The 116,947-nt window shown below is 40.1% G+C and overlaps 1 protein-coding gene across 25 annotated transcripts; it reads left to right on the top strand.

Moving 5' to 3' along the window:
* Window positions 1–23,091: 23,091 nt before the first annotated feature.
* Window positions 23,092–114,188, top strand: LOC140482304 (mucin-13-like). Of its 25 annotated transcripts, none has more exons than XM_072579545.1 (29): window positions 23,093–23,212; window positions 31,194–31,217; window positions 32,713–32,736; window positions 34,229–34,252; window positions 35,747–35,770; window positions 37,248–37,271; window positions 38,746–38,769; window positions 41,718–41,741; window positions 43,220–43,243; window positions 44,718–44,741; window positions 47,690–47,713; window positions 49,192–49,215; window positions 50,690–50,713; window positions 52,180–52,203; window positions 53,673–53,696; window positions 55,173–55,196; window positions 56,675–56,698; window positions 58,175–58,198; window positions 61,496–61,519; window positions 67,479–67,601; window positions 78,156–78,262; window positions 83,581–83,639; window positions 89,281–89,390; window positions 93,380–93,514; window positions 99,780–99,891; window positions 101,087–101,124; window positions 102,558–102,645; window positions 110,181–110,319; window positions 113,456–114,188. In XM_072579545.1, the coding sequence occupies exons 1-29, from the start codon at window positions 23,125–23,127 to the stop codon at window positions 113,531–113,533; spliced, it is 1,509 nt and encodes a 502-aa protein (XP_072435646.1). In that variant the 5' UTR covers window positions 23,093–23,124; the 3' UTR covers window positions 113,534–114,188. The 25 variants fall into 25 exon arrangements, with proteins under 25 accessions (XP_072435654.1, XP_072435662.1, XP_072435646.1 ...); XM_072579546.1 differs by lacking the exon at window positions 47,690–47,713 and adding an exon at window positions 46,208–46,231; XM_072579547.1 differs by lacking the exons at window positions 41,718–41,741; window positions 47,690–47,713 and adding exons at window positions 40,236–40,259; window positions 46,208–46,231.
* The last annotated feature ends 2,759 nt before the right edge of the window (window positions 114,189–116,947 follow it).

Raw genomic sequence — 116,947 nt, 5'->3', positions numbered from 1 at the left:
CAGACTGTCTTGAGCGTTATGTTTAATACAGTCCGGGAGACATAAAGGCATTAATCAGGGTTTCTTGGTACTTATTGCTGAGATTAGATCACTTAAGGGGATGGTCATGGTCAGAAACTAATGAGAAAGGGGGAATGAGGGAGAGAACAAGGGGGTCTGCTGCTGTCGGAGAAGACTGGGGAACTGATTCTTTGGAATTGCTTGCTACAGGTTGAGAGGAAGGATGGATGACAATTGCAAAGTGAGGAGGCAATAGTATTTTAAGGGGGGTGCATGTGGTAAAGCATGGATGGGAAAGGGGTCATGTGAAAGAGGGTTTTGTCCACATCAGGAGCATGCTAACTTCAAGGGGGGAATGCTATATGACCGCACCTGGCATTGTTATCTCCTATGTCAGGAACCGGGTCGAAAGGTGGGCAGGTGCATGCTCATATAGCTGAATTGTGGGGACCTGGAGAGATGGATAGTCTATGGGGTTTACAGGAAAGGCTACCAGGAAGGGATCTGAGTGTTCAGCACCTTATGGACTCAAAGAATTAGGAGCTGGAAGCTACAAGCTAAAGAGTGCTCACTGATGTACTCCTGCAGCTGGAATTCGAAAGTACACAGTGGAGAAGAACATGCCCACACCCTGAGTAGGTGGGTTATATGTCTGGACCTGTGAGGGAGGGGACTACAGAACTCACCAATGTGAGGCTCTTTAAAGAAAGAAAAAAAATTATACACAGACCCACACAATGTACAGAGCGCAGACCCAAGGCGGGAGGGGGGAGGGGGGGGGGCGCAGTGGAGTTCATAATCCCTGGGGAAATTCTAATGCATCAGCTCGATCTGTGCTGCACTCCTCTCTGCCCCTGATATTGCTGACTACTTCATTCACACCAATGCTTTTGGATTGATGCACTGGAAACAATGGAGATGTTTAGGATGGGGGCAATGGTGTCAGCAGACCCCTTTGCTTTATATACACCTTCCACATGCAGCACTGGGTGCTTACACACAGACCTCACTCCATGGTATATCCTGTGTGGAAATGAAATCAGGCAGCACGCTGGTAAAATACCATTTGGGGTTACACAGGGAGAGACAAAAAACAAATGTATACAATGTTAACACAAATATGAGACTTCATATGCAGTGCAATATCAGCTTTGCTACCAAGTGTCCTCAGTCGGTTCTCTTCATTCTCTCCCTCCCACTATGTCTTTGTATTGTCCCAGGTTCTACAGCTGAGGCCCAGCAAGCCTGCTTGTTTGTAGTGCCCATTGGCCCTGGAAGTTTGGTCAGGTGACATAGAAATGAACAGCAGGAGTAAGCCCTTCGAGCTTGCTCCACCATTCAATATGATCATGGCTGATCCTCTGTCTTAGTGCTTTCTCCCCGTGTATCTTGATATCTTTTTCAATTCATTCAGTGCCTTGTGTTCCACAGCCTTCTGTGACAGAGATTCCATAGGTTTACTACCCTTTGAGTGAAAAATTATTTCCTCATCTTAGTCTTAAAATTCCCTTACCTGTATGTATTCTGACTGTGAGCTCTGGTTCAAGACACCACAACCAGGCGAACCATTTTCCCTGCATCTAGTCTGAGTAACTGTGTTGGAATTTTATACCTTTCAATCAGATCCCCATTCATTCCTTTCAATTCTAAAAATACAGGCACAGTTGAACTGATCTTTTCTCCTGGTATCCCTGGTATCATCCTATTGAACCTCCGTTGCACTCCTTCTATAGATGTATACCTTTCATAAGATGCAAACTGCATGCAATTCTCCAGGTGTGGATTCACCACTAGCCTGAAAACCGGAAGTAAGACATTCTCATGTCTGAACTCAAATCTTTGAGCCATTTGTATCTGGATGGTCTGGAGGCAAATGAAGCCTTCTCAGCTTGAATTTCCAAGGGTTGGAGAGGCAGACAGGATGGAGCTAGAGGACATGAGAACCTCTGAGTGTCCTTACAGAAGACTTCTAAGGGCCCTGTGTGTGGTTCCTCCTCTGGCTAGGCACCTCTGAGCAGTACTCTGTCTCCTATGGAGGAAGGGGCGCCTAGTATGTGTGCCAGTTCCTCTCTTCTGCAGTCCTTAGCACCAATGGCTGGGGCAATGGAGGATAGATGTGTGTTCCTCTCCATTAGACCCTAAGGATGCTGGGTTTGGCACTCCATGGCAATTGCCAACCTGTCCCTGGAGGCAGTCAGACAGTTATTTTCATGATTATATTTCTGCAGCCTCTGCATGATAAGGGTCATTGTCTTCCACATACTAGTCTGTTTCTACTGTTCCTCCCTGGGCTTATAGATGAACACTTTGATTGCTGGCACCAAGGGGTCCTCTCCTGTCTGGGGTGAGCAGGTGCCTATCTCCATGAGTCTCCCAAGTGCCTGTGCCCTGGGCATTTTCGCTTTACCCAGCTGCAGAGCTCTCACTTATTGGTGCTCACCAGATTGTTCTCCTCAGCTTTCTAATGCTAACATTCCCCTTGAGTTGTCAGGGTCTGAGCTCATGCAGGAGGAAGCTTTGCCAATAAATTCTCTGATACCTAGGTACTTTCATCTTCACAGCAGGCTTCTGGTGGAACCAGCTGTTTCACCATGGAAATGGTGGACATCCTGCTGGCACCTGACAGGCAAAAGAGAGAGGAAGCATCACAGCAAATGGTTAGAAGTGGTGTGTAATGAATGAGACTAAAGGTAGGATCACTGTGAGAGCTGGAGTGGAATGAAGAATGGTAACTACTCAGTTGGTAGAAATTGAAGTCTTGGTATTACCTCAGGAGTGGTGTCAGTCTTCTCCTGCAAGGGTCAAAATTTTGCTCTTTGTAAAGGTTAGGTGAATTGACCATGCTAAATTGCCCGTAGTGTTAGGTGTAGGGGAATGGGTCTTCGGCGGGTTGGTGTGGACTTGTTGGGCTGAAGGGCCTGTTTCCACACTGTAAGTAATCTAATCTAACTTGTCTGATATTAGACACCCCTCTGCACATGTGAGCCCTTCTGCCCAATTGTGTATTGTTTTCTGCTGCAATAAGAGACAGGGAGGGATTGAGTAAAATACTTACTCCACTGGAGAGGAGAGGATCTTTTTTGATTTTCTTATGGCATTGCTGGTCATTCCTCCACACTATGAAGACTGTAATGATCCAGGTTGTGATTTCAGACCAGAATGCCAGGGGCTGGTTGTGTAGCCTCCTTTGCTGGTTCTCTGGGAAGCCAATGCCTTACCTATGCATTTCCCTCTCCACCATGACCTGCAGGTCCCTATCAGAGAATAGTGGCACCATCATTCTCTTCTCTGTCAGGTTTATAGTCTGTTTGTGACTGAGCAGGGCTGCTTTCAAATGGCAGTACCTGTTCAGGTGCACAGCCATCTTTGAAAGATGGCACAGGCATCAGTAATGGTGAACCTTTGGTGGATATCCAATGAATGTTGAGTTCTTTTAGGAATGGTACAGGGTAGGATGGAGCTAGAATCGAATGTGAGGGATGTAATCGGATGGACTAGGTGTTCTTGTAACCATTCTATGATCCAATGCTGAATAGATCAGCCTGACTCTCATTGAATGGCGGAACAGCCTTGAGGCAGAATGGCATACTCAAGTTCCTGTGTTCCTGCATTTGTTGATGTGTTGTAACCTTGAAAGTTTATGCTGAAAATCTAATGGAGGTTCTTGTAAATGGTTAAGAAGAGGATGAAAGCAGTGTTGTCAGATGTATTCGAGAACAATGCAGTGACAAGATTAGTATTTCCATAATCCAGTGGCCAGGCAACTTACCAGATACTTAAGCTATTTCCCAGTTCTGCTGAGTCAGAAAACAATGAGGTGTTTAAGGGTCTAGATACTTGCCTTTCTCAAGCAATAACATTGTGTTTGGAAGAGAGTTTAAAAGTTGTGTGTAATGTACAATGGATGGCTAATTCAATGTTGCTCATTTTACAACGCTGTCAAAAGTTTATATTAACTTCTTTTATGGATAGGTGATTGAACATTATGGTGATACACATTAAATAAAAGTGCAATGGTGAATCTATAAACTGGCGAATTCATTTTATGGTGAACTGCCAATGGTTATGCTGTAGAACTCGAATGGTTTCACCTAGTTTCCTGCCATCAATGGCAGTAAGAGGCATAGACAAATTTGATTATAAAGTCACTTTCTGTCCTTAGGTGACAGGGAGTGGATAAGGCAGCGTCAGGAATATCTAGCAGGTAAGAACTACCTGCCATCACTTGGGTCAGGCAGGATTTTTGGGACAGAGTGAGGTGAGAAGTGAAATCTTTTACAAGGATAAGACAACGTTCCAGGCTGAAAAGGATAACGGTTTACTGTGTGGGCCAAGAGCAGTCCTGCTACTCCTGCTGCCACAAAGACACAAAAACCTCCATGGAGGGTTCTGGAGAAATGTTACTCGACCCTGAAACATTAACTCTGATTTCTCTCCATGGATGTTGTCTGAACTGCTGAGCTTTTCCAGCAATTTCTATTTTAACTTCTATGGAGGGTCTCCTCAGCTTTCTTCATCTTCACAGTGACCTTCATCTTGGAATGGTGCCCTGGCTTTGACATTCAAGGCAAATTTAAAATTGTTGCTCATTTTGATTACACTACTGGGAGCTTAAAAATGCTGGAAAAGCGCAGCAGGTCAGGCAGCATCAAAGGAGAAGGAGAATCGACGTTTTGGGCATAAGCCCTTCTTCACTACTGGGAGTCTGATTTACAAATTCTGTGCTCAGTCCAGCTCAGTGTTCAATGTTCGACCTGCTTTAAGTTGTAATCGTCAGGATCCACTTAGATTTTCTGCAGTTCTGAATGAATTCTGTGGTCTCCTTCTTATGTTGTGGATTTTAAAATCATTCCCTTCTTTTCAAGATAATAATTTCTGCCTCTGATTTTCTTATTCCCCATAATGCAACTTAACACTTTGCCTTCTTTAACAAAAATAAAAGATCTGTCAAGGGAGATCTGCAGTTCAAGACAATGTCACTTAATGAGACTAAATGAGACACAATGAGACTAAATTTAGAAGTACGCAGCAAAGTCTTTAATTAAAAATCAATTCCTTTTTATTGAAAATAAATTATTGATTCTAAATTTCAGTTGGGGCTGTCCCAATCTCCCACTGTAACTTCCTTGTATTTTGTACTTTAGACCTTTCTACTTATAAAACCTTGTTAACTACCTTTTCACCTTACCCTACTCCCTTCAATGATTTCTACGCAAACACAAGCCCAAACAAGGTCTCTGAACCCCCTTTAGATTATGCACTTTTCTCTTTATCTGTCATTATACTTCCTATCCAAATGTATTGCTTCTTATTTCTCTGCATTAACTTTAATTTGCTACATATCCAACCATACCAATAGACTATGTCAACTTGACGCATATCATTATCGTCCGCACAGCTTACAACATTTTTCAAGTTTCTGTCATCTGCCTATTTTGAAACTGGTCTAAACCTAGTCAGTATATATCAATAAATACATTAGTCTGACTACTAGGAAGATAAATTCCTCTCTGTGTGCCCTGATCAGATCCCTCAGACAGTACCCTGACCACTTGTTAGTTGAGCCGGCACATGACACACTTCATTTTGTCCAATTCCAATTCCAAACAAATGTGTGGCAGAAGTGCATGAGTAGTCTGGCAAAACTTATCTTGATATTGGCAGCGTTTTTTGAATCTTTTTTGCATTTGGTGGGTGGTGAGGCACTGAAGATGTCTTTAATGTAACAGAGAAAGAGTTGTGGGTAGAGTCAGATTTGGACTGAAGCAAAGAACATTCCATGTACTCCACAAAGAGACAGGTGTAACTGGGGCCCATATGGTTATCCATGGTCATACCTTTGAACTGAAAAAATCTTGGCCAGGAGGAAGAGCCAATTGAGGCCTTTTTTCCATGAAGAAGAGGAGAGCTCTGAGACTATCCTGATTGGAGATGGATGTGTAAAGGGATTGCACGTCCATGGTAAAGAGGAGGTGGCTAGAGCTGCAAACTTGACATTCTAATACTGACGTAAAGTGTGAGAAGAATCAGGGACTGGACAAGGGGGAGATAATTGAGTCGTGGTAGGAAGAGATGAGTTGCGTGGGGCAGGAGCAGGAAGAAACAATGGGTCTGCCCAAGTAGTCCTGTTTTTGGATTTTGGGAAGGAGGTAGAAGTGGGCTGAGCGAAGTTGGGAGACCATAAGCTAAGAGGCATTGGCGGGAAATGAGGTTAATCACTGTTAAGAACACAACAGCTGGTGTTCCAATGTGGGGTCTTAGTCTGGGGAGATAGAAGGAGGGAACTGAGAGCTTGCGCTCAGCCTCTGCGAGACAGATATCAATACAAGAACAGCACCATCCTTGTTGACAGGCTTCATTACAAAGTCAGGGTTGGATCTGAGAGCATGGATTGTGGTCAGTTCAGAGGGAAATAAGATGAAATGGGTAAGGGGAGGCTGAAACATTGAGGCAAGCAATGTCATACCGACAGTTCTTGATGAACAGGTCAAGTGTGAGTTAAAAGCCAGAGGGAGGGGTCCAGGTGGAGGTGAGTGAAAGGGACTGTGGAATGAGGAGGGGATTTGAGTCCATGAAAAGGGTAAAGGTGGATAAATCCCCAGGACCTGATCAGGTGTACCCGAAAACTCTGTGGGAAGCTAGAGAAGTGATTACTGGGCCTCTTGCGGAGATATTTGTATCATCAATAGTCACAGGTGAAGTGCCAGAAGACTGGAGGTTGGCAAACGTGGTGCCACTGTTTAAGAAGGGTGGTAAAGACAAGCCAGGGAACTATAGACCGGTGAGCCTGATGTCAGTGGTGGGCAAGTTGTTGGAGGGAATCCTAAGGGACAGGATGTACATGTATATGGAAAGGCAAGGACTGATCCAGGATAGTCAACATGGCTTTGTTTGTGGGAAATCATGTCTCACAAACTTGATTGAGTTTTTTGAAGAAGTAACAAAGAGGATTGATGAGGGCAGAGCAGTAGCTGTGATCTATATGACCTTCAGTAAGGCGTTTGACAAGGTTCCCCATTGGAGACTGATTAGCAAGGTTAGATCTCATGGAATACAGGGAGAATTAGCCATTTGGATACAGAACTGGCGCAAAGGTAGAAGACAGAGGGTGGTGGTGGAGGGTTGTTTTCAGACTGGAGGCCTGAGACCAGTGGAGTGCCACAAGGATCGGTGCTGTGTCCTCTACTTTTTGTCATTTACATAAATGATTTGGATGCGAGCATAAGAGGTACAGTTAGTAAGTTTGCAGATGACATCAAAATTGGAGGTGTAGTGGACAGCAAAGAGGGTTACCTCAGATTACAACAGGATCTTGACCAGATGGGCCAATGGGCTGAGAAGTGGCAGATGGAGTTTAATTCAGATAAATGTGAAGTGTTGCATTTTGGGAAACCAAATCTTAGCAGGACTTATACACTTAATGGTAAGGTCTTAGGGAGTGTTGCTGAACAAAGAGACCTTGGAGTGTAGGTTCATAGCTCCTTGAAAGTGGAGTTGCAGGTAGATAGGATAGTGAAGAAGACGTTTGGTATGCTTTCCTTTATTGGTCAGAGTATTGAGTACTCTGGGAGTGGGAGTGGGAGGTCATGTTGTGGCTGTACACTGTTAGAATATTGCGTGCAATTCTGGTCTCCTTCCTATCGGAAAGATGTTGTGAAACTTGAAAGGGTTCAGAAAAATTTACAAGGATGTTGCCAGGGTTGGAGGATTTGAGCTATAGGGAGAGGCTGAACAGGCTGGGGCTGTTTTCCCTGGAGCGTTGGAGGCTGAGGGGTGATCTTATAGAGGTTTACAAAATTATGAGGGGCATGGATAGGATAAATAGCAAAGTCTTTTCCCTGGGGTCGGGGAGTCAAGAACTAGAGGGCATAGGTTTAGGGTGAGAGGGGAAAGATATAAAAGAGACCTAAGGGGCAACTTTTTCACACAGAGGGTATTACATGTATGGAATGAGCTGCCAGAGGATGTAGTGGAGGCTGGTACAATTGCAACATTTAAGAGGCATTTGGATGGGTATAAGAATAGGAAGGGTTTGGAGGGATATGGGCTGGGTGCTGGCAGGTGGGACTAGATTGGGTTGGAATATCTGGTCGGCATGGATGGGTTGGACTGAAGGGTCTGTTTCCATACTGTACATCTCTATGACTCAAAGAATTAGTCATGGAGGTGAAGGTGATGGAAGAGAGTTCAACATCATGCTGTGTCTGAAATTCATTAAGGTGGGGATGCAAAGGGATAAAACTGAGGCTTTTGTGACTGCAGAATGTTGAGCATCAAAGAGCAGATGGTCAGAAGGGATGAGAGGTGGGATTGGGAGAGGGGATGAAATCAGAGGGAAGAGGAGGGAAGGAAGGTTTTAGAGGGGCGTGGGTACCTGGGACTGTAATGATGTCTCACTTCTGGGAGAAATGCAAACTTCTTGCACCCCAGGAGCTGGTAGTTGGTAAGACCTGACAATGCAACAATTGTGGTTTTCCAGATTTTAGCTGCTAGCAACTACATTCAATGCATTTTGAAGTGATATGAACCTGCCCCATTGACAAATTGCATAGAATTTAAGGCCTGGCATTAAATGTTTAGAAACTTAAACGGAGAGGAGAATTTCTTCTATCATTGGTTTTGATTTCAACAGTTAATGGAAACAAAAGTGGCAGCTTCAAATCAGCTATGTTCCCGCTTCCCTTTAACAGGGTATTTAAATATGCCTTGGTGGAAATGCACATCATAGCTGTGCTAAAATGACCAACACCAGAATAACTTTGGCTGTACAGAAAGGCAGTTTGCTACTATCTTCTCAAGGGTAATGAGAGAAGGACAATAAATGCTGATGCAGTGAGTGTGGATCAATTCCTCTGAATGAAAGAAACAAAATGTAAAACTCATCTGGGTGAAACTAAAGGGCTTGCGTGCTTAAAATGACAATCAGTCAAAACTTTGTGACTCATTGGACTTTGACAATATTATGCAACAATTTATTTCAGGAAGTTGCAAATGTTATATTTTTGGTTTATTTGGTATTGGACAGATGACTTATAAACGGTTGTTTAACATTTCCATTTCAGCTTTACCTGCCCGGTGTCTAGGTAAACATTCGTAAGGTCCAAAGATCAAATTTAATCAGAGGATCATTAACACCAATTTCTGCCACCTCCTGCGGGATGCCACCACCTGACATATTCTCCTCTCCTTCCTTGTCAGACTTCCTCAAGAACTGTTCCCTCTGAGACACCCTGATCCAGTCTCCCTTCACTCCCTACAACCCTCCCATAGTCCTATGGAACCTTCCCTGGCAACTGCAGAGTCAGCATACAGGGTGGAGATGCAGCGGCTAATGAACTGGCACAGTATTAACAACCTGTTTTTGAACATGGACAAGGTGAAAGAGATGGTTGTTGTGTAATGGACTAGGCCAGACCACTCAAATTGTTCTTAGGCAGGCAGCCCAAGACCTAACAATTTGTTTTAGTAAGTGTACAGTCAAAATTACCTGGAGTAAGTTACCTAGGTTGACTACTAGATTTTAAAACAGACAAAATATTTATTCACAAAATTACACAATGAAACACAAAGAACAGAATAAAAAACCCTACAGAACTCAACCTATCCAACAAGACTTAATTATGCTGTTCCGAATGTACACAACAGTCCCAATAAGCAAACTCCCTTGAAAGACCAGTATAAATCGAACACATGCTTATGGGTTGAAGTTGAAGGCAGAAAGAGATAGAGTTTCCACACAGCCCTCTGTTGAACTTGCCAGTTCAAGACTGAACTAAAACTGCTCAGTTCAGCTAGCTAAAGAGCTGACCATTCCCCCCTCTTTATACAGGTCAATTCTAAAGCATGACCACTTTGGCTTGAAATCTCATCTGTTTACATGTAAACAAAAGGCCACTCAAAATCCTTTTCATCTCTGGACCAAACCAAACTGATTGGAGTCTGGCCTGGTTTATTGCCCCTCTGACAAAAATCAAGGACAGAGTATCATTGAGCCAAGGAACAGCTTTTAGCAAAAAGGGGACAAGCTTTGTGATGGTTGACTTCAAGAGGGCACAGGCGATTCACTCTCCACTGGATATCGATGGCTCCCCCATGGAGATCATGAAAAGCACTAAATTTCTTGCTGTCCACCTGACAGAGAATCTCACCTGGTCCCTCAACACCAGCTCCATAGCTAAGAAAGTCCAACAGCATCTCTACTTCCTGCATAGGCTGGGGAAAGCCAACCCCCATCCTCACCACATTCTACAGAGGGTTCATTGAGAGTTCCCTGAGCTGCTGCATCACTGCACAGTTCAGGAAATGCACCGACTCGGATTGCAAGACCCTAAAATGGATGGTGAGGGCCACTGAGAGGATCATCGGGATCGCTCTTCCATCCATTACAGACATTTATACCACACACTGCATCAGAAAGGCTAAGAACATTGTGGAAGACCCCACACACCCCTCACTCAAACTCTTCTCCTTCCTGCCATCTGGCACCAACATACCGGAGCATTCGGTCTCTCACGGCCATCAGGTTCCCTAACACTGTATGATCAGACACTATTCCATCTGAAACTTTTTGCATGACTTTGAATTACTGCTAGAATAATGTTTTATTAATTATCATTCTTTTATTACACTGTAATTTATATGCTACTGTGCCTATTGTCTTGATGTGTCAAGAATTATTGTGCTGTCTTGTGTGTTTTGCACATCTTATCCACTTTATGTCACCCTGCGTATGAGCGTGTAGTTTGTGCTGCCCATGTAGCACCTTGATCCTGGAGGAACGCTGACTTGTTTTTACTGTATCAGTTGTATATAGTAGAAATGACCAATAAACCTCCTATTGACTCTTGACTGCTGACTCTTGAAAGAAGTCCCAGCCTATCCAGCCTTTCCTCATAATTCAAACCCTCTATTCCTGCCAATATCCTGGTATAACGTTTCTGAACACTCTTCAGCTTAACAATATCTTTCTTTTAACAGGGCAACCTGAATTGAGATGCTGTTAATTGAATGCAAATTGAAGGTTTGTCAGACAGGCCTCCTTGACAAGGGTTGTTAATCTGATCCAATCAGGTAGCTCATACTCTAAGAGGTCCAACTGGCTGACCTTGTTACAATCATTACATCTCTCCCCCTCTGAATCTACAGATATTGGGTGATCCATTTCCTTTGAGTACCTGTTTTAGCACCAGGTCAGGTTCCTCCAATTCAGAAAAGACACAGGAGGTCAGGCAGCATCTGAGGAGCAAGAGAGTTGATGATTTTGGCATAATTCTTCATCAGATCCTACCTAAACTTTAAAAGTCACTGGTCTTGATCTCATATCGATCATACCTCATATCCAAGTAGAGCCGTGTCCATGATCGCACCAAAATATGTTCCCTGTATCAAATTCTTTCTCTTGTTTGACCATCTTTGGTTTGGTATTGGAGTTCCTGATGCCCATTTCACTCTCCCCTCCAGGTCTGGGAAGATCAGATAACCTGGTCTCTTCAACACATTAGCAAGTCTACGTTCAGCCATGGGGTGGTGGAACCTGTTGCACCCGATGTGGTCTCCTCTACATCCGGGAAACAGGACGCCTTCTTGCGGATCATTTCAGAGAACATCTCTGGAACACGCACACCCACCAACCCCACCGCCCCGTGGCTGAACACTTCAATGCCACCTCCCACTCTGTCAAGGACATGCAGGTCCTGGGCCTCCTCCACCGCCAAACCATTACCACCAATGCCTGGAGGAAGAATGCCTCATATTCTGCCTTGGGACACTGCAACCACACGGGATAAAAGTGGATTTCAACAGTTTCCTCTTCTCCCCCCACATTATCCCAGTCCCAAGCCTCCAAGTTGGCACCACCTTCCTGACCTGTCCATGACATTTCACATCTATCCCCTCCACCCTGCCCTGACCTATCACCTTCTCCCTCACTATCACTTTCTTAGCTCCCTTCCTCCCAACCCCAAACCCCTCCTATTTATCTCTTAGCCCTCCATCCCACAAGCCTCATTCCTGATGAAGGGCTTATGTCTGAAATATCGATTCTCCTGCTCTTTGGATGCTGCCTGACTTGCTGTGCTTTTCCATTGACCTCCATTTGAACTAGGTGACCATGGTTCTGATTTGGAAATGCTATGTTATTTAACAAACCAGATGCAGCTGGAGATTCCAGAGTATGAACTGTCCTGGCTACCCTCTTGGATACTGGTCTTACTCACTTATGCCTAGTGGGAATCTTTTGCTGTCTTCAGTCCACGTAGTGGCAACAATTACAATGTCTTAGCTGGCAGGATCCCGAAGAACATTGCAACTGTTTGGCCAAGACTTGGCTTTGTTTTGTGGTTTTGCTATGGGCTGACCTAGAGCTAGTCTTATCAGTATATTTCCTAAGTAAGGCCATGCAATTGTCTGCACTCAGTGATGTTCCCCAAGCTCAGGCAGACTGACGAAGGTGTTTACGTTCATCAGAATAATTTGCAACTCATTTGCTGTACTTGTTGCATTTTCCAATGATAAAACCAGTTGTTGAGCTGGTTTGAAGTCCAATTAAGCTTCAGCTAGTAGGCATTTTTACTTAGTTACATCATTAATCCCAATACCAGACAATCTCTAAGCATCTCATTAAGGGTTAAATCAAAATCACAGGCTATGCCAGTTATCTTAACCAAGTTAAAAACTCCAGTATGAATTCATCTGGTTCTTGAATTGCCAAGTAAAGGTGATATTACCTCAGAATTAGAAGAGGCTTGTATTTGTAATATTTTTTTAACCATGTCAGTTAATTTTTGTAACATTTTTGTATCTGCTGCCACAGGGAAAGATAGGCGAATGACAGAAAAAGCTACAATTCCACAGGCTGTCAGGAGAATTACTCGTTTTTTTGTACATCGCAATGTCACCTGCCTGGAAAAAAAATGCATTCTTTCCACATATTAGGCCCAGTCCTCAAAGTAGCTACCTGATGAAAGACCAGCACTCCAAAAGCTTGTACTTTGAAATAAATCTTTTGGACTATAATCTCTTGCTGTGTGATTTTTAACTTTGTCCACCATAGGAAAACATTGGCACTTCCTGGGGAAGAAACAGCGCTCTGAAAGCTCATACTTTGAAATAAACCTGTTGAACTTTAACCTGGTGTTGTGTGATTTTTAACTTTGTCCACCCCAGTCCAACACCAGCACCTCCACATTATTACTGAGGCCAGGCACTACAGTGTCAGTATCCCTGACATTTATCCTTTCATGTCAACCAGGGCTTACTGAATGGATCAAATTAACATCCCTGAACAGGGAATTCATATTCCATAAGGTTCCGTTGGCTGATCTTGTTACAATCATTACACAATCCAGTCAGTCCCTTTCTTCTGTGCTATTCCCCCATCCTTTTCTCTAATGTATGGGGCCCAGTTACAAACTCACGAGAACTGTTTTCACAGACTAGTCAAGTCACAATCAGACACAGCCATGTCCCAGTCTTATACCATGTAGCCAACATCCTGGATCCCTTCATCACTATTCATTGATATGTCCTGTCCCACTGGCAGGAGAGACACATCAGACATGGTGGTTGGACAGAGATATATTGTTGGGAGTTATTGGCCTTGAGAGATCTGCCATCCAAACCCCAAGAAGTCTCATGGAGAAACATGAATCATGAAAGCATTCTTCTGATTACCACCTGGTCTCTTTCAGCTGGTGAATTGATATTTCTCTATGTTGAATATCATTAGTAAGGCCACAGAATGCATGCTGTTTGGATGAACCTTAATGCTCATCATCAAGTGATAAGTTGTCCACTACTGAGTCACCTCAGTCCTGTGGAACTATTGGTCTTCCTGAGCCTACGAGAAGTGGCAAAGAAATCAACAAGATGGAAAAAGCTACTTGTCCCTTTCTCACCAATCTATTTGCAGAAGTATTTTTCCATGACACTATTGGTAGGAATGGCTACTGCACAGTCCTGGTAGAGACAAAGTCCCATCTTCTCACTGAAGATACCCCTGTGACGTTGCATGGTGCTTTCACTGTGCTTATTGGAATAGATTTAGAATAAACCTAGTAGCTCAAAACTTGGCATTAAGAGGAGCTGTTAGCCATCAATAGATTTGTATTTTTTCACATAGTGTAACCTCATGATCTGGTATATCTTTGACTCTGTCATTACAATTAAGCCTAGTTGTCAATATTAGATAATAAAGAGTGTGGAAACAAACACCAGAGAAGCGTGAGACGTATCTAAAAATGAGGTGCCAACTTGGTGAAGTTGCAACATGGGTCCACATGGATGTTAAAAGCAGAATCAGGTTGCAATAGGCAAAGCTAAGCAATTTCACAACAGATCAGATCAAAACTCTACTGTTTTTTGAATTCTTCTAAAAATGATGGTGAACAAATAACAAGGGACGAAGAGGATCCGCAAACACTATTTTTCATTTTGCTGCTGCCTTTGAATGCAGTTGATTGCTAGATCCTGACTCCATCCTGTAATCAATCTTTTCCTTCATATTTTCTTTTTTCTACTTTCTCTTATGATAATTCAGTAATAATTCAATTGGGTTGGCTAAATATCATCTTAATTTAAGTATCCTGCTGGCATTTTTAATGATATCTGTTTCTAGATGTTTTGCAATATGATCTATTAAGAAAGAGCCTATGGTGAATAACGTACAATTGGATAACTGCAAATGTAGATGTCTGATAACTGAACACTACTGAAAGTAATGCACATAATTTGTATTAACATAGATATGATCTGTACTTTGAATTCACAGACGCTCATAAATTCTGAATTACAGAAGGTCTTCAATGTTCTAAGTCCACGTACCACTCGAAACATGATGCACAGTGATAATAAATGATAAAAAAACAATCATTTGTGAAATCATGAGTGTCAGCATATAGAAATATTGTTCGAATCTCCATTAGTTCTATCCCAGAAATAGAGTGGTTTTGTCAATATGGCTGAGTTGACAATTGAGTGTGTGGTGCGGATGCTGGAGATCAGGGTCGAGAGTGTGGTGTTGGAAAAGCACAGCAGGTCAGGCAGCATCCGAGAAGCAGGAGAATTGACATCTCAGGCATAAACCTTTCATCAGGAATGAGAAATCAGGAATCATTTTTGAAGAAGGGCTTATGCCTGAAACGTCAATTCTCCTGTTCTTCGAATGCTGCCTGACCTGCTGTGTTTTTCCAGCACCACACTCTTGACACTGACCTCCAGCATTTGCCATCCTCACTTTCTACTGAGTTGACAATCGTCTTACGTATGAGTTACAGTTTCTGAGTTCAATCCTTGGAACAGAATCTGAGCACAGAAGACATGCATAAGAGTTCAGTGCACTAAAGAGAGAATGGAGACTGTCAGAAGTATCATTTTTTGGATGAGGAATTTTGAGACTACATCTGTCTGCTAGGGTGGATGGTGCCTTTTTGAACAAGCTACATGGGAGTACCACCACCTGCAAGTGTCTCTCCACGTCACACACCATCCTGTCTTGGACCTATATTGCCCTTCCTTTACTGTTGCTCGGTCAACAACCTGAAACACCTTTCCTAACCTACACATCAAGGATTGCAGTAATTTAAGAAGGCAGCTCACCACCCTCTCTCTAAGACAGTTAGGAATGGGCAATAAATGGCCTAGTCAATGATACCCACTTTCCAGCCTTCACCACAGGGCTGACCAATATTTATCACTTAATCACATTTCTAAAATAGATAATCTGGTCATTTTCACCCTGATGTTTGTTGGGGTTTGAGCAGTATAAATTGGCTGCTGTGTTTATAGATTGCAACATGGCTAGACTTCAAAAAGTACGTTGTTGGCTACAACATTTTGAGACATCTCGTGATCACAAAAAACAATGCTACTTAAGTGCCAACTTTTCCATTTTTTTAATATGTACTGGTAAAACACTCACTTTTGCACAAAATCCAAGAACTTCACAGGCATGAGGATCTTTACTTGACTGCGATGTCCAGTAGCCCACTGAAATTGTGCATGGATCTCCAGGTCGTTGTATGTAGCAGCCTAAATGCACTTTCCCTTCTATCCCCATGAACTCTTTGATGTTATTCATACACTACCACAGGTAGCCATGGAAGCTGCACGAATGCAGTTAATAGAGAACTGAAACGTCAGGAAGCATAGGTATCAACATTTAGCAGTGGGTCTGAAATTGAAAGGCAGGAGAGTACCTGTCATGTGGCACCTGTAAGTTTGGTGCTTTACCATTTAGGTGGTTACGAAATCAGGAATAGGAGGGATGTCTTAAATTGAGTATTCTGAAATAGTTAAACTTGGAAGGTTTTGAATCAGAGGCAGGATAAGTTTAAGATTGGGGAATAAGGATTTGGATACAGAGATTATTGGCATGGCTATAAGGTCTTCATATGACTGAACAGGCTGAAGCTGGAGTTACAAATCCATTGGCACAAGATGCCCCATGGGGTAAAAACAATGACTGCAGATGCTGGAAACCAGATTCTGGATTAGTGGTGCTGGAAGAGCACAGCAGTTCAGGCAGCATCCAAGTAGCTTCGAAATCGACGTTTCAGGCAAAAGCCCTTCATCAGGAGTAAGGCCTTTTGCCCCAAACATCGATTTCGAAGCTACTTGGATGCTGCCTGAATTGCTGTGCTCTTCCAGCACCATTAATCCAGAACAAGATGCCCCATGACTTAACGGTCTCTGGAGTGCAAGGTTTGTTTGCTTTCTCTGCTATCCTTCTGTGTCCTCATTCAGATGTTGCAACGCAAACCATGATGCACCTTCATGGACTGTTTATGGTCATTCTGAATAATTAGTAGCTAACTCCCCTCAGTCATTAGCATTAACTCCTTGAATGCTTCAAGGAGTATCTCGAAGGTGTCTTTGAAGTATTCTGTTTGTCTTACCCTGAACCACTGACCATTTGAGAATAATGGAAGAAGGAGTAATGGGAGAAGGATTTGAACATCTGAATGCAGTATTAAATCCATCTAAGTTGACTGAGCAGAAATTTTGCATGAAACATAGAAACAGAGAAAACAGGAGCAGGAGGATGTAATTTAGATCTTTGGGCCTACTCTGTCATTCAAGATGATCATGGCTTATCATTCAATGCCCTGTTCCTACTTCCTTGCCCAATCCTTTGATCCTTTTAGCCCTAAGAATTATACCTAACACACTCTTCAAAAACATTCAATGTTTAGACGTCAACTGATTTCTGTGGCAGATAATGCCAAAGGCTCACCACTCTCCAGGTTAAGAATTTTTTCCTCAAATAAACCCTAAATATCCTACCTTACGTCCTTAAGCTGTGATACCTGATTATGGACTGACCAGTAATCAGGAAATACTTCCTGCATTTTCCCTGACTATTTCAGTTAACATTTACTCAGTTTCAATGAGATCCTCCACCTCATTATTGTCATAGAGTCAGAATCATATATGGAAGCAGACCCTTCAGTCTAGCGCATCCATGCCAGCTAGATATCCCAATATGGAGAAAGTGAGGACTGCAGATGCTGGAGATCAGAGCTGAAAAATGTGTTGCTGGAAAAGCGCAGCACCTGCTTGGCACACCTTCCTCATTCCTGAAGAAGGGCTTTTGCCCAAAATGTCGATTCTCCTGCTCCTTGGATGCTGCCTGACCTGCTGCACTTTTCCAGCAACGCATTTTTCTCAGTGCCGACTTCTTGACCTGCAATCTTCTTCCCGACCTCTCCGCCCCCACCCCCTCTCTGGCCTATCATCCTTACTTAACCTCCTTCCACCTATCACATTCCCAATGCCCCTCCCCCAAGTCCCTCCTCCCTACCTTTTATCTTAGCCTGCTTGGCACATCTTCCTCATTCCTGAAGAAGGGCTTATGCCTGAACGTCGATTCTCCTGTTCCTTGGATGCTGCCTGACCTGCTGCGCTTTTCCAGCAACACATTTTTCACTTCAGATATCCCAATATGACCTTGTCCCATTTGCCAGCACTTGGCCCATATCACTCTAAACCCTTCCTATTCATACACCCATCCAGGTCCCTTTTAAATGTTGTAACCATACCCACCTCTACCACTTCCTCTGGCAGTTTGTTCCATACATGCATCACTGTTTGTGTGAAAAAGTTATCTCGCAGGTCCTTTTTGAATCTTTCCCATCTCACCTTAAACATATGTCCTATAGTGTTCTACTCCACCACCCTAGCAAAAATACCTTGGCTATTCACTCCATGCATGCCCCTCGTGATTTTTTAAACTTCGATAAGCTCACCCCTCAGTCCCTGAAGCTCCAGGGAAAGAAGCCCCAAAATGATCTAATCTCTCTTCATATGTTCAGTGGTTAGCACTGTTGCCTCACAGCACCAAGGATCTAAGTTCGATTCCAGCCTTGGGTGACTGTCTGTGTGGAGTTTGCACATTCTCCCCATGTCTGCATGGGTTTCCTCCAGGTGCTCCGATTTCCTCCCACAGTCCAAAGATGTGCAGGTCAGCTGAATTGGTCATGGTAAATTGCCCATGGTGTTAGGTGCATTAGTCAGAAAGAAACAGGTCTGGGTGGGTTAGTCTTTGGAGGGTCAGTGTGGACTTGTTGGGCCAAAGGGCCTGTTTCCATACTGTAGGGGATCTAATCTAATCTAAATCTAAATGTTAGTCTTGCCATCCAAGAATCAGTCTAGTAGAGCTTTGTTACACTTCCTCCACAGCCAGAATATCCTTCCGCATGTAAGGAGACCAAAACTACACACACGACTCTATGTATGATCTCACCAAGGCCCTGTATAATTACAGTAAGACATCCTTGCTCCTGTACTCAAATCCTTTGCATTGAAGACCAACATACTATTTTCCTTCTTCAAGCCTTCTGCACTTGCATGATTACTTGTTATTGTGGCATCAAAAACCAGTGGACATCATCTTAGAATAAAGGGTATGAAGTAATTTAGGCCTGAGATAAGGATGGTGTTGAATATTTGGAATTCTCCACTCCAGAGGGTTGTGGAGGCTCAGTCATTGAGAAATTTATAGATGTAATGTTATGTACGTTGTTTAAGGAGAAACCTCAAAGGAGATGTACTAAATGATAACAGGAATGAAGGAGTTTTGGTACAAAGAAAGATTAGAGAAATTGGGCTTATTCTTTGGAGTAGAGAAGATTAAGGACTACTTTACTGAAGTATTCAAAATTATGAGAAATTTTGATAGAGTAAAGAAGGAAAGTAAAGAACTGTTTGCACTAGTTGGTATGTATATTGATTGGAACAAGCTTGGCCAGGTGGGTCTCATTTAGCTTGAGTTCCCAGATTGGGGTGTTTACCTGGATCAATCGGTGAGTCCTGGCTGACTGATATAAATAGGAGTGTCAGGGATTTCTTCACTCTAGAGACTGGCTCTGAGCCTATGTATTGAGCATGTGTAAATAAAGGGTGACTTGATGATAAGATACCGGCTTTCAAGGATTTATTTCAGCATGTTAGTATCTAGGGGTCAAAATTTCAAGATTGGTAGCAAGAGAGGATGAAGAAAAACATCATTACTCAGAGAATTGTTAAGATTCGGAATGCACTTTCTGGAGGAGAGTGGTGGAGGCAGATTCCCAGAGGAGATTTCAAAAGAGAACTGGATATATCTTTGAAAGTGATAAAGGTAGAAGGCTAGAGAAATAGGGCTGGAGAGTGGAACTAGCTGGGTAGGTCTGTTGGGAGCTGATACATACATGATAGGTCAAATGGCTTCTTTCTCCACTGTAAAGTTCAATGATAATATGATTCTATGTTATAGGTTAAATATCAATATTAAAACATTAATGTAGAAGAATATCTGAAGAAAAGGCATAACAGATATCTTTTGGATAGAAGTCAGAAAATGAAGTGTAAAATAAATTTTATTAAAGATATGTCACAGAAGATGCTGTGCTTTTTGAAGTGTATATGAACCATAGGGCATCTCTGTGCTTTTATTGTTTGTTTCCTAGGAGGCAGTCAACAACAAAAAAAATCGAATGCAAAAGAGATGTAATACAGACAACCACAGGCATGAATTATTTCTATGGAAGCAACAAATTGAAGAACTAAGAAATTAAAGACAAAGGCCACAGGAGAAAAACTACAAAAAGCTGCAACAAAATGAGGGTATTTGAGGGTACTTATGCCCGAAACACCCAGATGCGGCAGATAATCAAAAAGGCTAATGGAATGTTGGATTTTTATTTCAAGGGGATTGGAGTATAAGCGTAGGGAAGTCTTATTGCAAGTGCTGGTGAGACCACACCTAGAATACTGTGAGCAATACTCTTACTTTGGGAAAGATATTATTTCATTGGAGGCAGTTTAGAAAATGTTCACCAGGATAATCTCGGTAAGGAGGATTGTATTATGAGCAAAACTTCAACATGTTGGGATTCCACTCATTGGAATTTAGAGGAAGATATAGGATTCTGAAGGGTTTAAAAGGGAAATTCTGGGAGGATGTATCCTCACATGGTAGAGTCTAGAACTAGGGATGATTATCTTAGAATAAAGGGGCAGCATTTAAAAGTGAGATGAGGCAGAATTTCTTCTCAAAAGATTGAGAATCTTGAGAGCTCCTTGCCACATCTGCTCCCATCTGTTTCCCTTTGTTTTACTCTTGCTTCTGCTCTTTCCGTTCACATTATTTTTCCTTTTCTTTTGGTCTTTTTTCCTTCTTTTCTGAGGTGGGCTTGTCAGCAGCACTGGCGAAGCAGCAAGAGCGAGCTATATGCAGAGTGTGGCTTCTCCTAGTGGTAGGAAGTGGCAGCAGTGAGGATGTTCTCTTGGTGATCGGGGCCGAGGGCAGCAGCACCGAGGTTGGTCTCCTGGCTTTAGAGCTCGGTGGCAGCAGCAGTGGGATCATTCACCCGGCATTCGGGACTGGCAGCAGCAAAACTCCTCCAGCGATCATGGACGAGTACTGTGTGATGATACTATGGCTTTCAGAGATGTATTCTGTACTGGTTTTTGCTTTGAAGAGAGGTTTTAAGGCAGAGGTACCAAGCTGTCTATTTTTTTTTAAGCTGGAACAAAAGAAACAACCTCAATGGGTAGGGAAAGCTCCTACAGAACCAGGATTTCTAGTTTTTAGTTTTCAGTAGCCAGTTGTTGATGTTTCTTGAAGCTGGAGTACATCTCTCCCTGCTACTCTCTCTCTCTCTCTCTCTCTCTGTCTCTCAGAGTTTTGTCTTGATATTTTTTTCCTCCTGGACTGGAAAATGGCCTGTGAGACAATCTATTTTTCTGAATTGGATTTTTGACAAGGGTGTGTTTGTGGGACATTACTACAGTAGAACAGTCACTGTTAGTAGTAAACTAATCTAATATTCTGTTAAGTTTTCCAATAGAACAATATTATGCCAATTTCATTTCTTTTAGTGTATTTTCACTATACTGTATGAATAAAGTGCATTTTGCTTCAAATCTGGTAGCTGACCAGTCAAATTGCATCTGAAACATGCTTCATATTTATTTTTAAAATAAGAACAGAAGAGGGTTTAAACTACCTTCTGAATATATTTTGAAGGGATCTGGTCTGGTCTATAACAACCATTCAAAGAAAAGAAAAGGGTAGGATCATTTAAGTTCCTTTGATTTGCCAGTTAAAATATTCATTTCTAAATGCCAGTAACCAAGAATTATTTTAAAATTATTTGGTACTCTATAGTTTCCAATACCATCACTGGTAGATGGTGACCATCCACATCTTCACGAGAAAAGAAATAGAACCTTGAAAACAAATTTGTAGATGACAGCATAAAATTACAAACGGACATCGATGGATGAAGTGAATAGGCAAAACTATGGCAGATTGAGTTCAGTGTAAACAAGTGTGAGGTTATCCATTTTGGATCAAAAAAGGATAATTCAACGTTCTTTCTTGATGGTATGAAGCTAAGTAGGGCTGATGTTCAAAGAGACTTGGGAATTCATGCGCATAGATCTTTCATGCCACAAACAGGCGCAGAAAGTAATCAAGAAAGCTAATGGAATGCTGGTGGTTAAATCTAGAGGACTGGAGTATAAGGATGCTGACATTATGCTACAGTTATACAAAACCCTGCTTAGACCCCACTTGGGGTACTGCAAGTAGATCTGGCCATCACACCGTAGGAATGATATGTTCACCTTGGAGGGAATACAACATAGGTTTACAAGAATGATAACTGGACTTTAGAGGTTAGATGGGGTAGATAAACATAAGTTGATTTGACTAGTTGAGGATTCTAGAACTAGGGGCATAGTTTGAGAATTAGGGCAAAACTATTCAGAAGCGATATTACACACAAACGTCTTTAGATGTTTGGAACTCTCTCTCACTAATGGGAGTGTATGCTACATCAGTTCTTAATTTCAAAGTTGGTTCATCCCAACACCTCACCAGAAGGACAGAGAAAGATGGCAAGAAAAATGGGTTTCAGAAAATATGAGGCCAAAGCATGTGAGACAAGATCCTGTGTTGCTAGGTCAACCTGTCTAGTTGGTATAACTGAGTACATTTACAATCTTACGCTTGATACTTAGACTGTATCTACAGGCAGTACAGCATAGAGGGAAAGAGAAAAAGAGAACAAAATAAACATATAGAGCCTGATAGTGGCAGAGGTTATGATCTAAAGTTGTTGAGCTCAAAGTTGAGTCAAGAAGGCTGTGACATGCGAAGTCAAATGATAAGATGCTGTTCCATGTGTTTGTGTTGTGCTTCACTGAAATGCTGTATCAGGCTGTGGATAGACAAGTTAGTAAATAGAGAATGAAAATAAAATACAGGAGCTTAAGATTGTATTTGCATCAATAACTTCTGGATGAATTGGTCTTGGTTTAGCACTCCAGACTCTCTTCATGTACTATATTGAGATGCGTTTTTCACTGTCCCTTTGCAAGTTTTCAATTATCAATATAAAGTAGAACAGTGTGTCAGAAAGGTGTAATTATCAAAATAGTATCACATCTGAACAGAAGCCAATGTCATGCTGATGTAATTAGTGATGTATGAAGGTTTAAAGTTCATTAATGTTGCTGATGTATTTTATTGCACCCATCTAAATTAATGTTCTTACCACACGACAAGAGCAGCTTTGTCACGTTTATCGCCGTGCAGCAAACAAGTCTTCAGCTGAAAATTAAAGTACATTGTGTGGAAAGATGTTTTCACTAACATCAACCTACTCTTTAAGAAATATCCTTCTTTGTGGAATTCTTATCCTTTTATACAATGCTGAATGTGGGACCGGTAAGAAGTGAACGTTTCAAATGAAAATATGTAAGAATGTTTCATGTTCTAGTCCATGAGAATATAATGAGTAATGAAATGATAAAAGTCTTAGAAATTATTCTACCTTATAAATATACAAGAAACTATAACTGGTGCTATATTTAAATCTGTTATGATACAGTAGTTGGATCTTATTTAAATAACTTGGCACAAGTGAAGTTGTCTAATAGCTATCTGGTTATTTGAAGGTTAAAAATTGTGTAATTCATCTTAAAATGGTGTGAAAGTGTTTTAATTTGTGCCGATGAATTTTAAAGGAGGATGGTTTACCTGCCTTTCTGACTGAAAGGTCCTTTGAAATCTTTTTAACTTGGTTCTAGCTCTGATCCATTTTCTTTTCCTCTTCCAACGGATTACCAAACCACTGAACCGTGCTCCGGCGAAGCTGTTCTCATACCTTTTTTAACTAACCCTTTAACAGTGCATACTTACATTCACAGTTTACAACTAGCTTTATGTGGCAAAATTACATTGAGTAAAACACAGAAAAGAACTCCTTTGGGCCACTAAAATACACTGAATGCAATCAATACAACACTGAAATTGAAGGAACGGCATAATAAATTGAGGTTTAAAATAATCTTTTTGGTACTAGGAAATTTTAAAAGAGGTTTCAAGCCAATGATTAGTGAAATACACGTTAATTTCTATGTTATCAAATGCTAAATATGATTGAACAGCATATTGAAACTCAATTTAAAACTAAAAGATGTTTTTCATTAGCGTATTCACTGACAGATATAAATGGGTTTTTCTCATATTGGTTGACTGTTGCAAGTGAAATGCTGTGAGGATCGATGCTCTGTCCCAGCTGTTCACAATCTATATTATCAATGATTTGGATCTGAGGAAAATTGTAATATTTCCGAGTTTGCAAACAATACAAAACATGGCAGGGGTGTGAGTTGGAGAGAATGCGGAAAGGCTTCAAGTGGGTTTAGACAGGCTGAGTGACTGGGCAAGAATATGGCAGATTTAATATATTGTGGATAGTAATGAAATCATTCATTTTTGTGAGAGGAATGAAGATTCAGATCACTTCTTAAATGGTGAGAGATTGTAAAGTGCTGATGTCCATTGGACCCAAGACACCCTGGTTCATAAGTTACTGACAACCAGACCAATTGCAGTTTCGACAGTGAGCAAGGTATTGCTTCTTGCATGAAAAGCATAGGTTCATGGCAGTCATCTACTTGGAGACCGAGATCGAATGTCCAGGCAGGCTATTGACTCAGTCTGACATCTTGCTCTCCCTCTGGATTCAAACAGCCACTTACCGAGAATTCCATAATTGTATATTTAAGTGATTCAACCAGCTCAGATTTCAGTCTGGTGGCAAAGCTAGGCATTTCAGGTGTTGATTAAGACACCTCAGCAGTCTAACTAGAATATTGTTAGGTGTGACGCATCCATTAGCATTTTCAGGGCAAAGTGATTGGATAACTATACAATTTCTTTATTAATTCATGGGACATGGGTGACAAACATGATTAGACTCCCTACAGTGTGGAAACAGGCCATTTGGTCCAACAAATCCATACCAAACCTTCAATGAGTAACCCACCCAGATCTATTTCCCTACACTAGCCCCTGACTAATGCACCTAACACTATGGGCAATTTAGCATGGCAAATTTACCTGACCTGCACGTCTTTGGATTGTGAGAGGAAGCCTACGCAGAAGGAAGAATGTGCAAACTCCACACAGTCGCCCAACGTGGAAATCCGACACGGGTCCCTGGCACTGGGAGGCAGCAGTGCTAACCACTGAGTTATCGTGCTGCCCGTATATCACCCATCCCTAGTTGCTCTTGAAAAGATGGTGGCGAGCTGCCTTCTCCAACTGCTGCAGTCCATTTGAAGTATGTACACACATAATACATATAATATTATACCAGGAGAGGATTCTAAGGTTTTGACAGAGAAGGAATGATGATAATTTTTCCGATTCAGGATGATAAGTGATTTGGGGAGGGGAACTTGCATCTCAGGATGATAAGTGATTTGGATGGGTTCCCACATATCTGCTGCCCTTGTTCTTCTAAATGATCATGATCATTGGTTTGAAGGTGCTGTTTGAGGAGCCTTGGTGAATTTCTGCATTGCAAATGCTACTTAATGTTGCAGCTGAGCATCAGTGGTGGAGGGTTTGAATGTTTGTGGATGTAATGCCCATCAAGCAGATCTTTTGTTCTGGATGGTATCAAGTTCTTAAGTATCTTCGGAGTTAAACTTATCTAGGCCAGTAGGGCAGAGCACCGTATTACTGAATTGTCTCTTGTAGATGGTGGAAAAGCTTTGAAAAATCAAAAAGTGATTGACTCTCTGTAGGATTCCTAGCCTCTGACCTGCTTTTGTAGCCATTGTGTTTGTATAGCTAGTCTAGTTCAGTTTCTGATCAATGGTAACCTCAGCATGTGGGGAAATCATTGATGAAAACATCTTTGAATGTCAAGGGACAATGGTTAGACTCTGTCATTGCTTGGCATTTTGTGTTGCAAAAGGACTTTCTGCTACCGAAAACATAACTAATATGTTCATATTAATACACGTGCTTCCCCTTCTCTGGCCAAATCAGAATATTCTCCAGATCTTGATGCTTTTCAACATAAACTGCTTCAGTAATGAAGGAGTCGTGAATTGTATAATCATTGGCACAAACATTCCCAGTTCTAACCTTGCAGTAGAAGGATAATAATTGATGGACTGACTGAAGCCAGTTGGGCAGAAGTGAGGACTGCAGATGCTGGAGATCAGAGACTAGATTAGAATGGTGCTGGAAAAGCACAGAAGGTCAGGCAGCATCCGAGGAGCAGGAAAATCAATGTTCCGGGCAAAAGCCCTTCATCAGGAATGGGGGCAGGGAGCCTCCAGGGTGGAGGGATAAATGGGGGGTAGGGGCTGGGCTGGGGTGAAGGTAGCAAAGAGTACAATAGGTGAATGGGGGTTACCCCAATTCCTAACATCCAGCTCAGCACTGTCCTCATGACCTGTCCTACCTGCCATTCACCCTCTGACTTATCACCTTCATCCCCACCCTGATCCACCTATTGTACTCTTTGCTACCTTCTCCCCCAGCACCACCATCCCCCCCCCCATCCCCCCACCCACACCCCACGTCGTTTATCTCTCCACCCTGGAGGCTCCCTACCTCCATTCCTAATGAAGGGCTCTTGTCCAAAATGTTGATTTTCCTGCTCTTCAGATGCTGCCTGACCTGTTGTGCTTTTCGAGCACAACTCTAATGAAGACGTTGGGCCTAGAACACCATGCTGAGAAACTCCTAGAGGGATGTCTTTGACTGGACATGATTTATGACCTTAGCAAAAAAGTCACTGGTGACTCATATGATACACATGTGGGCAACAGACTGGCATATTGTGGTTCCTTTTGTCCTTCAACATAAACTCATTAATCACTTGGGCACTACAGAAAGGCACAACAGTAATCATGAGAGGTCGTAATCTAGATATTGACAAGAGAAAGTTGACCAGGTATATAAAAACAGATTATAAAAGTTTCTATAAAAAGTTAAATTTAAAAAAATTCACAAAGTAAGCATTGGTTCTATTGAAAGTGAGCCTGCAAGGAGATAAGGGAACAATATTGGTATTGTGGCTTGACTAGTAATCCAGACACTGAGGTAATGCTTTTGAGACTGATTCGAATCTGACCGCAGCAGACGGTGAAATGTGAATTCAATGAAAATTTGGAATTATATGTGTTACAACATGGGGTAAACCCCTCTGCTAATTTAAATCAGCAGCACAGAAAAGATTCACCCCGTGCTGTAATTTGTCAAAATTAAAGAGGCAAAGAACTACCCCAAAAGTCACTATTTAAAGTAAAAATTGACAACTTTTTTAAAAAATCTAACAGAAAATATTAACTAACAACTCCTTTCTCTTAAACCTATCTTTTACCTTCCCCTCTACAATACTAGTCTGATTAAAAAAATCCCAATTATGATTTACAGAAAAAAAATCACGTTTCAAAACCACTCAGCTTTGCTGAGTTTTCTCTGTAGATTTTTCTCTTCAGGACAGTTTTGATGTTTTCTCTGCACAAGTACCTTCTCCAGACAAATACCTCTCGGAGAGCTCTTACTAGCAGCCTATATCTGTTGGTCTTTTGGCTAACAAGCCACCAGAAAGGAAAAAATAAAGAATTAAACTGGATGGGCCATCTGGCATCAACTCAGGCACTGGAAACAGCAATGCCAAGCACCAATTTGTGGGGCAACATTATATGCAAAGGGAGGCATGACTTTTATTCTGTAAATCATAATCGGGATTTTTTTATCAGACTAGTATTGTAGAGGGGAAGGTAAAAGATAGGTTTAAGAGAAAGGAGTTGTTAATAGTTGTTAGTTAATATTCTCTGTTAGACTTTTAAAAAAAATTGTCTACATCTCGTCTACATCCCGCACCTCCGCCCTCAGACCCCACCCCTCCAACCGTAACAAGGACAGAACGCCCCTGGTGCTCCCTACCAACCTTCGCATAAACCAAATCATCCGCCAACATTTCCGCCACCTCCAAACAGACCCCACTACCAGGGATATATTTCCCTCCCCACCCTTTCCGCCTTCCGCAAAGACCGTTCCCTCCGCGACTACCTGGTTAGGTCCACGCCCCCCAACAACCCACCCTCCAATCCTGGCACTTGCCCCTGCCACCGCAGGAACTGTAAAACCTGCGCCCACACCTCCTCCCTCACCTCTATCCAAGGCCCTAAAGGAGCCTTCCACATTCATCAAAGTTTTACTTGCACATCCACTAATATCATTTATTGTATCCGTTGCTCCCGATGCGGTCTCCTCTACATTGGGGAGACTGGGTGCCTCCTAGCAGAGCGCTTTAGGGAACATCTCCGGGACACCCGCACCAATCAACCACACCGCCCCGTGCCCCAACATTTCAACTCCCCCTCCCACTCTGCCGAGGACATGGAGGTCCTGGGCCTCCTTCACCGCCGCTCCCTCACCACCAGACGCCTGGAGGAAGAACGCCTCATCTTCCGCCTCGGAACAGTTCAACCCCAAGGCATCAATGTGGACTTCAACAGTTTCCTCATTTCCCCTTCCCCCACCTCACCCTAGTTCTAAACTTCCAGCTCAGTAACTGTCTCCATGACTTGTCCAGACTTGTCTACCTGCCTATCTTCTTTTCCACCTATCCACTCCACCCTCTCCTCCTTGACCTATCACCTTCATCCCCTCCCCCACTCACCCATTGTACTCTATGCTACTTTCTCCCCACCCCCACCCTCCTCTAGCTTATCTCTCCACGCTTCAGGCTCACTGCCTTTATTCCTGATGAAGGGCATTTGCCCGAAACGTTGATTTTGAAGCTACTTTGATGCTGCCTGAACTGCTGTGCTCTTCCAGCACCACTAATCCAGAATCTGGTTTCCAGCATCTGCAGTCATTGTTTTTACCGAGATATGGTAAAGCCTGGCTCGGAACATGCTAATTCAGGAGGAGGCCTTTTCTTAGTCAGGAACACGTGGGCTTCAATGGGGCAGGAATGTGATGCAGTGAAGGACCATACCTGGCAAGGTCACTGTAGTGATTGCAACGAGGTCATTCAGGGATCTCATAGAATGTGAGTTCCCTGATTGCGACTGTTAATCTTGTCCAGTCAGGGAACCCTAGCCAATAGATATTTGCATGAGTGTCAGAGGTTCTGTTACTCTGAGAGCTGGCTCTGAAGAAGCTGGATCAGTGTCAATGACTCTCCACGTGTAAATAAAGGGTGACTTGGTGAGGGGATACCGGCCTCTGAGGATTTATTTCAGTGGCGATGACAGAAAAGCACAATCCTGAAGAAATTTGTTCGCATATTCATCTTTAAGTTGGGGAATCATTTCTGGCATCATGCCATTATTTGGGAAGCTTGCCTTATTCAATCTTGCTGTCAAAGACTAGGCCCAGTATGTGGAAAGAATGTGTTATTGTTTTCTGGGAAAACGAGATTGAGGCAGCTGAAAAGCGGTGAGTAATTCTCCAGACAGCTTGAAGACCCATTGCTTTTTCTGTTATTAAGAGCCTAACTTTCCCTGAGGCACCAGACCCTAAAACCTTTCAAGAGCTGATGGACTTAGTTAAGAGCGATCCATTGGACTTAATTTGAGTAAGAGGATTCATAGGTCAGTATTCAGGAGAGTGCACACCCTGGAAAGTCCACCTACATCTCATTTGGATCAAATTGCTTAGAAACATCCGAATCAGAAGTAATCAAAATAATCGTCGGGTTAAATGATCACCTGCTTCTAATGGAAGTTAATACCAGCACGGCTGTTTCAGTGATTGCAGAATTAATCTTAAACAAAGTTTGCTATGGACTCCAACTCTTAAGTTTGCTTAAGACCTTGGCTATACTGAGAAGTAATACTGGTAAACTTTGACCGATCAAGGGTACAAGCTTATAAGAAGCAGTTGGTTCAATTACCACTGATTGTAGTAAAAGACTTGGACCCAAACTTGAGGGGAAATTGGTTGAGAAAGATTCAGAGATTGGCTCAACGTTTTTCAATTAGAAAATGAGTGAAGCCCTAATTAAATATCCAGAAGGTTTTCAGCAAGGTCTAGGGACTATCAAAGGAACCAAAGACACCTTGCATGTTGATCAGGAAGCAATTCCACAATTCTGCCTCACAGGCAAAAGTAGATGCAGAAACCAGAAGGTGGGAAAGTGACAGAAACATCAAACCATCCAGTTTGTGGAATGGGCAGCACCAGTTGTATGGATTTTGAAGTCAAACAGGTTGGCTCGCCTTTGTGGGGATTTTAACCAAACTACTTTTTGCAGCTGGATGAATATCCAATCCCTCGCATAGATGATTTATATGTAAGGCTGGTCGGGGAGCTATCCTTCATGAAGCTGGACATGAGCAATGCATTCTTGCAATTGTGGTTAGATGAGGATTCCCAGAAATAAGGGGAGACATACGAGACTGCCATTTGGGCAATCATTAGCCTGTGCAATGTTTCATCATATGACAGAAACATTTTACAAGGTTTACCCCGAGTCACCATTTATTTAGGAATGGTCTTGCATGGCTAAGATGCAGGGTCAACACGAGATCAGGTCCAGTGACATATAAAGTTCAGGTAGGTGTGACTGTCCTGAACAACTATTTGAAAGTTGGAAATTTGCAAATAGTGTGGGAGCAAAATGACTCCCTTCCGGAACCCATGGTTCCTCCGTTTGCATCAGACATTGAAGAAACCTCAGAATCTGAGATGGACGTAGCAGGTGTTGCTGCATCGATGTTTCTTCTGCCTGAAGAAGAGGAGGAATTTTTTCCAAGCTGCTTGTGTTCAAGAGGTGAGTTACTGGTGGCTCAGTGGTTAGCACTGCTCCCTCACAGTGGGTTTGACTCTAGCCGCAGGTGACTGTATTTGTGGAGTTCGCACATTCTCACCGTGTCTGTGTGGGTTTCCTCCCACAGTCCAAAAGTGTGCAGACTAGGTAGAGAGGTCATGGGAAATCCAGGATTACAGGAAAGGGGTGGGGAGCTCTTCAGAGGGTCGGTATGGACTGTATGGCCTGCTTCCACACTGTAGGGGTTCTATTTAGGGTCGGCACTGTGGCTCAGTGATTATTGCTGCTGCCTCACAGCACCAGGGATCCATGTTTGATTCCAGCCACGGGTGACTGTCTTTGTGGAGTTTGCACATTCTCCCCTTTTCTGCGTGGGTTTCCTTCAGATGCTCCGGTTTGTTCCTACAGTCCAAAGATGTGCAGGTCAAGTGATGATATCATGAAACGCTTATGTCCCACTGTACATAATACAGGAAACTATTATGGATCAATGAAATGGATTATACTGAAAATAAGGAACATCTTCAAAGACTGGAAAGATCATTTCTTTGAGAAATTAAATTCAAACGTAGACTTTTCTCACATTAACACTATAAATCATTTCTCTTTCAGGCACAACACAAACAGGCCCTGCAGGTACAATCTTTAACTTATATATTGATTGGAATGCCAGCCTCAGTACTGATATTTGAAAACCCAAAGAATGGGATTGAATGAAGCTCTCACGTTAGAAAATTCTGTCAATTCCATTCAAAGAACTATTATCAAGATTAGAAATGCAAGGATGTTAAACATGATTGGGAGGAGTTTATTTTTCTGATAAATTATTGATATCATGATGTAAACAGTGCAATCACATCCATTTCAGATTGTGAAAAGTGGGTTCTTTTAGTTTGTACATTTTGTTGTTACTCATTCAAAGAAAATTCCACGGAAAAAGAAATTCTAATCTGGCCATTCAAGAAAAATACTAATTGTATTTAAGTTGAATGATCATAGTTAGAATTTCATGGCTATTCATCTTTTATCCAATATATAGTGGCAAATACATTTCAGTGGTGCAGTGTTCGTGACCCTACTCTGTGTTAAATGTTCATCAGTACATACTTATGTAACTTGATTTCTAAAATCTAACAACGACAGAGTAAAAGAATTAAGCACCAATAGCCAGATGGGAACGTGATTGTGTCTGAAAACCTGAGGAGGCTAAATGGTTGAAGTGGTCAGCAGCATCTGAGGAGCAGGAAAATCAATGTTAAGGGCAGGAGCCCTTCATCAGGAATGATCTTGGGGAAATAGTAGACAAATGCTAAGGAAACACAAAGTCAGATAGGGGTCATCACTGATTAGTGAAGACATTATTGCATTGCAAGAAGTGGGAGCTATTGTCAGGGAAGAAGGTGAGAATCCATTCTGGAGTGGTGGATGGATAAAAATCTGAACATGCACTAGATCCATGACCTGTATCACCTGATATGGTTTTATCACCAACCAGGGGATAGAAAATGTTTTGTTGCAGAGTGTGGGAAGACATGTTAAGTGCAGCATCAAGGTGTTCCTGCAGACAATGCTCAATAAAAAATTAGTTTAGTGCGTTAAAAGGAGGATGTAACATGTAACAGGTCTACCATGAGGGAGCTGAGAGGAAAGGAGAATGAGACTGTCTGTGAGGTGGAACAATGTCAATGGAAGGGTCATTAATAAATTTTAAATGACTTGGAAAAGAACCAGAATGTGCAATATGCAGCAAGGGATTAGGATCCAAATAAACCATCTGAGAGGATAGTGCAGGGATATTCATGAAGGGCTTTCAGAATGGAACGGGAAAGCAGACAAATAGAAGAAAAGCAACGGACTATGTAGAAAGACCGGAGTAATAGCAGAAAATAAATTGCTCTCAAGAAGAGTCAGCACAAAGAGACAGGGCTGAATGTCAATCTTCTGTACTTTTGACATCCTGAAATGCTCAAGTGCCACTGTACATAACACAGGAAATTACTGTGTATGAATAAAATGGATTATACTGGTAAAAATGAACATCATCAATGATGAGAAAAAAACATTTCTTTGAGAAATTAATTTCAAATGTAGAATTTTCTCACATTAACAATATAAATCAATTTTCTTTCAGACAAAACTACAACAACCACGACAGGTACAATCTTTATATTATATGTCGATTGAAATGCCAGCCTCAGAACTGATGCTTGAGAACCCAAAGAGTGGGATTGACTGAAGCTCTCACATTAGAAAATGCTGTTAATTCCATTCAAAGTACTATCGTCAAGATTAGAAATGCATGGATGTTAAACATGATTGGGAGGAGTTTATTTTTCTGATAAATGTTGATAGCATGATGCAAACAGTGCAATCACATCCATTTCAGATTGTGAAAAGTGGGTTCTTTTAGTTTGTACATTTTGTTATTACTCATTCAAAGAAAATTCCCAGGGAAAAAGAAATTCTAATCTGGCCATTCAAGAAAAATACTAATTGTATTTAAGTTGAATGATCATAGTTAGAATTTCATGGCTATTCACCTTTTATCCAATATTTGGTGGCAAATACATTTCAGTGGTGCAGTGTTTGTGACCCTACTCTGTGTTAGATGTTCATCAGTACATTCTTATGTAACATGATTTCTAAAATCTAACAACGACCACAAAAAACAATGAAGCCCCAATAGCCAGATGGGACCGTGAATGTGTCTGAAAACTTGGAAAGATTAAATGGTTGAGGAGGTCAGCACCTGAGGAACAGGAAAATTGATGTTTCGGGCAGGCGGCATTCATCAGGAATGATCTTGGGGAAATAGTAGACAAATGCTAAGAAAACATAAAGTTAGATGGGGGTCATCACTGATTAGTGAAGACATTGTTGCCTTGCAAGAAGTGGGAGCTATTGTCAGGGAAGAAGGTCAGAATCCATTCTGGAGTGGTGGATGGATAAAAATCTGAACATGCACGAGATCCATGACCTGTACCACCTGATATGGTTTTATCACCAACCAGGGGATGGAAAATGTTTTGTTGCAGAGTGTGGGAAGACATGTTAAGTGCAGCATCAAGGTGTTCCTGCAGACAATGCTCAATAAAAAATTAGTTTAGTGCGTTAAAAGGAGGATGTAACATGTAACAGGTCTACCATGAGGGAGCTGAGAGGAAATGAGAATGATACTGTCTGTGAGTTGGAACAATGTCAATGGAAGGGTCATTAATAAATTTTAAATGACTTGGAAAAGAACCAGAATGTGCAATATGCAGCAAGGGATTAGGATCCAAATAAACCATCTGAGAGGATAGTGCAGGGAGATTCACGAAGGGCTTTCAGAATAGAACGGGAAAGCAGACAAACAGAAGAAAATCAACGGGCTATGAAGAAAGACCGGAGTAATAGCAGAAAATAAATTGCTCTCAAAAAGAGTCAGCACAAAGAGACAGGGCTGAGTGTCAATCTTCTGTACTTTTGACATCCTGAAATGCTCAAGTGCTACCGTACATAATACAGGAAATTACTGTGTATGAATAAAATGGATTATACTGGTAAAAATGAACATCATCAATGATGAGAAATAAACATTTCTTTGAGAAATTAATGTCAAATGTAGAATTTTCTCATATTAACAATATAAATCAATTTTCTTTCAGACACAACTACAACAACCACGACAGGTACAATCTTTATATTATATGTCGATTGAAATGCCAGCCTCAGAACTGATGCTTGAGAACCCAAAGAGTGGGATTGACTGAAGCTCTCACATTAGAAAATGCTGTTAATTCCATTCAAAGTAGTATCGTCAAGATTAGAAATGCAAGGATGTTAAACATGATTGGGAGGAGTTTATTTTTCTGATAAATGTTGATAGCATGATGCAAACAGTGCAATCACATCCATTTCAGATTGTGAAAAGTGGGTTCTTTTAGTTTGTACATTTTGTTATTACTCATTCAAAGAAAATTCCCAGGGAAAAAGAAATTCTAATCTGGCTATTCAAGAAAAATACTAATTGTATTTAAGTTGAATGATCATAGTTAGAATTTCATGGCTATTCACCTTTTCTCCAATATATAGTGGCAAATATATTATAGTGGTGCAGTGTTCGTGACCCTACTCTGTGTTAGATGTTCATCAGTACATTCTTATGTAACTTGATTTCTAAAATCTAACAACGACAGGGTAAAAGAATTAAGCACCAATAGCCAGATGGGAACATGATTGTGTCTGGAAACCTGAGATGGTTAAATGGTTGAAGTGGCCAGCAGCATCTGAGAAGCAGGAAAATCAATGTTTAGGGCAGGAGCCCTTCATCAGGAATGATCTTGGGAAATAATAGACAAATGCTAAGGAAACATTAAGTTAGATGGGGGTCATCACTGATTAGTGAAGACATTGCTGCAGTGCAAGAAGTGGGAGCTATTGTCAGGGAAGAAGGTCAGAATCCATTCTGGAGTGGTGGATGGATAAAAATCTGAACATGCACTAGATCCATGACCTGTATCACCTGATATGGTTTTATTACCAACCAGGGGATGGAAAATGTTTTGTTGCAGAGTGTGGGAAGACATGTTAAGTGCAGCATCAAGGTGATCCTGCAGACAATGCTCAGTAAAAAATTAGTTTAGTGCGTTAAAAGGAGGATGTAACATGTAACAGGTCTACCATGAGGGAGCTGAGAGGAAAGGAGAATGAGACTGTCTGTGAGTTGGAACAATGTCAATGGAAGGGTCATTAATAAATTTTAAATGACTTGGAAAAGAACCAGAATGTGCAATATCCAGCAAGGGATTAGGATCCAAATAAACCATCTGAGAGGATAGTGCAGGGAGATTCACGAAGGGCTTTCAGAATGGAACGGGAAAGCAGACAAATAGAAGAAAAGCAACGGGCTATGTAGAAAGACCGGAGTAATAGCAGAAAATAAATTGCTCTCAAGAAGAGTCAGCACAAAGAGACAGGGCTGAATGTCAATCTTCTGTACTTTTGACATCCTGAAATGCTCAAGTGCCACTGTACATAATACAGGAAATTACTGTGTATGAATAAAATGGATTATACTGGTAAAAATGAACATCATCAATGATGAGAAAAAAACATTTCTTTGAGAAATTAATTTCAAATGTAGAATTTTCTCACATTAACAATATAAATCAATTTTCTTTCAGACACAACTCCAACAACCACGACAGGTACAATCTTTATATTATATGTCGATTGAAATGCCAGCCTCAGAACTGATGCTTGAGAACCCAAAGAATGGGATTGACTGAAGCTCTCACGTTAGAAAATGCTGTTAATTCCATTCAAAGAACTATCATCAAATTTGAAATGCAAGGATGTTAAATATGATTGGGAGGAGTTTATTTTTCTGATAAATGTTGATAGCATGATGCAAACAGTGCAATCACATCCATTTCAGATTGTGAAAAGTGGGTTCTTTTAGTTTGTACATTTTGTTATTACTCATTCAAAGAAAATTCCCAGGGAAAAAGAAAATCTAATCTGGCTATTCAAGAAAAATACTAATTGTATTTAAGTTGAATGATCATAGTTAGAATTTCATGGCTATTCACCTTTTCTCCAATATATAGTGGCAAATACATTTCAGTGGTGCAGTGTTTGTGACCCTACTCTGTGTTAAATGTTCATCAGTACATTCTTATGTAACTTGATTTTTAAAATCTAACAACGACAGAGTAAAAGAATTAAGCACCAATAGCCAGATGGGAACGTGATTGTGTCTGAAAACCTGAGAAGGTTAAATGGTTGAAGTGGTCAGCAGCATCTGAAGAGCAGGAAAATCAATGTTTAGGGCAGGAGCCCTTCATCAGGAATGATCTTGGGGAAATAGTAGACAAATGCTAAGGAAACACAAAGTCAGTTGGGGGTGAAGACATTGTTGCATTGTAAGAAGTGGGAAGCAGGACAAAACCAGTCTGGAGCAGTGAATGAATAAAATTCTGAACATGCACTATATCCATGACCTATATCACGTAACATGGTTTTATCACCAATCAGGAGATGGAAACTGTTTTGTTGCAGATTGCAGGAAGACATGCTAAGTGCAGAATCAAGGTGTTTTTGCAGACAATGACAAATAAAAAATCAGTTTAGTGTGTTAAAAGGAGGCTTTAACAACAGGTCCATCATGCATCTACTTTAGGTAGCCTGAGAGGAAAGGAGAATGAAACTGTCTTAGAGGTGGAACAAGATCAATTCAATAATAAAGGTCTTTAATAAATTTTAAATGACTTGGAAAAGAAACACAATGCGGAATATGCAGCAAGTGATTCAGAACCGAATAGACCATCTGAGAGGACATTGGAGCGAGTGTCATGAAGGGCTTTCAGAGTGGAATGGGGAGCAGACAGTTAGATGAAAACCAATGGGCTATGTAGAAAGACTGGAGTAATGGCAGAAAATAAGTTTGCTCTCAAAATGAATCAGCACATGTAGAAAGGGCTGAATGTCAATCTTCTTTACGTTTGATATCATGAAACGCTCATGTCCCACTGTACATAATACTGGAAACTATTATGTATCAATGAAAAGGATTATACTGATAACAATGAACATCTTCAAAGACTGGAAAGGTCATTTCTTTGAGAAATTAATTTCAAACGTAGAATTTTCTCACATTAACAATATAAACCATTTCTCTTTCAGTCACACCTCCAATAGACCCTGCAGGTACAATCTTTATATTATACATTGATTGAAATGCCAGCGTCAGAACTGATGTTTGAAAACCAAAGAATGGGACTAAATGAACTTCTCTTGCGAGAAGATGCTGTCAATTCCACTCAAAGAATAATCATCAGGATTAGAAATGCAAGGATGTCAAACATGATTTGGAGGAGTTTATTTTCTGATAACTTATTGATAGCATGATGCAAACAGTGCAATCACATCCATTTCAGATTCTGAAAAGAGGGTTTGTTTAGTTTGTACATTTTATCATGACTCATTGAAAAAAAATACCTAGGGATAAAGAAATTCTAATCTGGCTATTCAAGAAAATTACTAATTGTGTTTAAATTGCATGATCATAGTTAGACTTTCATGGCTATTCACTTTTTCTCCAATATACAGCAGCAATTGCATTTTTGTGGTGCAGTGTTTGATAGATGTTCATCAGAACATTCTTATGTAACATGATTTCTAAACTCCAACAAAAACCACAAAAAACAATGAAGCCCCAATAGCCAGATGGGAACGTGAATGTGTCTGAAAACTTGGAAAGATTAAATGGTTGAGGAGGTCAGCACCTGAGGAACAGGAATATTGATGTTTCGGGCAGGAGGCCTTCATCAGGAATGATCTTGGGAAATAATAGACAAATGCTAAGGAAACATAAAGTTAGATGGGGGTCATCACTGATTAGTGGAGACATTGTTGCATTGCAAGAAGTGGGAGCTATTGTCAAGGAAGAAGGTCAGAATCCATTCTGGAGTGGTAGATGGATAAAAATCTGAACATGCACTAGATCCATGACCTGTATCACCTGATATGGTTTTATCACCAACCAGGGGATGGAAAATGTTTTGTTGCAGAGTGTGGGAAGACATGTTAAGTGCAGCATCAAGGTGTTCCTGCAGACAATGCTCAATAAAAAATTAGTTTAGTGCGTTAAAAGGAGGATGTAACATGTAACAGGTCTACCATGAGGAGGCTGAGAGGAAGGAGAATGAGACTGTCTGTGAGGTGGAACAATGGCAATGGAAGGGTCATTAATAAATTTAAATGACTTGGAAAAGAACCAGAATGTGCAATATGCAGCAAGGGATTAGGATCCAAATAAACCATCTGAGAGGATAGTGCAGGGAGATTCACGAAGGGCTTTCAGAATGGAACGGGAAAGCAGACAAACAGAAGAAAAGCAATGGGCTATAAAGAAAGACCGGAGTAATAGCAGAAAACAAATTGCGCTCAAAAAGAGTCAGCACAAAGAGACAGGGGTGAATGTTAATCTTCTGTACTTTTGACATCCTGAAATGCTCAAGTGCCACCGTACATAATACAGGAAATTACTGTGTATGAATAAAATGGATTATACTGCTAAAAATGAACATCATCAATGATGAGAAAAAAACATTTTCTTTGAGAAATTAATTTCAAATATAAAATTTTCTCACATTAACAATATAAATCAATTTTCTTTCAGACAAAACTACAACAACCACGACAGGTACAATCTTTATATTATATGTCGATTGAAATGCCAGCTTCAGAACTGATGTTTGAAAACCCAAAGAATGGGATTGAGTGAAGCTCTCACATTAGAAAATGCTGTTAATTCCATTCGAAGTACTATCGTCAAGTTTAGAAATGCATGGATGTTAAACATGATTGGGAGGAGTTTATTTTTCTGATAAATGTTGATAGCATGATGCAAACAGTGCAATCACATCCATTTCAGATTGTGAAAAGTGGGTTCTTTTAGTCTGTACATTTTGTTATTACTCATTCAAAGAAAATTCCCAGGGAAAAAGAAATTCTAATCTGGCTATTCAAGAAAAATACTAATTGTATTTAAGTTGAATGATCATAGTTAGAATTTCATGGCTATTCACCTTTTCTCCAATATATAGTGGCAAATACATTTTAGTGGTGCAGTGTTTGTGACCCTACTGTGTGTTAGATGTTCATCAGTACATTCTTATCTAACTTGATTTCTAAAATCTAACAACGACAGAGTAAAAGAATTAAGCACCAATAGACAGATGGGAACGTGATTGGTCTGAAAATCTGAGAAGGTTAAATGGTTGAAGTGGTCAGCAGCATCTGAGGAGTAGGGAGATCAATGTTTAGGGCAGGAACCCTTCATCAGGAATAATCTTGGGGAAATAGTAGACAAATGCTAAGGAAACACAAAGTCAGATAGGGGTGAAGACATTGTTGCATTGTAAGAAGTGGGAAGCAGGACAAAATCCAGTCTGGAGCAGTGAATGAATAAAACTCTGAACATGCACTAGATCCATGACCTGTATCACCTGATATGGTTTTATCACCAACCAGGGGATGGAAAATGTTTTGTTGCAGAGTGTGGGAAGACATGTTAAGTGCAGCATCAAGGTGATCCTGCAGACAATGCTCAATAAAAAATTAATTTAATGCGTTAAAAGGAGGATGTAACATGTAACAGGTCTACCATGAGGGAGCTGAGAGGAAAGGAGAATGAGACTGTCTGTGAGGTGGAACAATGTCAATGGAAGGGTCATTAATAAATTTTAAATGACTTGGAAAAGAACCAGAATGTGCAATATGCAGCAAGGGATTAGGATCCAAATAAACCATCTGAGAGGATAGTGCAGGGAGATTCACGAAGGGCTTTCAGAATGGAACGGGAAAGCAGACAAATAGAAGAAAAGCAACGGGCTATGTAGAAAGACCGGAGTAATAGCAGAAAATAAATTGCTCTCAAAAAGAGTCAGCACAAAGAGAGAGGGCTGAATGTCAATCTTCTGTACTTTTGACATCCTGAAATGCTCAAGTGCTACCGTACATAATACAGTAAATTACTGTGTATGAATAAAATGGATTATACTGGTAAAAATGAACATCATCAATGATGAAAAAAAAACATTTCTTTGAGAAATTAATTTCAAATGTAGAATTTTCTCACATTAACAATATAAATCAATTTTCTTTCAGACACAACTACAACAACCACGACAGGTACAATCTTTATATTATATGTCGATTGAAATGCCAGCCTCAGAACTGATGTTTGAGAACCCAAAGAATGGGATTGACTGAAGCTCTCACATTAGAAAATGCTGTTAATTCCATTCAAAGTACTATCGTCAAGATTAGAAATGCAAGGATGTTAAACATGATTGGGAGGAGTTTATTTTTCTGATAAATGTTGATAGCATGATGCAAACAGTGCAATCACATCCATTTCAGATTGTGAAAAGTGGGTTCTTTTAGTTTGTACATTTTGTTATTACTCATTCAAAGAAAATTCCCAGGGAAAAAGAAATTCTAATCTGGCTATTCAAGAAAAATACTAATTGTATTTAAGTTGAATGATCATAGTTAGAATTTCATGGCTATTCACCTTTTCTCCAATATATAGTGGCAAATACATTTCAGTGGTGTAGTGTTTGTGACCCTACTCTGTGTTAGATGTTTATCAGTACATTCTTATGTAACTTGATTTCTAAAATCTAACAACGACAGAGTAAAAGAATTAAGCACCAATAGCCAGATGGGAACGTGATTGTGTCTGAAAACCTGAGAAGGTTAAATGGTTGAAGTGGTCAGCAGCATCTGAGGAGTAGGGAGATCAACATTTAGGGCAGGAGCCCTTCATCAGGAATGATCTTGGGAAATAGTAGACAAATGCTAAGGAAACACAAAGTCAGATAGGGGTGAAGACATTGTTGCATTGTAAGAAGTGGGAAGCAGGACAAAATCCAGTCTGGAGCATTGAATGAATAAAACTCTGAACATGCACTAGATCCATGACCTGTATCACCTGATATGGTTTTATCACCAACCAGGGGATGGAAAGTGTTTTGTTGCAGAGTGTGGGAAGACATGTTAGGTGCAGCATCAAGGTATTCCTGCAGACAATGCTCAATAAAAAATTAGTTTAGTGCGTTAAAAGGAGGATGTAACATGTAACAGGTCTACCATGAGGGAGTTGAGAGGAAAAGACTGTCTGTGAGGTGGAACAATGTCAATGGAAGGGTCATTAATAAATTTTAAATGACTTGGAAAAGAACCAGAATGTGCAATATCCAGCAAGGGATTAGGATCCAAATAAACCATCTGAGAGGATCGTGCAGGGAGATTCACGAAGGGCTTTCAGAATGGAACAGGAAAGCAGACAAATAGAAGAAAAGCAACGGGCTATGTAGAAAGACCGGAGTAATAGCAGAAAATAAATTGCTCTCAAAAAGAGTCAGCACAAAGAGACAGGGCTGAATGCCAATCTTCTGTACTTTTGACATCCTGAAATGCTCAAGTGCTACCGTACTTAATACAGGAAATTACTGTGTATGAATAAAATGGATTATACTGGTAAAAATGAACATCATCATTGATGAGAAAAAAACATTTCTTTGAGAAATTAATTTCAAATGTAGAATTTTCTCACATTAACAATATAAATCAATTTTCTTTCAGACACAACTACAACAACCACGACAGGTACAATCTTTATATTATATGTCGATTGAAATGCCAGCTTCAGAACTGATGCTTGAGAACCCAAAGAATGGGATTGTCTGAAGCTCTCACATTAGAAAATGCTGTTAATTCCATTCGAAGTACTATCGTCAAAATTAGAAATGCATGGATGTTAAACATGATTGGGAGGAGTTTATTTTTCTGATAAATGTTGATAGCATGATGCAAACAGTGCAATCACATCCATTTCAGATTGTGAAAAGTGGGTTCTTTTAGTTTGTACATTTTGTTATTACTCATTCAAAGAAAATTCCCAGGGAAAAAGAAATTCTAATCTGGCTATTCAAGAAAAATACTAATTGTATTTAAGTTGAATGATCATAGTTAGAATTTCATGGCTATTCACCTTTTCTCCAATATATAGTGGCAAATACATTTCAGTGGTGTAGTGTTTGTGACCCTACTCTGTGTTAGATGTTCATCAGTACATTCTTATCTAACTTGATTTCTAAAATCTAACAACGACAGAGTAAAAGAATTAAGCACCAATAGCCAGATGGGAACGTGATTGGTCAGAAAACCTGAGAAGGTTAAATGGTTGAAGTGGTCAGCAGCATCTGAGGAGTAGGGAGATCAAATTTTAGGGCAGGAACCCTTCATCAGGAATGATCTTGGGGAAATAGTAGACAAATGCTAAGGAAACACAAAGTCAGATAGGGGTGAAGACATTGTTGCATTGTAAGAAGTGGGAAGCAGGACAAAATCCAGTCTGGAGCATTGAATGAATAAAACTCTGAACATGCACTATATCCATGACCTATATCACGTAACATGGTTTTATCACCAATCAGGAGATGGAAACTGTCTTGTTGCAGCATGCAGGAAGACATGCTAAGTGCAGCATCAAGGTGTTCCTGCAGACAATGTCAAATAAAAAAGCAGTTTCGTGTGATAAAAGGAGACTTTAACAACAGGTCCATCATGCATCTACTTTAGGGAGCCTGAGAGGAAAGGAGAATGAAACTGTCTGTGAGGTGGAACAAGGTCAATTCAATAATAAAGGTCTTTAATAAATTTTAAATGACTTGGAAAAGAAACACAATGCGGAATATGCAGCAAGTGATTCAGAACCGAATAGACCATCTGAGAGGACATTGGAGCGAGTGTCATGAAGGGCTTTCAGAGTGGAATGGGGAGCAGACAGTTAGATGAAAACCAATGGGCTATGTAGAAAGACTGGAGTAATGGCAGAAAATAAGTTTGCTCTCAAAATGAATCAGCACATGTAGAAAGGGCTGAATGTCAATCTTCTTTACGTTTGATATCATGAAACGCTCATGTCCCACTGTACATAATACTGGAAACTATTATGTATCAATGAAAAGGATTATACTGATAACAATGAACATCTTCAAAGACTGGAAAGGTCATTTCTTTGAGAAATTAATTTCAAACGTAGAATTTTCTCACATTAACAATATAAACCATTTCTCTTTCAGTCACACCTCCAATAGACCCTGCAGGTACAATCTTTATATTATACATTGATTGAAATGCCAGCGTCAGAACTGATGTTTGAAAACCAAAGAATGGGACTAAATGAACTTCTCTTGCGAGAAGATGCTGTCAATTCCACTCAAAGAATAATCATCAGGATTAGAAATGCAAGGATGTCAAACATGATTTGGAGGAGTTTATTTTCTGATAACTTATTGATAGCATGATGCAAACAGTGCAATCACATCCATTTCAGATTCTGAAAAGAGGGTTTGTTTAGTTTGTACATTTTATCATGACTCATTGAAAAAAAATACCTAGGGATAAAGAAATTCTAATCTGGCTATTCAAGAAAATTACTAATTGTGTTTAAATTGCATGATCATAGTTAGACTTTCATGGCTATTCACTTTTTCTCCAATATACAGCAGCAATTGCATTTTTGTGGTGCAGTGTTTGATAGATGTTCATCAGAACATTCTTATGTAACATGATTTCTAAACTCCAACAAAAACCACAAAAAACAATGAAGCCCCAATAGCCAGATGGGAACGTGAATGTGTCTGAAAACTTGGAAAGATTAAATGGTTGAGGAGGTCAGCACCTGAGGAACAGGAATATTGATGTTTCGGGCAGGAGGCCTTCATCAGGAATGATCTTGGGAAATAATAGACAAATGCTAAGGAAACATAAAGTTAGATGGGGGTCATCACTGATTAGTGGAGACATTGTTGCATTGCAAGAAGTGGGAGCTATTGTCAAGGAAGAAGGTCAGAATCCATTCTGGAGTGGTAGATGGATAAAAATCTGAACATGCACTAGATCCATGACCTGTATCACCTGATATGGTTTTATCACCAACCAGGGGATGGAAAATGTTTTGTTGCAGAGTGTGGGAAGACATGTTAAGTGCAGCATCAAGGTGTTCCTGCAGACAATGCTCAATAAAAAATTAGTTTAGTGCGTTAAAAGGAGGATGTAACATGTAACAGGTCTACCATGAGGAGGCTGAGAGGAAAGGAGAATGAGACTGTCTGTGAGGTGGAACAATGGCAATGGAAGGGTCATTAATAAATTTAAATGACTTGGAAAAGAACCAGAATGTGCAATATGCAGCAAGGGATTAGGATCCAAATAAACCATCTGAGAGGATAGTGCAGGGAGATTCACGAAGGGCTTTCAGAATGGAACGGGAAAGCAGACAAACAGAAGAAAAGCAATGGGCTATAAAGAAAGACCGGAGTAATAGCAGAAAACAAATTGCGCTCAAAAAGAGTCAGCACAAAGAGACAGGGGTGAATGTTAATCTTCTGTACTTTTGACATCCTGAAATGCTCAAGTGCCACCGTACATAATACAGGAAATTACTGTGTATGAATAAAATGGATTATACTGCTAAAAATGAACATCATCAATGATGAGAAAAAAACATTTCTTTGAGAAATTAATTTCAAATATAAAATTTTCTCACATTAACAATATAAATCAATTTTCTTTCAGACAAAACTACAACAACCACGACAGGTACAATCTTTATATTATATGTCGATTGAAATGCCAGCTTCAGAACTGATGTTTGAAAACCCAAAGAATGGGATTGAGTGAAGCTCTCACATTAGAAAATGCTGTTAATTCCATTCGAAGTACTATCGTCAAGTTTAGAAATGCATGGATGTTAAACATGATTGGGAGGAGTTTATTTTTCTGATAAATGTTGATAGCATGATGCAAACAGTGCAATCACATCCATTTCAGATTGTGAAAAGTGGGTTCTTTTAGTCTGTACATTTTGTTATTACTCATTCAAAGAAAATTCCCAGGGAAAAAGAAATTCTAATCTGGCTATTCAAGAAAAATACTAATTGTATTTAAGTTGAATGATCATAGTTAGAATTTCATGGCTATTCACCTTTTCTCCAATATATAGTGGCAAATACATTTTAGTGGTGCAGTGTTTGTGACCCTACTGTGTGTTAGATGTTCATCAGTACATTCTTATCTAACTTGATTTCTAAAATCTAACAACGACAGAGTAAAAGAATTAAGCACCAATAGACAGATGGGAACGTGATTGGTCTGAAAATCTGAGAAGGTTAAATGGTTGAAGTGGTCAGCAGCATCTGAGGAGTAGGGAGATCAATGTTTAGGGCAGGAACCCTTCATCAGGAATAATCTTGGGGAAATAGTAGACAAATGCTAAGGAAACACAAAGTCAGATAGGGGTGAAGACATTGTTGCATTGTAAGAAGTGGGAAGCAGGACAAAATCCAGTCTGGAGCAGTGAATGAATAAAACTCTGAACATGCACTAGATCCATGACCTGTATCACCTGATATGGTTTTATCACCAACCAGGGGATGGAAAATGTTTTGTTGCAGAGTGTGGGAAGACATGTTAAGTGCAGCATCAAGGTGATCCTGCAGACAATGCTCAATAAAAAATTAATTTAATGCGTTAAAAGGAGGATGTAACATGTAACAGGTCTACCATGAGGGAGCTGAGAGGAAAGGAGAATGAGACTGTCTGTGAGGTGGAACAATGTCAATGGAAGGGTCATTAATAAATTTTAAATGACTTGGAAAAGAACCAGAATGTGCAATATGCAGCAAGGGATTAGGATCCAAATAAACCATCTGAGAGGATAGTGCAGGGAGATTCACGAAGGGCTTTCAGAATGGAACGGGAAAGCAGACAAATAGAAGAAAAGCAACGGGCTATGTAGAAAGACCGGAGTAATAGCAGAAAATAAATTGCTCTCAAAAAGAGTCAGCACAAAGAGAGAGGGCTGAATGTCAATCTTCTGTACTTTTGACATCCTGAAATGCTCAAGTGCTACCGTACATAATACAGTAAATTACTGTGTATGAATAAAATGGATTATACTGGTAAAAATGAACATCATCAATGATGAAAAAAAAACATTTCTTTGAGAAATTAATTTCAAATGTAGAATTTTCTCACATTAACAATATAAATCAATTTTCTTTCAGACACAACTACAACAACCACGACAGGTACAATCTTTATATTATATGTCGATTGAAATGCCAGCCTCAGAACTGATGTTTGAGAACCCAAAGAATGGGATTGACTGAAGCTCTCACATTAGAAAATGCTGTTAATTCCATTCAAAGTACTATCGTCAAGATTAGAAATGCAAGGATGTTAAACATGATTGGGAGGAGTTTATTTTTCTGATAAATGTTGATAGCATGATGCAAACAGTGCAATCACATCCATTTCAGATTGTGAAAAGTGGGTTCTTTTAGTTTGTACATTTTGTTATTACTCATTCAAAGAAAATTCCCAGGGAAAAAGAAATTCTAATCTGGCTATTCAAGAAAAATACTAATTGTATTTAAGTTGAATGATCATAGTTAGAATTTCATGGCTATTCACCTTTTCTCCAATATATAGTGGCAAATACATTTCAGTGGTGTAGTGTTTGTGACCCTACTCTGTGTTAGATGTTTATCAGTACATTCTTATGTAACTTGATTTCTAAAATCTAACAACGACAGAGTAAAAGAATTAAGCACCAATAGCCAGATGGGAACGTGATTGTGTCTGAAAACCTGAGAAGGTTAAATGGTTGAAGTGGTCAGCAGCATCTGAGGAGTAGGGAGATCAACATTTAGGGCAGGAGCCCTTCATCAGGAATGATCTTGGGAAATAGTAGACAAATGCTAAGGAAACACAAAGTCAGATAGGGGTGAAGACATTGTTGCATTGTAAGAAGTGGGAAGCAGGACAAAATCCAGTCTGGAGCATTGAATGAATAAAACTCTGAACATGCACTAGATCCATGACCTGTATCACCTGATATGGTTTTATCACCAATCAGGGGATGGAAAGTGTTTTGTTGCAGAGTGTGGGAAGACATGTTAGGTGCAGCATCAAGGTATTCCTGCAGACAATGCTCAATAAAAAATTAGTTTAGTGCGTTAAAAGGAGGATGTAACATGTAACAGGTCTACCATGAGGGAGTTGAGAGGAAAAGACTGTCTGTGAGGTGGAACAATGTCAATGGAAGGGTCATTAATAAATTTTAAATGACTTGGAAAAGAACCAGAATGTGCAATATCCAGCAAGGGATTAGGATCCAAATAAACCATCTGAGAGGATCGTGCAGGGAGATTCACGAAGCGCTTTCAGAATGGAACAGGAAAGCAGACAAATAGAAGAAAAGCAACGGGCTATGTAGAAAGACCGGAGTAATAGCAGAAAATAAATTGCTCTCAAAAAGAGTCAGCACAAAGAGACAGGGCTGAATGCCAATCTTCTGTACTTTTGACATCCTGAAATGCTCAAGTGCTACCGTACTTAATACAGGAAATTACTGTGTATGAATAAAATGGATTATACTGGTAAAAATGAACATCATCATTGATGAGAAAAAAACATTTCTTTGAGAAATTAATTTCAAATGTAGAATTTTCTCACATTAACAATATAAATCAATTTTCTTTCAGACACAACTACAACAACCACGACAGGTACAATCTTTATATTATATGTCGATTGAAATGCCAGCTTCAGAACTGATGCTTGAGAACCCAAAGAATGGGATTGTCTGAAGCTCTCACATTAGAAAATGCTGTTAATTCCATTCGAAGTACTATCGTCAAAATTAGAAATGCATGGATGTTAAACATGATTGGGAGGAGTTTATTTTTCTGATAAATGTTGATAGCATGATGCAAACAGTGCAATCACATCCATTTCAGATTGTGAAAAGTGGGTTCTTTTAGTTTGTACATTTTGTTATTACTCATTCAAAGAAAATTCCCAGGGAAAAAGAAATTCTAATCTGGCTATTCAAGAAAAATACTAATTGTATTTAAGTTGAATGATCATAGTTAGAATTTCATGGCTATTCACCTTTTCTCCAATATATAGTGGCAAATACATTTCAGTGGTGTAGTGTTTGTGACCCTACTCTGTGTTAGATGTTCATCAGTACATTCTTATCTAACTTGATTTCTAAAATCTAACAACGACAGAGTAAAAGAATTAAGCACCAATAGCCAGATGGGAACGTGATTGGTCAGAAAACCTGAGAAGGTTAAATGGTTGAAGTGGTCAGCAGCATCTGAGGAGTAGGGAGATCAAATTTTAGGGCAGGAACCCTTCATCAGGAATGATCTTGGGGAAATAGTAGACAAATGCTAAGGAAACACAAAGTCAGATAGGGGTGAAGACATTGTTGCATTGTAAGAAGTGGGAAGCAGGACAAAATCCAGTCTGGAGCATTGAATGAATAAAACTCTGAACATGCACTATATCCATGACCTATATCACGTAACATGGTTTTATCACCAATCAGGAGATGGAAACTGTCTTGTTGCAGCATGCAGGAAGACATGCTAAGTGCAGCATCAAGGTGTTCCTGCAGACAATGTCAAATAAAAAAGCAGTTTCGTGTGATAAAAGGAGACTTTAACAACAGGTCCATCATGCATCTACTTTAGGGAGCCTGAGAGGAAAGGAGAATGAAACTGTCTGTGAGGTGGAACAAGGTCAATTCAATAATAAAGGTCTTTAATAAATTTTAAATGACTTGGAAAAGAAACACAATGCGGAATATGCAGCAAGTGATTCAGAACCGAATAGACCATCTGAGAGGACATTGGAGCGAGTGTCATGAAGGGCTTTCAGAGTGGAATGGGGAGCAGACAGTTAGATGAAAACCAATGGGCTATGTAGAAAGACTGGAGTAATGGCAGAAAATAAGTTTGCTCTCAAAATGAATCAGCACATGTAGAAAGGGCTGAATGTCAATCTTCTTTACGTTTGATATCATGAAACGCTCATGTCCCACTGTACATAATACTGGAAACTATTATGTATCAATGAAAAGGATTATACTGATAACAATGAACATCTTCAAAGACTGGAAAGGTCATTTCTTTGAGAAATTAATTTCAAACGTAGAATTTTCTCACATTAACAATATAAACCATTTCTCTTTCAGTCACACCTCCAATAGACCCTGCAGGTACAATCTTTATATTATACATTGATTGAAATGCCAGCGTCAGAACTGATGTTTGAAAACCAAAGAATGGGACTGAATGAACTTCTCTTGCGAGAAGATGCTGTCAATTCCACTCAAAGAATAATCATCAGGATTAGAAATGCAAGGATGTCAAACATGATTTGGAGGAGTTTATTTTCTGATAACTTATTGATAGCATGATGCAAACAGTGCAATCACATCCATTTCAGATTCTGAAAAGAGGGTTTGTTTAGTTTGTACATTTTATCATGACTCATTGAAAGAAAATTCCTAGGGATAAAGAAATTCTAATCTGGCTATTCAAGAAAATTACTAATTGTGTTTAAATTGCATGATCATAGTTAGACTTTCATGGCTATTCACTTTTTCTCCAATATACAGCGGCAATTGCATTTTTGTGGTGCAGTGTTTGATAGATGTTCATCAGAACATTCTTATGTAACATGATTTCTAAACTCCAACAAAAACCACAAAAAACAATGAAGCCCCAATAGCCAGATGGGAACGTGAATGTGTCTGAAAACTTGGAAAGATTAAATGGTTGAGGAGGTCAGCACCTGAGGAACAGGAATATTGATGTTTCGGGCAGGAGGCCTTCATCAGGAATGATCTTGGGAAATAATAGACAAATGCTAAGGAAACATAAAGTTAGATGGGGGTCATCACTGATTAGTGGAGACATTGTTGCATTGCAAGAAGTGGGAGCTATTGTCAAGGAAGAAGGTCAGAATCCATTCTGGAGTGGTAGATGGATAAAAATCTGAACATGCACTAGATCCATGACCTGTATCACCTGATATGGTTTTATCACCAACCAGGGGATGGAAAATGTTTTGTTGCAGAGTGTGAGAAGACATGTTAAGTGCAGCATCAAGGTGTTCCTGCAGACAATGCTCAATAAAAAATTAGTTTAGTGCGTTAAAAGGAGGATGTAACATGTAACAGGTCTACCATGAGGAGGCTGAGAGGAAAGGAGAATGAGACTGTCTGTGAGGTGGAACAATGGCAATGGAAGGGTCATTAATAAATTTAAATGACTTGGAAAAGAACCAGAATGTGCAATATGCAGCAAGGGATTAGGATCCAAATAAACCATCTGAGAGGATAGTGCAGGGAGATTCACGAAGGGCTTTCAGAATGGAACGGGAAAGCAGACAAACAGAAGAAAAGCAATGGGCTATAAAGAAAGACCGGAGTAATAGCAGAAAACAAATTGCGCTCAAAAAGAGTCAGCACAAAGAGACAGGGGTGAATGTTAATCTTCTGTAATTTTGACATCCTGAAATGCTCAAGTGCCACCGTACATAATACAGGAAATTACTGTGTATGAATAAAATGGATTATACTGCTAAAAATGAACATCATCAATGATGAGAAAAAAACATTTCTTTGAGAAATTAATTTCAAATATAAAATTTTCTCACATTAACAATATAAATCAATTTTCTTTCAGACAAAACTACAACAACCACGACAGGTACAATCTTTATATTATATGTCGATTGAAATGCCAGCTTCAGAACTGATGTTTGAAAACCCAAAGAATGGGATTGAGTGAAGCTCTCACATTAGAAAATGCTGTTAATTCCATTCGAAGTACTATCGTCAAGTTTAGAAATGCATGGATGTTAAACATGATTGGGAGGAGTTTATTTTTCTGATAAATGTTGATAGCATGATGCAAACAGTGCAATCACATCCATTTCAGATTGTGAAAAGTGGGTTCTTTTAGTCTGTACATTTTGTTATTACTCATTCAAAGAAAATTCCCAGGGAAAAAGAAATTCTAATCTGGCTATTCAAGAAAAATACTAATTGTATTTAAGTTGAATGATCATAGTTAGAATTTCATGGCTATTCACCTTTTCTCCAATATATAGTGGCAAATACATTTTAGTGGTGCAGTGTTTGTGACCCTACTGTGTGTTAGATGTTCATCAGTACATTCTTATCTAACTTGATTTCTAAAATCTAACAACGACAGAGTAAAAGAATTAAGCACCAATAGACAGATGGGAACGTGATTGGTCTGAAAATCTGAGAAGGTTAAATGGTTGAAGTGGTCAGCAGCATCTGAGGAGTAGGGAGATCAATGTTTAGGGCAGGAACCCTTCATCAGGAATAATCTTGGGGAAATAGTAGACAAATGCTAAGGAAACACAAAGTCAGATAGGGGTGAAGACATTGTTGCATTGTAAGAAATGGGAAGCAGGACAAAATCCAGTCTGGAGCAGTGAATGAATAAAACTCTGAACATGCACTAGATCCATGACCTGTATCACCTGATATGGTTTTATCACCAACCAGGGGATGGAAAATGTTTTGTTGCAGAGTGTGGGAAGACATGTTAAGTGCAGCATCAAGGTGATCCTGCAGACAATGCTCAATAAAAAATTAATTTAATGCGTTAAAAGGAGGATGTAACATGTAACAGGTCTACCATGAGGGAGCTGAGAGGAAAGGAGAATGAGACTGTCTGTGAGGTGGAACAATGTCAATGGAAGGGTCATTAATAAATTTTAAATGACTTGGAAAAGAACCAGAATGTGCAATATGCAGCAAGGGATTAGGATCCAAATAAACCATCTGAGAGGATAGTGCAGGGAGATTCACGAAGGGCTTTCAGAATGGAACGGGAAAGCAGACAAATAGAAGAAAAGCAACGGGCTATGTAGAAAGACCGGAGTAATAGCAGAAAATAAATTGCTCTCAAAAAGAGTCAGCACAAAGAGAGAGGGCTGAATGTCAATCTTCTGTACTTTTGACATCCTGAAATGCTCAAGTGCTACCGTACATAATACAGTAAATTACTGTGTATGAATAAAATGGATTATACTGGTAAAAATGAACATCATCAATGATGAAAAAAAAACATTTCTTTGAGAAATTAATTTCAAATGTAGAATTTTCTCACATTAACAATATAAATCAATTTTCTTTCAGACACAACTACAACAACCACGACAGGTACAATCTTTATATTATATGTCGATTGAAATGCCAGCCTCAGAACTGATGTTTGAGAACCCAAAAGAATGGGATTGACTGAAGCTCTCACATTAGAAAATGCTGTTAATTCCATTCAAAGTACTATCGTCAAGATTAGAAATGCAAGGATGTTAAACACGATTGGGAGGAGTTTATTTTTCTGATAAATGTTGATAGCATGATGCAAACAGTGCAATCACATCCATTTCAGATTGTGAAAAGTGGGTTCTTTTAGTTTGTACATTTTGTTATTACTCATTCAAAGAAAATTCCCAGGGAAAAAGAAATTCTAATCTGGCTATTCAAGAAAAATACTAATTGTATTTAAGTTGAATGATCATAGTTAGAATTTCATGGCTATTCACCTTTTCTCCAATATATAGTGGCAAATACATTTCAGTGGTGTAGTGTTTGTGACCCTACTCTGTGTTAGATGTTTATCAGTACATTCTTATGTAACTTGATTTCTAAAATCTAACAACGACAGAGTAAAAGAATTAAGCACCAATAGCCAGATGGGAACGTGATTGTGTCTGAAAACCTGAGAAGGTTAAATGGTTGAAGTGGTCAGCAGCATCTGAGGAGTAGGGAGATCAACATTTAGGGCAGGAGCCCTTCATCAGGAATGATCTTGGGAAATAGTAGACAAATGCTAAGGAAACACAAAGTCAGATAGGGGTGAAGACATTGTTGCATTGTAAGAAGTGGGAAGCAGGACAAAATCCAGTCTGGAGCAGTGAATGAATAAAATTCTGAACATGCACTAGATCCATGACCTATATCACGTAACATAGTTTTATCACCAATCAGGAGATGGAAACTGTTTTGTTGCAGAGTGCAGGAAGACATGCTAAGTGCAGCATCAAGGTGTTCCTGCAGACAATGACAAATAAAAAATCAGTTTAGTGTGTTAAAAGGAAGCTTTAACAACAGGTCCATCATGCATCTACTTTAGGGAGCCTGAGAGGAAAGGAGAATGAGAGGTGGAACAAGGTCAATTCAATAATAAAGGTCTTTAATAAATTTTAAATGACTTGGAAAAGAAACACAACGCGGAATATGCAGCAAGTGATTCAGAACCGAATAGACCATCTGAGAGGACATTGGAGCGAGTGTCATGAAGGGCTTTCAGAGTGGAATAGGGAGCAGACAATTAGATGAAAACCAATGGGCTATGTAGAAAGACTGGAGTAATGGCAGAAAATAAGTTTGCTCTCAAAATGAATCAGCACATGTAGAAAGGGCTGAATGTCAATCTTCTTTACGTTTGATATCATGAAACACTCATGTCCCACTGTACATAATACAGGAAACTATTATTTATCAATGAAAAGGATTATACTGATAAAAATGAACATCTTCAAAGACTGGAAAGGTCATTTCTTTGAGAAATTAATTTCAAATGTAGAATTTTCTCACATTAACAATATCAACCATTTCTCTTTCAGTCACACCTCCAATAGACTCTGCAGGTACAATCTTTATATTATATATTGATTGAAATGCCAGCGTCAGAACTGATGTTTGAAAACCAAAGAATGGGACTGAATGAACTTCTCGTGCTAGAAGATGCTGTCAATTCCACTCAAAGAACAATCATCAGGATTAGAAATGCAAGGATGTCAAACATGATTTGGAGGAGTTTATTTTCTGATAACTTATTGATAGCATGATGCAAACAGTGCAATCACATCCATTTCAGATTCTGAAAAGCGGGTTTGTTTAGTTTGTACATTTTATCATGACTCATTGAAAGAAAATTCCTAGGGATAAAGAAATTCTAATCTGGCTATTCAAGAAAAATATTAACTGTGTTTAAATTGCATGATCATAGTTAGACTTTCATGGCTATTTACTTTTTCTCCAATATACAGCAGCAATTGCATTTTTGTGGTGCAGTATTTGATAGATGTTCATCAGTACATTCTTATGTAACATGATTTCTAAACTCTAACAAAAACCACAAAAAACAATGAAGCCCCAATAGCCAGATGGGAATGTGAATGTGTCTGAAAACTTGGAAAGATTAAATGGTTGAGGAGGTCAGCACCTGAGGAACAGGAAAATTGACGTTTCGGGCAGGAGGCCTTCATCAGGAATGATCTTGGGGAAATAGTAGACAAATGCTAAGGAAACATAAAGTTAGATGGGGGTCATCACTAATTAGTGGAGACATTGTTGCCTTGCAAGAAGTGGGAGCTATTGTCAGGGAAGAAGGTCAGAATCCATTCTGGAGTGGTGGATGAATAAAAATCTGAACATGCACTAGATCCATGACCTGTACCACCTGATATGGTTTTATCACCAACCAGGGGATGGAAAATGTTTTGTTGCAGAGTGTGGGAAGACATGTTAAGTGCAGCATCAAGGTGTTCTTGCAGACAATGCTCAATAAAAAAATTAGTTTAGTGCGTTAAAAGGAGGATGTAACATGTAACAGGTCTACCATGAGGGAGCTGAGAGGAAAGGAGAATGAGACTGTCTGTGAGGTGGAACAATGGCAATGGAAGGGTCATTAATAAATTTAAATGACTTGGAAAAGAACCAGAATGTGCAATATGCAGCAAGGGATTAGAATCCAAATAAACCACAGAAGAGGATAGTGCAGGGAGATTCACGAAGGGATTTCAGAATGGAACGGGAAAGCAGACAAATAGAAGAAAAGCAACGGGCTATGTAGAAAGACCGGAGTAATAGCAGAAAATAAATTGCTCTCAAAAAGAGTCAGCACAAAGAGACAGGGCTGAATGTCAATCTTCTGTCCGTTTGACATCCTGAAATGCTCAAGTGCTACCGTACATAATACAGGAAATTACTGTGTATGAATAATATGGATTATACTGGTAAAAATGAACATCATCAATGATGAGAAAAAAACATTTCTTTGAGAAATTAATTTCAAATGTAGAATTTTCGCACATTAACAATATAAATCAATTTTCTTTCAGACACAACTACAACAACCACGACAGGTACAATCTTTATATTATATGTCGATTGAAATGCAAGCATCAGAACTGATGTTTGAAAACCCAAAGAGTGGGTTTGACTGAAGCTCTCACATTAGAAAATGCTGTTAATTCTATTCAAAGAACTATCATCAAGATTAGAAATGCAAGATGTTAAACAAGATTGGTAGGAATTTATTTTTCTGATAAATGTTGATAGCATGATGCAAACAGTGCAATCACATCCATTTCAGATTGTGAAAAGTGGGTTCTTTTAGTTTGTACATTTTGTTGTTACTCATTCAAAGAAAATTCCCAGGGAAAAAGAAATTCTAATCTGGCTATTCAAGAAAAATACTAATTGTATTTAAATTGAATGATCATAGTTAGAATTTCATGGCTATTCACCTTTTCTCCAATATATAGTGGCAAATACATGTTAGTGGTGCAGTGTTTGTGACCCTACTCTCTGTTAAATGTTCATCAGTACATTCTTATGTAACTTGATTTCTAAAATCTAACAACGACAGAGTAAAATAATTAAGCACCAATAGCCAGATGGGAACGTGATTGTGTCTGAAAACCTGAGAAGGTTAAATGGTTGAAGTGGTCAGCAGCATCTGAGGAGCAGGAAAATCAATGTTTAGGGCAGAAGCCCTTCATCAGGAATGATCTTGGGGAAATAGTAGACAAATGCTAAGGAAACACAAAGTCAGTTGGGGGTGAAGACACTGTTGCATTGTAAGAAGTGGGAAGCAGGACAAAATCCAGTCTGGAGCAGTGAATGAATAAATCTCTGAACATGCACTATATCCATGACCTACATCACGTAACATCGTTTTTTCACCAATCAGGAGATGGAAACTGTTTTGTTGCAGAGGGCAGGAAGACATGCTAAGTGCAGCATCAAGGTGTTCCTGCAGACAATGGCAAATAAAAAATCAGTTTAGTGTGTTAAAAGGAGGCTTTAACAACAGGTCTATCATGCATCTACTTTAGGGAGCCTGAGAGGAAAGGAGAATGAAACTGTCTGAGAGGTGGAACAAGGTCAATTCAATAATAAAGGTCTTTAATAAATTTTAAATGACTTGGAAAAGAAACACAACGCGGAATATGCAGCAAGTGATTCAGAACCGAATAGACCATCTGAGAGGACATTGGAGCGAGTGTCATGAAGGGCTTTCAGAGTGGAATGGGGAGCAGACAATTAGATGAAAACCAATGGGCTATGTAGAAAGACTGGAGTAATGGCAGAAAATAAGTTTGCTCTCAAAATGAATCAGCACATGTAGAAAGGGCTGAATGTCAATCTTCTTTACGTTTGATATCATGAAACGCTCATGTCCCACTGTACATAATACAGGAAACTATTATGTATCAATGAAAAGGATTATACTGATAAAAATGAACATCTTCAAAGACTGGAAAGGTCATTTCTTTGAGAAATTAATTTCAAACGTAGAATTTTCTCACATTAACAATATAAACCATTTCTCTTTCAGTCACACCTCCAATAGACCCTGCAGGTACAATCTTTATATTATATATTGATTGAAATGCCAGCGTCAGAACTGATGTTTGAAAACCAAAGAATGGGACTGAATGAACTTCTCTTGCGAGAAGATGCTGTCAATTCCACTCAAAGAATAATCATCAGGATTAGAAATGCAAGGATGTCAAACATGATTTGGAGGAGTTTATTTTCTGATAACTTATTGATAGCATGATGCAAACAGTGCAATCACATCCATTTCAGATTCTGAAAAGCGGGTTTGTTTAGTTTGTACATTTTATCATGACTCGTTGAAAGAAAATTCCTAGGGATAAAGAAATTCTAATCTGGCTATTCAAGAAAATTACTAATTGTGTTTAAATTGCATGATCATAGTTAGACTTTCATGGCTATTCACTTTTTCTCCAATATACAGCGGCAATTGCATTTTTGTGGTGCAGTGTTTGATAGATGTTCATCAGAACATTCTTATGTAACATGATTTCTAAACTCCAACAAAAACCACAAAAAACAATGAAGCCCCAATAGCCAGATGGGAACGTGAATGTGTCTGAAAACTTGGAAAGATTAAATGGTTGAGGAGGTCAGCACCTGAGGAACAGGAAAATTGATGTTTCGGGCAGGAGGCCTTCATCAGGAATGATCTTGGGGAAATAATAGACAAATGCTAAGAAACATAAAGTTAGATGGGGGTCATCACTGATTAGTGGAGACATTGTTGCATTGCAAGAAGTGGGAGCTATTGTCAAGGAAGAAGGTCAGAATCCATTCTGGAGTGGTAGATGGATAAAAATCTGAACATGCACTAGATCCATGACCTGTATCACCTGATATGGTTTTATCACCAACCAGGGGATGGAAAATGTTTTGTTGCAGAGTGTGGGAAGACATGTTAAGTGCAGCATCAAGGTGTTCCTGCAGACAATGCTCAATAAAAAATTAGTTTAGTGCGTTAAAAAGAGGATGTAACATGTAACAGGTCTACCATGAGGGAGCTGAGAGGAAAGGAGAATGAGACTGTCTGTGAGGTGGAACAATGGCAATGGAAGGGTCATTAATAAATTTTAAATAACTTGGAAAAGAACCAGAATGTGCAATATGCAGCAAGGGATTAGGATCCAAATAAACCATCTGAGAGGATAGTGCAGGGAGATTCACGAAGGGCTTTCAGAATGGAACGGGAAAGCAGACAAATAGAAGAAAAGCAACGGGCTATGTAGAAAGACCGGAGTAATAGCAGAAAATAAATTGCTCTCTAAAAGAGTCAGCACAAAGAGACAGGGCTGAATGTCAATCTTCTGTACTTTTGACATCCTGAAATGCCTCAAGTGCCACCGTACATAATACAGTAAATTACTGTGTATGAATAAAATGGATTATACTGGTAAAAATGAACATCATCATTGATGAGAAAAAAACATTTCTTTGAGAAATTAATTTCAAATGTTGAATTTTCTCACATTAACAATATATATCAATTTTCTTTCAGACACAACTACAACAACCACGAAAGGTACAATCTTTATATTATATGTCGATTGAAATGCCAGCTTAAGAACTGATGTTTGAAAACCCAAAGAATGGGATTGACTGAAGCTGTTAATTCCATTCAAAGAACTATCATCAAGATTAGAAATGCAAGGATGTTAAACATGATTGGGAGGAATTTATTTTTCTGATAAATGTTGATAGCATGATGCAAACAGTGCAATCACATCCATTTCAGATTGTGAAAAGTGGGTTCTTTTCGTTTGTACATTTTGTTGTTACTCATTCAAAGAAAATTCCCAGGGAAACAGAAATTCTAATCTGGCCATTCAAGAAAAATAAAAATTATATTTAAATTGAATGATCATAGTTAGAATTTCATGGTTATTCACCTTTTATCCAATATATAGTGGCAAATACATTTTAGTGGTGCAGTGTTTGTGACCCTACTCTGTGTTAGTTGTTCATCAGTACATTCTTATGTAACTTGATTTCTAAAATCTAACAACGACAGAGTAAAAGAATTAAGCACCAATAGCCAGATGGGAACGTGATTGTGTCTGAAAACCTGAGAAGGTTAAATGGTTGAAGTGGTCAGCAGCATCTGAGGAGCAGGAAAATCAATGTTTAGGGCAGGAGCCCTTCATCAGGAATGATCTTGGTGCAATAGTAGACAAATGCTAAGGAGACACAAGTCAGATGGGGGTGAAGACATTGTTGCATTGTAAGAAGTGGGAAGCAGGACAAAATCCAGTCTGGAGCAGTGAATGAATAAATCTCTGAACATGCACTATATCCATGACCTATATCACGTAACATAGTTTTATCACCAATTAGGAGATGAAAGCTGTTTTGTTGCAGAGGGCAGGAAGACATGCTAAGTGCAGCATCAAGGTGTTCCTGCAGACAATGACAAATAAAAAATCAGTTTAGTGTGTTAAACGGAGGCTTTAACAACAGGTCCATCATGCATCTACTTTAGGGAGCCTGAGAGGAAAGGAGAATGAGAGGTGGAACAAGGTCAATTAAATAATAAAGGTCTTTCATAAATTTTAAATGACTTGGAAAAGAAACACAACGCGGAATATGCAGCAAGTGATTCAGAACCGAATAGACCATCTGAGAGGACATTGGAGCGAGTGTCATGAAGGGCTTTCAGAGTGGAATAGGGAGCAGACAATTAGATGAAAACCAATGGGCTATGTAGAAAGACTGGAGTAATGGCAGAAAATAAGTTTGCTCTCAAAATGAATCAGCACATGTAGAAAGGGCTGAATGTCAATCTTCTTTACGTTTGATATCATGAAACGCTCATGTCCCACTGTACATAATACAGGAAACTATTATGTATCAATGAACTGGATTATACTGATAACAATGAACATCTTCTCAGACTGGAAAGATCATTTCTTTGAGAAATTAATTTCAAAATGGAATTTTCTCACATTAACAATATAAATCATTTCTCTTTTCGTCACAACTACAACAGGCCCTACAGGTACAATCTTTATATTATATAGTGATTGAAATGCCAGCGTCAGAACTGACTTTTGAAAACCCAAGGAATGCGATTGGATGAACTTCTCATGTTAGAAGATGCTGTCAATTCCATTCAAAGAATTATCATCAGGATTAAAAATGCAAGGATGTGAAACATGATTTGGAGGAGTTTGTGTTCTGATAAATTATTGATAGCATGATGCAAACAGTGCAATCACATTCATTTCAGATTCAGAAAAGTGGGTTTGTTTAGTTTTGTACATTTTATCGTTACTCTTTCAAAGAACGTTGCCAGGGATAAAAGAAAATTCTAATCTGGCCATTCAAGAAAAATTCTAGTTGTATTGAAATTGAATGTTCATAGTTAGAATTTCATGGCTATTCCCTTTTTCTCCATTATACAGTGGCAATTGCATTTTTGTGGTGCAGAGTTTGTGACCCTGCTTCTGTGATAGATGTTCATCAGTCCATGCTTATATCAGTCCATTTCAAAAATTGAACAATGTTTGATTAAAGTAATTAAACACCTGTCTCCAGATGGTAACATGAATGTGTCTGAAATCTAATGAAGTTGGTTAATGATCTTGTGGAACTAGGAGAGAAATGTTAAGGAAACAGAATATCTTTTTGGATGTGGCATGCACTGGGTCCATGACCAATGTCTCTGACTATAGTAACATCACACACCAGGGGATGGAAACTGTTTTTATGTAGATTGCAGAAAGGCATGCGATGGACTACCAATGTTTTCCTGGAGTGCAGGTCGGAAGATTGCAGTTTTGTGGATCAGAAAGACGCATAAATAACAGATTTTAGTGAAACTTGTAAAGCTTCAGAAGAGTTATACAAAGATGTTGCCATAGTTGAAGGATTTAAGCTGTAGTGAGAGGGTGAGTAGACTGGGTCTATGTTCCCTGGATCATTGAAAGCTGATGAGTGACCTTATAGATAAAATAATGAGAGGTCTCGATAGGGTGAATAGACAATATCTTTTCGCCAGGTTGCAGGAGTCAAAACCTAGAAGACATAATTTTAAAGTGAGAGTGGAAAGATTTGAAATGGACTAAAGGGGCAACATTTTCATGTGGAGGCTGGCACATATATGGAATGTGCTTCCAGAGGAAGAGCTGGAGGTTGTTACAATTACAACATTTAATAGTCATCTGAGTGGGTATATGAATAGGAAGGGTTTGGCAGGATATAGGCCAAATGCTAGCAAATTAGATTAGGCTTATTTTGAAAATACTGGACCAAAGCATTTATTTCCAAGTTGTATATCTCTATGACTCTATGATTTATAATAGTTCTACCATGATTCCAATTTAGGGACCCTGAGAAGCAGGGAAAAACAAGTTACACAAGGTTGGGCAACATTGAAAATGGAAGAATCTTTAATCAATTTCAATTGACTGGGAAAAGAATCAACATGAAGTATATTAGACGAGTGGTTATGATTTGAATACTCCCCCAAGAGGGTTGAGGAGGGAGATTCACGAAGGGCTTTCAAAGAGAACTGAAACAAACACAAAATAGAAAACATCTAAAGGCTGTGTAGAAATGCTGAACCAATGGCAGAAGACAGACTGCACATGAAGAGAGTCAACACACACACAATGGGCTCTCTGTCAGCCTTCTGCACCATCAAGAACACTAAACTCAGATGCACCAGCACAGAGAATACTGGAGATTACTGTGTTTCAATGAAATGTTTTATACAGATAAAAATGCACACAATCAAACATTAGAATTAATGTTTCTTCTGGAAATAAACATCAAATACAGATTGTTTTCATATTAACATTTTTAAACATTTCTCTTTCAGACACATTTCGGACAAGTCCTCCAGGTACAATCTATTTATTACATTTTGATGGAAATGCCAGGTTCTGAAATCATATTTGAAAACAAAAAGAAGAGGTTGAATGAATTTCTTTCATTAGAAGTTGTTTTCATTTCCAATCAAAGAACAATCAGCAAGATTAGAAATACAAGGATGTCAAACATTTTTGGAAGGATTTCATTTTCTGTTAAAGGATTGATAGCATTATGCAAACAGTGCAATCACATTCATTTCAGATTCTAAAAAGTGTGTCCTTTTAATTTGTTGGTTTTGTTGCTTGTCCAATGGAAATTCACCAATATCAGGGCTCATAGCAGAAGCAGTAATGCAGAGACTTGAACAAGCTGCCCTCCCATTTATCCAACCAAAACTTTGGGTCCGCTATGTAGATGACATCTTTGCCATCACAAAACGGAACAAATTAGAGGAAACATACAACACCATCAACAATATCCTGACAGGCATAAAATTCACAAAAGAGGAGGAGAAAGACAACAGATGTGACAGTTGAACATACAGTTAAGGAAAGCTTCAAACCAGCGTCTACAGAAAAATAACAAACACAGACCAAATACTTAACTTCAGAAGTAATCATCCCAACATTCACAAACAGAGCTGCAAAAGACATTATTTCAATAAGCTACATTACACTGCAGCTCCCAAAACCTATAAAAAGCAGAAGAAAAATATGTATACAATGTTTTGAAGAAAAATGGGTACCCAATAAATACAAACCGCCAATTCCTCAGAAACAAACCCAAACAAGCAGACACAGCTCAACCTAAAACTACAGCCACATTACCTTACATCAAAGACATATCAGAAATAACTTCCAGACTACTCAGACACCTTAGCATCATGGTAGCCTGCAAAACTACCGACACACATGAACAGCGACTAATGAACCTAAAGTATTCATTAAATACTACCAGCAAAACTAACATCATTTACAAAATACTATGCAAGAATTGTAAAAAACACAACACCAGACAAACTAGCAGGAAACTTGCCACCAGATGCATGAACACCAGCTGGCCACCAAAAGACATGAACCACTCTCATTAGTTTCCATACATACAGACAAAGAAGGACACCACTTTGACTTGGACAACACACACATCCAGTGAAACAAAGACATGCATTAGAATTCTTAGAAGCATGGCATTCTAACCAGAATCCATCAATAAGCACATTGATTTAAATCCTATCTACCTTCCCTTGAAAAAAAGAACCAAAAATTATATCACCCCTCTTAAGAAACCAAGACCTATAAATTGAGAGGCAGGACATACCACCAGAGCTTCACCGAAGACTCTCACTGATGATGTTACCTAGTACAGTGACAAAACGTCTAAAACCAAATTAGCTAACTTACATACTTATCGTCATCTTAAGCTACAAATCTTCTCAAAACTTGCTAATTTATTACCCACCCCTAACTGCCCTCATCCTGTGAATGAATTTTTAAAAACAAATTCTCTTCAAAGAACTATTAACCAAGATTAGAAATACAAGTATATTAAGCGTGCTTTTAAGGAGTTTATCTTCTGTTAAACAATTGATAGTGCTCTGCAATCACTTTCATTTCAGATTCTTAAAAGACTGTAGTTTTTATTTGTACATGTTATTATTGCTCATCCAATGACAGGAAATAAATATTCTAATCCAGCCTTTGAGAAACCTGCTAATTGTGTATTAATTGAATGAAGATAGTGGGCATTGCGTGGGAATTCAGTTGTGCTCTGATATATACAGTAGTGATAATTGCACCTGTGTGTTTCAGGGGTGATTTCCCTTTGTCTGAGTTAATCGGACATAACTTGATTTCCAAAATATAACGATAACAGAATCAAAGAATTAAGCATGTGTAGGTGCACGGGATCATAATGTAGTGGCAATATGACTGAAAAGTAGTGAGGATTAGGTCATTAATAATCTTGGGGAAAAGGTACAGAAATGATAAGGAAACAGAAAACTCAGATGGTGTGTCAACACTGATTAGAGAAGATACTTTTGCATTGAAAAAGAGAGCACGACCTTTAAGAGGAGGGATAGAATCCATTTTAGAACAGTGATGCAATACAAATATGACCATGCATTGGAACCATGTCCCATACTGGAATTTAGTAATATCGCCCACAAGGAGATGAAAACGTTTTTTTTGAAGAGTGCAGAAGTGCATGCCTGGTACAGCACCATTGTACTCCTCGAGTCAAGGTAAGAAGGAATCAGTTTAGTGGGTCAGACAGAGGTGGAAACAATAGGTCTACAGTGCATGCTCTTTAGTGAACATGTGGAGGAGGGACAACAAGCTATTCAAGGTTGGAGGATAATAATGTGGGAAAGTTCCTTAATCAATTTAAAGTGACTGGCAAAAGAACTAACATGTGAAATATGCTGCAAGTAGTGGGAATGCAATTAAAATTTAGCGGATTGTTTTCGGATATTGTGATTTGTCTGATAAAGGGTGATTTGGCAAATTGATATTCTCTCGAGTTTTGAAGATTGAGAGGTGATTTCATTGAAATCAACAACATATTTCTTGGGATGGACAGAGTAGTTTCAGAAAATCTGTTTTGCTTGGTTGGAGAGGATAAAACAGGGGAATGCATTTTAAAAATAAGACAGATGACACTTAAAAGCAAGATGAGGAGAAATGATTTTACTCAGAGAGTTGTGAACCTTTAATATTCTGTCCAACAGATGACTCAGTCTTTGAGAATGTTTAAGGTACAGATTGATAGATTACTCATTCCCTGTGGCATATGGGGTTAAGGGGATGGCATGGGGGTGGTGATAAGAAACATTGAAATGTGTCATTTGCCATGATTGTATTGAATGACAAGGTTGGCTCAATGACCAGGATGGCCTCATCATGTTCTCAGTTTGAAATCTGGGAGGTTGATGAGGTGGGCTCTTAGAAAGATGATGAGGATATTTGAAGGCTCACAAGCATGTTCAGGCTGAAGCTGGAGGCCAATGGCAGGGGAGCACTCACTGTTGCTTTGCATTATGCTAGAAATTGAAAGTGGGCAATGGAGAAGAAAATGGCTGTGGATACACTTAGAGTGGGCACTTCGTGACTCGAATTGTGAGGGAACAAACATCAATCATAAAGCTATTAAAGGAAAACAATGTAATTCACACACCCACAGACTTAACAACACACAGGCACTTGAGCCAACCTAAATGTTGACCCTGACTCTACATTGCACCTCCTCAGCAAAGCTAATGCTTTGACTGCTACACTTTTGAGTACAGAGGGAGCCAAACATTAAAGATGTTGAATGAAGAGGAACAAATCTGTTACTATAACACAATACCATGTGTATACATTGTTCTTCATACTTCCAGATGTTGCAGAGGGGTCTCACTGGAGACTTCTAACCATGGGATCCCATCTGTAGCCACGTAGAGCTGCTGAAAGGTGTGAATATGTGTTTAGCATCTGTATTAAAGCACATTAAAGATAACATCAGGAACATTTTTGGAGACAATGATAGTGATGCACAAGCTTTTCAGACCCATGCTATCAAAATGCACTCAATAGGTTTTCTTTTTTTTTGCTCCCTCCCACTATGTCTCAGTGTAGTTCCTGTGTAGGAGGGTTGGGAGAAGCCACTTTGAAGTGAAGACCATTGGCCCTGGAGGTTTGATGGAGAAACCCTAGACAGGCCACATACCAAGGGTTTCATTGCCAGAAGCAAGTTGAACTTCCTTCACTTGAGCTTCCAATGGTCAGTGTAGAGCAAGCAGGTGGAGATGGAAGCTCTTTTGGTGCTGCATTAATCCTTGTCTGGTTGAGGCACTTGGACTGAGGTCAAGTTTCCTATGTCTATTCCCATTAGACCTGGGGATTAATGAGTGAGCTGATAAAGTGTAGGTGTGTGTGCATCTCTAGCTGACCCTGAGGTTGCTGAGCCTGGTTCACCATAGCAATCACTAACCTCTCTATAGACACAGACAGATGGTCACATGATTCTCTGCACTACTGAAGCTTCTGGGCAATGAGTGCCATTGTGTCCCATATTCCTGTTAGCCATTGCAGGTTCTCCTTGTGCAGCTGGATGAAGTCCTTGATTGCTGATACCACAGAGTCATCTCCTACCTGGAGCTGAACAACTGCCAGGACTTTTGTTCCATCACTTTCTGTAGTCTTTCTCCATTTAAATAATATTCAACTCCTCTACTCTTTCCGCCAAAGTACATAACCTCACATTTCTCCACGTTAAATTCCATCTGCCAAGTTTTTGCCTACTCACTTAATCTGTCTATATTCTTATACAAACTCTTCATGTTATCCTCATTTATTTATGTGTAATCCACAGACTTGGCTATGGCACATTCACTTTCCCTATTCAAGTCATTAGTATATAGGAAATAATTGTGACTCAGCAGTGATCCCTGTGGCACATCACTAATTAAACCATTGAATCCCAATTGTGCAGAAACAGGCCGTTTCTAGTCCACACTGACCTTCTGAAGAACATCCCACCTAGACCCTTTCCCCTCCCCTTTCCCTGCATTGTTCATGACTAATCCACCTAGCCTGCACATTCCTGGACACTATGGGCAACCCACCTAACCTGCACATCTTTGGACTGAGAGAGGAAATTGGAGCACCTGATGTAAGCCCATATAGACACAGGGAGAATGTGCAAACTCCACACAGACAATCACCCGAAGGTGGAATCAAATCTGGGTCAGTGGTGCTGTGAAGCAGCAATGCCAACCACCATGCCACCCCTTCATCCTGAGAATTATCCCCTTTTCCCAAATCTATGTTTTCTATTAGTTTGTCAAGCCTCTGTCCAAGAAAATATAATATCTGCAACACCAGTTATTAATTCTTCAAATAATTCTAACAAATTTGTCAACATGATAGTCCTTTTATGAAGTCATGCTGACTCTGCTTGATCCTATTATGTATTTATAAATGGAATGGTATTACATCTTTTATAATAAAATAAGCAAAGTTGCCATAGTCTGTGAGGACCATAGAGCTGCTCTCTCATTTGAGAGAGACATCTAGTGGTTACCTAACCTGGAATCACCATTCCTCAGGCAAGGGGAGAAGTTGGGAAGGAGGGACGGTCATGGTAACCTCAGCCAGGATAAGCTTCTAACATTTTCTCAATAATAGACATTAAGCTAACTGGCTTATAGTTACTTGTTTTATGTCTTCTTCATTTTCTTAGTAAATGTGTTTCAGCAATTTTCCGATCTTCTGGGACTTCTCTAGAATCTAAAAATGCTTGGACAATTACCACCAGTGCACCCATATTTCTCTAGAGCTGTTTCTTTAACTATCCTAGGAATCATCAGAATCTGTTTTTAGCCCTATTAGTTTCCCTAGCATATTTTCTCCAATGGCAATTATTGTAATCATTTCCCCTCCTCATGTGAATCTTGATTATTTAATAATTTTGAAATGTCAATGGTATCTTCTATTGTAAAGACTGATATAAAGTATTTATTCAAATTCTCTGACATTTCTGGTTTCTGTTATTATTTCTTCAGCCTCATTATACATGGGGCATATGTTAACTTTGGCATCTCTCTTTCTTTTTATATACTTAACGAAGCTCTTGTTGTCTGTCTTGATATTACTCACACGTTTACAATCAAAGCTTTTTTTCTTCCTCTTTATTTATTTGCCTATATAACAAATACAAAGCAGTTAACAGAATTTGAATCTTCTTGCTTACTTGTCCAGAATTAATTTGCACTATCAATCAACACTCACCTCCTATGATTACTTTGGTATTGTAAATATGATATTTGAACTATCAAGCAAGTATGACAGGCATGTGGACATATGCTTCACATAATGCGACATTTGAAGTGTATTGTATTGTGGTAGAGTAATAGTAGTTTATAAATGATATGCCAATCATTCATTCAGTTGTATGTAATTGTGTTAATTACACATGATATGTAATTTTAATACACTTCTTTTTCTCAGTTCACAGTTGTGCTTCAAACCCCTGTCGTGATAATGCAACCTGTGTGGAACTCTACCTAAGCTATACTTGTGATTGTGGCTTCAATTTTTACTATGATTACACTGATGATTCCTGCAAGGAAGGTAAGGATTAAACTTTTATTAGAACATAGAATAGAGACATTGAACAATACAGCATAGTACAGGCCCTTTGGCCCACGATGTTGTGCTGGGCATTTATCTTAATCAAAGATCAACCTAACCTACACACTCCTCAATATACTGCTGTCCATGTGCACGTCCAACAGATGCTTATTTGTTCCTAATGTCTCTGACTCTACTACCACTGCTGGCAGTGCATTCCACGCACCCACCATTCTCTGCATAAAGAACCTACCTCTGACGTTTCCCCTGTACCTTTCTCCAATAACCTTAAAATTATGACCCCTCGTGACAGTTATTTCTGCCCTGGGAAAGGTCTCTGGCAATCTACTCTATGCCTCTCATTACCTTATACACTTCTATCAAGTCACCTTTCTTCCTTCTTCTCTCCAGTGTAAAAAGCCCTAACTCACTCAACCTCTCTTCATAAGCGAAGCCCTCTGCACCCTCTCTAAAACATCTACACCCTTCTTATAATGAGGTGACCAGAACTGGACACAATATTCCAAGTGTGGTCTAACTAGGATTTTATAAAGCTGTAGCAAAAACCTCAAAACTCTTAAACTCAATCCCCCTGTTAATGAAAGCCAAATCACCATATGCCTTCTTAACAACCTGATCAACTTGGGCTGAAATATGTGTTGCTGGAAAAGCGCAGCAGGTCAGGCAGCATCCAAGGAGCAGGAGAATCGACATTTCGGGCATAAGCCCTTGCCTGAAACGTTGATTCTCCTGCACCTTAGATGCTGCCTGACCTGCTGCGCTTTTCCAGCAACACATTTTTCAGCTCTGATCTCCAGCATCTGCAGTCCTCACTTTCTCCAATCAACTTGGGTGGCAACTTTGAGAGATCTATAGATGTGGACCCAAGATCCCTCTGTTCTTCTACACTGCCAACAATCCTGCCCTTAACTCTGCAATCTGTATTCAAATTCAACCTTCCAAAATGAATCACTTCACACTTCTACAAGTTAAACTTCATCTGCCACTTCTCAGCCCATCTCCGCATCCTGTCAATGTCTTGTTGCAGCCTGAAACAGCCCTCGATGTTGTCTACAACACCACCGACCTTTGTGTCTTCTGCAAACTTACTAACCCATCATTCCACTTATTTATCCAAATGATTTATGAAAACTACGAAGATGCAGAGGTCCAAGAACAGATCCCTGCAGGGCACCACTGGTCACCAACCACAGGCGGAATACTTTCCACGCACTACCACTCGCTATCTTCTTTCAGCCAGCCAATTCTGTATCCAGACAGCCAAATGTCCCTGTGTCCCATAACTCCTAACTTTCTGAATCAGCCTACTGAGGGGAACCTTATCAAATGCCTTACTGAAATCCATATACTCCACATTCACTGCCCAACCTTCATCAACTTGTCTTGTCGCATCCTCAAAGAACTCAATAAGGCTTGTGAGGCATGACCTGCTCCTCACAAAGGAATGCTAACTATCTTTAATTAAGCTATGTTTTTCCAAATAGTCATAAATCCTCTCTCTCAGAATAATTTCCAGTACCTGGCTTACCACAGACATAAGACTGTCTGGTCTGTAATTCCCAGGGATTTCCCTATTCCCTTTCTTGAACAGAGGAACAACATTCATCACCTCCCGTGGAGAGTGAGGATGCAATCTCATTCATCATTTCCTTTAGTAACCTTGGATATATCTGGTCCAGCCCTGGGGATTTACCTATCTTGATCCTTCCCAGAATTTCCAGCACATCCACTTTCTTAACATCAATCTGTTCAAGCTTATTAACCTGGTCCATAGTGTTCTCACTATCAATAGGATCCCTCTCTCTAGAAAATTCTGAAACAAAACATTCATTCTGGGGCTCCCCTACCTCTTCAGACTCCAGGCACAAGTTCCCTCCACTGTCCCTGATCGGCCCAACCCTCTCTCTGATCATTCTTTTATTTTTCACATAAGTGTAGAACACCTTTGGGTTTTCTCTAATCCTTCCCGCCAAGGCTTTTCTGTGCCCCCCTCCTAGCCCTCTTCAGTCCATTTTTGAGTTCTTTCCTAGCTACCCTGTAATCCTCTAAAGCTGTGCCAGATCCTTGCTTCCTCAACCTAAAGTAAGCTTCCTTCTTCCTTTTGATGAGAAGCTCCTCTTCTCTTGTCATCCAAGGCTCCTTCACCTTCCCATTCCTTGCCTGTCTCAGTGGGACAAAACTATCCAACACTCGCAAAAAGTGCTCCTTAAACAGCCTCTATATTTCTGTTTTGCATTTTCCATAGAACAATTGTTCCCAATTTATGCTCCATAGCTCCTGCCTAATAGCAGTATAATTTCCTCTCCTCCAGTTAAGTACCTTCCCACACTGTCTGTTCCTAATCCACTCCGTGGCTATGGTAAAGGCGAGGCAATTGTGGTCACTGTCACCGAAATGCTCTCCCATTGAGAGATCTGACACCTAGTCTAACTTGTTGCTGAGCATCAAATCCAATATGACCTCTCCTGCAGTCAGCCTACCTACATACTGAGTCAGGAATCCTTCCTGGACACACATCACAAAATCGGCTCCATCCATCTGCACTAAGGACGTTCCAATCAATATTGGGGAAGTTGAAGTCACCCATAACAACAACTCCATTACATCTACACCTTTTCAAGATCTGCTGTCCAATCTATTCTTCCATCTCTCTGCTGCTATTGGGAGGTCTATAGAAACACCCAATAAAGTGACTGCTCCTTTCCTGTTACTGACTCAGTAGACAAATTCTTCTCAAGAACCTCCTTTTCTGCAGCTGTAATTAACTCTAATTGACAATGCTCCTACCCCTCCTCTTTTATTCCACCACCCCCCCAACCTCCTCTCACCCCCGGTTTTTTTTAAAAGATCTAAACCCTGGAACATCCAATAACCATTCCTGCCTCTGAGAAATCCATGTCTCAGTTATAGCCACAACATCGTAGTTCCAAGTACTGATCCATGCTCTAAGTTCATCACTTTTATTCCTAACACTCCTTGCATTAAAACCCACACACTTTAACCCAACCCGTTGCCCTATCAACTGTGTTTCCTTCCTGACAGACTCTCTGCATTCTATTTCTGCCTGTTCAACAACCACCCTCTCCTCTGATCTGTAGCTCTGGTTCCCATTCCTCTGCTAAATTAATTTAAACCCTCCCAAAGTGCTCTAGTAAATCTCCCACCCAGGACATTGGTACCCCTCCAGTTTAAGTGCAACCCATCCTTCATGTACAGGTCCCACCTTACCCAGAAGGTACCCTAATGATTTACATATCTGAAGCCCTCCCTCCTGCACCAGCCCTGTACCCACTGACTCCATGTTCCTCACCTCACTAGCACATGGCACTGGTAGTAATCCTGAGATAAGTACTCTGCTTATCCCGCTTTTTTAGCTTCCAACCTAACTCCCTCAAATCTTAGAATAATGCAAGCTACTCATATTGTTTACAAACAAACTTCATAAAGGGGGTGATGGATTCTTAGGGGAACGTAGCACAAACAGCCAAATTTCTGGTATTTAGACTGGCTCTAATGCAATGAGGGATACGTTGGCTTCCAAGAGATCAATTGTGTTAGGGGATTCTGTAGTCCAAGGTACAGACAGACTTTTCTGTGGCCAGCAGAGAAAAAGCAGAATGGTGTGTTGTTTCCCTGGTGCCAGGATCAAGGATGCCTCAGAGAGGGTGCAGAATGTTCTCATGGGAGAGAGGGACCATCAGGAGGTCATTGTCCACATTGGAACCAACGACATTGGAAGGGAAAAGGTTGAGACTCTGAAGGGAGATTACAGAGAGTTAGGCAGAATTTTAAAAAGGAGGTCCTCAAGGGTAGTAATATCTGGATTACTCCCAGTGCTACGAGCTAGTGAGGGCAGGAATAGGAGGATAGAGCAGATGAATGCTTGGCTGAGGAGCTGGTATATGGGAGAAGGATTCACATTTTTGGATCATTGGAATCTCTTTTGGTGTAGAAGTGACCTGTACAAGAAGGACGGATTGCACCTAAATTGAAAGGGGACTAATATACTGGCAGGGGAATTTGCTAGAACTGCTTGGGAGGGTTTAAACTAGTAAGGGGCGGGGGGGGGGGGGGGGGGAGACCCAGGGAGATAGTGAGGAAAGAGATCGATCTGAGACGGGTACAGCTGAGAACAGAAGTGAGTCAAACAGTCAGGGCAGGCAGGGACAAGGTAGGGCTAATAAATTAAACAGCATTTATTTCAATGCAAGGGGCCTAACAGGGAAGGCAGATGAACTCAGGGCATGGTTAGGAACATGGGACTGGGATATCATAGCAATTACGGAAACATGGCTCAGGGATGGGCAGGACTGGCAGCTGAATGTTCCAGAATATAAATGCTACAGGAAGGATAGAAAGGGAGGCAAAAGAGGAGGGGGAGTGGTATTTTTGATAAGGGATAGCATTACAGCTGTGCTCAGGGAGGATATTCCCAGAAATACATTCAGGGAAGGTATTTGGGTGGAAATGAGAAATAAGAAAGGGATGATCACCTTATTGGGATTGTATTATAGACCCCACAATAGTCAGAGAGTAATTGAGAAACAAACTTGTAAGGAGATCTCAGCTATCAGTAAGAATAATAGGATGGTTATGGTAGGGGATTTTTAACTTTCCAAACATCAACTGGGACTGCCATAGTGTTAAAAATTTAGATGGAGAGGAATTTCTTAAGTGTGTACAAGACAGTTTTCTGATTCAGTATGTGGATGTACCTACTAGAGAAGGTGCAAAACTTGACCTACAATTGGGAAATAAGGCAGGGCAAGTGACTGAGGTGTCAGTGGGGGAGCACTTTGGGGCCAGTGACCATAATTCTATTAGTTTTAAAATAGTGATGGAAAAGAATAGACCAGATCTAAAAGTTGAAGTTCTAAATTGGAGAAAGGCCAATTTTGACGGTATTAGGCAAGAACTTTCAAAAGCTGATTGGAGGCAGATGTTCGCAGGTAAATGGACGGCTGGAAAATGGGAAGCCTTCAGAAATGGGATAACAAGAATCCAGAGAAAGTATATTCCTATCAGGGTGAAAGGGAAGGCTGAGCTGAAAATGTGTTGCTGGAAAAGCGCAGCAGGTCAGGCAGCATCCAAGGAACAGGAGAATTGACGTTTCGGGCATCAGCCCTTCTTCAGGAATGAGGAAAGTGTGTCCAGCAGGCTAAGATAAAAGGTAGGGAGGAGGGACTTGGGGGAGGGGCGTTGGGAATGCGATAGGTGGAAGGAGGTCAAGGTGAGGGTGATAGGCTGGAGTGGGGTGAGGGCAGAGAGGTCAGGAAGAAGATTGCAGGTTAGGAAGGCGGTGCTGAGTTTGAGGGATTTTACTGAGGCAAGGTAGGGGGAGGGGAGATGAGGAAACTGGAGAAATCTGAGTTCATCCCTTGTGGTTGGAGAGTTCCCAGGCGGAAGATGAGGCGCTCTTCCTCCAACTGTCATGTTGCCATGGTCTGGCAATGGAGGAGTCCGAGGACCTGCATGTCCTTGGTGGAGTGGGAGGGGGAGTTGAAGTGTTAGGCTACGGGGTGGTTGGATTGGTTGGTCCGGGTGTCCCAGAAACGTTCTGCAAGTAGGCGGCCTGTCTCCCCAATATAGAGGAGGCCACATCGGGTGCAGCGGATGCAATAGATGATGTGTGTGGAGGTGCAGGTGAATTTGTGGCGGATATGGAAGTGTCCCTTGGGGCCTTGGAGGGAGGTAAGGGGGGAGGTGTGGGCGCAAGTTTAGCATTTCTTGCGGTTGCAGGGGAAGGTACCGGGAGTGGAGGTTTGGTTGGTGGGGGGTGTGGATCTGACGAGGGAGTCACGGAGGGAGTGGGTTTTTTGGAACGCTGATAGAGGAGGGGAGGGAAATATGTCCCTGGTGGTGGGGTCCGTTTGGAGGTGGCAGAAATGACGGCGGATGATACGTTGGACATGGAGGTTGGTGGGGTGGTAGGTGAGGACCAGTGGGGTTCTCTCCTGGTGGCGGTTGGAGGGGCGGGGCTCAAGGGCGGAGGAGCGGGAAGTGGAAGAGATGTGGTGGAGGGCATCGTCGACTACGTCTGGGGGGAAATTGCGGTCCTTGATGAAGGCTGGTAGGTATAGGGAATGCTGGATGACTAAAGAAATTGAGGGTTTGGTTAAGAAAAAGAAGGAAGCATATGTCAGGTACAGACAGGATAGATCGAGTGAATCCTTAGAGTATAAAGAAAGTAGGAATATCCTTAAGAGGGAAATCAGGAATGCAAAACGGAGACATGAGATGGCTTTGGCAAATAGAATTAAGGAGAATCCAAAGGGGTTTTACAAATATATTAAGGACAAAAGGGTAACGAGGGAGAGAATAGGGCCCCTCAAAGATCAGCAAGGTGGCCTTTGTGTGGAGCCACAGAAAATGAGGGAGATACTAAATGAATATTTTGCATCAGTATTTACTGTGGAAAAGGATATGGAAGATATAGACTGTAGGGAAATAGATAGTGATATTTTGCAAAATGTCCAGATTACAGAGGAGGAAGTGCTGGATGTCTTGAAACGGTTAAAGGTAAATAAATCCCCAGGACCGGATCAGGTGTGCCTGAGAACTCTGTGGGAAGCTAGAGAAGTGATTTCTGGGCCTCTTGCGGAGATATTTGTATCGTCGATAGTCACAGGTGAAGTGCCGGAAGACTGGAGGTTGGCAAACGTGGTGCCACTGTTTATGAAGGGTGGTAAGGACAAGCCAGGGAACTATAGACCAGTGAGCCTGACCTCAGTGGTGGGCAAGTTGTTGGAGGGAATCCTGAGGGACAGGAGGTACATGTATTTGGAAAGGCAAGGACTGATTTGGGAAATCATGTCTCACAAACTTGATTCGAGTTTTTTGAAGAAGTAACAAAGAAGATTGATGAGGGCAGAGCAGTAGATGTGATCTATATGGCCTTCAGTAAGGCGAATCGACTAGGTTCCCCATGGGAGGCTGATTAGCAAGGTTAGATCTCACGGAATACAGGGAGAACTAGCCATTTGGATACAGAACTGGCTCAAAGGTAGAAGACAGAGGTGGTGGTCGAGGGTTGTTTTCCAGACTGGAGGCTGTGACCAGTGGAGTACCACAAGGATCGGTGCTGGGCCCTCTACTTTTTGTCATTTACATAAATGATTTGGATGCGAGCATAAGAGGTACAGTTAGTAAGTTTGCAGATGATACCAAAATTGGAGGTCCAGTGGACAGCAAAGAGGGTTACCTCAGATTACAACAGGATCTTGACCAGATGGGCCAATGGGCTGAGAAGTGGCAGATGGAGTTTAATTTAGATAAATGCGAGGTGCTGCATTTTGGGAAAGCAAATCTTAGCAGGGCTTATACACTTAATGGTAAGGTCCCAGGGAGTGTTGCTGAACAAAGAGACCTTGGAGTGCAGGTTCATAGCTCCTTGAAAGTGGAGTCGCAGGTAGATAGGATAGTGAAGAAGGTGCTTTCCTTTATTGGTCAGAGTATTGAGTACAGGAGTTGGGAGGTCATGTTGCGGCTGTACAGGACATTGGTTAGGCCATGGTTGGAATATTGCGTGCAATTCTGGTCTCCTTCCTATCGGAAAGATGTTGTGAAACTTGAAAGTGTTCAGAAAAGATTTACAAGGATGTTGCCAGGGTTGGAGGATCTGAGCTACAGGGAGAGGCTGAACAGGCTGGGGCTGTTTTCCCTGGAGCATCGGAGGATGAGGGGTGATCTTGTAAAGGCTTACAAAATTATGAGGGGCATGGATAGGATAAAAATGCAAAGTCTTTTCCCTGGGGTCAGGGAGTCCAGAACTAGAGGGCATAGGTTTAGGGTGAGAGGAGAAAGATATAAAAGAGACCTAAGGGGCAACATTTTCACGCAGAGGGTGGTGTGTGTATGGAATGAGCTGCCAGGGGGTGTGGTGAAGGCTGGTATAGTTGTGACATTTGAGAGGCATTTGGATAGGGTATATTTGAGAGGGTATATGAATGGGAAGGGTTTGGAGGGATACGGGCAAGGTGCTGGCAGGTGGAACTAGATTGGGTTGGGATATCTGGTCAGCATGGACGGGTTGGACCGAAGGTTTTCTGTTTCTATGCTGTACATCTCTATGACTCTATGATTCTAAGTGTAGTCTATGCAAAATAACAACTCAAATACCTATTTTGATTATTTTGAATATTTGTCTAGAAGTATAAAATATATGTAAAATAAGAATTTACCTAATTGAGACAAGCTAAAAGAGGTCTAGTTGACTGAAAGTCAGGAATACAAATTATGATATATTTTAGAAGAATAAAAACTTTAAAATGATACAGAGTCCAAAAGAAAGGATTGAAATATGAAAACAGGAAAATGATAAGACAAAATTAATGTCCAGAAATAACTGAAGAGCAATGATAACCATAATAGATGACATATCATTGCACTTGTTTATTCACAAGCATTGTATTAGCACCACAAGTGTGAGGAAACTGATGTTGAAACATTTTGAGACACTTTGCAAGAGCATTCTTCTTCAACAGTCTCAGCTGGAATATTGTGTACATTTGTGGATGTCAAGGTCACGAAGATAGCAGCGAAGGTTTACAGCTCACATTTAATGATACAGTGAACAAGGCTTTATTCAGATGCCATGCAATTTTCCTGCATGAACTAAAAAGTCTTCTTTGTCAACTTCTAAAAACAAATCTTCAAAAGTAAAGATGAACACTGGTAAAACACGCTCCAAAACCTTGTAATTAAGTAATTCCCTCAAGCTGAATAAATGTCCTTTAAAGTATATTAACTTCACTTCGTGTTACTAATAATTTATTAAATATTCTAAATCAGCTCAAGAAGACAATGACATTGTCCATATGTTCACCATAAAATGTTTTGCTGCTAATTAAAAGTCTAGGAAATCAAAAGCTTTGTTTTAATTATTTTAGCTGTGTTGTGAGACTGTAGTTGAAGTATTGTTCAGAAGACAGGACTGAAAAGGATAAAGGACAAAATTAAGGACAACATTAGCAATTCTCCAGGACTGGAGAATTGCTAATATCCCTTGTTTAAGAAGGGTGGCAGGAATACTCCAGATAATTATAGATCAGTGAGCCTGGCATCAGTGGTAGGGAAGCTGCTGGAGAAGATACTGAGGGATAGGATCTATTCCCATTTGGAAGAAAATGGGCTTATCAGTCATGGGCAGCATGGTTTTGTGCAGGGAAGTTCATATCTTACAAAGCTAATAGAATTCTTTGAGAAAGTGATAAAGTTGATTGATGGGGGAAGGGCTGTAGATATCATATCCATGAACTTTAGTAAAGGGTTTGATAAGGTTCCTCATGGTAGGTTGATGGAGAAGGTGAAGTTGCATGGGGTTCAGGGTGTTCTAGCTAGATGGATAGAGAACTGGTTGGGCAACAGGAGGCAGAGAGTAGTAATGGAAGGGGGTTTCTCAAAATGGAAACCTGTGACTAATGGTGTTCCACAGGGATCCGGGCTGGAACCACTGTTGTTTGTGATATATGTAAATGATTTGGAGGAAGGTACTGGTAGCCTGATTAGCAGTTTGCAGATGACACTTGGTGGAGTAGCAGATAGTGAAGGGGACTGTCAGAGAATACAGCAGAATATAAATAGATTGAAGAGAAGGTCAGAGAAATGGCAGATGAAGTTCAATGCGGGCAAATGCAAGGTGATGCATTTTGTAAGATCCAATTCAAAAGCAAACTACACAGTGAATGCAAAAGTCATGGTGAAAATTGACATACAGAGAGATCTGGGTGTTCAAGTCCATTGTTCCCTGAAAGTGGCAATGAAGGTCAGTAAAGTGGTCAAGAAGGTATATGACATGCTTTCCTTCATTGGATGAGATATTGAATTCAAGAGTTGGCAGGTCATGTTATGTTGTAGAAGAATTTGGTTTGGCCACATTTGGAAAACTGCATAGAGTCCTGATCGGCACATTACCAAAAGGATGTGGATGCTTTGGAGAGGGTGCAGAGGAGGTTTACCAGGATGTTTTCTGGTATGGAGGTTACTAGCTATGAAGAGAGGTTGAATAGATTAGGATTATTTTCACAAGAATGACAGAGGTTGAGGGGGACTTGATTGAGATCTACAAAATCATGAGAGATATAGACAGGGTGGACATCAAGAAGCTTTTTCCCAGAGAGTGGAACTCAATTACGAGGGGTCACAAGTTCAAAGTGAGAGCGGAAAGGTTTAGGGGAGATATACATGGAAAGTTCTTCATGCAGAGGGTGGTGGGGGCCTGGAACATGTTGTCAGCAGAGGTGGTAGAGGCGGGAATGATAGCATCATTTAAAATGTATCTTGACAGATGCATGAATGGGCAGGGAGCAAAGGGATAATGATCTTTAGTAAATAGGCGACAGGTTTAGATAGAGGGTTTGGATCAGCGCAGGCTTGGAGGGCCAAAGGGTCTGCTCCTGTGCTGTAATTTTCTTTGTTCTTTGTTCATTGTTCAAAATATCAAGAAATAAGTTATTATAATTGATAAATCAATATGCCATGTATTCTAACATTTGAGCAAAATATAAACATTTGATTGCCTTTTTTTATATCTAGGCAAGAGCTTTGGTGGAGAATTGACCATGAAATTTGAATTTGATCCAGCTATGATGGACAAAACATCCAAAGAATATAAGGAACTTGAAGAAAATGTAATAAACATTGTAAGTACAAATAGCCGAAAGCGCAATTTTCAAAAAAAGAGGTGAAAGAAACAAGCCATCTTTTAAAAAATAGTTAGGGCTAACAAAAGAGAGATGACAAAGTAGCAACAGAGATAGACTGTGAATCTCAGGATATTGATTTCCAAAAAGGTGTCATAGAGCCATAGAGATCTACAGTACAGACAAAAGGTCCCTTGGCCTATTGATTCTATACTGGTTCAAAACATTCACCTAACAAATCAAATTCCAAGTTCCAGCACTTGGCTTATAGTCTTATATGCCTTGGCATCACAAGTGTACATTTAAATAATTCTAAAATATTATAAGGGTTTCTGCCTCTACCAATGGAAGTGAATTCCAGATTTCTATCACCCTTTGGGCGAAAACGTTTTTCCTCACATCCTTTCTAAAGCTCTTTACTTTACCTCAAATCCCAATTATTGATCCCTCCACCAACGAGAAAAGTTTCAGCCTCTCTGTCCTGCTTATGCCATTTGTAATTTTATACATCTCAATCATGTCCCCCTCAGTCTCCTCTGCTCCAAGGCAAACCATCTCCAGTGCAACCACATCTCTTGGATAAATGTAAATTCCAGAACAGCACACAATATTCTAGCTATGGCCTAACCAAAATTTTATACAGTTTCACCATCACTTCCCTGCTTGAAACTCTATATGCCTTGGCTAATGAAGACAGGTATCCCATATGGCTTCGTAACCACTCTATCTCAAGGGACCAGTGGATATGCACACCAAGCTTCCTCTGTGTTTCCCAGAATCCTACTATTTGTAGAATTTTATAGAATCCCTGCAGTATGGAAAAAGGCCATCAGCCCAACAAGTCCACACCGATTCTCCAAAGAGCACCCCAACCAGACTTACCTCCCTATCCTATCCCGGCAACCCTGCATTTCCCATGACTAATCCATTAGGTATCCATGGACACTAGAGCGCAATTCAACATGGCCAATCCACCTACCCTGCACATCTTTAGACCATGGTAGGAAATCGGAGCACCTGGAAGAAACCCATGCAGACACGGGGAGAAATGGGAAATTCCAGACAGTCACCCAAGGCTGGAATCAAACCTGCGTTCCTGACACTGTGAGGCAGAAGTGCTAACCACTAAGTCACTGTACTATGCTTTCATCATGTACTTCTTTGTCTTGTATGTCCTTCAGCTGAACTGATCAACCCAAACATTTCCTCCTGTAATCTAAGGCTATCCTCCTCACTATTTGTCGCAAGCTTACTAATCAACCCTCCTACATTCAAGTCTACACTATTTATATGTACCAGCAAGGGCCTCAATTCTAATTCCTTTGGAGCCACAAGGGACACAGGCTTCCAGTCACAAAACATCCCTTGTCCATCAGTGTCTGCGTCCTGCCACTAGGCAATTCTGTAACCAATTTGCCAAATTTCTTTGGATCCATGAAATGTTACCTTCTCTATCAATCCCCCATACAGGTCTTTATCAAAAGCCTTGCTCAAATCCAAGTTGGGATTGAAAATTATCATCAGTACCCTTGCTGCTTCCTTCCTTCCACCAACAGCCTGACATACATTGCATCTGGCCCTGGTTATTTATCTATGTTAGACCATCTATTTATTTATTTTACACTTTCATGATAATTTCTACACCCACACCATCCTTCTCGCTAGTGAACACTGACAGAAAGTATTAATTTTGCAGCTTTGGGTCCATGCACTTTGACCATTAATGGGCCCAACCTTTTCTGGAGTTATCCTCTGATCCTTAATGTACATGTAAAATAATGAAGAATTTTCCTTTATTTTACCTGCCATTATTATTTTATGTTCCTTTTTGCTCTCTTGATTTCCTTTTTATGTTTCCTCTTGCAGATTTTGTACTTCTCTAATGTTTCTGCTGTTTTAAGCTCTTGATATTTGCCAGAAGCAAATGGCAAGCCAATTTTTAAAAATTCTTGAAATGAAGTACAGAACAGAAGCTGGCTGCTTCCACAGGAGCAGAGAGGCTGGGTCTGTACCAATCTGGGGTCCTTAGCCCTCACTTGTGAGTTCTGATCTTTATGGAAACAGACTGCAACTAATCTTATTGCACTATAATTGACTGGCTCTCGATGCTGGCTTTTGGGCGCGTGCATTTCCAGAGCCTAGGAAATCTCATCAGTAGAGATTGGTATTCCTGGTGCAAGCTGCAGAAAGCAAAAATGCCTCAATGTGGTGGGGCCCTTGAAGGCTGTTCATTAAAACCTAACCTTGATATGGATGCATAACTTATTCAAGGTGGAGAGGAAAACCCTCTGCTGGCTTAGTTAGTGGTTCATGCAGATTCTTTCTGCAAACCTGGAGCCTTTAGTTCTATTGGAATCTCACCCACACTTACCACCTGCATATTTTAGCATATTTTAGAAGCATTTGCAACCTGTTAAAAATGCACCTTCCTTGGTTATCAAGTCCTGGGATAGATCTTGAACCTGGAACTTCTTGCCCAAAGGCTGGGACACTACACAGTCGATCATAAGATATCCCCAACAAACCCTCCCCAGGCAAATATATCTTTCCTTTAGGAAGTAAACCAAAAGTGCACACAGTTCTGTCAAAGTCATCTTGCTACAGACTGTTCAACTGCTATAAGGCCTTTTATTCTTTTTCCCCAACTCTCTTATAATATTAGGCAAGATGACATTTACTTTTCTAATTGCTTGCTGTCTTTTCATGTCAACTACTGCATTGCTTAAACAGGACAGCTAAATTCCTCTGAACATGAAAACATAAGTTTTTTTCTGTTACTCCTGCCAAAGAGAATGCATTCACATTTCCCTACATTATGCTTCAATTGTTGTATTCCTTGCCCACTCATTACTCCTTCAGTCTTCTTCCTCTTGACAAAGGTTTGGTCCAATGTTGCACCAGTTGCTTCTTTGTAACAACCACATTTTTGTGACTAGGTTTTAATCCTGGCCAGGGAATGGCATCCAGTAAAATACTAATTCTTTCCCAGGTGATGACCACAAGCTCCATGATTAGGACTGTGTCCTGAAGATGTCACACTTTGGTTTCACAGGAATGGTGTCTGCCTTCAGTAGCATTATCTACTTACTAATCTCATTCATTGCCTTTATCATTCTAAACATGGATAGTTGATGTTCCCCCATTTACGGACATGGTGGGCGGCACAGCAGCTCAATGGTTAACACTGCTGCCTCACAGTGCCAGGGACCTGAGTTTGATTCCACCCTTGGGCAACTCTCTGTGTGGAGTCTGCACATTTGCCCTGTGTCTGCATTGGTTTCCTCCAGGCGCTTTAGTTTCCACCCCCAATCCAAATGTGTGCAGGTTAGTTAGATTGGCCATGCTAAATTGCCCATACAGTCCAGGGATGTGCAGGCTAGGTGGATTATGCATAGGAAATGCAAGATTATTGTTTTAAGGTAGGGGATGGGTTGTTTTTCGAAGAGCCAGTATGGACCTAATGGGCCAAATGACCTGCTTCCACACTGTAGGGATTCTGTGATTCAATCTATATGAAACAAAGCTGTTGAGTTCATTTAGTTTAGCTTATGAGTCAACCTGAAATACCAGAATGTACTTTTTGCTGTGCATTACCAGCAACTTATAGAGTCATTAGTCATACAGCATAGAAATATATCCTTTGGTCTGACCAGTCCATGCTGACCATGTTTCCAAACTAAACTAGTCTCACCTGCTGCGCTTAGCCCATATCCCTTCAAACCTTTCCTTATCCAAATGTCTTTTAAATGTTGTAACTGTACCTGCATCCATCACTCTCTGTGTAAAATTGTTGCCTCTCAGATCCATTTTAAATCTTTCTCCTCTCACCTTAAAAATGTGGCCCGTAGTTTTGAATTCCTCCACCCTAGTGAAAATATACCCTTGTCTTTCACCTTATCTGTGCCCCTCATGAAGGCCTCTACGTGAGCACAGAGGATGCTAGGGGGCACCAATAAGCCCTGGCCACATTCAAAACTGATTGCAGAGCTCAGCTTGCAGCCACCTTGGGGTCTATTTAATTGGTGAAGTAAGGAAATTTTGATTAGATTAAATTACTTACAGTGTGGAAACAGGCCCTTCGGCCCAACAAGTCCACACCGACCCTCCGAAGCGCAACCCACCCAGACCCATTCCCCTCTAACTAATATAACTAACACTACAGGCAATTTAGCATGGCCAATTGATCAAACCTGCACATCTTTGGACTGTGGGAGGAAACCCACGCAGGCACAGGGAGAATATGCAAACTCCACACAGACAGTTGCCGGAGGCAGGAATTGAACCCGGGTCTCTGGCGCTGTGAGGCAGCAGTGCTAATCACTGTTCCACCGTGCCACCCCTTGGTTCAACAAGGGCAAATAAACCCCTTAAAGTTGTTTATTTGGTTAAGATCCTGACATCACCCTACTTACTTATTGGTTTCATAGGAGCAGGCTTACAGACAGATCCCTGACTATTAAGCATTCCATTTCTTAAACTAATAGTGTCACTGCTTCCAGGATCAGATCATCCAACCTAATACCCAATATATCATGCCCAACAGACTGCAGCTTGCATAACTTCTCTTCGGGTTCTAGACACTGCAGATGTGATGACCTAAGATTACAAGGCTCCTCACAATCTTTGACATGCCTCAGTTGCAGCATAATACTTGTACTGCCCTCTCTATTTTAATTACTTAATTTGTCTATCTAATTAATTTATTTTATGGCTTTTAATTTTTTGATTATTTGGTCCATTGTAAGTTAGAAGTGGATACATTTATATTATTCAAAAAATAATGGTTTAAATTGTTTAAATGGTTTAAAAGAAATAAGAATGAGAGGGCATTGATTTAAAGTGATGAACAAATGAAGCAATGGTGATGTGAGAAAGAAGCTTCGAGGCAGTGTGTAGTTAGGGTAAGTGACACACTGCCTGGAAATGAGGTGGAGGCAGTTGTATTGAGGTATTCAAGAGGGCATTGCATGATTATGTGGATAGAAAGAATGTGCAGGAATATGGGGAAAAGGTAGAAGCTTAGCATGAGGTAAAAGAACTGGTTCAGGAACAACAGGTCAAATGGCTTCCATTTGAGCTGCAACAGTTCTGTGATTCAGTGGGTCCATTTGCAGTAACATAACCCCTGTAAAGTACTTGAAGCAAAATCTAGCTCTTGCTTCTCCTGTTTGTAACTAATTTCCCATGTGCATCAAATTTTCAACAATTCCACTCTGAAGGGGCAAGGATAAAAGTGGATCAATGGAAATTGCATTTACAATTAATAATGAATGATGATTTAACATACATTTTCTAATAATGTTGCAACTTTTTTGCAGTTTAATAAGTCACTTTTCTCACTTGAAGGCTACGAAGAAACTAAAATTCTAGAAGTTAGGTAAGGATGAAACTTAATTTCAAAAAGCTAATATCAGTGAAATTAATTTGAAATATGGGCAGGATCGCACGTGCAATATTGATACTCTGAAACTGGAGAATGGAAAATAAAGTATCCAAAATAAAGATAATGACAGATCTAACAAAAGGAATATTAATATGATCGATGCTGAATTATGTTTCACTAAGTATCATTGAAATTGATCTTTTGGTAATAATTCTCTCAACATCAGAAATGTTAATGCTAGATTGATAATTGCTAACATTGTTCTTTATTACATTTTAGAGTCAGAGAACATAGCATAAGACATGGAAACAGACCCTCCAGTTCAACTCGTCCATGCCGACAAGATTTTCCAAGCTAAACTAGTGTCATTTTCCTGTATTTGGCCCATATCTCTCTAAACATTTCCTAATCATGTACCTGTCTAAATGTCTTTTAAATGTTGCAATTTTACCTGCACCTATCACTTCCTCATTCCACAAATGAACTACTCTCTGTGTGAGAAAGTTGCCCCTGAGGTCCCTTTAAAATCTTTCTCCCCTCACCTTACAATTATGCCCTCTAGTTTTGAAGTCTCCTACTTTAGGGAAAAGACCTTTGCTACTTACCTTATTTATGCCCTTCCTATGCTCCAGAGGAAAAGGTCCTGTCTATCCAGTCAGTCTTTATAACTCAAACCCGCCAATCCAAGTAATATCATTTCTGTCCACTCTGCAACGTAATAATATCCTTCCTATAGAACTGTACACAGTACTCCAAAAGTGACATAACCAACATCCTTTATACCTACAACATGACATCCTAACTCCTGTACTCAATGATCTGAGCAATGAAGACAAACATGCCAAATGTCTTCTTTACTACCCTGTTAACTTGTGACACAACTTACAAGAAACTATACACCTGAAACTTACTCATAGAATACTGTAGGAAAAGATGGAATGCACATATTTGAAATGTTTTTCAACAACTGCATTTGAAGTAGATGGTCCTGTGACTATATATTTGCATTTGTTTATGTTGCTAGTACACTATCAATAAGGAATTATAATTAACAATTTGCATACATCACCTTTTAATCATTAAAATCTTCTGAGAAGCCAAATTAGACCAAACTTGTCCCAACGAAGCAGATATTAAGAATGGTGAACTAAATTATGATTGTATGATGACTTGAATGAAGAGATTTAAGTTAAGGAGTGAGCTGAAGAGTGATCTGTTACAGAAATAGATGGTGAAGGATAGAAATGGCACTAGTCCTTGGATAATTTTAAAAGTTTTAATTACAGAAATATGCTTCTACTCTGCCATTATAGTTTCAGTTTCTTAATAAAAATGAGCCCAAATAAATTTTAAATTAATGTCCTCCATCTACATTCAATAAATACAATTAATATATGATTTACAGAGAATTAGAAAGTTTTAGAGAAATAACTCTGGCGCTAGATGGGGAGGCAATGGCTTAGTGGTATTATCACTAGACTATTCATCCAGAAACTTAGCTAATGTTCTGGGGATCCAGATTCAAATCCCACTCATGGCAGTTGGTGAATTTGAATTCAATAAGAAAGTTGTAATTAAGTGTCTAATGATAACCATGAAATCACTGACAATTGTTGGGAAAAACCCACTTGGTTCACTAATGTCCTTTGGGAAGGAAATCTGCCATCCTTATCTGATCTAGATTACATGTGACTACAGACTCACAGTGATGTGGTAGACCCTTATCTGCTCTCTGGGCAATTAGGGATGAGCAATAAATGCTAGCCTGGCCAGTGGAGCCCACATCCTGTGAATGGTTTAAGGCACTGCTTCCAAAATTGGGGCAAGTGTGTGGAGGTGTGCGTCAGAAGTCAGTCAGAGAAACACACAGTTCTTGGAAATATGTTGGCCTTGAAAATATGGAGGGAAATAGGGAAGTTAGATTTAATGATTTTTGATACTCAGAGCCAATCTAGGACACTGAGTATAGCTTTGATGGGCAAAGTGGACGTAATGTGATTTAGGACATATTTTGCAGAATTTTGACGAATCACTGTTTGTAGAGAATGGAAGTTGGAAGGCTAACATGAAGAAACATTGGAATAGTAATGTATTTGGTGCCGGAGATAAAGGTGAGAGTTTCAGGGGTATATGGACTGAGGCTGATGTTGACCTGGGTAATGTAATAAAGATGGAAGATTTGCTCTTCCGATGAAGAGGGTATAAGAGAAAACATTCAGCTTCAGACCCACAGGAATGTGGTGGATCTTACCTATTCTCTGTAATCACCTCTAGCAAGTGACTCAGTTGTATCAAACCATGAGAGTAAATTTGAATAAGACCAAAACTGGATTAACTTCCCAGAGATAAAAAAAAAGCACACTCCAACTTATCAAACTGTGAACTTGCTTCAAAATTGAGATACGAGTCAAGCAATGGTGGGAAGTAGCTGAATGCAACAAATCTTTATAGCCATGTCCCCAGACTCCACTCATCTGCAAGTGAGCAGGTGAGGGAAAGTGTTGGAGATGAGTGAGGGGGTCTGTGGGAAGGGGAGAGCTCTCTTGTCCAAGCATTTTCAGAGTTTTTCCCTGATTCTTATTGACTTTAACTTTGCTGAGACTCCTTGATATCAGACATGGTCAAATGCAGCCTTGATGACAGTGGTAATCACTTTCAATCCACCTCTGGAATACAACTCTTTTGTCCATGTTTGAACCAAGGCTATAGTGAGGTAAAGAGGCAAGAGACACTGGCAGAATGCAAACTAGGCATCTCTGAGTTATTTATTGTTGAGCAAGTACTGCTTTGTAGCTCTAGGAGAAAGTGAGGACTGCAGATGCTGGAGATCAGAGCTGAAAATGTGTTGCTAGAAAAGTGCAGCAGGTCAGGCAGCATTCAAGGAGCAGGAGAATCGATTTTTCGGGCACGAGCCCTTCCTGAAGAAGGGCTCATGCCTGAAACGTCGATTCTCCTGCTTCTTGGATGCTGCCTGACCAGCTGCGCTTTTCCAGTAACACATTTTCTGCTTGGTAGCTCTGTTGATGACAACTTCCATCCTTAACTGATGATTGGTAATGTATGGAAACAGTTTAGCTAGGGTAACAGCTAGCACAAATTTTCAGTACTATTATCAGAATGTTGTCGGGTTCCAGAATCTTTGCAGTATCCAGTACCTTCAGCTGTTTCTCAATATCATGCGGAGCGAATCAAATTAGCTGAAGATTAGCATCTCTGATAATGGGGACCTTAGGAGGAAGTCAAGATAGATCATTCACTCAACACTTCTAACTGAGGAATGTCACAAATGTTTAGCCTTGCCTTTTTGCCCTGATGATCTGGGCTCCCAATCATTGACAGAATCAAAAGGTGTGGCACTGAAAAGGTACTGCCGGTAAGGCAGCATCCAATGAGCAGGAGAGTCAACGATTTGAGCATAAATTTTTCATCAGGAATGCAGTCTTCACTTTCCCCAATCATTGAGGATAGGGATATTTGTGTCATCTATTCCAGAGTGTTGTTTAATTGCCCATCACCTTTCACAACTGATTATGACAGGATTGCAGAGCTTAAATCTGATGAATTGGCAATGGGAGTGCTTAGCCTTATCACTTGCTGTTGATTGGCATGCAAATGCTCCTTGCTGTAACTTCACTAGGTTGACACTTAATTTTTGATGTGCTTTGTGCTGTTCCTGGTATTCCCTCCTGCACTCTTCATTCAACTTAGCTTGGTTCTCTACTGTCATGTTAATGATAGAGTGGGCCTGACTATGAGGTTGCAGATTGTACAGTTATGTTTCTGCTGAATGCTTAAAGCACTCAATGGATGTCCAATCTTGAGTTGTTTGATCTGATCAAAGTCTATACCATTTATCACAGTGATAATGCCACAAGGTGATAAAGGTTATCCACAGTGTGAGGATATTGATGGATGGTTAATCATCTTATGTACCAGATACTCTCAAGTCTGCAGTTTAATAATTTGAGGGAGTGATGATGGGGCTGTACCAGAAGAGCAATCAGGATGACAGGGAGTATGGTGGTCATTACAAACTTTGACTGCCAAAGTAGTGCAGAAGAAACATAGAAAAGAGACTATCAAAGGCTTAACAGTTGGAATTTTGAAAGTGCAACTATACATGACTTGGGAAGAGTTTATTTCAAAAAGGAAAGCAGAAGGACATTTTAACTGGGGTTCAGGGGTGGAGAGATGCGGGAAGTGGAGGAGATGCGCTGAATGGCATTGATGACCACGAGGGAGGGGAAATTGTGGTCTTTGACGTAGGAGGCCATCTGGGGTGTTCTGGAGTGGAATTGGTCCTCCTAGGAGGAGATGCAGCAGAGGCGGAGGAATTGGGAGTAAGGGGTAGCATTTTTACAGGAGGGTAAATGGGATGAAGTGCAATCCAGGTAGCTGTGGAGTTGGAAGCAGATGTCCGTTTGTGTCGATCACCATTAATGGAGATGGAGAGGTCCAGGAAGGGGAGGGAGGTGTCCAAATGGTCCAGGTGAACTTGAGGTCAGGGCGGAAGGTGTTTGTAAAGCTGATGAACTGTTCAAACCTCTCATGTGAGCACGAGACAGGGCCTTTATAGTTATCGATGTAGTGGAGAAAAAGGTAGGGGAATGATGCTGGTGTAACTTCTTCTGTTACACAGTTACACTGCCCTCAGTATTGACTTAACTAGCTTCCTCATCTCCCCTCCCTCCACCTTATCCCAAATCTAAGCCCTCTAGAACTGTCCTATCTGTCCATCTTCCTTCTCATCTATCCCCTCCACCCTCTGCTCTGACCTATCACCACCACACCCACCTTCATCTACCTATCGCATTCCTAGCTACCTTCCCCCAGCCCCATGCCCCTCCCATTCGTCTCTCAGCTCCCTTGCTCCCACCCACCCCCCTCCCGCCCCCCCACAAATTCTTGATGATGGGCTTATGCTCGAAATGCCAATTCTCCTCCTCCTCGGATGTTGCCTGACCAGCCTGTGCTTTTCCAGCACCACACTTTTTGACATTTATGACAGAGATGAGAAGGAATTTCTTCCCTGAGAGTGTAGTGCACAATTCTTTAAGCAGAGGGCTGTTGAGACTGTATCATTAAGTATACTGAAGGCTGAGATAGACAGTTTTTGAAGATTTTGAACAGTAAAGGAATCCAGAGTTATAGGGGCAAGACAGAAAAGTGGAGTTGAGGATTGTCAGAACAGCTGTGATATCATTGAATGGCAGAGCAGACTCAGTCAGCCAAATCGCCTACTTCTGCTCCAAATTCATATAATCTTATGCTGGTATTGATGGTTATAGAAAATCTTCAGAGAAAATGGCAATATGTGGTGTTACCCAGGAGCAAGCTTGATATGGTAACAGGAGTATCGGAAGGCAAAGGAGTAGTTAGGGTGTGGATTAAGGGCTGAGGTTACATGAGCACAGGAAGAAATTTAAGTTAGCATAACCAGATCATACCAAAGAAGGGTAACTGGAGAAAAGGATTCAACAGTAATCCATTGAGGAACGATAAAGTGTGATACAAGAAACAGTGCTGTTTTAGATTCTTGGGTAAATATTTTCATTGTTCTCTTAACTTAATAGTCCCTTCAGTATGCAACTGTACTCTTGTGCAGGTCAATGATAAGATGACTTTCTAATTACAGGAAGGGCAGTGTCATCACAACAGTGTATAATACATTTACTATAAGCTCAAATGTTAGTGAAAAATGTATTGAAGACGCTATGAAGAAGAATGAATTTTATTCATTTACATGTAAGTAATGCCTTGTTTTGTTCATTTTATAATAAAAATAAAGTAGCTTCTGTCCTTCTGTAAAACGATGTTTAGATGCATTTAGTGCAATCCTCTTCTGGCCAACATTTCCAGGACAATATTCAAACTTTCTTTGTTGGAGACAGATGTTCTATTTTCACATTTGTGTAGAGCTTGGTGATATGAATTCATAAATCCAAAAAATACCTTAATATACAATAAAATTAGTACTCGCAATGTGTAAAAAGATCAGAAATATACGAAGTATATCAGCAGATAATAATGAATTAAAGGAAGGCTAATTGAGAATATGAAAACACATTTAGTGATATTAAAACATAATAAGTGATTGCATAAGTGTATAAAAACAAAACCTTTTGCAAAAAACAACTTTTGCTCATGCATGAATGCGTGCTTGCAACAGGTTAAGATAAAGGTAAGGCAGAAATGTTAAAGAAAACATTTGCATTGTGTTTACAATTAATAGCACAAGTGAAAAAGCATTGTACTTCAGATGAGGATGATGCAAACATTGAAGATAATTATCAAGAAAAAATTGGCTCTAAAAAGATTATCAAAGCTCAGGGCTGTTAATTCATTGGTCCTTTATGTCAGGCACCCATGGCTGTTGAATGAGGTCTCTGCTGTTTCCAGTGCTCAATTAGGAAGGGTGCAAATATGTACCCAGCCTGAGGTGCATGATCAATCAGTATAGATTCGCTCAAATCAAGTTATGTTTGACCAATTGAAGAGACGTTTTACAGAAATAACCAACCGGTTCTATAGAAATGTAAGGTGCTGCATTTTGGAAAAACAGATCAGGGCAGGACTTATATACTTAATTGTAGGGTCTTGGGGAGTGTTGCTGAACAAAGAGATCTTGGAGTGCAAGTTCATAGTTCCTTGAAAGTGGAGTCACAGGTAGATAGGATAGTGAAGAAGACATATAGCATACTTTCCCTCATTGGTTAGAGTATTGAGTTTTGGAGTTGGAAGGTCATATTGTGGCTGTACAGGAAATTGGTTAGGCCACATTTGGAGTATTGTGTAAAATTCTGTTCTCCCTTGCTATAGGAAGGATGTTGTGAAAATTGAAAGGGTTCAGAAAAGATATACAAAGATGTTGCCAGGGTTGAAGGGTTTTAGCCGTAGGGAGAGACTGATTAGGTTGGGGCTATTTTCCCTGGAGTGTCAGAGGCTGAAGGGTGACCTTATAGATGTTTATAAAATCATGAGGGGCATGGATAGGGTAAATAGACAAAGTCTTTTCCATGGGTTGAGGGAGTCCCAAACTAGAGGGCATAGGTTTAAGGTGAGAGGGGAAACATTTAAAAGGGCAACCTTTTCATGCAGAGGATGGTGTGTTTACAGAACAAGCTGCCAGAGGAAGTAGTGGAGGCTGATACAATTAAAACATTAAAAAGGCATCTGGATGGGTACATGAAAAGGAAGGGTTTGGAGGGATATGGACTAAGTGCTGGCAAATGTGACTAGATTAGGTTAGGACATCTGGTTGACATTGTCAAGTTGAACCGAAGGGTCTGTTTCCATGTTGTATGACTCTAAGATAGCAGCTGTTTTGTATGTAAATATTCACAAGGCATTTAGTACTGTCATTTAGAAATGAAATGAAATTATCCCAGTTGATTAGATAGCTATAGTTTGGATCATATGAATGTCAATAACATTGGGCTTGACTCCTTATTTTGGCTAAAGAAGTCTCAGGGCATGCCTCCCCCCACTATCCATGGTAAACATCATGGCATTTTGGAGAGGATCTTGTAAATGGTGGTATTCCTATGCATCTGTTGCCTTTGTCCTTCTTGTTGGTAGAGGTTGTGAGATTGAAAGGTGCTGTCAGAGGAACTTTGGTAAACCACTAAGGACTTCTGGAGTCCAAATAGCTGATAAAAAAGGTTTTGAAAGATAATATATTTAGAAGGCAGAACAGTTAACTGTGAGTCAAGATAAAGTGAGCAATACTTTTAAACAGATAATTCTTCGATAACTCAAAAATGGGAGTTAAAACCATAAAGTGGATCCACCAAAATTTAGTTCTTAGAACTGTAGGCACTGGGTACAAAAAAAATGATAAACTTATAAAACAGATTTTGATCAATCTATATTCAACTATATATTGTGTAATACTTTCGGTGGTTCATGATAAGAAAGGTATTAAAGACATGTCTCTGCCATTGACCAATCTGGAGAATCATGGGAAGCCTCTATAGAAGACACATTTAGTCAAAAGCATGATGGAGCTAAAACAAAAATGTCTACTGTAAATGTGCAGGACAAAGCAACAGAACAAGCTCAAAATATGGTAGAATGTGAATTTGAAATATTCAGAAAGGATTAATTGTGAAGAGTGGCAAAACCATAACTCATTTATGATGCTTTAATATCAACCTATAGGCAGATTAGAGTTAAGATCCCTTGCTGGTCCCTGCTCATAGTCTGACTTGCATTGTAGTCGAGAGTGAGGTGCTGGAAAAGCACAGCAGGTCAGACAGCATCCAAGGAGCAGGAGAATCGATGTTTTAGGCATTAGCCCTTCATTAGGAATGAGGCTTGTGGCCGGGGGGCTGAAAGATAAACGTGAGGTGAGTTGGGTTGAGGAGAAGGTGGCTGAGAATGCAAAAGGTGGATGAAGGTGAGGGAGAAGGTGATATGTTGGAGAGGAGGGTGGAGCGGATAGATGGGAAAGGTGATACACAGGTCAAGAGGGCCGTGCCGTGTTGGAGGCTTGGGGCTGGGACAATGTGGGGGGGGAGGGAAAATGTGGAAACTGGTAAAATCCACATTGATCCCGTGTGGTTGCAGGATCACAAGGCAGAATATGAGGCATTCTTTCTCAAGCATCAGGAAGTAAGGGTTTGGCTTTGGAGGAGTCCCAGGACATACATGCCCATGGTGGACTGGCTGAACACTTCAACTCCGTCTCCCATTCTGCCAAAGACATGCAATGGGATCAATGTGGATTTCAGCAGTTTCCTCATTTCTCCAACATCTGCAGTCCCCACTTTCTCCTATCTAACGTGCATTGCAGTCTGGCTCCACAACCCAGTCTTGTTCAGATTTTCGATGTAATCCCAACAGTGGCCACCAACAAAACTTGGCAATGTTGGGCCAACATAGCTGCCAGCTCACCAGATTGGCCAGCAGCTCCCTAAAGCGGTACTTCCTTACCACATGAAGTTGGTAATTTCAACCTTAGACACTTAACACCGTTTCCAGCATATAATAGCCACAAGGCAGCTGTCATTTTGGTGGATGGGTTCTGTGATACTGATGTTATTAATTTAAAAATCTGATAGCAGAAAAAGTTACAGGTGGTAACATAAGTATCAATTTATCAGGTACGAGTACCTTGCTGAAGCCCATCACTGCACCTGTGGTAGATCATGAGGGCAGAACCGATCTGGGTTAATAAACATAGCTATTTGTACAGAAACAGATTCCAGATGCCACGTCATATCACATCACAGTGGCAGTAAATTGCAGTTGTTAAACGAACTCCCATCCCCACATCCCACATCCAAAACCCAGTCCTACCCTGCGCTCCCCCCCTCCCCTACTTTCCCCAGTTCCTTAGCGTGTACAATCTCTCCTTTCTTAAAAAGACCCAACAACTTAACTCCACCATCTATAAGGCTTCTTCCCAGGACCTCCTTGCAATCTGAGCAGTGCCCACGACACTCTCCTGGCAAAGATCAGACTTCTGCACTGCAGACTGTTATAGAGGGTGGGACTTCTTCCTACTGAGTGAGGGTCTGGCTTTTGTTAAGGCCACCCACATTGTATCATCATTGTCGGGTACCCTTTTCTAAAACTGACTACTTTGCAACAAACCTTTCTTTGAGACGACAAGAAGTCCATCCCTTAAGCAGCCTGGTGTTTTTCGATATGAATTCCATCAGTATAATATTGAATACAGTATATAAATTAAATATTTGTAAATTAATTTATTATTTTGTTTTCGTCAATAGCTGTGGTTGGATGTAATTTGAAAAAGTGTGACCGTTATACTACGACAGGTTGTTGTCAGCCACTTCATGGACTTGCTGAGTGCATTTGCAAAGTTGGATTTTTTAGAAATGGAAGATATGATCCAAAATGCCAAGGTATTTTCATTTACCTCCTGATTTTTGACATTAGATATTTGTATATAAATGGCATAATATTTGTTAGGATCACAAATCACTTGAATTTTTATTTGCTGATTACAGTTTTGAAAATTATGTCATTCAGATTATAAATTTCCCTTTGAGTCTTGCTGAAAAAGAGATTTTATGTTAAAAGTTTTTATCTTGAAGTCAGTTTGGGGAAGATTAAGGGAAATTGGATATCAAAAATGTTGAATAAAAGACAAAGTGAGTGGTAGTGGTTATCAAGAAGACAAAGGGGTAGGTACTAATGACAAAATAAAGATGAGCACTGACTGAAAGCACATTATGAAAGAAACAAGTACAGATACTGAGGGTGGGGTGTTGTGAAGGAGAGGATGTGAAATTATCAAAATGGAGGACAGAGGACTAAAATTGTTGAACTCAATGTTGAGTCCTGAAGGCTGTAAAGTACCAAAACATAACATGAAGCATTGTTCCTATAGCTTATTTGCCTCTTCAACACACCACCATGTTCCCTGACCAATATCTCTGTCCAGTGAAGCTCAGCATAAGCTAGAAGAACAGCATAAGCTAGAAGAGTTCCACTCAGGAACTCTGTAGCCTTCAAGACATAATATCGGGTTCAACAATTTAAGGTCTTGAGGTGATGTTCTTACCCCAACTCCCACACACCGAACCTTGTTATCACATCCCAAAAGAGAAAATGTTGGAAAATCTCAGCAGGTCTGGCAGCATCTGTAAGGAGAGAAAAGAGCTGACATTTCGATTCTAACTGACACTTTGTCAAAGCTCCTTGTTATCACATGGGCTGCTTCCACACACAATCCATTGTCAGCTACTAATAGCTCCACTAACAGCTATTTCTTCCCCCAAACTGACGTTTATGCACTCCTTTGTCTGTCCAACTGTTTTTCTCCCTCTTTGGGCTCTATCTCCCCCTAATATTTACTTTCTCCCTTTCCCACACCGTATCTTCTGCATAAATATCAAACTTTTCCCAGCTACTATCAGTTTTGAAGTCATTGGACTCAAAATGTTAACTCTGATTTTTCTTCACAGATGCTGGCAGACCAGCTGAGTTTTTTTTTCCAGCAATTTCTGTTTTTGTTTTTGCTTCTGATTTCAGCATCTGCAGTTCTTTCAGTATTTTTATTTCTATAACTCGTGTTGAGCTTCATAGAAAGGCTATAGCAGGCCTCATACAGAAATGTAAGCATAAGAGCAAAATAGTGCATTTAAATGGCAAGCAATCAGAAGATTAGAGTCATCCCTGAGCAAAGGTGTTCTGTAAAGTGGTCACCCAGCCTTCATTTGGGATTCTCAATATTCAGAAGACCACCTTGTGAGCAGCAGATATACCCAACTAGACAAAAAGTAAATTGCTGCTTCACTTTGGGGTGTTTGCCAATGAGGAGGTTAAAGTGCAAGTTTAAGTTTGCTGTGATCACATGGGAAAGTGCCTTAGAAGGGGAATGAGACGGTAGGGGGTGATAAAGGAAGTGAACCAGGGTGTCACCAGGTTGTCATAAAGGGAATGGTTCCTATGGAATGCTGACTGCTGACAGGGGAATAGAGGGGAAGATGTTTTTGGTGGTGATATCATGATGGCAGAAATGGTGGAGGATGAACGTTTGAATGTGGAGGCTGGTGGAAAGTGAGAACAAGGGGGAACCCTTTTATGTTTCTGGAAGGGAAGGGAAGACGCGAGAACAGGAGTGCAGGAAATAGGTCAAACATGGCTGAGTGCTTTGTCAGTCACAGTAGGGAGAACGCCTTAGCTTAGGAAAAATTAAGACATGTTTGAAGCATTGTTGCTAAAGCTAAATCATTGAAGTAGATGTAAGGAAAATCAAGAAACTGGGAATATGGAATCCCTTATAGGAAGCAGGGTGCTGTAGTCAATGGAGCTGTGGGAGTTGGTGATGTTGTAATGGACCTCTGTAGACAATCTCTTCCCAGAAATGGAGACAGTGAAGTAAAGAAAGGGAAGGAAGGAGTCAGTGATGAACCAGGTGGAGAGAGAAGGATGGAAATTGGAGCCAAAATTGATTAATTTTTCCAGTTCCAGACTAGAATAGGAAATGAGCTGAAAATGTGATGCTGGAAAAGCGCAGTAGGTCAGGCAGCATCCAAGGAACAGGAGAATCGACGTTTCAGGCATAAGCCATTCCTGAAGAAGGACTTATGCCTGAAACTTCAATTCTCCTGTTCCTTGGATGCTGCCTGACCTGCTGCGCTTTTCCAGCAACACATTTTCAGCTCTGATCTCCAGCATCTGCAGTCCTCACTTTCTCCTAGAATAGGAAATGACACCAATACAGGCATTCATGTACCAGATAAGGGGTTGTCGAATCGGGCCCGAGTAGGAATGCAACAAGAAATGGTCCACAAATCCAAGTAAAAGACAGATCTAACTAGGCCCTGTGCAAATACCGATGGTTACATCTTTCATTTGGAGAAAAAGGCATGTTAAAGGAGAAATTAATCAAAGGAACAAGCTCAGTCACCTACAGTCAGACCCCACCACCAAAAATATATTTTTGTCACCACCCATATCTGCATTCCATAGGGACCACCCCTCTGTGACTCCCCCATTAGGTCTACACTCCCCACCAACCCCTTTTCCACACCTGGAACCTTCCCCTGCTGCAGTAAGAAATACAAAACTTGTGCCTATACACACCCTCCCTCATTTCCATCCAAGGCCCCAAAGGATCATTCCAAATCTGGCAGAGAGGTATACTTGCATATCCTCAAACCTCATTTACTGCATCCATTGCTCTCGATGTGGTCTCATCTACATCGGAACCATTCAGGGAACATCTTTGGTCCATACGCACCAGCCGACATCACCTTCCTGTACCTATTTCAAATCCATTTCAAATCCCACCCCCACCATTACATGTCCATTCTGGGCCCCCTCTTCTGCCTTAACAAAGATACCTGCAAACTGCCTCAGGAGCCTACAACCACATGGCTTCAACATTGATTTCACTTGTTTCCAAACCTCTTGAAATGGTTAAAAGTGGATAAATCCCCAGGATCTGATCAGGTGCACCCAAGAACTCTTTGGGAAGCTAGAGAAGTGATTGCAGGGCCTCTTGCTGAGATATTTGTATCATTGATAGTCACAGGTGAGGTGCCGGAAGACTGGAGGTTGGCAAACGTGGTGCCACTGTTTAAGAACGGCAGTAAAGACAAGCCATGGAACTATAGACCGGTGAGCCTGACCTCGGTGGTGGGCAAGTTGTTGGAGGGAATCCTGAGGGTCAGGATGTACATGTATTTGGAAAGGCAAGGACTGATTCGGGATAGTTAGCATGGCTTTGTGCATGCAAAATCATGTCTCACTAACTTGATTGAGTTTTTTGAAGAAGTAACAAAGAGGATTGATGAGGGCAGAGCGGTAGATGTGATCTATATGGACTTCAGTAAGGCGTTCGACAAGGTTCCACATGGGAGACTGATGGTTAGATCTCATGGAATACAGGGAGAACTAGCCATTTGGATACAGAACTGGCTCTAAGGTAGAAGACAGAGGGTGGTGGTAGAGGGTTGTTTTTTAGACTGGAGGCCTGTGACCAGTGGAGTGCCACAAGGATCGGTGTTGGGACTCTACTTTTTGTCATATACATAAATGATTTGGATATGAGCATAAGAGGTACAATTAGTAAGTTTGCAGATGACACCAAAATTGGGGGTCTAGTGGACAGCGAAGAGGGTTAACTCAGATTTCAACAGGATCTGGACCAGATTGGCCAAAGGGCTGAGAAGTGTCAAATGGAGTTTAATTCAGATAAATGTGAGGTGCTGCATTTTGGGAAAGCAAATCTTAGCAGGACTTATACACTTAATGGTAAGGTCCTAGGGAGTGTTGCTGAACAAAGAGACCTTGGAGTGCAGGTTCATAGCTTCTTGACAGTGGAGTCGCAGGTAGATAGGATAGTGAAGAAGGCATTTGGTATGCTTTCCTTTATTGGTCAGAGTATCGAGTACAGGAGTTGGGAGGTCATGTTACGGCTGTACAGGACATTGGTTAGGCCACTGTTGGAATAATGCGTGCAATTCTGGTCTCCTTTCTATCGGAAAGATGTTGTGAAACTTGAAAGTGTTCAGAAAAAATTTACAAGGATGTTGCCAGGGTTGGAGAGGCTGAACAGGCTGGGGCTGTTTTCCCTGGAGCGTCGGAGGCTGAGGGGTGACCTTATAGATGTTTACAAAATTATGAGGGGCATGGATAGGGTAAATAGACAAAGTTTTTTCCCTGGGGTCGGAGAGTCCAGAACTAGAGGGCATAGGTTTAGGGTGAGAGGAGAAAGATATAAAAGAGACCTAAGGGACAACATTTTCACGCAGAGGGTGATACGTGTATGGAATGAGCTGCCAGAGGATGTGGTGGAGGCTGGTACAATTGCAACATTTAAGAGGCATTTGGATGGGTATATGAATAGGAAGGGTTTGGTGGGATATGGGTAGGGTGCAGGCAGGTGGGACTAGATTGGGTTGGGATATCTGGTCGGCATGGACGGGTTGGACCGAAGGGTCTGTTTCCATGCTGTACATCTCTATGACTCTATGAATTCCCATCCCAGATCTAACCCTCTGACTCGGCTCCAGCCCCTTTGCCTGACCTACCCTTCCAACTTCCTTCCCAGCTATCCACTTCACACTTCCCATTGACCTATCACCAGCACCTTTTATGTTCACCCACCTGCCAACATCCCACCTATCTTTCCACTAGCCCCATCTCCCATTTATTTCTCAACTCCCTTCCCCGTCTCCAGCCCAAAACATTGATTCTCTTGCTTCTCAGATGCTGCCTGACCTATTATCCTCGTGTGAAAGGCATTACCTAATTTCAAATCTTATCTTCATCTTCCCTTGTCAAAGTCTTCATAATTTTAAACAATCATCGACTGTGTATTTGTGAAATAATTGATTAATGAAATTCTTCTTCATTCTAATAACAGAGTTTTTGTTTCACTATTTTAGTAACTGAAACCCTTTATCCTTGGTATCATCTTGGCGACATTAGCTGCACCAATATCTGTCACTTTATGATCCTCTGTAATGTAATGTACATAACATCAGAGATACTTTACTAATTGCAGCCTAACCACATTTGTACATACTTATGATTTTCTCCTTGCTTTTGTACTCAAGCACTATTTATAAATCCAAGGATCCATACCTTTTTAATTCCTTTAACAAACTACTTGACAACTTTTTATAAACTGTGCATCTAAACTTTAAATCACAAAAAAAGCTTCCACTACTTTTAAAGTTTCATCATTTGATGTATAGGTAACAACTTCTGCACATTGTCCCAATCTTCTACATTTGGCAGAATGCTAGCGAAAATCTTGGAGCAAAGGTATAAATGTCATTTTAGCTGTGGTACTATAAATCTTTGTAAATTAGTGCAACTAATCCTGATAGAAATTCCAAGTAAATTTATCCTCTTCTCCATCATCTTTCCAAAATGTATCACCCTGAGTTCTCTAGAATAAATGTCTGAGTTTTATGTAGCAGTTCTATGTGTAAAACAATTAGTTAATCAAAAATATATGCAAATTGTTTTCGATGAATGCAGTTTCAAATAACATGGGCCTGTTATAACATCGATGTTACTTTACAACCATTAATCCAATAAAGCACCCATAATTCGCAACAACATTATTATTGATCACCAATAATATATTTACTATATGCAATGCCGGAGGTGACTTTTAATGGGACACTTGTTTCTTCCTCAGTGAGCCCAGTGTCACTTTTCTAAGTCTCTGTATTCACTGTTTCAACTGATCCACCTCTGCGTGGGGCTGTCATCACTGGCAATACTTTCTCCACATGACATGTAACTTCATAATTGATGGCAAATCTTACATGTAATGTACATGCTTCTTATTTCAAATATCCTTTTAAGAATGATATCACGAATTATCCACAATTGGAAATGATCACTTTTTCCTTTAGTAGTGGGAATGGAGGTGCTATTATTCACTATATTGTGAAAACATCTGCAGCAGCGGGCAGATCCAATTTATTAAAAAGACGTCAAATCAGCCTGGAGACTTCTGAGGACGTACCTGAATATTTAAATGGGTTTCTATAGAAATATGTTTCTAATAATGCAATTTCACTTACTGCAGTAATTTTCAGGAACATACCTACCACATTATTCAAGGACTACATGTGTGTTGAAAATGTTTTAATTATACCACCTCTGAATATTTTAATATGTATTTTATACTTACAGATTCATGCTCTTTTCAGTGCAAAGGACAGAACGAATATTTAGTTCGAGATGGTGATAAATGTGGTTGTAAATGTCAAGCTGGATATAAACGAAAGGATGATAAATGTGAAAGGTTGAGTATGAATCATTAACTTATAAGATTATTTTACTTTAATTTTATCCACCTTTCTCCCTTTACAGTCTGTGCCCCAAAGACTGTTATCCATCCTGTGGAGGAGAACTGGCCGGAAGGCCATTTCTATGTCCTTGACATATCCCCACTGAACAGGAATCATGACTGCCATCAGGAACCCACTCATAGCACCTTATTTTTCATTAGGTTTTGGTTTGTGGAAATATCATACCTCAGCCACAAGGAGAATCAAACAACACTATTGGCATTCTTATCCTATTCTGAACCATATACATTTGTTTTACATCTCTGTTTTCCTGAAAAGGTGCTGCTGTGCCTGAATAGCTCTCAACCTTGTGAGATGGTATTCCTATAATTATACTGTGTAAGGCACGCCAGGAATATTGCCCCAATGATGCTGAAATACATCCCTATGACTAAGTAGGTCACATAGGATGGTGTGTGACTGGATGGGGACATTGGAGGTTGTGGTGATGCTATAACTTTTCTAATTGCGCCTCTGTGTGATTGAGCAGTATGCTGAAAGTCATCATCAAAGTTCATATAAATGAAGTAGAGTATGCATGCTTTGACCAAAGGCAGATCCTTGCCTTGTAACTGCTGACCTTTCATCATGAGCTGCTTTCTGGCAGGTCCTTAGCCACTAATAGTTTGGCATTGCTCTTCATTCAGGTCCTAAGTCTATCTCAGCCAAGTCAAACAGCGGATCAAACAGCACTAATGGTATTTTTTGGAATTATTTGGAACCACGTGTTATTGATCCAGTTACCTGAGCAGCTGTCCCCCACTATCCCCATAAATGAAGCATCAAACGATTACTGATGTAAATACAAATGTATTTCAGCAAAGAGTTAACATTTGCAAGGCAGGAACAACATGGAGATAAATGGAAGAAAAACATTCCATAAAATAATGATTAACTTTTGGGTTTCAGTTCAGGATTCAGGAAGTTAATGTAAGGTACATAGATCCTTTATAAGTCAGATTGTAAAGACAAAGCAAAATACTCTTTAAAACTAAATAAAACTGAAACATGGATGCATAATTTTAATTCAATTGTTCTTATTTCAAGTTAACTGTTCTAGTTGGTCAAAATTAATTCACATTGTTATACATGTGTATGTTTGAAACATTTCTTATATTTAACACTAATAATATGCTTGTTTTAATTTAGTTGTCCATTTGGCTATGGTGGAATAGACTGCAATGATGGTAAGAATCAATAGTTTTAAATTCAAATTCAAATTATGAAATGAAGGGGACAACATTTTATCAGGAATGGAAGAAGAATGTTTCACTGATGTCTGTGTGTGCGTGCACATATGTGTATGTGTGTGTATTTTCCCATTAAAGCACATTGTTGGAAGACAGTGAAGAGAGTTGTAAGGAAGATTTTTAAATATTTCTAGTTAAAAAGATGAAGCATATGAAATGAAAACAATAAATTTCAATCAATTTGTTACACCGAAGGCTATAGCTCTCAGCTATTTCAGCAGCTGTGTTGGTCCTGAGTTAGCACACATGATATTTAAATTAAAGAAGCTCATAGCGAGTTTTGAGAAGATTTTGTAGCTCAAGTTGAGGTTTTAGATGTAGGTTTGCTCGCTGAGCTGAAAGGTTCATTTCCAGACATTTAGTTGGCTTACTAGGTAACATCTTCAGTGGACCTCATGCGAAGCAATGCTGAAAATTCCTGCTTTCTATTTATAGGTTTGGGTTTCTTTGGGTTGATGATGTCATTTGCTGTGGTGATGTTATTTCCTGTGGTGAAGTCACTTCCTATTCCTTTTCTTGGGGGTGGTAGATGGAGTCTTACTCAATGTGTTTGTTGATATGCCATATGTTGATATGTTGGAATACCATGCTTCTAGGAATTCTCGTGCATGTTCTCGTGCATCCTGGCTTGTCCTAGGATGGATGTGTTGTCCCAGTCAAAGTGGTATCCTTCGTCATCTGTATGTGAGGATACTAGTGAGAGTGGGTCATTTCTTTTTGTGGCTAGTTCACTGTATGAAGTCAGTTCACCACTGAGCTCGTAGCAGAATCTGATTACAAAATTAACATTACATTGTTTAGTCAAACTAATTAAGCTATGGTATATTTTCATTTTATCCAGCTTGAATTCATTGATACACTTATAAGCTACTTATCCACAAAACATAAGAAAGAAATGAAATGCATAAAATGGGGATAGAGGAGGAATTTCAGATTGTTATCCGTAGAACAAAGAGAATCTTGGAATTATTACATTGTGGACTGCTTTTATTTCCCCTGGCATTCATCAGTAATCAGAGGGCACAACTTTAAGGGAATAATCAAAAGAATTGGAGGGGTGCTGAGAATTTTAAATACAGTAACTTGTGTGATCTTGAAAATGCACTGAATGGGTAGTGAAAACAGATTCAATAGTAATTCTAAAGAATAATTTGGATACATACCCAATAAGAAAAGAAACTGCAGCATTTTCTAAACAGAGTATGAAAGTGGAACGAATTCAGTATCTCTTGCAAAGAGTCATGACGAGTCAAATTGTTTGCTCCATGATTTTTTAGAACATTATAATTAGGTTTTAAAGCATTTATATTGAGGTTCAAACATTATTAAAGTTAATTTGATCATTCTTGAAATACAATTTTGTTTTGCAGCCTTTCAACTCAGTACTGTAGTGATCGGTGTTATAGCTGGAGTTATCATAATAAGTATGACAATTGGACTCATTTATACAAGCATAAGGTAATATTATTTATCTGAATCCAATATTCTTTATCATTGTTATTTAAAAATGGAGGAGAAAGTGAGGACTGCAGATGCTGGAGATCAGAGCTGAAAATGTGTTGCTGGAAAAGCGCAGCAGGTCAGGCAGCATCCAAAGAACAGGAGAATCGACGTTTCGGGCATCAGCCCTTCTTCAGGAATCCTGAAGAAGGGCTGATGCCTGAAACGTCGATTCTCCTGTTCCTTGGATACTACCTGACCTGCTGCGCTTTTCCAGCAACACATTTTCAGCTTATTTAAAAATGGCCCAGTTAAGAGCACAGTTCCAAATAAGGAGCTTAAATAATTACTGAGGTCAAGTACTTCTGAGAAACATCACTTCAATATATCTATTTTCCAAGTGATAAATAGCATGAGAATGTCTTTAACGTGACATGACTTTAGGAACCCTGCAATATTTTTCTGATTATTAAATGACGTCTTAATATTTCCAAATTATAAGGAATGTCTCCTACATTGAAAGTTTTAAGCATGAGTAATGCCTCAGAAGGATGCTGTATTTATCCAGCTCCCAAATCCCTTATTAAACTGTTCTTGAAATTCTTTTAAAATTTACATAAAGAACATGCATTGACAATTGGGTACAGTCAATGGTGAATAAAAAAAGTTACATCTGAATAACTTCTCTTTATTAGGTTAGGAGACATAAGTAAATGGGATGCCATGCTTGCTTAAAAACAATCATATGAATTAATTAATTATGATGAATCCAATGTTAGTACTATCCCATAAAAGTCGTACTTATATTAATATGAAATCTTACACTTTTGTTTGAAATACATTTTCAAAGTGTATATTATAGATCACACCAACACTGGGTGACTCCTTGTGAGTTCACTACAGCAGATCTAATTCTAACACTTCTTATAACCGTTCCACACGTTTCCAATTTTTTTCATCCTATCACCTGTATGTCCTTGCTTACTATGATCTGCCTGTACTGCTCGCAAACAAACCTTTTCACTGTATTAGGTACATGCGACAGTCAAGAAAGTACTTATTTGTTTTGCTTTAATGAAATGAAAGTTTATATGAAATACAAGGAGAATTTTGCATCATTGGAAAAATTAAGTGGTGCACATTTTTAACTATGTAAGATAAAGTTGCTTTTTGAAGTAGTGAGGTTGTTACTTTGAGACAGTGTGGCGTCAAGAGTATTTGAGTTAAGTAAACACTGCCTGCTGAAAGCCCTTGGATCAGTTGGATTGCAATTTGCAACCAATCTGAAGGTGCGAAGCTGTTGGATATTACAGAGACTTTGAACTGAAAGCATCTCTTTGTCCTTCCTCTGTTGTGACTGAAAAGACAATGTCAGCAAAACAAAGGAGCTGATCATTGACCAGTAAGAAAGGAGATTACACCTCCATCTATATCAACAGAGTTGAGAGACTTGAGAGTGTCAAGTTCCTCAGAGTGATGATAACCGGCAACCTGTCCTAGACTTTCCATGTTGGAGCAACAATCAAGGAGGCACAACAACACCACTTCTTTCTCAGATGGCTCAGGAAATTTGGCATGTCCATAAGGACGCTTCACAAGAAAAAGTGAGGACTGCAGATGCTGGAGATCAGTCAAAGAATGTGGCACTGGAAATACGCAGCCGGTCAGGCAGTATCCGAGAGCAGGATAATCGATGTTTTGAGCATAAACCCTTCATCAGGAATGAGGCATGTGGCCCAAGGAGGCTGAGAGATAAATGGGAGAGGGCTGGGGCTGGGGGAAGATAGCTGGGAATGCGATAGGTAGATGAAAGTGGGGGTGAAGTTGATAGGTTGGAGAGGAGGGTGAGCAGATAGGTGGAGAGGAAGCTGGACAGGTAGGACAGTTCAAGAAGGCGGTGCTGATTTGGAGGTTTGGGTCTGGGATAAAGTGGGGGGAGCAGAAATGAGGAAACTGATGAAATTCACATTGATCCCTTGGGGTTGGAGGGTCCCAAGGTGGAAGATGATATGTTCTTCCTCCAGGTGTTGGGTTTAGGGTTTGGTGGTGGAGGAGGCCCAGGACTTCCATATCTTTGGTGGACTGGGTGGGGGGGGGGGGGGGGGGGTGCAGTTAACATGTTCAGTCACAGGGCGGTGGGGTTGTTTAATGCGTGTGTCCCAGAGATATTCTCTGAAACATTCCGCAAGTTGGCATCCGGTCTGCCCAATCTACAGGACACCAAATCAGGAGCAAGGGATACAGTAGAAGACATGTGTGGAAGTACAGGCAAATCTCTGTCAAATGTGAAAGGATCCTTTGGGGCCTTTGATGGAGGTAAGAGGGGGAGGTGTGGGCGCAGGTTTTGCACTTCTTGAAGTGGCAGGGCAAGATGCCGGGAGTGGAGGGTGGGTTGGTGGGGGAGATGGACCGAACAAGGATGTTGCGGAGAAAATGGTCCATGTGGAATGCAAACAGTTTTGGGGAGGGAAATATATCCTTGGTGGTAGGTTCTGTTTGTAAGTGGCAGAATTGTCGGAGGATGATGCAATGTATCTGGAAGTTGGTGGGGTTGTAGTAGATGTCCGTGTTGAGTCAGTCACTGAAAATGGAATTGGAGAGGTCCAGGAAGTGGATGGAGGTGTCCAAGATGATTCAGGGGAATTTTAGATTTGGATGCAAGTTGCTAGTGAAATTGATGAACTGTTCAACTCTTTATGGGAGCCTGGAGGAAGAACACCTCACTTTTTACCTTGGGACCCTTCAACCACATAGGATCAATGTGGATTTCACTAGTTTCCTCATGTCACCTCCCTCCACCTTATCCCAAATCCAAATTTCCATCTCCGCACCTTCTTGAACTGTCCAACCTGTTCATCTTCCTCTTCACCTAGCTGCTCCACCCTCCTCTCTGACCAATCACCTTCACCCCCACCTTCATCTACCTATCGCATTTGCAGCTATCTTCCACCCAGGCCTACCGCCTCCCGTTTATCTCTCAGCTCCCTTGAGCCATAAGCCTTGCTCCTCGGATGCTGCCTGATCAGCTGTGCTTTTCTCGTACCACACTCTTCGACTATAAGGACCATCGCTAACTTTTAGAGATGCACCATAGAAAGCATACTGTCTGGGTATACAATAACCTTTTATGGCATCAGCTCTGCCCATGACCCCGTAAGACACTACAGAAGGCTGTGGGCACAGCCTAGACCATCACAGTAGCCAAGCAGTAGAGTCATAGAGTCATAGAAATGTACAGCTTGGAAACAGACCCTTCGGTCCAATCTGTCCTTGCCGACCAGATATCTCAACCCAATCTAGTCCCATCTGCCAGCACCCGGCCCATATCCCTCCAAACCCTTCCTATTCATATACCCATCCAAATGCCTCTTAAATGTTGCAATTGTACCAGCCTCCACCACTTCCTCTGGCAGGTCATTCCACACACGTACCACCCTCTGTGTGAAAAAGTTGTCCTGTAGGTCTCTTTTATATCTTTCCCCTCTCACCCTAAACATATGCCCTCTAGTTCTGGACTCCCTGACCCCAGGGAAGACTTTGCCTATTTACCCTATCCATGCCCCTCATAATTTTGTAAACCTATATAAGGTCACCCCTCAGCCTCCGACCCTCCAGGGAATACAGCCCCAGCCTGTTCAATCTCTCCCTGTAGCTCAAATCCTCCAGTCCTGGCAACATCCTTGTAAATCTTTTCTGAACGCTTTCAAGTTTCACAACATCTTTTCAATAGGAAGGAGACTAGAATTGCAAGTAATATTCCAACAGTGGCCTAACCAATGTCCTGTACAGACGCAGCATGACCAATAAAGGAAAGCATACCAAATGCCTTCTTCACTATCCTATCTACCTGCGACTCCACTTTCAACGAGCTATGTACCTGTATTCCAAGGTCTCTTTGTTCAGCAACACTCCCTAAGACCTTACCATTAAGTGTATAAGCCCTGCTAAGATTTGCTTTCCCAAAATGCAGCACCTCACATTTATCTGAATTAAACTCCATCTGCCACTTCTCAGCCCTTTGGCCAATCTGATCAAGATCCTGTTGTAATATGAGGTAACCCGCTTTGTTGTCCACTATACCTCCAATTGTGGTGTCATCTGCAAACTTACTAACTGTACCTCTTATGCTCACATCCAAATCATTTATGTAAATGACAAAAAGTAGAGGACCCAGCATCAATCCTTGAGGCACTTCACTTGTCACAGGCCTCCAGTCTGAAAAACAACCCTCCACCATTGCCCTCTGTCTTCTATCTTTGAGCCAGTTCTGTATCCAAATGGCTCGTTCTCCCTGTATTTCGTGAGATCTAACCTTGCTCATCAGTCTCCCATGGGGAACCTTGTCGAACGCCTTACTGAAGTCCATATAGATCACATCTACCATTCTGTTCTCATCAATCTTCTTTGTTACTTCCTCAAAAAACTCAATCAAGTTTGTGAGACATGGTTTCCCATGCACAAAACCATGTTGACTGTCCCGAATCAGCCCTTACTTTTCCAAATATATGGACATCCTGTCTGACTTGCCCACCACTGACGTCAGGCTCACTGGTCTATAGTTCCCTGGCTTGTCCTTACCACCCTTTTTAAACAGTGGCACCATGTTTGCCAACCTCCAGTCTTCCGGCACCTCACCTGTGACTATCGATACAAATATCTCAGCAAAAGGCCCAGCAATCACTTCTCTAGCTTCCCACAGAGTTCTCAGGTACACCTGATCAGGTCCTGGGGATTTATCCACTTTTATGCGTTTCAAGACATCCAGCATTTCCTCCTCTGTAATATGGATATTTTGCAAGGTGTCACCATCTATTTCTCTACAATCTGTTTCTTACATATCCTTTTCCACAGTAAATATTGATAACCTGCATGTCTCTGTCCAAGTTTTTGTTTCTATGATCTGTATGTCCTTGTTTACCATGATCTGCCTGTACTACTTGTAAACAAAGCTTTTTACTGTACTTAGATATAAGTGACAATCAATCAATCAATAAAGACACAAAGGCTTAAAGAAAACTGTAATTAGCAAAGATTTAGATCTACAACTGTCAAAGTGAAGAATATCCATCATTTTGCAGACATCAGCATATCATTATTTCTGAACTCAGAAAGAACTGTGAGAATCCACCCAAATGATCTAGGCTTTTGATGTTCAGAACATTATTTTGTCTGTCTATATAGTTTTGCACTCAAAATATTTGAATCAAATAGTTGGCCTTTTGTCTGCCTTACTCATATACGTATGTCTACTCATTTGGAGTTTGTAAAGGAGTATAGTTTAAGTTGCCCTAATAGTAGGTAAGTAATTCTTTATCTTCTGTGTTTTTTGTTAAAGTTAAATATGTTACATTAAATAGATATTTTTGGTCATTACAAATCTTGGTGTGAATTATTTTTGTCCTGTATACTAGTCAGTCAGGCAAACTAATTATGTTGCTGGTGTAATTGGGATCTTATACATTTTCAGATATTCCCAGTGAAATCATGACAATATCCTTGAAGCCAAGGGCCTTGCACAGTCTTAATGATGACTAAAATGTATTTTTTATATGAATTGATAGCTCAGCAGTTTTGTTCCCTTACCCATCTGTTTTGTTCCCTTACCCATATGCACCAATTGCATTGGGGCATATTGCTACATTTGTCATGGTATTTGTGGTGTAGTAACTTTTGTTACTGCAAAGCTAGATCCAAAAATCTTGTTGTTTGAATTGTCAACATGGGAAACAGCAAAATGAAGTCAGTAATGTCTTTTTTTATTAAATAAATATGAATAAACATGTAAATGTACAAGAGATCTTATCACTTGATCTTTATTTCTCATATTTCTGTTTTATCACTTCTATTTCTAAAGTCTAATTGTATACCAACAATTTTCTAATATCTTAACTTGGCCACTTTTGGAATACTGCATTCAATTCTGATCTTCCTACTTTAGGAAGAACGTTGTAAAACTTGAAAGGGTTCAGAAAAGATATACAAGAATGTTGCCAGGTGGTTTGAGTTATAGGGAGAGGCTGAATAAACTGGGACTATTTTCCCTGGAGTGTCAGAGGCTGAGGGGTCACCCTATAGAATTTTATCAATATATAATCTGATATTGTAGAATTTATCACATAGTTTAAATAGATTATTCCTCCAATAACAAGAGAGAAGTTGGCATTGAAGGAATGATTTAAAAAGCATTACTTTAGCACAAGTAAGGCATTTGATTAGGTTCCTTGTGGTAGACTGGTTAATAAGGTTAAGTCACATGGAATACAGGGAGAACTAGCCATTTGGATACAGAACTGGCTCTAAGGTAGAAGACAGAGGTGGTGGTGGAGGGTCACATTTTGGACTGGAAGCCTGTGACCAGCAATGTGCCACAAGGATCAGTGCTGGGTCCACTGCTTTTTGTCATATATATATATATATATATATATATATATATATATATATAAATGATTTGGATTTGAAATAGGAGATATTGTTAGTAAGTTTACAGATGACACCAAAATTTGTGGTGTCATGGACAGTGAAGAAGATTACCTCAGCGTACAATACAGCCTTGATCAGATGGACTGATGGACCGAGAAGTGGTCAATGGAGTTTAATTTAGATAAATATGAGGTGCTGCATTTTGGAAAGGCATATCAGGGCAGGACTTATATACTTAATGGTAAGGTCCTGTGGAATCCTTGCTGAACAGAGAGACTTTGGAGGGCGGGTTCATATTTCCTTGAAAGTGGAGTTGCAGGTAGATCTGACAGTAAAAAAGGAGTTTGGTACACTTGCCTTTATTGGTCAGTGCATTGAGTGCAGAAGTTGGGAGATCATGTACAGGACATTGGTTAGGCCATTTTTAGAATATTGTGTGCAATTCTGGTCTCCCTCCTATCGGAAGTTTGTTATAAAACTTGTAAATCTTTTCTGAACCCTTTCAAGTATGTTGCCAGCATTGAAGGATTTGAGCTATATAGAGAGGCTGAATAGGCTGGGGCTATCTTCCCTGGAGTGTCAGAGGCTGTATAGAAGTTTATAAAATCATGAGGGGCATGGATAGAGTAAATCAACAAGTTTTTTTTCCCCCTGAGTAGGGGAGTCAAAAACGAGAGGGGAAAGATTCAAAAGAGACCTAAGTGACAACTTTTTCACACAGAGGGTTGTGCACATATGGAATGAGCTGCGAGAGGAAGTGGTGGAGGCTGGTATCATTACAACATTTAAAAGTGATGTAGATGGGCATACGAATAGGAAGAGTTTAGTCATATATGTGCCAAATGCTGACATATGGGACTTGATTAATATCGGATATCTGGTCAGCACAGACAAGTTGAATTGAAGGGTCTTGTCCTATGCTGTACATCTGTATGACTCTAAGTACAGTCCTGGAGTGCTCTGATCATGTGGTCTGAAATCTGTTGGAAAAAACTAATCTTTCTACTCAGGCACTTCTGCACAACAAGAAATCCATATAAGCAGCAGAGCATTCAACAACTCGGATCCATTATAGAACTGCTCACTTTTTTCTAATACAGATATTAACAACTATTCTAATTTCACTGTTGCAGATTAAAAGATGCTAAATATGATGAAGGTCAACCATTGGTAAATGAAGCAAAGGAAGGAAGCTCAACAATGATTCCAAGAATAAATATGGGCAATGACCCAATGATGATGAACAGACTGACAACAAGAGATAATGATGAGGTATTTTAACACAATTTTTAATTATTTTGTTGATAACTATCCAGCAGTAAAGAATATCCCAAATCTTACCTTAAGTTAAATGAATGGAGGAAATGTCAGGATCATGCGAGAGATTGGTATTCCTTCCCATGCAATTTTACTCTTTCAGATATAGTGAATCAATGAAAACACTTCACAAACACATTTATTATAAATTATTTGATTAAATTAAAATGAGCATCTTAAATAAAATAATTTAAATGTAATATTGTTGAGAACATTACTTTTGACAATTATGGATGATGCTCAACAAAGTTCAGTAAGTTGCATGTTTATTATTAATTACATTATCGCCCGATATTTAGTGTCATTTGAGGTAGAGGTGCCAGTGTTAGACTGGGTTAGATAAAGTCTAAAATGACAGAACACCAGGTTATAGTCCAACGGATCTACTTGAATACACTAGCTTTCAGAAGGAGCAGTGCTCTGAAAGTTAGTGTTTTCAAATAAACCCTTGGACTATAACCTGGTGTTGTGTGACATTTACATTATTCTAAAGATTAGCTTTTGTGAATATGTCATTTCTCTCAGAATTATAGAAAAAAATCTGGCTCTTTAGTGATATAATTCTCCAGTTCCAACATTGGTTCATTGTTGGGAGTTATCTTGGGTGTCTTCAACATTGATTCCACATCCCTGGAATCTCAAGGCAGCAGGTACAGAGGAGCAAAGAAATCTCCTGCTGATCACCACCCACTGCAGTCCTTCAGGTGACGGATCAGCATTCCTCCATTGTTAAAACCTTTTGGAAGATGCACTGAGGAAACCAATAGCCCTACATTTACACTAATGGAAAATTTCAAAGTCATCATAAATAGTGGCTCAGTAGCACCATTGCTAAATGGCAGAGCTAACTCCAGAAGGCATGTTGCCAGACTGGGCCTGCAGCAAGTGCAGAGAGAAATAATGAGAGGAAAACACTTACTACATTTTGTGTTCTTCATCTCAGTCACTCAATGATCTCAGTCCCAGGACATCACTACAGGAGTTCTTCAAAGTAGGCCCAAAGTAGGCTGTAGGCCCAACCATCTTCAGCTATTCCGCCTTCCCTCCATCATAATGTCTATCACTAGAATAACGATGATGATTGATGATTGCCCGATATTTAGTGCCATTTGAGTTTCCTCAGATACAAAAGCAATGTTTGCACATTTGCAGGAAGACCTGGACAGAAATTTGGGTTGAGTTGATCAGTGGCAAGTAACAATGGAGCTATACTTTTGTTAGACAGTAAACATCTTAAACAAAACAGGTGGAAATTCAGAGACTTAAAATTGATAAACAAGAGATTTTGACTAAGCTGTATGCACTGTAAGTCGGTGAAGTGCCAGGATGGGAAACATTCAAGATTACTAAGGTAAGTCATTAGGAACAAATCACTGCAGATGCTGGAATCTGTACAGAAAACAACAAATGCTGGAGATCACAGCAAGTCAGACAGCATCCGTAGAGAGAGAGGAGCAAGCTAACGTTTCGAGTCTAGGTGACTCTTCATCAGAGCTGAAGTGAAGTGTGGAGGGGGTGGTATTTATGCTATCTTTGAGAGGGGGTAGGGATAGTGGTGTTAGTGCTAATGGAGAAAAGATGTTGATAGTTCAGATTATAAGATTGGAATGTGAGAATGGCAGAATAATGGTGTGTCTCCTGCCAGACTTTAAAGGACAGTAAGCGGAGCGGGGGGAGGTGAGGACATGATAACAAGCTAAAAGAAAGGGAAGAAATAGGAGTCAGATCACAATTTAAAGGTGTTGAACTCAATATTCAGTCTAGAAGGCTGTAAAGTGCATGGTCTGAAGGTGAGATGTTGTTCCTCCAGTTTGAGCTGTGATTCACTGGAACACTGCAGCATGCAGAGGACAGACATGTGGGCATGTGAGCAAGACGCTGTGTTAAAATGACTGGCTATGTAGCCGTAAATTGTAAACCAACTCTTATTTCTTACTTTTCTTTTAGTTTATTGTCATGTCTTCCCCTCCTCCCATTCCACTTACTGTCATTTCAAGTCTGGCAGGAGACGCGCCATTGTTCTGCCATTCTCACATTCTGATCATTTAATCTGAACTATCAACATCTTTTCTCCATCGGTACCCTACACCAACTAGTACCCCCACTCCCCCCAAACTGTAGCATAAATGCTGCCCCCTTCACACTTCAGCTCTGATGAAAAGACTTGAAACATTCGCTTGTTCTCTCTCTCCATGGATGCTGTCTGACTTGCTGTGATTTGCAGCATTGTTGTTTTCAAGTGATTAGGAATGCTTTCTAGGATTTTTAGTCCAGCAACACTGAAAGAACAGGGATATAGTTTCAATTCAGGATTGGGGGCAGAGAACTTGAAAGTGATGGGGTTCCCATATACTTGCTTTTTCTGTGTTTCTCCACCAAAATGAATCACTTCACATTTCTCCGATTCAGATTAGATCTACCATTTATTTGTCAATTCCAACAATTTGGCCATATCCTTTGAAGTTTTATTTCAGCATTCTCATTTTTTGTAATGTTCATAAGTTTCATATCTTCCACAAATTTTGAAATTGTGCCCGGTACACCAAGATGTAACTTACATCAGAAAGAGTAACTTACATCACTGACCTAACACTGGGCCTTGTTAGCAGAAAATCACAACCCTTATTTTGTTTTATACTGGCATGTTATATATACAAGCCATTTATTTCAGCAGAGCTTCTTGGCTCACAATATTAACAAAATGGTGAAACGACCAAGGCCATGGAGGATATAAAATGCTTCATTGGTAATTTCCCATTACTCGAGAAAATGCTTCTATCAATTCTATTCTCAAAATCTTAAGCTGACAAATATTTATAAGTTGTGATGAAATATTTTCTTTCATTCCTAGTACTTTTGCACTTTTCCTTCTTATTTGTTCCTATCATCATTTATTACTTTATACTGTCAAATTACAAAATTATGTGACCTAGCTATGTTTGAACACATTGTCAATGCAACTCTGACATGTATGTGACAAAGTGTAAGTTTGAATGTTAGAATTTACTCATTTACATTATTAGAATTAGGCAATAAATATTTCAAAGCAGTTAATTAAATTGTCCTAATATGTCCATGCCTCCCTGCACAGAAATCAGATCAAAAAGGTTGGAATACCTATGACAATCCTACCATGGAAAATGAGTACAGCAGGAAAAGGTACTACTGAGCTGACAAAAACATGGATAACAGCACCTACAACAAAAAGACAATTTGCTGTTTACTTTCATAAAACTGAAAAAATAAGTAAATTTTATTAATCTTGCAATGCACAATGACTAAATAATGTAGCTTTAGTACTTGACATTCAAAATTATTCACCATAATCATTTAATTGTTTTTAAATTCAATTTTAGTTTTGTTAATTTACAAATAGTACATTTTGTGATATATTGATCAAACTGTGTGTAAAAGCATGTAAAATGACCCCATTATTCCAGCCTCAAAACTTATATTTTGCTTATACTCAGTGTGTGAGTTGACCCTGTTTGCAACCACAGTTTGTCATAGTTGTATTAGTCATGAATTTCAATCTTCCAGCGCACAAATACCTGTTATACATACCAATATCTTGTCATTGGAGGTAAGGGATTAAGCTAACAATATGGGCTATGTTGTGAAAATGGTTGGGGCCTTAAAACATGACTACTGTTTGTGCCATGTACCAGTGACACCCAAACCAGCAGTTCACTTTTGTATTTAGCATAAACACCACAATTGTTTTCTGATTGTGGTGGGAAGAGGGGTTGATGTTTCTAATCTTGAATGGGTGACTTAATACGAACGTAATTGATGATTTGACTTGTATCTATTAATTCAAATTTTTACAAAATAGGAGTAGAATGGAAAATATTAAAAATGTAAATGAGCATGGAAGCTTTGAGCCAAGTGGCCTGTTGCATTGTCAGAATTTCAATTTAAAAATGTTAATTCAGCTGTTAGTAATTATCATTATTCTCAGGGCAAATATGGTTTATAATGCTGAATATTCTTACAAAGAATAGGATGGTGTATGTTGTTAAGTAGCGCATAAATACAAAATGTACAGTGAACTGTATGAAAAACAATTCTGTTGCTTAATGACTGAAAGTATAGAAATTGCTTGAAAAAATGCACAGATTGTAAATGCAAATGAAATAAACACAATTAATATATTTCAGCGTATCATTACTAATGAATTTACTCCTGTCTAGTTTCTACACAGTTCATGATGTGCTTGTACAGTCTGTCAACTTCTTTCATAGATAGAATGAGTAAATTTTTATTGCATATACTTAACATTTACTTGTAGTCCAGAGGATAAGGTTTTGTCTTCTCCTGATGTCAACAGTGCATCCAAATTTACAGAGGGCACAAAAATAGGAAAGAGTGTGCTGCTGGAAAAGCACAACCAGTCTAGCAACATCTGGAACAGGAGATTCGACGTTTCGAGCATAAGCCCTTGCCGTTTCTGGAGGTCAGTCATCTCAGCCCCAGGACATTCCTGCCAGAGTTCCTCAGGGTAGTGTCCTAGGCTGCTTCATCAATGACCTTCCCTCCATCATAATGTCAGAAATAGGGATATTCGCTGATGATTGCACAACATTCAGCCCCATTCATGACTCTTCAGATACTGAAACAGTCCATGTTGAAATTCAATAATACATGTACAATATCCAGGCTTGGGCTGACAAGTAGGAAGTAACATTTGTACCACACAAATACCAGGTTACGACCATCACCAATAGGAGACAATCTTATTACCACTTCATCACATTCAATGGCATTAACATGACTGAATTCCCCATTATCAACTTCCTGGGGGATACCATTGATCAGAAATTAAACCGGGCCCACCATATAAATACAATGGCTGTAAGAGCATATCAGAGGCTCGGTATACTGCAGAAAATAACTCACCTCCTGACTCCCCTAAGCCTGTCCACCATCTACAAGGCACAAGTCAGGAATATGATGAAATAGTCCCCAGTTGTCTGGATGGATGCAGTTCCAACAATACTCAAGATGTTTGACACCAAAACAGCCTGCTTGATTAGCATGACGTCCACACACACATCCACTTCTTCCATTACCAGCACTCTGTAGCAGCAGTGTATATTATTTACAGGATACATTGCAGAAATTCACCAAAGATCCTTAGACAGCATCTTCCGAACTCTCAACCACTTCCATTTAAAAGGACAAGGGCACCAGTACCTGCAAGTACCCCTCCAATTCATTCATCATCCTGACTTAGAAATATATTACTATTCTTTCATAGTCACTGGGTCAAAATCCTGGAATTCCCTACTTACAGGTATTGTGGGTCAATCCACAGCATCTGAACTGCAGTAGCTCAAGGCAGCTCACCACCACTTGTCTCAGGGCAGCTAGGGACTGCCAATAAATCCTCGCCGGTGAACGACACCCATGTCTCATTATTGAATAAAAGACAGGATACAAACAGTTTAGAAAGAGATATTGAAAGGTTATATATGTGGGCAAAAAGTTGGCAAATAGACCATAACGTGGGAAAGTGAGAAGTTGTTCATTTTGGAAGGGAAAAGAAAAACTGTATTACTTAAATGGAGAAAACTGCAAAAAGCTGCACCACGAAGGAAGTTGGGGGCTACTTATACAGTATTATAGAAAGCTAGCACATAGATGCAATAGGTAATCAGTAAGGTGAATGAAATTTTGGCCCAAATATCAACAGGGTTAGAGTTTAAGAATAGGGACATCTTACTGCAACTGTACACGTGCTGGTGAGACTACATCTCAGGAGTACTGTGAGCAATTTTGGTCCCCTCATTTAATTTAGATTTAATTGTCACATGTATTCAAGTACAAAAGCACAGGGTTGCAGTGAAAAGTGCATACTGTTGCTATACAGTGCCATCTTAGATACAAAGGTACCTAGGTACAAAACAGCTTAGATACAAAGTAGTAAAAGAAACAAAGTTTAAAAATTTAAGCATTACCTTCCTAGAATACGTAGAAAAATAAAAATATATGGTAATAGTTAACATAAAAAGCCTTCTTAATACAAACTAGAAAAATAAAGCAATAATGTTAAAAGTTCAATGGCCTTTAATGATTCTTACACTTAGCTTGCTCTCTGGGAGATCTCAGCTGTCAGTCATCATTTAAAAATTAGGTATAGATTACTTACAGTGTGGAAACAGGCCCTTTGACCCAACAAGTCCACACCGACCCATCGAAGCGCAACCCACCCAGACCCATTCCCCTACATTTACCCCTTCAACTAACACTATGGACAATTTAGCATGGCCAATTCACCTAACCTGCACATTTTTGGACTGTAGGAGGAAACCGGAGCACCTGGAGGAAACCCACACAGACACGGGGAGAATGTGCAAACTCCACACAGTCAGTCTCTGGTGCTGTGAGGCAGCAGTGCTAACCACTGTGCCAGGGTGCCGCCCATTTTCATTGGAGACAGTTCAGAGAAGGTTCACTAGGATAATCTCTGATATGAACGGATTGTCTTATGAGCAAAGGCTAAACAGGCTGGGACTCTCCTCACTGGAGTTTAGAAGAATGAGGGGTGATCTCGAAATGTAAAATTTTTTAAAGAGGATTG

The sequence above is a fragment of the Chiloscyllium punctatum genome, chromosome 10 (assembly GCF_047496795.1).
Source record: "Chiloscyllium punctatum isolate Juve2018m chromosome 10, sChiPun1.3, whole genome shotgun sequence".
NCBI lineage: Eukaryota > Metazoa > Chordata > Chondrichthyes > Orectolobiformes > Hemiscylliidae > Chiloscyllium > Chiloscyllium punctatum.
Note: the sequence above shows the minus strand (reverse complement) of the source record. Positions and strands in the feature narration are given on the sequence as shown.

Excerpts from the sequence above, each read along its gene's own strand:
- LOC140482304 (XM_072579545.1), top strand. The coding sequence starts at position 23,125 with ATGTTTTCACTAACATCAACCTACTCTTTAAGAAATATCCTTCTTTGT. Across the intron at positions 38,770-41,717 it reads AACTACAACAACCACGACAG|ACACAACTACAACAACCACG; the intron begins GTACAATCTTTA and ends ATTTTCTTTCAG. Across the intron at positions 44,742-47,689 it reads AACTACAACAACCACGACAG|ACACAACTACAACAACCACG; the intron begins GTACAATCTTTA and ends ATTTTCTTTCAG.